At 42.1% G+C, this 119,819-nt stretch overlaps 1 protein-coding gene, 1 long non-coding RNA gene and 2 other non-coding genes across 4 annotated transcripts; 1 reads left to right on the top strand and 3 right to left on the bottom strand.

Annotated features, from left to right (window-relative positions):
- Window positions 1-3,743: 3,743 nt before the first annotated feature.
- LOC117085449 (protein GVQW1-like) lies at window positions 3,744-35,675 on the bottom strand (the record flags this gene model as incomplete). The annotated part of the gene is made up of 5 exons (XM_033214373.1): window positions 3,744-3,805; window positions 27,481-27,527; window positions 30,705-30,765; window positions 35,209-35,296; window positions 35,596-35,675. Coding segments are annotated over 5 exons (338 nt in total), but the record flags the coding sequence as incomplete, so codon positions are not given.
- LOC117085458 lies at window positions 8,397-8,531 on the bottom strand. Its single transcript, XR_004437963.1, has one exon. It is a non-coding gene; the product is annotated as a small nucleolar RNA SNORA48 (small nucleolar RNA).
- Window positions 35,676-36,275: 600 nt separating the features above from the next.
- Window positions 36,276-64,746, bottom strand: LOC117085447. Its single transcript, XR_004437958.1, has 3 exons — window positions 64,638-64,746; window positions 58,765-58,770; window positions 36,276-36,318 (listed from the first exon to the last, which is right to left on the bottom strand). It is a non-coding gene; the product is annotated as an uncharacterized LOC117085447 (long non-coding RNA).
- LOC117085452 lies at window positions 49,118-49,222 on the top strand. Its single transcript, XR_004437960.1, has one exon. It is a non-coding gene; the product is annotated as a U6 spliceosomal RNA (small nuclear RNA).
- Window positions 64,747-119,819: the final 55,073 nt, after the last annotated feature.

Below are 119,819 nucleotides of genomic sequence, written 5' to 3'. Positions count from 1 at the left end.
TACAACAGAAGTGAGCTAAGAACTCAGCTTTTGGATGGTCCAGATTTTATTTTACTGAAAATGGAATCTATGCTATCCAGGACCATGAGTCCTTTGAAAATGCTCCTCCAATAGCGTGTCTCTCAAGTAGTTCTATTTTAGGATCACATCATCCTGCAGAAGCATGGACAACCTGCATTTTTCTGCGGTTGTTTAAGGGCATGTGCATAAACCCTAATGACAGATGATGAGAAGAACATGGTTACAACCCTGCAAAGGAGGGCTCATGGCAGAATGGCTGCTGGGCTTCCCTCAGTGCAGCTAATATATTTCTTAAAAATGAAAGTCCTCTCCACTTCCATCTATCTGTCTATCTATCTATCTATCTATCTATCTATCTATCTATCTATCTATCTCTGTCTCTCTCTATCTCTCTATATTTCTATCTATCTCCATCTGTATTTCTAACTGTATCTGTCTACCTGTATATCTATTTATCTATCTTTCTATCCATCATCCATCATCTATTATCCTTTTATCTTTCTACCATCTGTCTACGTATCACCTATTATCTTTCTATCATCTTTCTGTCTATCATCTACCTATCATCTATTTTTTTCTGTTTTTCTATTCTCTATCTCTACCTTTGTATTTCCATCTCCTACATACACACCCCCGCCCCCCACACACACACATGAGAAATCTCCAATCTTCTGCTCCCTTTGGCAATACGGTTAGATCATTTTATTCTAGGAAATGTGTCCAAGGAAAACAAAGAAGTCACTGGTCCTGACCACAGAAATATTTCCATCACAAAGAACACGGACTGAGCAATGCAGTCTCTTTGTGAAGAATGAGGATCCATTTTAGGCAACATATAACTTAAAATAGCCCGAACCACTGTATGGATTTGCTCTGCATACACTCATTTCATGTTGGTGACCATCTACCAAAAATAATTATGTGTATTCTCAAAAATTTATCATAAGCCATTGTTAGGACAATGGCTTCATTGTAGGAACCACTGTCCATTGAGTCATCACTTAACTATAGTACGGTTGACCTTTGAACAACACGGGTTGAACTTTGTGGTCCACTTAGAAGTGGATTGGATTCTCTTCCACCTCTGAGTCAGCAAGACAAACCCTTCTCTTCCTCCTCAGGCTCCTCAATGTGAAGACAATGGGGATGCATATGATGATCCACTTCCACTCATGAATAGTAAATGTGTTTTCTGTTCCTTATTATTTTCTTAATGACATTTTCTTTTCTTTAGCCTGCTCTATTGTAAGAATAGAGTATTTAATACATATAACATATAAAATATGTGCTAATCGACTGTTTATGTTATCAGGAAGGCTTCCACTCAAAAGTAGGTTATTATTATTTATGTTTTGGGAGAGTCAAAAGTTACAAGTGGATTTTTTTTTGAGACAGAGTTGTGTTCTTGTTGGCCAGGCTGGAGTGCAGTGACTCAATCTCTGCTCACCGCAACCTCGGGCTCCTGGGTCCAAGTGACTTTTCTGCCTCAGCCTCCCGAGTAGTTGGGATTACAGGCACACATCACCACACTCGGCTAATTTTTGTGTTTTTAGTAGAGACAGGGTTTCACTATGTTGGCCAGGCTGGTCTTGAACTCCTGAGCTCAAGTGATCCACCCACCTCAGCCTGCCAAGGTGCTAGGGTTACAGGTGTGAGCCATTGTGCTCAGACTACAGGTGGATTTTTGACTGCACAGAGGGTTGGCACCCCTAACTCCCACATTGTTCATTGTACGTATACTCTATACATACATTATGTATATTAACTATACATTATAGTTAATATACATAGATTTAAAATATGTATAGTTAATATGCATGTATTAACTATACATTAACATACTCTGGGGTGTGTCTGTATTCTTCAACACTCTGAATGTTAGAGAAGTTACAGAATTTTTCACATCCTCTCTCTTACCTGTTATGGAAACAGGGATACTGACTCCTGGCTATTTCACATGGTGACATCAATTAAATTGGGCCTCAACTCCTGAAAGGACAGGAAACGGTTTAGTACATGTCAGATCATATTGGATGACCACATAACCCATTCAATAAGAGCCAGATTTAGCCATGATGAAAAACTGGTGAATCTCACAAAGACAGGCATGAAAAGACTCATTGCAATGGGTTAAGACGAAGGTGACTCTACTGTAAATTCCCATTCACTCAATATTCCTGTGATTGGGAACCTCATGCAGATGAAATTTGTCTTCTGTCCTTCATCTGAAAGAACAATTACACAAATCCCAAAAATCTGCTTAAAAGGTGTGTTGGAGGCATTCTACACAACCATCATAAGGTTGAGTAGAATTAAGTATCCAATGCAATGGACACCTATAATGATCATTCTGAGTTACTGTGAGATGGTGTATAGAACAATAACAAATTTGAATATAATTAAATATCAAAGTAAATATGTGCAATGGTGACTTAAGCCATATGTAATCATCATTTGGGAATAGCACATCTGTAATGAAACAAAGAGAAGATGCTGTCTTTACTCCATCTCTTATAGCTATAGCTTCTTCCTGAAGCAACTTATGGCTCTATCATGTGGTTTTCATATGAAAAATGATAAGAGCAGAATATTTGAAATTTCTTAGCTAATAAGCTCAATGGATAAATGAATGGATAGATGATAGATAGACAAATAGATACGTGATGGATAGATAGATTAGATAGATGATAGATAGATAGATAGATAGATAGATAAAAGATCTATAGTTAGGTAGATGACAGAGAATAGATTTTGATAGGAAGTAGGTAGATAGATGATAGATGGATAAGTAGATAACTAACCGATGGATGAGAAACATAGAAGACATAGATGATGATAGACGATGATAGATGGATGGAGATGAATAGAGAGATGATAGATGAGACAGATGATAGACACATAACATAACAGATAAATGGATAATATGAGATAAATGGATATATAATAGATAGATGGATATAGACAGACATGAGAGTAGAATAGGTAGGGAAGTTGGTACATAGAAAGCTTGATAGATGAGTAGATAGAAAATGGATAAAAATGGAAAAGATAGAGATAGACACGAGATAGACAATGATAGCTAAACTAATAAATCTAATAGCTGTTACATATGATATGAATTTATACTTATACTCACATCCACACAGTTGAGGTTTGCATGTAGAGGAATACTTAGATGTTAGCATTTGTATTGAATTACAATGGTACTGTGTACATTTAAGTGTCATAAGCCAAATTCTAAATAATCTAATCCTTTTAAAACTCCAAATCACTAGAATCCTGAGTTAAAAAGAACTCACTACCCTCCAATTCCAAATAATTTCTCAAGAGTAATGATTCAGTTGAGGGAAACCCACAGCCTCTCTGAGAGAGGAAACTTCTCCACTGTATTCCCTGGAAACAGGCACCCTTTGGGGCTCTCCTTTGCCTCGAGCTAATGATTTTGTTCTCTTTGTTTGCTTATAGGGGGAAACAACTATGTTATAAATCAATGAGTTCTAGCTTCGTGCACTGAATCTGGAGATCCGACAGGTTTGGAAAATTATTTTTGAAGCTGACCTCACTCCTCTGTGCCGGCCTTGGCAGAGGCTGTGGTTAGATGCTGGTTCTGCTCACATAGATATGCCAGATGGAAAAAAATAAAAGTATTTTCAACAAACCAAGAAGCAGTGACCCAGATATAAAGAATGAGCATTTGTTTCCAGTGTCCGCTGGTGACTCACCTCATTCTGTCATTGGTCAGAGCCTTCCCGTTCTGAGGCACAGTCCTGGCAAAGGCCGGCTTCTGGAAGGACAGGGCTTGCCTGAGAGATAATGATTCAGGAATCAGACAGTGGGGCGGGTGTTGGGTAATTGCATCGCTCTACCCTCAGCGTGAGTTAGAAAAGGATTGCACTCCAGCTTCTGCTGCGGTTCTTCATTCTCTGCTCTGTGTGTGTGTGTGTATGTGTGTGTGTGTGTCTGTGAGTGTGTGTGTGTGTGGAGAGAGAGAGAGAGAGAGAGAGTCTTACTCTGTCGCTTAGGCTGGAGTGCAGTGGCATGATCTCAGCTCACTGCAGCTTTGACCTCCAAGGGTCAAGCTATCCTCCCACCTCAGCCTCCGAACTAGCTGAGACTACAGGCGCAAACCATCATGCCGGGCTAATTGTTTTGCATTTTTTGTAGAGACAGGGTTTTGTTACATTGCCCAGGCTGATCTCGAACTCCTAAGCTCAAGCAATTTACATGTATCGGCCTCCCAAAATGCTGCGATTACGGGCATGAGTCACCACACCCGGCCACCATTCTCTGCTTTTCACTTGAGTAAATGCATTTAAAAGCAAGGGTGAGCTCTGACAAAGAAAGCTCTTGCCCAATTCTATAAACAGAAAAAGGATGAGGGATGAGTGTTCAGGATACTGAGTATCTTGAATATAGTGGAACATCTGGGTTTTGGTTTTTTATTTTTGAGACAGAGTCTCACTCTGTTGTCCAGGCTAGAATGCAGTGATATAATCCTAGCTTATTGTAGCCTCGACCTCATGGACTCAAGTGATCCTCCCATCTCAGCCTCCGTGTAGATGGAACTGCAGGTGTGCAGCAGCACAGCCGGCTGTTTTATTTCTTTAATTTTTGTTGTTGTTGTTGTTGTTGTTTTGAGACGGAGTCTCACTCTGTTACCCAGGCTGGAGTGCAGTGGCAGAATCTCGGCTCACTGCAAGCTCCACCTCCTGGGTTCATGCCATTCTCCTGCCTCAGCCTCCCGAGTAGCTGGGACTACAGGCACCCGCCACCACGCCAGCTAATTTTTTGTATTTTTAGTAGAGATGGGGTTTCACCGTGGTCTCGATCTCCTGACCTCGTGATCCGCCCACCTCGGCCTCCCAAAGTGCTGGGATTACAGGCGTGAGCCCCTGCGCCCGGCCCTATTTCTTTAATTTTTGTAGAGACGGAGTCTTACTATGTTGCCCAGGCTGGTCTCAAACTCCTGGGCTCAAGCTATCCTCCTGCCTTGGCTTCACAAAGTGCTGGGTTGACAGGCCTGAGCCACCACTCCCACACCTGGTTTCTTCTAATATCCTTTCCTTTGACACTCATTTGTTAGGGGAATGTATTATTCCTTATGGCTGCTGTAACAAATTGCCAGTAACGTAGGGGCTTCCAACAACACGCGTATTGAACGTGCCATTACTTTTGCACCAACCTAATACATACTCTCACGGTTCTGGAAGTTGGAAGTCCTGAATCAATACCACCGAGCTGAAGTCAAGGTATCTCCATGGTTGTGCTCCCTTGGAAAGCCCGTGGGGAGGATCCTTCCTTACCTCCTCCAGCTTCTGGTGGCTCCATAGTCATCAATCCAATCCTCAAGGCCAGCCTCTCTGAATTCTCTCTGCTCCGTCTGGCACCTTCTTCTCTGTGGGTGTGTCAGATCTCCTTGTGTCTTCCTCACATTAGGATCCGTGTCTGGCAATTTAGGAGTCACCACTTCTGGGTTTGTTGAAAGTACTTTTTTTTTTTTTTCCATCTGGCATATCTAGTTGAGTGGAACCGGCACCTCCCCCATGGCCTCTGCCAAGGCCGGCCCAGATGAAAGAGGTCAGCCCCCCAAAAATAATTTTGCAAATGTGTCAGATCTCCACATTCAGTGCACAAAGCCACAACTCATTTATTAATCATCTAGTTGTCTCCCCTACAGGCGGGATCATGTGCCCATCTCAAGATCTATACCTTACACACATCTGCAAAAATTCGTTTTTCCAAATAAGGTTCCATTCACAGGGTGCAGAGAGGAACAGCTGATCTGTTTGGGGAACATTATTCAGACTATGGCCAGGAATGAGTTGTCACCATTTTGGAAGGATGCGTTTTTCAAAAATAATTTCAACTTTTATTTCCGATTCAGGGGATACTTGGGCAAGATTTTTTCCTGGGTACATTGCGCGATGCTGAGGTCTGGGGTACAAATGATCCTGTCACCCACGTAGTGAGCATAGCACCCAATAAGTACTTTTTCAACCCTTGCTGCCATCCCTCCGTCCCTGCTCTAGTAATCCCTGGTGTCTATTGTTGCCAGGAATGATGAATTTTTAAGTTGATGCATGTCCCAAGTATCCCTGGGAAAGACTGGGAGTGTGGTTACATTGTGGTCAGCAGTGTAATGCTGTTTCTCTGCTGGAAAATAAGAAGTGGTGTTAAAACTGAAGGAGATCTTCGGAATCTTCCCTTAGAGCTTACAAATATCTCAGCCAGGTCCTGGGAGGTCAGAAGGACCGAATGGGGCCAACCCCTCACCAGCATCTCCTCCACCACACTGCCTGACCAAGATAAAATTCAATTATCTTTTACTGCAGCCAAATTCCCCTCGATTATCCTCTCTTCCATTTTCGTTCTGCTCTTCCCCTTCCTGGAAGACAGAATGAGCCTTTACTGCATGTGAATTGTTGGCTTTCTTGCCAGCCCAGGTCCTGAGCCATGGGCTGTGCTTGAGGAGCCTTCAGAGTCTTTTGCAGGAGGACAGCCACACCAGCTTGAAGTAGACCCCACTCAAGAGGCAAAAGACTCCTGAAAAAGCTGATATTTAAGTGGTTCCAAAGTACTCATGTATAAGGGGGGAAAAAGCAAATCTCAGCTCTCCAGGTAGACAAAGAATGTTTTACAGCTATTTAAGCATCAGTAACAAGAAATCTTTGACATAACTAGTTTCTCCCAAATGAGCAAATAAGTACTCTTACTAATGGAAGAAACATGAATAAACATGAGAGAATTCCAACAAAACTCAAAGGGATCAACTTTTTTCTTTAACTTTTCACATCTGGAGCTTTCAAATTCTGTCAATTTAGCATCTAAAAACAATAATTGACACATGTTCAGCGTATCCATATGCAATCAAGGTGCTGCCATTAAACATCATATGATTCTTTTCATAGTTTGATAAAAATAAATTATAGCACAGGAGGCATTTGAGATAGACTGTATGAATTTCCTTTTTTATTAATGTTTTCTATATTTTTCATATTTCCAGATAGTTTCCCCCAATGACACTGGTAATTCTGTTTTGTTTTGTTTTTTACATGATGAAGAGTTTAGTTTATACCCTTAGGTCTCAGCAAACTCCCTTGGTGATGGTGAGAGACACTTTCCATCATTAACAAAAAATGTGGCCGGGCGCGGTGGCTCAAGCCTGTAATCCCAGCACTTTGGGAGGCCGAGACGGGCGGATCACGAGGTCAGGAGATCGAGACCATCCTGGCTAACATGGTGAAACCCCGTCTCTACTAAAAAATACAAAAAAAACTAGCCGGGCGACATGGCGGGCGCCTGTAGTCCCAGCTGCTTGGAGGCTGAGGCAGGAGAATGGCGTAAACCCAGGAGGCGGAGTTTGCAGTGAGCTGAGACCCGGCCACTGCACTCCAGCCTGGGCGGCAGAGCGAGACTCCGTCTCAAAAAAACAAAAAACAAAAAACAAAAAACAAAAATGTATGCTGAGGTTTAGATGACATCAGGAACGGAGGACAAGTGAGGGGAGGGGGCAGGGAGGGGAGGAGGGGGAGGCGAAAAGAAGATGGATGGGGAGTGGAGGGGAGGGGAGGGAGGAAAGGGTGTTAATATCAGAGAATTTGACAGAGAATGAGAAACCAGGAGAGAATAATTTGGAGTGGGAAAAAAAGGGAGAGAGCAGATACAAATGCTGTTTGAAAAGAGCAAATCAGACAGTTTCTCCTCACAGCCAACTTGTAGATAAAATAGCATCCCCTTGCTCTTGTGGATGTAATGAAAATTCCCACTCAACAGGTGTTCCACTATTATGACATTAGATCTGGTAAAAATGCCAGTGCTGTTTGCCTGTTGCCATAATTAAGTAGCCATTGATACTTGACTAAGAATTAATAAAATAGTAAACTGTCAGTAAGTGGGTTGTCAGGTTTGAAAGCCTGGCTGATTTACTTCCAAGAAGGACAAACCCCGTACCGCAGTAGAGAGCCTGGGATTACCAGATGTTTATCTGCTAAAGGAGAAGGCATACTCCAAAAGGGGGTTAACAGGAAGCTGAACACAAGTCCCTCTCACATCAAGATTTTCCAGAGCACAGACTGACCTCTTACAACTCCACAGTAAAAACCAGTGACTTCTGAAGAGGGATTCTGAATCATAAACCCCAAGGATTTGGAAGAGTCACTTTTTCATGTGTCATCCTCACTTGTTGGGGACATGTGTGTGTGGCTTCATGATTGATTGCCTTATGCAAACTCTAATTTTGTACACAAGTCTACGCTGGTTATTCTACAGAGGTGGTCCAATTCCCCATTTATTTGCCCCTTTTCCTGCCATGCTGTTATCCCTTAAAATGAGCTTTCTTTTTCTTTTCTTTTCTTTTCTTTTCTTTTTTTTTTTGTAAATGTGTCCAAGGCATGAACCAGGCATAGACACAGATGAGAAGCCAAGCTGGGATGAACAAGGGGTTGCTTTTTCCCTGGCTGATATGAGACAGTCACCACTAACCAGATGCCACTTTACCCAGGTCAGGGACATAAAATGAGCTTCTTAGGGCAAATCAGAAGGGCACTCAAGGAGAGTCAGAGATAGGTTTGGATCTGTGTTCCCACCAATCTCATGTCAAATTGTATTCCCCAGTTTTGGAGGTGGGGCCTGGAGAGAGGTGATTGGATCGTAGGGGTGGGTCCTTCATGAATGGTTTAACACCCTCTGCTCAGTGGGATTCTCATCATAGTGAATGAGTGAGTGAGTGAGTGAGTGATCACAAAGTCTTTGGATAGTTCCAAACTGTGTAGCACCTCCATCATGTCTTCCTCTCTCTTCTTCCTGCTCTAGTCATATAAGATGCTGTCTCCCACTTCACCTTCCACTATGACTGTCAGCTCCTGAGGCCTCCCCAGAAGCAGAAGCCACCACACTTCCTGTACAGCCTACAGAACTGTGAGCGAATTAAACCTCTTTTCTTTATAAAGTACCCAGTCTCTGGTATTTCTTCTTAGCAGTGCTGAGGCAGGATAGGTAATCAAGGAAATGACCATGTTCTCTGTGTGCAGCAAGCACGGTAACAATGACAGTACTAAGCTTCAGCATTTGCATTGTTATTGAGCTCATTCAAGCAAAACAATTCTTTAGTAGGGACTTTCCCTTATACAGGGCATGTGCATTTTGATGTTACCTGTTCTCAAACTGACCCTTGCCTCGTTTTAATAGTAAAAGCACACCTGTGCATTGAGATGTAAGATACTAATGAGACCTACAATGCATGAACAAGCATATACAGCCAGTGCATGTATACTCCCAGAGGACCACTCAGAACATGCTTATTAACAACACCTCTTCCCACCTTCTTATGACTCATCCAGGGAGTTTCTCCAGCAATAATCAATACTGTCTCACTGTAACTAGTAGCCTGCCCTGAATCTACTCTCTCAGGGTGTATTGTCTACCCTGCCCCGACCTTCCAGATACTTTTTTGTTTTGCAATAATTTATGCTGCATCTTTTTGGTTGTGTGTCTGTGTTTAAATTCTTTTAAACCAGGAAGACAAGAATCAAGGTATCATAACAGCCATCAACAATGTGAGAACGCATTAATATGAACAGAAAATGAGGAAAACGGCTATCATGTAGCAGGATGAGAAAGTCCCTGATCTCATCCTGCAAACAACCTGCACCATACTAGGTTCACAGGCCCTCCTGTATCCTTCAAGCTCACAGGGACCCCCATCATCCTTCCAAGCTGACAATATCCCCCATGTTCTTCCAAGCTCAAAGTGGCTTCCACATCTTTCTAAGCTCTCATTCACTCGCAGTCCATGTCCTCCAAATTATATTTCTCACAAGATTCCACAACTTTCTTTTCCTGCCTCTTCCCTGCAGCCAGAAGTTAGAATCAGCCTCTCCGGTCAGCCTTATCTGAATTCCTTTTTCTGTCTTTTCTTCACATTTGTTCATAATCAGTGCTTTTATTCACATCGCCGCACTTGGACATCCTATGTGAAATGTGCTCACTGTAGGGCTCTGACAGATACCCCATCTTAATTCATTCATTTCTATAAAGCAACTTGAGGCTTGTAACCCTGTTCACTGTTCAATTTGCCTTTTTAAACCCAGCCTCAGCCAGGTGTGGTGGCTCACATGTGATCCCAGCACTTTGGGACACCAAGGTGGGCAGATCATCTGAGGTCAGGAGTTCGAGACTGGCGTAACCATCATGGAGAAATCCTGTCTCTACTAAAAATTCAAAAATTAGCCAGGTGTGATGGTGGGCACCTGTAATCCCAGCTACTCAGGAGGCTGAGGCAGGAGAATTGCTTGAACTCTGGAGGCAGAGGTTGCAAGATCATGCTACTGCACTCCAGCCTGGGCTACAAGAGTGAGGCTCTGTCCGCCCCCCCACCACCAAAAAAAAAAAAAAAAAAAAGCCAACCTCATATTTCACCATCCTGCTGAAACACCTATGGATCCACCATCTCCCAAAAATAAATTTATAGGGAAAATCACCTATGATATACAACTTACAAAATTTATCTGATGATTTCATCTTTCTGATTTGGCCAAAGTTCACAATGCAGGGATATCATCATCACTCTTCCAACAGGGAAGTAATCTTTTTCTTCAATTCCCAGCAAACTGAGGAACTAGCAGATAAGTAACCTGGCACTCAAAATATTTAGAACCTATGAGGGCATTTCTTGCCCAAATGACAGCTTAACTTTATTGCTGGTGTTACTGTAATCTTAGGAGGCTTGTGAATTTTTCTGACTCTCCAGCAAAGGTGAATATCAGTCACCCAATAACTGATGTCACAAAGCAGGTGTCATGACGCAAACAGTAGTAATGGAACAGGAAGCTTCCACTCTTCCTAGCTTGGAAACAATGCTCAACAGGGTACCTGATAAAGATAGAGAGTTAACACTAAGAAGTGTGCTGGGGAAATGCTAATTTTCTCACACTTTCCATCCTCATGCTGTGTCCCTCAGGCAGGATGACCAAGAGCTCTAGGAAGAGAAGGAGAATGTATTTCCATTTACCCCTTACTCCGAACAAGTATGCAAACAGATATGTGCATCAACAGAGTAAGTTCACATTCACCTACCAAAGAGTTCAATAAACTGACAATTATACAATCCTATTTGGGGTTAAAGCATAGAAACATTTGGCTTCTTCCAGTAATAACAAGTTTGCACTGGTAGTTCACTATTTAAAGCAAATAAACTAGAGAAGCATGGTGACTATGAAATAAAAATTACAACTTTTAGACTTTTAGTGTAAGACTTTTAGAAAAGATACAGTAACTATTCACTGACAACCACATATTTCAGCAAGATGCACCAGGTAGTTGTTTTTGAGAAAATTAATAACAGATGAATTTTAGGTTCAGAAAAGGCAAAAGTAAATATGACACAGCTGAAAGCTACAAACAGCTTGGAAAAAGAACGTTTCAAAATATCTGGTTTCAAGATGCTCAGGAACTAGATTAGTTTTATCTCTTCTAGCACCCTAACACATGACTTTTATCTTCAAGTTTGCCTCATGACTAATGTGAATGCTGAAGCTCCAGCCATTGTTTCTACATCACAGAAAGCAGATGAGGGACCAGTGAGGAAGGAAATGGCCTCTGTGCCAAGTGAATTAGCTCCATCTCTGCAGTCATCCTAAATGTCCCATGACATTTCTGCTGCAATCCCATTGAATTTACTTACTTGGCCCCAACTAGTTGAATGAGAGGCTAGTAACTACAGATTGCTTGTTAAATTTGAAACATTACAACCCGGAAAAAATTTGAATTTACTTGAGAACGGACTTCAGGCTGGGATCAGTGGCTCTCGTTTGTAATCCCAACACTTTGGGAGGCTGAGGCAGTAGGATCACTTGAGACCAGGAGTTCAAGACCAGCATGGGCAACATGGTGAAATCTTGTCTTCCCAAAAAATACAAAAATTAGCCAGGCCTGGTGCAGGCACCTGTAGTCCCAACTGCTTGGGAGGTTGAGGCAGGAGAAGTACTTGAACCCAGGAGGTAGAACTTGCAGTGAGCCAAGACTGTGCCACTGCACTTCAGCCTGGGCAATGAAAGGAAAACTCTGTCTCAAAAAAAAAAAAAAAAAAAAGAGAGAGAGTGAGAGAAACAGAGAGAAAATGGACTTCAGTTATGAAATACCAGTTTCTGCTCCAAATGCCATGGAATAACCTACTTGATGAGAGCTTAGAGATGACATCTTAGAGATGCGTTAATGAAGATTTATGAGCCACTAACACCAGCTCCTAGAAAAGCAGTGCATACTCCTCTGCAGGCTCACTCCCAAGCAAGCCAATTTTTCACTGTGGTGTTGGGTCTCCTGTCCTTGCTCCGCTCTCTCCACACATCCCTAGTCACCCTGGAGGTCGGAATCTGAAATGGGTCACCAAGGCTGCTGTCTTCAGGAGGCCCCAGGGAAATTGTTTCTTGCTTTTTTCTAACTTCTAGGGGCTGCCTGCATTCCTTGGCTCATGACTCCTTCCTTTGTCTTCAAACCCAGGAGTGTTGCTTCACCTCCACCTTCTGTCTCTGTCTCTGCCTCTGTCACTCTTTCTGACTCTGCCTCTCTCTTTTTCCTTCTGTCTCTGTCTCTGCCTCTCTCTGTCTCTCATTCTGTCTCCTCTGTCTCTGCCTCTCTCTGTCTTTCTGTCTCTGTCTCTGCCTCTTTCTATCTCACTGTCTCTCTACGTCTCCCTCTCTGCATCTCTGTCTCCCTCTTTCTGCCTCTCTCTTTCTTTGTCTCTCTCTCTCTTTCTCTCTGTCTCTCTCACTTTCCCTGTGTCTCTCTGTCTCTCCCTGTCACTCTATCTCTATCTCTGTTTCTCTTCATTCATCTCTCCTTGTGTCTCTCATTCTCTCTTTGTCTCTGTCTCTGTGCCTCTGTCTCTTGAATATCTCTCTCTTTATGTGTGTGTGTTTCTCTATCCCTCTCTGTCCCTCCTCTCTCTCTCTCTTTCTGTCTCTCTGCTTTCTTCATCACATGTCTTTGACTCCTTGCTGCTGCCCTCTTCCACACGTTCCTCAGATTAGGACATGAACATCTGGGGACAGGGGCACCCATGTTGCAGCCCATGACAACCACTTTAGGATTCTAAATAAAACAACAGGGTCAGCCAGGCATAATGACTCACACCTGTAGTCCCAGCTATTCACAAGGCTAAGGTGGGAGGATCACTTGAGCCAGGAGTTCAAGACTGTAGTGAGCTATGACTGCACCACTTCACTCCAGTCAGGGTGACAGAGCAATACTCTGTCTCAAAAGTAATTAACTATTAAATTAATTACTTAAAAAACAATTTATTTTTCTAAAAGGTGTTTACTGTTTTGATGATTGTTATCTGAATGTTTCAGGTAATGGATTTTATTTACTTATTTATAGAGATGGGCTCTTGCTTGTTGCCCAGGTTGGAATGTAGTAGTCCAATCATAGCTCATTGCAGCAGTGACTTTCTGGGCTCAAGTGATCCTTCCTACTCAAACCCCGAAGGAGCTGTGACAACAGGTGTGCAATACCACACCCTGCTTATTTTTGCAAAAGATTTTAGTAGAGATGAGGTCTCATTATGTTGCTCAGGCTGGTCCAGAACTCCTGGCTTGTGTGGTCCTCCCACCTCAAACTCCCAACATGCTGGGATTACAAGTGTGAGCTACCAAACCTGGCCATGCTGATTTTAAAGCCTATTTAAATTTTATAGCATTACATTACTGCCCATTTGATCACATTATAATATGTGTGACCATGTTCAGATGACAACACTTAAATATGTTGAGTGTTCAAAGAAGGAACCACTGTTGCAGACTGACTGATGTTTAGAATGCCTTGTGCACATAAATTACAAGAGAAAAGAAGTAGTTTTCATTAGCCCTTGGAAGATTACGTGGTGGATAAACCAGTGACATTTCACTTTAAAGAGAAAATTAAGCAGGTAGAGTTTGCTTCAAAGTAAATGTGTGCTGAGCACAGTAGAATAAGAAGTGGAGAAATGTTGTAACTGTGGAAAGGGTAAAGTTAACTCTTGGAATGTGGCTACAATTCAAGGTAAGGAACACAGTAAGTTATCAGAACATGAATTAAGGTAATACAGAGAGAGTTTTACAAAGTCAGTTTGCAAAATAATACCCAAAGAATGGCTGAATAATTAATAAGATCTATAGTTTAGCATTTAACAAAAGGACCCATTTCAGATGCTGATTTGTGAGCCAGTCTTTATCTGTTTCCATTCCTCTTTAGAGCACAGCTAACAAATATTCAGTATCCAACGGCGAATGAGCAATGGCTCATGCCTGTAATTGCAGCACTTTGAAAGGCTGAGGCGGGCAGGTCACCTGAGGTCAGGAGTTCAAGACCAGCCTGGCCAACATGGCAAAAATCCTTCTCTACTAAAAATATAAAAATGATTTGGGTGTGGTGGCACATACCTGTAATCCCAGCTACTCAAAAGGCTGAGGCAAGAGAATCGCTTGAACCCAGGAGGCAGAGGTTGCAGTGAGCCAAGATCACACCACTGCACTCCAGCCTGGGTGATAGAGCAAGACTATGTTGCAAAAAAATAAAAATAAAAACAATTGAAAAAATTACAAACAGAACTTCCATTGCATTTTATTTATCTCAGGTGCATGTAACTTGAGGATAAGAACACTCATATTCAAGAGCTACGTAAAGTTAGACACAACTACAGACATTAACACTAGCAAGTTCTAGGAAGAAAAACACTAGAAACAAGAGGGGTGTAACTCAAAGCAAATCAAACCATCTCTTTGCATCTAAGTACATTTTATTCTTCATTATTTGGTTTTTGCAATCACATGACAATATTCCAGTGCACACACTGAATGTCTCTCTCCTCTCTCATAGGCAATAAGAATGGACAAGACATCTTAAGCTACTCAACTTCAAACTATGCACAAGTGAACTTTGAAGACACACGGAGCTATTTTACCGGCACAGACTTGGAGTTGTTTCCTGGTAATGTCTACGCATCTCAGCCAACACAAACACATCTCAGGTGTGGCGACAACCAGGTGCAGCCAAGTGTCTCTACCCTTTGGAGGATGTGTACATTGGCTCATGAAGAATGTCGACACACCAAGTCTGTGAAAGGCTCATAAAATATCATTAAAAGTCACAAAGCTCAGCACATGCTTTACAAGTTGTAAAGGAAGCAGAGAAAAAATATAAATGAACAAAACTTGATGAAAACATAAAGTCAGTTTGGACTACTCTCAGAAAAGGAGAACACACTGTATTTTTATTTAATAGCTGGAACTTGGGAACCATCTGAAACCCTGGAACCACTGCCTCCATTTTCCACTCCCCTCGGCCAGGCTAGAAACAGCATTGATTATAAAAAGTAGTGAACATTATTGCACCAAGAAAAATACATCCATTGTAGCATCTGCTGGAGTAAAGCAGAATGGAAAAATCAGAGCCATCCCATTATCGTAAGCCAGGTTCCAAGTGCAGAGGAAAGGAGGGGTGGGGGTGAAGGGGATTGAGATTTCCAAGCAGAGTTAACTTCTGGTCCTCATTTAAGCTGGAATGGGGGACATACTGCTTTAAATCTCTGAGACATTGTCCTTTTCCAACCCAAGAGCACTGGATTTCACAATTTTGAGGATGCCTCCATCGCCAAATAAGCAAAGAAAGGAGAAAGCAGCATAATGTCTGGAGTACGGACAAGGTGCCTGCATTATGCTTGGGCCACCGTAACAAAGGTCCACATACTAGGTAGCTTAAATAACAGATATATACGCTGGAGGCTGGAAGTCTGAGATACAGATGTGGGCAGGGCTGGTTCCTCCTGAGGCTTCTCTTCTTGGCTTGTAGACATGGTCTTTTCCCTGTGTCCTCATGCAGTCATCCCTGTATGTGTGTCTGTCTCCTCATCTCCTGTTTTTATAAGGACTCCAGTCCTATTGGATCAAGGGCCATTCTACTGACCTTTTTTTTTAACCTTCGTCACCTCTTTAAAGACCCCATCTCCAAATGTAGTCACATTCTAAGATTCCTACAGGTTAGGATTTCAACATACGGATTTGAAGAGGACACACAGTTCAGCCCATCACAGTGCCTCTTCTTGACAAAGCATGTTTCATGCTGAAATGGTATGCACAAGTCACTAGCAGCTGCTTGGCATATGTTGATGGAGAGAGATGGAATTCAGGCACTAGCACTGAGCATCAGAATGCACAGTAAGAGACAGCATCACTCTTCCACCATGTTTTAGTTTGTTTGTTTGTTTGTGTGGTTGTTTGTTTGTGAGATGGAGTCTTATTCTGTTGCCAGGCTGGAGAGCAGTGGCAGGATCTCAGATCACTGCAACCTCCAACTCCCTGATTCAAGTTATTCTCCTGCCTCAGACTTCCAAGTAGCTGGGATTACAGGCACACAACACCACGCCCAGCTAATTTTGTATTTTTAATAGATACTGGGTTTCACCATGTTGGCCAGGATGGTCTCCATCTCCTGACCTCATGATCCACCCACCTTGGCCTCCCAAAGTGCTGGGATTACAGGCAAGAGTCACCATGCCTGGCCCCTTGCACCATGTTTTAAATTTTGTTTTTTAATCCTCTAAATCAGAGGTTGAAAAACTAGGGTCCACTGGCCAAACTTGACCCATCATCTGTTTTTGTTAAAAAAAAAAAGTTTTATTGGCACACAGCCATGCCCATTCATTTACATATTTTCTGTGGGTGTATTTTCAACCCAGTGGTGGAGTTTAATAGATGCTATGAAGACCAGATGCCCCACTAAGCCAAAGACAGTTGGCCAGATTAAAAAAAAAGAAAAAAAGTGTGCCAATTCCTGTTCTAAATGATGGGATGTGATAGAAAGAATTTTATTTGAGAGCATGGCACACTCACATTTGTAATTTTGTGTGTAATTACCCAAGAAATTCTGTAGGGATTGAACTATGGGGAAGTACCAGTTAGAAGAAAACCTCAAGGGAGATAGGGCATAGGGGTATAAGATAGAAATTCTTGTGTAAGATAATCATGGAAGGCTGAAATTTCCTTTAAGGCTAGAGGGTAATTCTTCAGGGGAAGAAAATTGCAGGGCAGAGAGGAAGTACAAATGACTTGCAAAGGTTTGAAGCTCCTGAATCTGACATGTAGGCAAGAACTTTTCATGGGTGCAGACACAGTTCCCAGGCAGCTTACAGACTGGCAGGGTGAGGCACCAACATTGATAAGGCCATTAATCTATTCTCATACTGCTAATAAAGACATACCCAAGGTTAGATAATTTATAAAGGAAAGAGGTTTAATGTACTCACAGTTTGACATGGCTGGGGAGGCCTCATGATTATAGCAGAAGCTGAATGAGGAGTAAAGGCACATCTTACATGGCAGCAGACAGGAAACCATGTGCAAGAAAACTCCCCTTTATAAAACCATCGGATCTTGTGAGACTTATTCACTATCATGAGAACAGCATGGGAAAGCCCTGCCCCCATGATTCAATTACCTCCCACTAGGTCCCTCCCACAACACATGGGAATTACGGGAGCTACAATTCGAGATTTGGGAGGGGACACAACCAAATCATATCCATCAGTAAGTAATTGATCAGAGCCCAGGGGCAGCCTCAAGACGATGTGTTTTGCAGGCTTGTAGCCTAAGGGCTGGTACTGGCCTGAGGCATTAAAGAAAAGAAGAAGGTCAGGTGGGGCTGGTAGACTAAGATCAAAGAGATGGGGAAGGATTATGAGGATGTTGGGGAAAGAGGGCTAAAGCTAAAGTATTAGAGTCAGATGCTGACTGCTGGGAAATGAAAGATTTCAGAGATAATACAGATGTTGTGGTGATAAGAAGGACCAGGGTGAAGACATGACAGCTGTCTGTTTTTTAAGCTATTTGAGTGAGGTTACAAGAAGATCACTGCAGGGGAGGAATTCAGCATTGGGACATTCATGTCCATCTGGGAAGTGACTTTTGTGTTCATTATATCTGGTCACAGATGTAGCAATGGAGTCTTCCCAGTCTGTGATATGGTAGAATCCTAAATCTTGGGTCTGTGATGAAACTTACAAATTGCATCTCCATGTGGTCAGGCATGAATGAGAACCTGTTTATGATTTTTGGCTTCTATTTTTATGATATTCAGAGCTCCAAGTTTCTTCTCAACCTTATAATTATAAATAGCTCAGGGATTATCTATGGCACTGAGAAGATCTCATCTCCAAGTCCAAGATTATAAGGATTGGCTCACCCCAGGGGGCTGGAATTAGAAGTGATTACCGCATCTCCTCCCCTAGGATTAAAAAAAAAACAAACAAAAAAATAAAACAAAATGAGGCTGGTTGTCTCACTCCTATAATCCCAGCACTTTAGGAGGCTGAGATGAGATGATTCCTCAAGCCTAGGTGTTTAAGACCAGCCTGGGCAACACAGTTAGACCTCATCTCTACAATAAAAATTTAAAAATTAGCCAGGGATGTGGTAGCACATGCCTGTGTTCCCAACTACTCTGGAGGCTGAGGTGGAAGGATCCCTTGAGCCCAGGAGGTCAAGGTGCAGTGAGCCGTGATTGCACCACTGCACTCCACTGGGCAACAGAGTGAGACCCTGTCTCAAAAAACAATGAACTAGAAATTCTATACAGCAATAATTTTTTTGTGTATACCAAGACATAGACAGGCATCTTCATTCGATTTCCCCATCATTCCAGCCATCTCCAAACACTCACCCAAAATATCCAGTACCTAGTGGCCAGCAGGAGGATTCATGTCCAGTGCAAGGATTTAGGATTCTGTGTGGTAGGTCATGTAGACCCCACTGTACCCAATGAAGTGGCCAATGCTGTCTTGGGGTGGCAAGGCTTTAAATCATCCCCTGTGGAATTACACGGTTCTCATCAGTTGGGACTACACTGTTCTCATTGGTCGGGACGTTGTCCACCATGTTGACCTCTGCCTCTTTGGTTGGTCCTGACAGATGCTGTGATGGTCTTACTATTGACTAGGGATGTAAATGAGATACAGGAAGTATGTGGTCAACTGAAGCTTCATCTTTGGTCAATGTCCCAGGAGGATCCCATGGAAACAGACAAGGGAGAGAATGAGCAGAGGTTGGCTGTAGGACTGTCTGCACACCAGGGTGAGGATGGCAGGAGAAGGTCCCACAGGGAGCAGAAGACCCTCCTTTCCCATGTTATTGGGGCCACAGAAGTCCGTGATTCTGCAGATACTTTGTTGGTGACACTTTCTCATGGCAGCCCTAGTGTTGTGGTCTCAATGTCTGTGTCCTCCCAAAATTCATGTGTTAAGCCCTAACCTTCAAGGTGATGATGGTAGAAGGGGGGCCTTTGGGAGGTGATGAGGTTATGAGGGTGCAGACTCATAAATGGGATTCGTGCCCTTATAAAAGAGACATATGGCCAGGTGCAGGGACTCACACTTATAATCCCAGCACTTTGGGAAGCCAAGGCAGGCACATCACTTGAAGTCAAGAATTTGAGATCAGCTTGAGCAACATGGTGAAACCCCATCTCTACCAAAACTGCAAAAAATTAGCCAGCATGAAGACACACACCTGTGGTCCCAGCTACTTTGGAAGCTGAGGTAGGAGGATTGCTTGGGCCCAGGAGGCAGAAATTATAGAGAGCTGAGATTGAGTCACTGCATTCAGGCTGGACAACAGAATGAGATCCTGTCTAAAAAATAAAAAATAAAATGTTTTTTAAAAAAAGGCACAATGGTTCATGCCTATAATCCCAGCATTTTGAGAGGGCGAGGTGAGAGGAATGTTTGAGGCCCAAAGGTTCAAGATCAGTCTGGGCAGCACAGCAAGACCATGTATCTATAAATACTTTAAAAAATTAACTGGGGGCCGGGCATGGTAGCTGACGCCTGTAATCCCAGCACTTTGGAGGCCAAGGTGGGCGCATCACGAGGTCAGGAGATCAAGACCATCCTGGCTAACAAGGTGAAACCCTGTCTCTACTAAAAGTACAAAAAATTAGCCTGGCATAGCGGCGGGCGCCTGTAGTCCCAGCTACACAGGAGGCTGAGGCAGGAGAATGGTATGAATCCGGGAGGTGGAGCTTGCAGTGAGCCAAAATTGCACCATTGCACTCCAGCTTGGGAGACAGAGCAAGACTCCATCTCAAAAGCAAAAAAACAAAAAACAAAAACCAAAAAACTGGCTTGGTGACATACACCTGTAGTCCTAGCTACTCAGGAGCCTGAGGTGGGAGGATTGCTTGAACCTCAGAGTTTGAAGCTGCAGTGAGTTATGATCATGCCACTGCACTCCAGCCTGGGCGACAAAATGAGACTGTCTCAAAAAATTAAAAATTAAAAATTAACCATTTTCATGTTTTTATATCAAACTTAAATATACATATAAATAAATGTATTAAATGTACACTTTGAAATTTTAGTGAAATGAGCTTTGGTGTATCTTATGTGAAAAAAATCCAGGATTTCTTCCTAAATTCTTCCCTTCTAAGAAACAACAGCAGTAAAAACAATAAGTAGCAGGTTTGCTAATTGAAAAAACTAGCACAACAACCAGAAGGAAAATCAGTGACATTGACATTTGAAGAAGAACTACAATTTTAAGCAAAAGCCTGTGGTCAATTTATTTGCACTATGTTTGGCTTTTCAACTCAATGTGTTCCAGAAAGTTCTCAGATTTATATTGAATAGGAGTTTTATAAGTGGGTAGTGATGTTATTATTTGTTTTTAAAGCAGTGATATTGATGGCCCTAGAGGGTAAGTACCTTAGAAATGATATATCTTCATGTGCATAGAAAGATTCCTTCCTTCCTTCCTTCCTTCCTTCCTTCCTTCCTTCCTTCCTTCCTTCCTCCCTCCCTCCCTCCTTCCCTCCTTTCCTCCCTCCCTCCCTCCCTTTATCCCTCCCTCCCTTTCTCCCTCCCTCCCTTTCTCCTTCCCTTTTTCTCTCCCTTTCTCCCTCCCTTTTTCCCTCCCTTTCTTTTTCCCTCCTTCTGCACATCTCAGTGTCTTCTTCCCCTCCATTGCCACCATTTTAAAACTAATCTTCTCATTCTCCTTGATAACCTGAATCCCTTTGGTGTTTTTAGGTTTGACTAAACTCTTAACAACTATACAGACTTTTCTAATTGCCCAGTGGATTGATATATCCTCCTCCTTTAAAGAGCTGTAATTTCTACTATACATTTCTTACATTTACAAAGGTAAATAAGATGCAGGTTTCAATATAAAACTGTTTTCAGTCTAGATGACATTTGCCACATATGTCCACATAGTATTGTAAATATTATTTATGCTTATATATCTTGTTTTCTCAGGTTTATGATGGAAAAGCAATGTTTTAAACTTACTGGTTTCTCCTCTACCATAATGTTTATAAAAATATTTTTGTTGCTTGCGACAGTAATCTGAATTGATTTTTCTACCACGAACATAAGCAAATTTCTCATATGTCATGAAATACTTCTCATTATCCTTATTGTATAGAGGGGGAAGCTGAAGAAGGAATGGTGCAATAAATTGTTACAGACAATTAGTGAATCATTGATGCTTTTCTTCATCCAAATATACTTTATTTTTAATTTTATTTAAAATGTAGATTGAATGGTTTTGGAAATAAAGACAGATATAATTTCTTTTTCTTTTTTTAAATTATATTTTAAGTTCTGGGATACAGGTGCAGAACACACAGGTTTGTTAGACAGGTATACACGTACTATGGCATTTTGCTGCACCCATCAACCTGTCATCTACATTAGGTATTTCTCCTAATGCTCTCCCTCTCCTAGCCCCCCACACGCTGACAGTTCCCAGTGTGTGATGTTCCCCTCCATGTTTCCATGTGTTCTCATTGTTCAACTCTCACTTATGATTGAGAACATACAGTGTTTGGTTTCATGTTCCTGTGTGAGTTTGCTGAGAATGATGATTTCCAGCTTCATACATGAAAGATAGACATAATTTCATGGTGCCATGTTTACATAGCACTTTTAGGTGCTCTGATAAAATTATGTCTTATTATTACTTACATTCAGATTTTATCAAAATTACTAAAAAGTTACATTTGTAAAACACTTCCTCTTATATTATAGATTAAATTGTGTGAAAATAGATGATTTGAAATATTTTAAGAAGAATGGAGTACCAATTTGTGAATGGCAACATTTTCCCTTTTCTAACGCAATTATTACAAAAAACAAAGCTCTGCTTACTTTTTCTATTTATATCATAAAGTAACACATAAGTGAACATTACTTAAATTAAGGTTTATAGAAATAAACTTTCATTTAATCTACAAGTATTACAATCTGTCCAACCTAACACAGAAGAGAATGCAAATGAATGGGCTGTTGACTAAACTGAACCAACAAGTTGGGTTAAAGATTTTTTAATTTAAACTTTTAATAATACAAAATAATAGTTATAACATACATGCAAACAACAGCAAGGCAAAAATATTTATGTATCAGTAACAGAACTTACAAAGAGAATATTACCACAGAGATAAAAACATAAAAATACTTTCTGCTCTCAGTCAATATGTAACTGGCAAAAACAGAGTTGTGTACTATTACACATAATGTGAGACAGGTTAGTCTGTGTGCTATAAAGGACATATAAAATGGATTTCAAGAATTTACTGTTTCACCTCCAGCAGGTAAAAAGCTTGGAAGTTGTCACTCCATCTTTCCAACAAGAAAAAGGCCCCCAAAACCTGAAAATAAATGACTCTTCTCAATTTAGAAAATGAAGGTTGCAGGGCAAACTGTGACCCTAAAATCTGAATCTACAGGCAAATGCAGGAAAATATGACTGAGTTCAGTTTACTTGAAGCAGGAGCTACTGGAACTATAAAACTGTAGAAACAATTAAATAAAAATTTTAATGAATCGTTGGAGGTTATGTCTAGACGAGCTTAAGGGGAGAAATCTCTTGGAACTGCTGTCTTACAGTGAATGGAGTGGGGGAAAGTGGCTTTAATTTCATGCATTTTGGCCACAGAAATCCCATCAACTTTTAAAACTCAATAGCCCAGAAAAATGACCTCCTGGTTTTGTCAAGAAAAATGGAAAAATATCTAGGACATTTTCCACCACAGAGATCTACAGTCACGTGAAAAGACTAACAGAAACTTATTCTACTTAGGCAGAGGGCAATTACCAAAATCCAGTCAACTTTCATTTTCCTGTTTTGGTTTTTGAGTCATGGAATTGCTCTGTCACCCAGGCCGGAGTACAGTGATGTGATCATATAACTCACTGCGGCCTTGACCTCCTGATCTCAAGTGACCCTCCTGCCTCAGCCGCCTGAGTAGCTGGGACTACAGGTGCATGACACCATGCCTGGTGGTGGTCTTATTTGTTTTGTTTTTGGTTTTTTGGGTTTACTTTTTTTTTTTTCCTGAGAGACAGGGTCAGCTAGGAAGGCTAGTCTCAAAACTCCTCAGCTTCCCAAAGTGACAGAGATTACAGGCCTGAGCCACCATGCTCAATCTTCCTTTAGCTATTGTGTTTTATCTAAGGATGGAGAAAGAAAGAAAAGGAAGAAGCAGCACTTGTATACTCTAAGAAGGAGCTACTGGGGAAACACAAATATAAAAGAGCATAGAAAAACAGAATACTAGAGGAAGCTCCTGATATCTAGAGCTACAACAAACATTAAACATAGCTCAATCCTTACCCAGTTTAACATAAACCTTACACATGGCCCATGTTTGGGTCTCAGCACTTTCAGAGGCTGAGGCAGGCAGATTGCTTGAGGCCGAGAATTTGAGACCAGCATGGCCAACATGGCGAAATCCCATCTCTACTAAAAATACAAACTTTAGTCAGGCGTGGTGGCATGTTCCTGTAGTCCTAGCTACAGGACTACAGTTCCTGTAGTCCCTAGCTTGGGAGGCTAAGGCAGGAGAATTATTTGATCTCAACATCTTGATCTTGGATCAGAGTGTTGCAGTGAGCTGAGATTTTGCCATTGCACTCTAGCCTGGGCGACAGAGCAAGACTCTGCCTCAAAAGAAAAAAAATTACTGTTTTTGAGAGCAAAACAATAATTTTTTGGATTACCAAAATAGACTATGGATCTACCAGGATACCTCTCCATTTTAAGATCCTTAATCTAATCACACACGCCAAATTCTTTTAACACTGTAAGTAAGGTTAAACTCTCCCAGCTACTTGGGAGACTGAGGGAGGAAAATTGCTTGAACCTGGGAGGTGGTGGTGGCAGTGAGCTGAGGTTGCATGACTGTACTCCAGCCTGGGCAACAGATCAAGACTCTGTCTCAAAAACAAAACCACACAAAACCTTTGTTAAAGGTCTAATTAATTCAGAACTTATTATCACATATATCATGTTTGGCTTTCAACCAAAAATTATAAAGCATTACAAGAAGCAAGGAAAAGCAGTCTGAGAAGACCCAGTAAGCATTAAAACTAGACTTAGATAAAACTCAAGATTTCTGGAACTATGAGACCTGGAATGTAAAATGAGAATAATTAACATGTTACAAGCAGAATCTTCCCTTCATTAGGGGGCCTGGCCCAAGCACAACTATTACATTTTTTTTTCCATGATCCCTCTACCTGGGGGACCTGGGGGCCACACCATTCATGCAAAATTAGGTAATTAAACGGGGAAGCACCAGTATGTGACTAGGGTGTTGTACAGATAACCATACACCAGTATGTGACTAGCGTGTTGTACAGATAACCATAACTATTCCTATTGACTAACTTCTCCAAATCCATGAGTGAGGTCATGCAGGCATCCATGGGTGGCACCTGTAATGGTCACCAGGACCCAGAGGATGCGGGGAAAGGGGTGAAAGGGGATGCCCTTTTGGCCTTTTTCTCTCCACCCTGGGTCACTCCAAAAAGAAGGAGGAAACTAATGAATGCCTTCTCCTTTTCTTTTCTAAATGTGTAGAAACAAATCCTCTTCAGCCTGCACTCCTCTCACATGCATCCGGAGACACTGGGACTCCTTTGACCCTCAGACCCTGAAGAAAAAGTAATGCATATTCTTTTGTATAAGGGCATGGCCTTCTTATCAGTGCCAGGGTGGAACAGCCTAGCCTCTTTAGGAAAGTATTAATTTCAATACTATCCAACAATTAGACCTGCTGTTTACCCATGCATTTTAAATTATGCCTGAAAGTCCTACTCCTTGGCTAGGCAGGGATATTTTTGCTCGTATGGGAGCCACCATCCTAATGACTCCAGAACAAACTCTTTACCTTCCCTTAGTAGAAACCAATATTAACCCAGATGTAAGGGCAATTCAGGGAAAGGCTGGCCAGGCTACAACAGTTATACCAGTCCAAGTTCACCTTAAGGATCCCACTTCTTTTCCTAGCCAGAAGTAATGTACCCTAAAGCCAGAAGCTAGAAAATTGCTGGAAGCCGTCACTGATCATCTAAAAGCGCAAGGCCTCCTTATGCCCTGCGCTTATAACACCCCAGTGTGAGGGGTATAGAAACCCAGTAGGGAATGGAGGCTTGTTCAGGACCTCTGTCCCATTAACCAATTCATCCAGTGGTTCCTAATCCTTACATATTGCTAACTCAAATTCTTGAGGGAACAAAATTTTTCACAGTTCTAAACTTGAAAGATGCCCTTTTCTGTATACCATTATACCCTGAATCTCATACTTGTTTGCCTTCAAGAACCACCCCCCAACAGACCACCCAGTTAACCTTGATGGTACTGCCTCAGAGATTCTGAGGTAGCCCTCGCTTGTTTGATTGTGCATTGTCATGAGACATCTCTGAGTTCTCTCATCCTTAAGTTAAAATTTGCTGAGTTCTCTCATCCTTAAGTTAAAATTAAAATAAAATATGCGATGACATTCTCCTTTTGCTTCATCTGAGGGGGCCTTCTCAGGAAGGCACTTAACCTCTTCTTAATTTTCTAGTTGACAGAGGGTATAAAGTTTCAAAATTGAAGGCCCAGTTTTTTCAAATCTCAGTGAAGTACTTAGGCTTTCTCCAGTCAGAGGGAATAAGAACGCTGGGTGAAGAGAGGATTAAGCCCATTCCTTCTTTCCCCTTCCCAAAACTCTCCAACAGCTAAGGGAAATTTTGGGTAATACAGGATTTTCCAGATTGTGGATACCTGGGTCTGGTGAAACAGATCACCTTTTATATCACCGTATAAAAAAACTCAAGCAGTTAAACTCATTCTTTGACCTGGGAACCTGAAGCCCAAAAAGACTTTAACCAGCTAAAGCAAGCTTTACTTAAAGCACCTGTCCTATGTCTTCCCACAGGACACTCATTCAAACTTTATGTCTCAGAAGGGAAAAGACTAGCCTTGGAAGTTTTAACTCAGGCCCGAGGTCCAGCCCAGCAGCCAGTTGGTTACCAAGCAAAGAGCTTGAGCTGGTGGCTAAAGGATGGGCAGCCTGCCTCTGAGCAGTTGCTGCAGTGGCTTTGTGCCAGAGGCCCCCAAATTGACCATGGGGAATAACTTGACTGTTTACATGCCACATAATATAGCAGGACTGCTATCTTTTAAAGGGAGTCTCTGGCTAATACGCAAATTGCCTCCTCAAATATCAAGCTTTGCTGCTAGAAGGATCTGCCATCCAGTTAAACACCTGACGTTGTCTAAACCCTGCCACTTTCCTCCCAGAGGAAACTGAAGGACCTGAACAAGGTTGTAAACAGATAGTGGTGCATGCCTAGGCAGTCAGGGAGAACCTTGGAGAAATTCCCCTAGAAAACTCAGACTGGACTCTCTTTACAGACTGAAGTTCCTTTGCAGAACATGGCAGTATATGCAGTAGTCACCTAGGATGACATTGTTGAGAGCATGCCCCTCTCACCGAGCACCAGTTCTCAACTAGCTGAGCTAGTCACTCTCACAGAATACTTGAATTAAGCCCTTGAGGAAAGGCAGTTAACATTTATACTGATTCTAGGTATGCTTTCCTGGGTCTTCATGCCCATGGTGCTATCTAGAAGAAAAAGCACTTCCTCATGGCTAATGGATCTCTCATTCAATACCGTAAGGAAATAGGTAGACTGTTATCTACAGTTTTCTCTCCATGGGGAGTGACAGTAACCCATGAAGAGAACACCAGAAGGGGGTTGATGACATGGCCACCGGACACAGACTATCAGATCAAGCAGCCAAATCAGCAGCAAAAAGATCCAAGAGGTCTGACACACTTGACACCCCTCTAATCTGGGAGAGCTCTATAAGAAAAATAAGACCTCAGTATTCTCCTGCAAAGATAGAATGGGCCACCTCTCAAGGATATACTTTTTAGCCCTTGGGATGGTTACAATTAGAGGATAGCAAACTACATTTGCCAGCCTTCTGTCAGCGTAAAGTTCTTAAACTCAACCACCAAACCTTTCACCTAGGTAGGGACAAAGCTTATCAATGTGTCCCAAGATAGTTTTTTTCGGGAAAGTCTACTAAAGACCGAACAGGTTGCTAATGCTTGTGAAACGTGCCTTAAAAATAATATCCTCGGCTGGGCGCGGTGGCTCACGCCTGTAATGCCAGCTCGTTGGGAGGCCGAGGCGGGTGGATCACGAGGTCAGGAGATCGAGACCATCCTGGCTAACACGGTGAAACCCCGTGTCTACTAAAAACACAAAAAATTATCCAGGTGTGGCGGCAGGCCCCTGTAGTCCCAGCTACTCGGAAGGCTGAGGCCAGAGAATGGCGTTAACCCGGGAGGCGGAGCTTGCAGTGAGTTGAGATCACACCACTGCACTCCAGCCTGGCCAACAGAGCAGGACTCCGTCTCAAAAAAAAAAAAAAAAGTTATTGGAAAAGAAGGAGCAGTTGTGTTTTTCAACACTAATAAAATATTTATTCAGACTAAATTCCAGGCATGCCAGCATATACCATCCATGACAGGTAGTCAAGTACCAATACAGAAACAATGTCCGGGGTATAATTTGTGTGTGTTGGTACTTAGTCCTGAAACTTTCTTGTCATGATCCATAAAGTTTCTTCATCATTCATCTGAAAACATGCTAGATGTTTTAAATTTTATTTTATTTTAACTTCTGGGATACATATGCAGGAAGTGCAAGTTTGTTACATAGGTAAATGTGTGCCATGGTGGTTTCCTGTACCTATCAACCCATCATCTAGGTATTAAGCCTAGCATGCATTAGCTATTTTTCCTGAGGAAAAATATTTTCCCCACCTAACCACAGACCCTAGTGTGTTTGTTTCCCTCCCCCAAGGTCAAGAAACAACAGACATTGTTGAGGCTGTGGAGAAATAGGAACACTTTTACACTGTTGGTGGGAATGTAAATTAGTTCAACCATTGTAGAACACAGTGTGGCAATTCCTCAAGCATCTAAAACCAGAAATTGCATTTAATCCAGCAATCTCAATAATTACTGGGATAATATATAATAACAGTAATATCTATTACTGGGGACATGCCCAAAGTAATATACATTATTCCATTATAAAGATGAATGCATGCATGCATATGTTCATTGCAGCTCTATTCACAATAGCAAAGACATGGAATCAACCCAAATGCCCATCAATGATAGACTGGATAAAGAAAATGTGGTCTATATACACCACGAAATACTATGCAGCTATAAAAATAATGAGATCGTGTCCTTTACAGGAACATAGATGAAACTAGAAGCCATTATCTTCTAGTCGTGTTTTATGAGGAAAGCATATCAACCTCCTGGTTGGGTGCCCGCTGACCTCAGATGACCTGTTGTCACCACATACTTTGATTTAATGAGGATGGCAAAAACAGCATTGCTTTCAATCTGGGGTCTTTTTCATTTTTTTTTTCTTTTTTTCCTTTCCTGGTGTATTCACCCACTCAGGGCAATTAAAAGAAACTGGGAGGTTCCTATCTTATAAAATTCCCAATAGTGGGACATTCTGCCTACTTCCCAAAGCATCTCTGTAGATTTAATTGTTGCCAAGACAGCGCTAAATGTTTAGGTTACACACACCAATCTACTCTGTATGTATTTGTCTTCCATCAGCCACATAATAAATATAGGACTCTTGAAATCTTATGAAACAGAGGGAAACAGATCTAAGAAAACCCTGTGAAACCTGATTTTGTGTTACACAATGCCAGGAAATGGAATGCTGGAACTTAGGCTTGCCAAACAGTCATCATTTTCAGGCAGCATTTGAAGTTAAGGAAACAGAAAAGTACACATATCTCCCCACCTGTGATTATCTGATAGATAAATGGTTTATTAAGACATTTAGAGAGAAGCTAAAAAAATAAAACAACAATGAGGAATTTCTGTAAAGATTTCAAGACAAGTGTCTGGAATTGTAGTTTTTTGTCATTTATAGTGAGATATATTTCAGTTCTAAATTTAATCACTCAATCAATGGTGATAATAACAGGTACATTTACTTTTTCACCTTGTGTAACTTGACGTTAGCATAAGTGTACTCCTGCAGAAACAAGAAAACACATTCCTATTTGTTCAGGACACACCTCAGTCCATCTGCAAGACAAACAGATCGCTTTTTCCTTCTTACATGTAAGAGAATTTCTCTTCACTGTTTGACACTAGCCATCCTAACAAGTGGTTAGGATCTTAACGCCATTCCATGGTGGTTTTTTGTTGATTTTGTTTGTTTGTTTGTTTTTGAAATAGAGTCTTGGTCTGTTTCCCAGGCTGGATGGAGCATGCTGGCATGGTCTCAGCTCACTGCAAGCTCTGCCTCCCAGGTTCAAGCGATTCTCCTGCCTCAGCCTCTGGAGTAACTGGGACTACAGGTACATGCCACCAGGCCCAGCTAATTTTTGTATTTTTAGTAAAGATGATGTTTCACCGCATTGGCCAGGCTGGTCTCGAACTCCTGATCTCAGGTAATCCACTCACTTCAGCCTCCCGAAGTGCTGGGATTATAAGCATGAGCCACCACTCCCAGCAGCAGTGATAAATTTGATTTGCATTTCCATGACAATTAGTGATGTTGGGCATCTTTTTGTACATCTGTTGGCCATTTTCATGTCAATTTTGATAAAATATCTATTTAAGTGTTTTGCCCATTTTTAATTGTTATTTGGGTTTTTCATTTGTTCATTTTTGCCTATTGAGTTGTATGAGTTCCTTATATGTTTTAGATATGAACCCTTTATCTGAAATGTGGTTGGCAAATATTTTCTCCCAATCCTCAGTCTACCTTTTCATTTTGTTGACTCTTTCCTGGACTGTGCAGAAGCTTTTTAGTTTGATGTAGTTCTGCTTATTTATTTATGCTTTTATTGTCCATGCTGTTGGCATGATATTCAAACAATCCTTGCCAATCTATGTCAAGGCACTTACTCTCTACATTTTCTTCTAGGATTTTTATGACTTTAGGTTTTAACTTTTAGCCTTACATTCATTTTGAGTTGATGTTTTTGTGTATGAAGTAAGGCAGGAGTCCAATTTTGTTTTTTTGCACGTAGATATCCAGAGAAACAGGGAACAGAACAATGATTCCCAAGGGTTTGGGGCTAGAAAAACTGGGAAGATGTTGGTCAAAAGGTACAAACTTGCAGTTATAAGATGACTAAGTTCTGGACACCTAATATATAGCATGGTGACTATACTTAACAATACTGAATTGTGTATTTGAAATTTGCAAAAGAGTAGATTGCAAATGTTCTCACCACACAGAAAGAAAAAAAAAATAGGTAGGCCAGGCACAGTGGCTCATGTCTGTTAATCCCAGCACTTTGGGAGGCCAAGGGGTGGAACACCTGAGGTCAGGAGTTCAAGACCAGCCTGTCCAACGTGGCAGAACTCCATCTCTATTAAAAATACAAAAAGGCCGGGTGTGGTGGCTCAAGCCTATAATCCCAGCACTTTGGGAGACCGAGGCGGGCGGATCATGAGGTCAGGAGATCGACACCATCCTGGCTAACACAGTGAAACCCCGTCTCTACTAAAAACAAACAAACAAAAAACTAGCTGGGCGTTGTGGTGGGCGCCTGTAGTCCCAGCTGCTCAGAGGCTGAGGCAGGAGAATGGCGTGAACCCAGGAGGCGGAGCTTGCAGTGAGGTGAGATCCAGCCACTGCACTCCAGCCCCGGGGGGACAGAGCAAGACTCTGTCTCAAAAACAAACAAACAAACAAACAAAAAAATACAAAAAATTAACTGGGCATGGTCGTGGTCACCTGTAATCCCAGCTACCCAGAAGGCTGAGGCAGGAGAATCACTTGAACCTGAGAGGCAGAGGTTGCAGTGAGTGAAATCACACAACAGCACTCCAGCCTGGGTGACAGAGTGAAATACCATTTCAAAAGAAAAAAAAAAGTAACTGTGGAGTAATGGGTATGTTGATTGAGGTCATCTTCCCATAATGCACACCTATGTCAAAATAACATCATGTTGTACAACTTTATAGAGTTTTACTTTTGCAATCATATCTCAATAAGGCTGGAAAATTTTTTCAAAGAGGATTTCTAAGTCAAAATAGGCTTTCTTAGATAAATGGGTCACAAGTGTTTCATAAACGATGCCATTTTGCCCTAAGCAACTTAATTATTGAATGTTGTAGATGGATGTGTGTACTTGTGTGTGTGTGCATCACACTGATTTTGTGGGGTTTTTTTTTTTCCAGGTAGGGGAGTGTGGGCAGCAAGTCACCCAAATGCAGAGGCAAGAGATTGAGGGCATGAGCTGTTCCAGTATAATAAAATATATAAAATAAGAATAGTTATACTGGATATACATAATGGACATGATTTTACTCCAATATTATAATAATCCTTGGTCTACAATTATAACTTAGGAAAAACCAGGCCATACAGACATAGGAGCTGAGGGGACACAGTGAGAAGTGACCAGAAAACAAGAGTGTGAGCCTTCTGTTGTGCCCGGACAGGGCCATCAGAGGGCTCCTTGGTCTAGCGGTAACACCAGTTGTCTGGTAAGACACTCATTTGCCAAGCGGACCGTGGTCTAGAGGTGGCGTCAGTGTCAAGGAAAAACACCAACTACTTAGCAGACCAGGAAAGGGAGTTTCCCTCTTCCTGGAGGAGTTCATAGAAGACTGTATTCCTCCACCTCTTGTGGAGGGCCTGACATCAGTCAGGCACACTCGCAGTTATCCGGAGGCCTAACCATCTCCCTGTGATGCTGTGCTTCAGTGGTCACGCTCCTAGTCTGCTTTCATGTTCCATCCTGTACAGCTGGCTCTGCCTTTTGGATAACGGTAGCAAATTAGTGAAAGTACTAAAAGTCTCTGATATGCAGAAATAATGGCATAGGCTGTCTCTCTCCTCTCTCTCACTCTGCCTCTGCACCTCAGGTGCCAAACAGGGAAGGGACCCTGTCCAGTAGACACATGACTCATGTGACCTTGTCAATCACTGGAGATGACTCACACTCCTTACCCTGATCCTTTGTCTTGTATCCAATAAATATCAGCCCAATCTGGCATTCGGGACCACTACCAGTCTCTGCGTCTTGGAGGTGTGGTCCCCCGGGTCCAGCTGTTTTTCCTTTTATCTCTTTGTCTTGTGTCTTTATTCCTGCAGTCACTCATCTGCACACACAAGGAGAAACCCACGGACCCTGTGGGGCTGGACCCTAGAGGGTAGTGGTTGTTGTTGTTTTTGTATCTCGAGATGGAGTCTGGCTGGAGTACAGTGGCATAATCTAAGCTCAGTGCAACCTCTACCTCCTGGGCTCAAGTGATTCTCCTGCCTCAGACTCCTGAGAACCTGGAACAACAGGCACTTACCACCACATTTGTCTAATTTTTGTATTTTTAGTAGACATGGGATTTTGCCATGTTGGTCAGGGTGATCTCAAACTCCTGAAATCAAGTGATTCTCCTGACTCAGTTTCCCAAAGTGCTGGGATTACAGGTGTGAGCCACTGCACCTGGCCTAGTATAGGGTTTCTTAATTTGAGCATTTTGAGTAATTCAGGGCTGAATGACTCTATATGGTGGTGTGTCCTGTGCACTGCAGGGTGTTGAGCGGTGTCCCTGGGCTCCACCCATTCCAATAGCACCCATTCCCAGCTGTGACAACCAAAATATCTCCAGACATGTTACGTAGGGGACAAATGACCCATGTTAAAAGCTCCTGATATAAAAAAAGAATGAAATAATGTATTTCGCCACAACTTGAATGATACTGGAAGTGATTATTCTAAGTAAAGTAACTAAGGAATACAAAACCACAACCATACTTTCTCACTTATAAAAGTGGGAGCTGGTCGTGCATGGTGGCTCACACCTATAATGCCAGCACTTTAGGGGGCCAAGGAAGGAGGATTACTTGAAACCAGGAGTTCAAGACCAGCCTGGGCAGTGTAGTAAGATCTCATCTCTACAGAAAATAGAAAATATTAGCTGGGAGTAGTGGTGCACACCCTGTGGTCCCAGCTACTCAGAAGGCTAAAGCAGGTGGATTGCTTGCACCCAGGAGGTTGAAGGTGCAGTGAGCCATGATCATGCCATTGCAATCCATCCTGAGTGACAGAGTGAGACCTTGCTTCAAAAAAAGAAGTGAGAGCTAAGTTGTGGGCATGCAAAGGCATACAGAGTACTGTAATGGGCATTGGAGAGTCCAAAGTGGGAGAGTGTGACTAGGGTGAGGGATGAAGGAGTACCTATTAGGTACCAAGTACAACACCCAGGTGATGGGCACACTAATGTCCTAGACTTCACTCATCCACATAACCAAAAACCACATGTACCCCTAAAGCTATTCAAATTAAAAAACAATCAAAGTACTCCTGATGTAAAATTTCACATGTTCTCATTCAAACATTGGAGACAAAAATGTTAAAAACTTGTACTCATGGAGATAAAATAGAATGGTGGTTACTAGAGGCTGTGAAGAGTATCGAGGAAGAGGCAATAGAGTGGGGATAGTTAACGAATGCAAAAATACAGTTGGATAGAAGCAAGAAGGTATAGTATTTGGTACTACAACAGGGAGACAATAGTTAAGAATAATTCATTGTATATTTTAAAATCACTGAGAGAGTGGAATTGCAATGTTCCTAACACAAAGAAATGGTAAAGGCTTGAAGGGATACATACCCCAATTACCGTAATTTGATTATAACACATTGTAAGGTTGTATCAAAATATCATATTCACCCTGTAAATACGTACAACTATTATGTACTCATAATGATTAAAAATAAAAAAAAATTTAGGCCAGGCATGGTGGCTTATGCCTATAAGCCCAGCACTTTGGGAGGCAGAGGAGGGAGGATTGCTTGAAGCCAGGAGTTGGGGACCATCCCAGGCAACATAGCAAGACCCCATCTTCACAAAAATTTTTTTTATATCAGCCAGGCATGGTGGCACACGTCTGAAGTCCCAGCTACTTAGGAGGCTGAGGCAGGAGGATCACTTGAGTCTGGGATTTGAAGGCCACAGTGAGCTCTGATCACACCACTGCTCTCTAGTGAGGGCAACAGAACAAGACCTCATCTCTAAAAATAACAAATAATAAAATAATGTTTAAAAGGAACCACCGTTCTAGTCTAAAACTGCAACGCATGTCTATTCTTTCCCAAATATCTGCTCACTAAGTGAAGTTTTGTTTTTGGTAGTAGGATCCCATGATTTTTCTTTACATTATGAAGATAACATCCATTTTCCCAGTTCAATCCTGTGTTCTAAGATACTCACTTCTCTCTACACTTGATATAATTTCAGACTACAATGTGGAAATAAGGGAGGGATTAAGGCAACCTGACATAAGGTCAATCTTTCCAGGCCAGGAGTAACCCTAGGAAAATTGTTTTTTCCTTTTGGGTTCTGATAAACCACAGCTAATAACCACAGCTTTATTTAGAATACTTAGCTCTTCTTGTTGAATTGATCCCTTAACCATTATGTTATGGCCTACTTCATCTCTTTGATCTTTGTTGGTTTAAAGTCTGTTTATCAGAGACTAGGATTGCAATCCCTGTTTCATTTTCTTTTTTGTTTTCATTTGCTTAGTAGATCTTCCTCCATCCCTTCCTTTTGAGCCTGTGTGTGTCTCTGCATGTGAGATGGGTCTCCTGAATACAGCACACTGATGGGTCTTGACTCTTTATCCAATTTACCAGTCTCTGTCTTTAAATTGGGGCATTTAACCCATTCACGCTTAGGGTTAAGGTTATCATGTGTGAATTTGATCTTGTCATTATGATGTTAGCTGGTTATTTTGCTCGTTAGTTGATGCAGTTTCTTCTTAGCTTCAATGGTCTTTACAGTTTGGCATGTTTTTGTGGAGGCTGGTACCAGTTGTTCCTTTCCATGTATAGTGCTTCCTTCAGGAGCTCTTGTAAGGCAGGCCTGGTGGTTACAAAATCTCTCAGCATTTGCTTGTCTGTAAAGGATTTTATTTCTACTTCACTAATGAAGCTTACCTTGGCTAGATATGAAATTCTGGGTTGAAAATTCTTTTCTTTAAGAATGTTGAGGCCGGGCGGGGTGGCTCAAGCCTGTAATCCCAGCACTTTGGGAGGCCGAGACGGGCGGATCACGAGGTCAGGAGATCGAGACCATCCTGACTAACACGGTGAAACCCCGTCTCTACTAAAAAATACAAAAAACTAGCCGGGCGAGGTGGTGGGCGCCTGTAGTCCCAGCTACTCGGGAGGCTGAGGCAGGAGAATGGCGTAAAACCCGGGAGGCGGAGCTTGCAGTGAGCTGAGATCCTGCCACTGCACTCCAGCCTGGGCGACAGAGCGAGACTCCGTCTCAAAAAAAAAAAAAAAAAAAAAAAAGAATGTTGAATATTGGTCCCCACTGTCTTCTGGTTTGTAGAGTTTCTGCCAAGAGATCCACTGTTGGTCTGATAGGCATGCCTTTGTGAGGTAACCCGACCTTTCTCTCAAGCTGCCCTTAATATTTTTTCTTTTTTTTTTTTTTTTGAGACGGAGTCTCACTCTGTCACCCAGGCTGGAGTGCAGTGGCCGGATCTCGGCTCACTGCAAGCTCCGCCTCCTGGGTTTATGCCATTCTCCTGCCTCAGCCTCCCGAGTAGCTAGGACTACAGGCGCCCGCCACCTTACCTGGCTAGTTTTTTGTATTTTTTAGTAGAGACGGGGTTTCACCATGTTAGCCAGGATGGTCTCGATCTCCTGACCTCATGATCCGCCTGTCTTGGCCTCCCAAAGTGCTGGGATTACAGGCTTGAGCCACCGAGCCCGGCCTGCCCTTAATATTTTTATCTTCATTTCAACTTTGCAGAATCTGACAATTATGTCTTGGAGTTGCTCTTCTCGAGGAGTATCTTTGTGGTGTTCTCTGTATTTTCTGAATTTCAATGTTGGCCTGCCTTGCTAGGTTGGGGAAGTTCCCCTGGATAACATCCTGAAGAGTGTTTTCCAACTTGGTTGCGTTCACCTCATCATTTTCAGGTACACCAATCAGATGTAGATTTGGTCTTTTCACATAGTCCCATATTTCTTGGAGGCTTTGTTCATTTCTTTCCACTCTTTTTTCTCTAAAGTTCTCTTCTTGCTTCATTTCATTCATTAGTCTTCAATCACTGATACTATTTCTTCCACTTGATCAAATCAGCTACTGAAGCTTGTACATGTGTCACGTAGTTCTCTTGCTATGGTTTTCAGCTCCATGAGTTCACTTAAGTTTTTCTCTATGCTGTTTATTCTAGTTAGCCATTTGTCTAATGTTTTTTCAAGGTTTTAGTTTGTTTGCAATGGGTTCAAACATCCTCCTTTAATTCGGAGAAGTTTGTTATTACTGATCTTCTGAGACCTACTTATGTCAGCTCATCAAAGTCATTCTCCATCCAGCTTTGCTCCATTGCTGGCTAGGATCTGTGTTCCTTTGGAGAAGATGAAGGTGCTCTGATTTTTGGAATTTGCAGCTTTTCCACTCTGTTTTCTCCCCATCTTTGTGGTTCTTGTTTACCTTTGGTCTTTGATGATGGTGACCTAGAGATTGGGTTTTTGTGTGGATGGCCTTTATGCTTGTTAGTTTTCCTTCTAGCAGGTCTCTCAGCTGCAGGTCTGTTGGTGTTTGCTAGAGGTCCACTCCAGACCCTGTTGCCTGTGTGAATAGTAGAGCCTGCAGAACAGCAAATATTGCAGACCAGTAAATGTTGCTGCCTGATCCTCCCTCTGGAAGTTTCATCTCAGAGGGGCACCCAGCTGTATGAGGTGTCAGTCAGCCCCTACCAGGAAGTGTCTCCCAGTTAGGCTACTTGGGGTTCAGGAATCCACTTGAGAAGGCAGTCTGTTCTCAGATCTCAAACTCCATGCTGGGAGAACAACTACTCTCCTCAAAGCTGTCAGACAGGGATGTTTAAGCCTACAGAAGTTTCTGCTGCCTTTTGTTCAGCTATGCCCTGCCCCCACAGGTGGAGTCTATAGAAGTAGGCAGGCCTCCTTGAGCTGCAGTGGGCTCCACCCTGTTTGAGCTTTCCAGTCACTTTGTTTATCTACTTAAGCCTCAACAATGGTACACGCCCCTCTCCCAGCCTTGCTACCACCTTTCAATGTGATCTGGGACTGCTGTGCTAGCACTGAGCAGGCTCTGTAGGCATGGGATTCTCTGAGCCAGGCACAGGATATAATTCCTGGTGTGCCATTTGCTAAGACCATTGGAAAAGCACAGTATTAGTGTGGGAGTGTCCTGATTTTTCAGGTACCATCTGTCACAGTTTCCCTTGGCTAGGAAAGGGAATTCCCCAACCCCTTGCACTTCCTGGGTGAGGCGATGCCCACCCTGCTTTGGCTCACCCTCTGTGGGCTGCATCCACTGTCCAACAAGTCCCAGTAAGATGAACCTGGTACCTCAGTTGGAAATGCAGAAATCACCTGTCTTCTGCATTGCTCACACTGGAAGCTATAGGCTGGAGCTCTTCCTATTCAGCCATCTTGGAACCCTCTTCTTTTTTGTTTTGTTTTGTTTTTTAAGACATGTCTCACTCAGGCTGGAGTGCAGTGGTGCAATCATGGCTCACTATAGCCCAACCTCCCAGCCTTAAACAATCGTCTTACCTCAGCCTCCTGAGTAGCTGATAGTACAGGGATGCACCACCATTCCTGGCTAATTATTTTCATTTTTTGTAGAGATATGGTCTCATTGAGTTGCCCTGGCTTGTCTCAAATTCCTGGGCTCAAGCAATCCTCCTGCCTCAGCCTCCCAAGTAGCTGAGATTCCAGGCACATGCCACCACACCTAGCTAACTTTTATATTTTCTGTAGAGAGCAGGTTTTGCAAAGTTGCCCAGGCTGGTCTAGAACTCCTGAACTCAAGTAATCCACCCACCTCAGCCTCCCAACAAGCTGGAATTGCAAAATGGGCTATTGAGCTGAGATACGTCTTTCTCTCAACAAGGGCTCCTAAGTGGGTACGTGATGCCTAGATGATGATTTATTTTTTCTGACTTTCTTTCTAAGTCATCTTGAAACATATGTTAAGTTGTGGGTACTGTACTCTCTTTGACTTTCAAACCATCATGAGTCATTTGCAATGTCTGGAGACATTTTATGTTACGATTGGAGAGTGGATGTTGCTGGCTTCTGGTGGGTGGAGCCCAGGGATGCTGCTCAACACCGTACAAGTGTACAGTATGGCCACACCATAGAGACTCCTCCAGCCCCAAGTGTCAACAGTGCTCACATTGAGAATCTTGAACTAAATAATACAAAGATTCCATTTATGAGATCATGCAGTATATGTCATTGTGGAGGAAAAGTTGAATATGTAAATTTGAACTCAATTAAACATGGACACAAACAATGGTCAAGTCCTGGAACAGGTTGTGTGAGTCCCTTGAGGCATTCATCCAGTGCTGTTATGGAGAAATAGTTATTGAAAAACAGTAGAGAATTGCAAAAACAAGTTGACTTTTTGTGTTCCTTGAGTCCAGTCATGAGCAGCCCTCATGACTGGGCCTCATGCCAAACAACTCATTACAAAAAGAGCTAGGGTCCCAGACCATGGCAAAGTTTCATGAGACCACTGCTGTCTGTGCACAGACAGGTGGCTGACTCTGGAGCCCAGGCTGTTGCTTCCCTGTCTGGTGATGAATTTTCCATAGTCTGGTGAGTGTAAATATATATATTATATGATATGGAATGGAAGGGGAGAGAGAAAAGATATATGTATCATATATATGATATGTGTATATATGTATGATATATATATATCTTTCCCTCTCCCCTTCCCATTGAAATTTGCTTATTATATCAATTTGCTTTTTATATCATTTGCTTATTATCTCTCCACTGCCATTTACATGGGATAAAAGTTGTTTACCCTTAAAGGTATTGTGTGTGTATCTTTTCTTCTCCCCTTGTGCATCTCCCACACAGAGCAGTCATTCTATGCCTGGCTTATTTCATTTAACATAATGTCCTTCAGGTTCATCCATGTTGTTGCAAATGGTAACACTTCCTTCTTTACGACTTAATACCATCCATTGTGTATACAAACCACGTTTTCTTTACCCATTCATCCACTGATGGACACTTTAGTTGGCTCCATATTTTGGCTATTGGGAAAGCAGATAAATTAGACATTCCTCAGAAAGCTACTAGAAAAACAAAACTTGAAAGTCAATGAGTACCTGCTTGAAATCTTCAAAAGCTGTTTAAACCATCCAGAAAACATAAATTATCATATAAACCTTATGAAAAGTAAAAATGGTAAGCTGGATATTTGCTGAAATTTTTTAAAACTGGTAAAATTATATAGCTATCTACTCATCTGTCCATCATCTTTCTGTAACTATCCATCCATCTATTCATCCATTTATCCATTCATTCATTCATCTATTGAATGTACCTATCTATCTATCTATCTAGCTATTTATCATCTATCCATCCATCTACTGAATCTGTCATCTATCATTATCTATCAGATACCCATCTATCCATCCATTCATCTATTGAATCTATCATCTATCAATATCTATCTGTCTACCCAACCATTCATCTTCTGAATCTATTATTGGTCATTATCTGTATCTCTATCTATTTATCAGTGTATCTATCCATCTATCTATGTAGGGATCTATGTATCATCTATCTGCTTGATCAATTTAAGCTGTCTGTCATCTATTATATTTTATCTATCCTATTTATTCTCATCTCTTTATTATTATATGTATGTTGATATACACAGAGAAAGACTGATAGAGAGTTAGAGATTTTTAAAATGTACAAGTATTTTAAATGAAACACTTTTTTTTGGAAAATGAGTGACATGGTAAGCAAAGACATTCACTGACTGGCCTCATCCACTTCCTACCCACCCTTCAAATCTAATCACTCCTAGTGGGTGTTTCTGGGAACAGCTTTCCTTGCCATCTCTGTCTCTTCACTCCAACACCACTTTATGCCTGTCCGCTGGTCAGCCCAACTTCTCTGAGGCCCCTCACTGTCACCTCCACCCATCACACACCATGTCCATGATGACTGTTGTTAATGTGTCCATTCCCCACAACAAACATCGGAAGCACCTGAAGGCTCAGAGGTCCTCCTCTCTTACCTGACGCAATGCCAGTAAATGGTAGCACTGAATAAGTGTTAGAGTAAATGAATAGACTCTTGGTTCCCTTTACAACTACCAATGTAGGAATGATAAATGAAAGTGGTGATTTTTAACTCCTAAGGTACAGTAAGTCAGGAGTAGGGGTTTTCTTTATTTCCAGCTCCAGAAAATTGCTGAAAGGAGATGGGAAAAAGTAGCTCATTTCTGAAAGTCCCTTCAGCAAAATTGCAATACAATAGAAATTCCTCAGCCAGCCTACCTCAACCTCCTTCCCAAGGCATCCTGTTCCAGTTCAGGATAAGGCAAGTTAAGTGTTTCATTATAATGCTTCTTGCACACACACATATGCATTTACTTGGGTTGGGGACCTTTGAGGGGATTTTACTAATATTTGCTAACTTTTTATTGACATGTAGAAAGAAGTGTAAACTTAATTTTACATTTACTTATGTAGAAAGGACTGTAAACGTAATTTTTATTTCCCTATGTTTCCCTCAATTTGCTCAATTCCTTCCTTCTCATTGTGATGAAATTGTTCTAGAAAATCATCACCCAATTTAAATCATATTTTTAGGTATGGCCTGGGCCAGGGGATAGACAGTTAAAATGATCCTTTTGATTATTTGCATAGTTTTGAAATGTTCCAAAGAGGTTAAGTATAATTGGAAGGAAAAGCTATGCATCTTATAAAATTAAACCTTAGGTGAGTTGAAGAAAAAATAAGAGTTTGTGCAAGGCCAGCGAGTCAAAATCTGATTTTAGAAACCAAGTTTAGAAACCATTCAAGCTAGATTAAGAAAATGTGGCACATATACACCATGGAATACTATGCAGCCATAAAAAAGGATGAGTTTGCGTCCTTTGTAGGGACATGGATGCAGCTGGAAACCATCATTCTTAGCAAACTATCACAAGAAGAGAAAACCAAACACCGCGTGTTCTCACTCATAGGTGGGAACTGAACAATGAGATCACTTGTACTCGGGAAGGGGAACATCACACACTGGGGCCTATCATGGGGAGGGGGGAGGAGGGAGGGATTGCATTGGGGAGTTATACATGATATAAACATTATGCACATGTACCCTAGAACTTAAAGTATAATAAATAAATAAAAAAAAGAAAAAAAAAAGAAACCATTCAAGCTTAGAAACTATTCAAAATTCATAGGTTTGCTGTTTTGATCATCATTTAAATCTCCCATATTTCTACCCTTAGGAAAAAAAATATGACTTCATGCTTTAAAAGAAGAAACATCAAAATAGTATATTAAGTAGTCTCAGAAGACTTGTACATATGAAAAATATTCAGTGACTTCCTATAAAATAAATAAAATATAAACAGACTGAATCATCTTTCGATTATACAAACTTTTAACTTCCAGGAGAATGAGGGATGCAAGACAGATGATTAATGAAAGAAAATCAATTACTCCTGAAGAAAAATTTTTAAAATCTCTATTACAGTTCATATTGGTATTTTATAACAAAGTCAAAATGTGATATGCAAACACTTCATGTAATGCCTTCATTCGTCACACAGTGTTAAGCCTTGACATGATTAGTGCTTTGCCTGAAAATCCAATGAGACTGTACTATCTGAGAAACCACCACAGATTATGCAGCAAAGGTATTTTACTGTATCAATTTCAAGTGGTCAGAGGCATTTGAACAAGAGCAATTCTATCTTGAATAGGGATTGAGTAAATGAGGCTGAGACCTACTGGGTTGCATTCCCAGAGGTGAGGTATAGACACTGTTGTTTATGTGTCCACTCCCCCACCACACACGTCGAAAGCACCTGGAGGCTCAGAAGTCCTCCTCTGTTACCTGGCGTGATGCTGGCAAATGGTAGCACCGAATAAATGTTTGAGTGAATGAATAGACTACTTAGTTCCCTTTACAACTGCCAATGAAGGAATGATAAATGAAGGTGGTGATTTTTAACTCCTATAGATATAGATAATGACCAATAATAGATTCAGTAGATGAATGGTTGGATAGACAGACAGATATTGATATCTAAGTCACAGAATGAGATAGGAGGTGGATACAAAAAACACAGATCATGAAGACCTTGTTGATAAAACAGGTTGCAGTAAAGAAGCTGGCCAAAACCCATCAAAACCAAGATGATGACGAGTGACCTCTGCTTATCCTCACTGCTCATTACATGCTAATTATAATACACTAACATGCTAAAAGACACTCCCACCAGTGCCATGACAGCTTACAGATGCCATGACAATGTCATGATCTAAAATGGGAGATCTAAAATGGGAGAAACCCTGAGTTCCCAGAATTGCCCACCTCTTTCCCAGAAAACTTGTGAATAAGCCACCTCTTGTTCAGCATATAATCAAATAATTACCATAAAAATGGGCAACAAGCAGCTTGTCGGGATGCTCTGCCTATTGAATAACCATTGTTTTATTTCCTTTACTTTTGTAATAAACTTGCTTTCACTTTATGAACTCGCCTCCAATTCTTTCTTGCACGAGATCCAAGAACCCTCTTTTGCAGTCTGAATTGGGACCCCCTTCCTGGTAACAAAGTTACAAACAAAGGAAATCCTATCTAAAACAGATACAGTCATGCAGTGCCACAGAATGTATGGCCAATGATGGGCGGCATATAAAATGATGGTCCCACAAGACTACAATGGAGCTGGAAAATTCCTGTTGCCTAGCAATTTGTGTTACAATTGCCTACTGTATTCAGTGCAGGAACAGGCTGTACAGGTTTCTAGCGTAGAAGCAACAGGCTACACCATATAGCCTAGATGTGTAATAGACTAGACCATCTAGGTTTGTGTAAGTGCACAATTTTTAAAATCTCCATAACAACACTGCCCAGTGATGCATTTCTCAGAATGAATCTCATCAATAAGCAATGAGTGACTGTAAGTCTACTTCACCATGTATAAATTCCCCTACTGGCCTCAGAAACCCAAGCTCACCTTGGTCCAGACCCATAATGCAGCAATTTAGCAAGCGTATGGTTCCCTGAGGAGGCACTTTAGCTCAAACCAGCCACCACTTGTTCATTGGCTTTCTACTACCATCACATCAGCTTTAGCCTCACAGAATCAATAGTGATTTTCTTTCTCATGTTGGAACTAATTATACATATAGGAGTGAGGAAGATGGCCAAATAGGAACAGCTACAGCCTCCAGCTCCCAGTGTGAGCGACACAGAAGACAGGGGATTTCTGCATTTCCAACTGAGAAACTCTACAAGCTAGAAGAGAGTGAGGGCCAATATTCAACATTCTTAAAGAAAAGAATTTTCAACCCGGAATTTCATATCCAGCCAAACTAGGTTTCATAAGTGAAGGAGAAATAAAATCCTTTACAGACAAGCAAATGCTGAGAGATTTTGGCACCACCAGAGCTGCCCTACAAGAGCTCCTGAAGGAAGCACTAAATATGAAAGGAACAATCAGTACCAGCCACTGCAAAAACATGCCAAACTATAAAGACCACAGATGATAGAAAGAAACTGCATCTAACGAAAAAAATAACCAGCTAACATAATGACAGGATCAAGTTCACACATAACAATATTAACCTTAAATGTAAATGGGCTAAATGCTCCAATTAAAAGACACAGACGGGCAAACTGGATAAAGAGTCAAGTTTGCTGTATTCAGGAGACTCATCTCACGTGCAGAGACACACATAGGCTCAAAAGAAAGGGATGGAGGAAGATCTACCAAGCAAATGGAAAACAAAGAAAGGCAGGGGTTGTGATCCTAGTCTCTGATAAAACAGACTTTAAGCTAAAAAGATCAAAAGAGACAAAGAAGGTCATTACATGATGGTAAAGGGATCAATTCAACAAGAAGAGCTAACTATCCTAAATATACGCACCCAACACAGAAGCACCCAGATTCATAAAGCAAGTCTTTAGAGACTTACAAAGAGACTTAGACTCCCATACAATAATAATAAGAGACTTTAACACCCCACTGTCAGTGAGATCAACCAGACAGAAAGTTAACAAGGATATCCAGGAATTGAACCCAATTCTGCACCAAGCAGACCTAATAGACATCTATAGAACTCTCCACCCAAAATCAACAGAATATACATTCTTCTCAGCACCACATCGCACTTATTCCAAAATTGACCACATAGTTGGAAGTAAAGCACTCCTCAGCAAATGTAAAAGATTAGAAATTATAACAAACTCTCTCTCAGACACAGTGCAAACAAATTAGAACTCAGGATTAAGAAATTCAATCAAAACCACTCAACTACATGGAAACTGAACAACCTGCTCCTGAATGACTACTGGGTACACAACAAAATGAAGGCAGAAATAAAGATGTTCTTTGAAATCAATAAGAACAAAGATACAACATGCCAGAATCTCTGGGACACATTTAAAGCAGTATGCAGAGGGAAATTTACAGCATTAAATGCCCACAAGAGAAAGCAGGAAAGATCTAAAATTGACACTCTAACATCACAATTAAAAGAACTAGAGAGGCAAGAGCAAACACTTTCAAAAGCTAGCAGAAGGCAAGAAATAACTAAGATCAGAGCAGAACCAAAGGAGATAGAGACACAAAAAACCCTTCAAAAAAATCGATAAGTCCAGCAGCTAGTTTTTTGAAAAGATCAACAAAATTGATAAACCATTAGCAAACTAATAAAGAAGAAAAGAGAGAATAAAATAGATGCAATAAAAAATGATAAACGCGATATCACCACCGACACCACAGAAATACAAACTACCATCAGAGAATACTATAAACACCTGTATGCAAATAAGCTAGAATATCTAGAAGAAATGGATAAACTCCTGGACACTTACACTCTCCCAAGACTAAATCAGGAAGAAGTTGAATCCTGAATAGATCAATAACAGGCTCTGAAACTGAGGCATTAATTAATAGCCTACCAACCAAAACAAGTCCAGGACCAGAGGGATTCACAGCCAAATTCTACCAGAGATACAAGGAGGAGCTGGTACCTTTCCTTCTGAATTATTCTCATAAATAGAAAAAGAGGGAATCCTCCATAATTTATTTTATGAGGCCAACATCATCCTGATACCAAAGCCTGGCAGAGACACACACAAAAAAAGAGAATTTTAGACCAATATCCCTGATGAACATCGATGCAAAAATCATCAATAAAATACTGGCAAACCAAATCCAGCTGCACATCAAAAAGCGTATCCACCATGATCAAGTGGGCTTCATCCCTGGGATGCAAGGCTGGTTCAACATATGCAAATCAACAAACGTAATGCAGCATATAAACAGAATCAAAGACAAAAACCACATGATTATCTAAATAGATGCAGAAAAGGCCTTCAACAAAATTCAACAGCCCTTCATGCTAAAAACTGTCAATAAATTCGGTATCGATGGAGGGTATTTCAAATAATAAGAGCTATTTATGACAAACCCACAGCCAATATCATACCGAATGGGCAAAAACTGGAAGCATTCTCCTTGAAAACTGGCACAAGACAAGGATGCCTTCTCTCACCACTCCTATTCAACATAGTGTTGGAAGTTCTGGCCAGGGCGATCAGGCAAGAGAAAGAAATAAAGGTATTCAATTATGAAAAAAGGAAGTCAAGTTGTCCCTGTTTGCAGATGACATGATGATATATTTAGAAAACCCCATTTTCTCAGGTCAAAATCTCCTTAAGCTGATAAGCAACTTCAGCAAAATCTCAGGATACAAAAGCAATATGCAAAAATCACAAACGTTCTTATACACCAATTGCAGACAAAGAGAGAGCCAACTCATGAGTGAACTCCCATTCACAATTGTTTCAAAGAGAATAAAATGCCTAAGAATCCAACTTACAAGGGATGTGAAGGACCTCTTCAAGGAGAACTACAAACCACTGCTCAGTGAAATAAAAGAGGACCCAAACAAATGGGAGAACATTTCATGCTAATGGATAGGAAGAATCCATGTCATGAAAATGGCCATACTGCCCAAAGTAATTTATAGATTCAATGCCATCCCCAACAAGCTACCAATGAGTTTCTTCACAGAATTGGAAAAAACTGCTTTAAAGTCCATGTGGAATCAAAAAAGACCCTGCATTGCTAAGACAATCCTAAACCAAAAGAACAAAGCTGGAACCATCATGCTACCTGACTTCAAACTATACTACAAGGCTACAGTAACCAAAACAACATGGTACTGGTACCAAAATGGAATAGAACAGAGTCCTCAGAAATAATACCACACATCTACAACTATCTGATCTTTGACAAACCTGAGAAAAACAAGAAATGGGGAAAAGATTCCCTATTTAATAAATGTTGCTGGGAAAACTGGCTTGCCATAAGTAGAAAGCTGAAACTGGATCGCTTCCTTATACCTTATACAAAAATTAATTCAAGATGGATTAGAGACTTAAATGTTAGATCTAAAACTAAAAACCCTAGAAGAAAACCTAGGTTATAATACCATTCAGGACATAGGCATAGGGAAAGATTTCATGTCTAAAACACCAAAAGCAGGGGCAACAAAAGCTGAAATTGACAAACTGGATCTAATTAAACTAAAGAGCTTCTGGACAGCAAAAGAAACTACCATCAGACAGAACAGGCAACCTACAGAATGGGAGAAAATTGTTGCAACCTACTCATCTGACAAAGGGCTAATATCCAGAACCTTCAAAGAACTCAAATTTACAAGAAAAAAAAAACCCATCAAAAAGTGGGAAAAGGATATGAACAGACAGTCCTCAAAAGAAGATATTCATACAGACACATGAAAAAATGCTCATCATCACTCACCATCAGAGAAATGCAAATCAAAACCACAATGAGATACCATCTCACACCAGTTAGAATGGTGATCATTAAAAAGTCAGGAAACAACAGGTGCTGGAGAGGATGTGGAGAACTAGGAACACTTTTATACTGTTGGTGGGACTGTAAATTAGTTCAACCATTGTGGAAGACAGTGTGGCCATTCCTCAAGGATCTAGAACTAGAAGTACCATATGACCCAGCCACCCCATTACTGGACATATACCCAAAGGATTATAAATCATGCTGCTATGAAGACACGTGCACATGTATGTTTATTGCGGCACTATACACAATAGCAAAGACTTGGAATCAACCCAAATGTCCATCAGTGACAGACTGGATTAAGAAAATGTGGCACATATACACCATTGAATACTATGCAGCCATAAAAAAGGATGAGTTCATGTCCTTTGTAGGGACATGGATGCAACTGGAAACCATTATTCTCAGCAAATTATCACAGAAAACCAAACACCACATGTTCTCACTCATAGGTAGGAATTGAACAATGAGATCACTTGGACACAGGAAGGGGAACATCACACACTGGGGCTTGTTGTGGGTTAGGGGGATGGGGAGAGATAGCATTAGGAGATACACCTAATGTAAATGATGAGTTAATGGGTGCAGCACACCAACATGGCACATGTATACATATGTAACAAACCTGTACGTTGTGCACATGTACCCTAGAACTTAAACTATAATTAAAAAACACAAAAAAAGAGACAGAAAAAAAAGGAGTGGGAGTTTTCCATATTTCGATGAGGTAATCTGTTAGTTAAGGACTCATATCCATTATCTATTGCTGTGTAACAAATACCCCAACACTTAGTAGCTAAAGACAATCACCATTTTATTTGCGCATCATTCTTTTTTTTTTTTTTTTTTTTGAGACGGAGTCTCGCTCTGTCACCCCGGCTGGAGTGCAGTGGCTGGATCTCAGCTCACTGCAAGCTCCGCCTCCCAGGTTCACGCCATTCTCCTGCCTCAGCCTCCCGGGTAGCTGGGACTACAGGCGCCGCCACCTCGCCTGGCTAGTTTTTTGTAGTTTTTAGTAGAGACGGGGTTTCACCGTGTTAGCCAGGATGGTCTCGATCTCCTGACCTCGTGATCCACCCGTCTCCACCTCCCAAAGTGCTGGGATTACAGGCTTGAGCCACTGCGCCCGGCTATTTGCGCATCATTCTTTGGGTCAAAAATGTCAGGCTGAGCTCAGGTGAATGATTCTTCTGTGGGTCTTCCTGAAGGTTCCTTATGTGGTCCCAGTCCTCTGACAGTTTGACTGAAAATGGATGGTGTACGCTGGGAGCCTTTTCACATGACTGGCCATTGGTGCTGGCTGTCAGCTGAATCTTTCTCATGGTGACTCATCTCAAAATGGTTACCCTGGCTTCTTCATATGGGGTGGCCTCAGTACTCTAGGCTGACAGACAAGACCACCCAACAGATGTGTTCATGAATGCACTTTAGACCATTCAGTCTCATCAAGTGGCCAGATAATGGAAGCTGCATGAAAGACCCCAGGCAAGACCAACAGAAGAACTGCTCAATGGAACCCAGTCCAAGTTATTGATTCACAGACATATGAACAAATACACAGTTTGTGATATTGAGGCACTAAACTTGTAGTTGATTTTGTATCAAAAAAATAGGTAACAGATCCTGAAATTCATACCTGAAGAGGGTTGGAGTTGCTATCATACAAAACCTTAAAACATGTTCATTGGCTTTGAAACTGAGTGGTGAATGAAGATTGGGAAAATAGCAAGGTAATTGCTATCAAAGGCTAGGAAAAAAAATGGTAACCAGCGGTGTATGTTGTGTTAGAAGAGTAAAACTGTAGCCTACACTGACTTGGAAGATTAAAAATGTACCTAATGTGCTGACTTTGGCAACACATGTATTAAAATTGGGATGATACAGATAAGATTAGCAAAGCCCATGCAAGCATGACAGGTAAATTTGTGAGGCATTTCATTATTTTTTGAAAAAAAAAAGAAAAGTAAAATAAAGTCAAAAAAGAAAAGAAAAGAAATGTACCTAATAAATTTGGACTTATAAGAGGTAGGTTTTTGTTGTTGTTGAACACTCGCACCATTGACATTTGGGGCCAGAAGATTATTTGTCATGGAAGCTGCCATGCGCATTGTAGGATTGTCAGCATCATTCTGGGCCTCCAGTTAGTAGATCTCAGAACCACTCACTGACTACAGCCTAAATTTTTGTCCTAAAGGATGGTGAGTATATAACATAGATTTTTTTTAACCCACTGCATTTTGGGATTCTTTGTTATGTGCCATAGCTGACTGACACAGCCTCTTATAACAGAAACAAGAGAATTTGCTCATACCAGTTCCTTTTCCTGCTTCAGTGGTTCATTCTGTAAATATCTGCAGTGCATTCCTTGAGCCAAATAATATCTGAATTGGGGATAAATACATATGAAGTGATAGCCCCTGACTTACAGAGGCTCCTTTGGAAGCACTGAGGTTAAAGTGGCATTTTAGCCAGTAAGAAGTTTTCTTGTGGGGAAGGGAGAGGGGGCAGGGACTTCTAGGTGGAAAATGCAATACTCCTTCATTTGCCATTTGTGGAACAACTAATTGTAGAGCTGCTAGTATGTGCCAAGTTCTGGAGATAGGGAAGAGTCTAAGACAGACAAGAGTCATGCTTTCATGGTGGTTACAAGAAGTCGACAAGAAGATGAATGACATAATTTTATATCCCTGTAAGAGGAAATACACAGTCGTGTGCAGGCACATGACTGTAGTCCTAGCTACTCAGGGAGACTGAGACTGGAGGATTACTTGATCCCTGGAAGTCAAGGTTTCAACGAGCTATGATTGTGCCAGTGCACTCCAGCCTGGGCAATTATGGACACTGAAAACTGATTTCCTATCTGCACCTGGAGACCAGGAGAGCCTGTGGTGTAGATTCCAGGGGGGATTTCAGTCAGATCCTGAAGGTCTGAGAACCAGGAGAGCTAAGGAAGAGATCACCGTCTTAAGACAAGCACGCAGATAGTTAACTCAACTTCCCATCAACATTTTGGTCTAGTGAGGCCCACAACAGATTGAATATGTACCCATATGAGGAGGGATAATCTGCCTTCATTATTCCATCAATTCAAATGCTAATATCCCTTCTAAAAACACCTTCACAGACACACCCAGAAACAGTGTCTAACCAAATATCTTGGCATCCTGTGGCTGAAATTGACCTATAAAATGAACTATTATGGTGTCCTTATAGGAGGTACAACAGAGCTCTCTCTCTCTCCTTTCTCTCTCTCTCTCTCTCTCTCTCTTTCATACACACTGAGAAAAAGCCATGTGAGGACATAGGAAAAAAGCAGGCATCTACAAGTCCTCACCAACACCAAATATGCCATGCTATCATCCTGAACTTCCAGCTTCCAGAGCTGTGAGCAATAAATGCCTGCTGTTTACAAGTCACTCACTCTATGATACATTGTTACAGCAGCTGATACTGTTTGGCTGTGTAACTACCCAAATCTCACCTGGAATTGTAATAATCCCCACATGTCAAGAGCAGGGACAGGAGGAGATAATTGAATCATGGGGGGCAGTGTTCCCCACACTGTTCTCATGGTAGTGAATACGTCTCATGAGATCTGACGCTTTTACAAATGGGAGTCGCTCTGTACAAGCTCTCTTGTCTGCCATCATGTAAGACATCCCTTCATCTTCTGCCATGATTGTGAGGCCTCCCAAGCCAGGTGGAACTGTGAGTCCATAAACCTCTTTCCTTTACAAATTACCAGTCTCAAGAAAGTCTTTATTAGTAGCATGAGAACAGGCTAATAGAGCACTCCAAGCTGACAAATACACCATCCCCAACCCCGCTTCCCATCCTCTCCAAAAAAATGTACTCCTTCATTTGTTTGAATCTACTGTTCCACACGTTGCTTTAATGTAGACACACTTTTGCTAGTATATTTGTATCTACACAGGTATACAACATGTATAGGCACAGGTGTATGCTTATAATATGTATAATCTACTGTTTCACGGTTGCTTTGATGTAGATGTACTTTTATTATGTAGATTTGTATGCTTATAATATGTATAGACATACTATGAATTTGTGTGTTTATATGTGTATGTTACAAAAGTTGTCATCTTAGCTGTGTCATTTCTTTTTTAGGGACAGGACCATATACTTAAAATACCTTGATGTACCCTTAGAAATTCCATGATGTATCTTTAGAAATCTGGAATGTTTGAAGTTTGGATAAACTGATCAGAGGTGCCAAAGATCTTATGGAGAAATCCTATGAAGAAAAGTCAAATTTGAGTAAAACTTCAACACTTTTCATTTAATTATTTTTTATTTTTAAAATATATTTAAGGGTTACAAGTGCAGGTTTCTAACAAGCATAGACGGCATAGCGGTGAAGTCTGGGCTTTTGGTATAGCCATCACTCATGGAAAGGAGAAGTGAAAACCATAATCATTGACTTTAGTCTTGTACCTCTTTCATTCAAGTTTGAACAGCTCTAATAAACCAACTCTATGAATACACCATTGTCATGAGCACTAAGGTAATATGATTCCTTGTGAAGAATTAAATTTGTCTTAATACTTAGACATTGTAGTTTTTTTTTAAGAGGTAGGGTCAAGCTCCATTGTCCAGGCTGGAGTACAGTAGTGCAATCATGGCTCCTGTAGCCTTGACCTCCTGGACTCAAGTGATCCTCCTGCCTCAGCCTCCCATGTAGCTGGAACTACAGATGCATCCCATCATGGCAGGCTAATATTTAAAATTTATTTTGGGCCTGGCACAGTGGCTTATACCTGTAATCCAAGCACTTTGTGAGGCCAAGGCGGGCAGATCACAAGGTCAGGAGCTCAAGACAAGCCTGGCCAACATGGTGAAACCCTGTCTCAACTAAAAATACAAAAATTCGATGAGCATTGTGGCACATGCCCATAGTCCCAGCTACTCAGGAGGCTAAGGCAGCAGAATCACTTGAACCTGGGCAGTGGAGGTTCCAGTGAGCCGAGATCGCACCACTGCACTCCAGCCTGGGCAACAGAGTGAATGAAACTCTATATCAAAAAAAAAAAAAGATAATTTAAAAAAATAATAAAATTTATTTTGTAGAGCTGGGGACATTGCCCAAGGGGGTCTTGAACTTCTGGCCTCAAGCAACACTCCTGCCTTGGCCTCCCAAAACTCTGGGATTGCAGGTATGAGCTGTTACACCTGGCTATAATTTCTTCTATCTAATATATATATATGATATATATGATAATCTACATTTTAATAAATCTTGTAATTTAATGTAAATCTCAATCTTAATTCTGATCATTGTGCCACAAAAGGAAGAAAAATCTCTTAAATAAAGTTAACACAAAATACAGAGGGCTCTTGACAGAGAAAGAAAAAAGAGTATTTTGTATTTTGTTAATATAAGGGAGATATTATTTTTAATACAAGACTACTGAGACCATGTCAAAGGAAGAGAGTCCACGTGGCAGAGGGGAAGTCATCAGGGAGCAATTTAACAGCTGCCTGCACACTGTTTTCCTCTCTGTGCTCATGCGTTTGGAGAATACGTCTATGGTTAAGGAATTACATTATCTCTAATCTTAACCTATGGTATTGACTATAAACAGGCTCCCTGTAAGTTTCAGTTATTTGAACGTTAATTTCTGCAGTGGAAGCAAATTTTTAAAATGGAAACTCAAACTGCGGCTCCCACCTGGGCACCACGTGTCTGAAACGACCATTCTGAAAATGGGTTACCTCATGTGTGGCTTAGGCTGGTGTTTCATCAGCTTTGAGGCTTGGTCCATTAGCCAGGTGCATGCAGGGCCACAGTGTGTGGGAGAAATAAGGCAGGAAGGAGATTACAAGGTGGTGTGCCTTGTACCTGGCTAGGAGGTATATGAATCACACACAGAGGGAGCTGCGGGGAGAGTTTTCTCTACGAAATCCTTCTTTCAACAAGGCAACGTTTGGGGTAGACGGTCTGCAAGTCCGTGTTAATTGGTCTTTCACTCATCTCCTCTACAGAATATGTCTCTGGGACTGTGAATTGATCAATCAATGCAATCAACATCAGCAGTATGTAAGATTTCCTTCACGAAATCTCATGTAGGAAGACTCATGCGTGCCCAGCATTAGATAATGGATTTTATTTGCACACAAACGCATAGACAGCAAATAGCGTGAGGACATCCATGTGGTAAAGGAAGCAAGGTGTGGGGCCGTCTGGTGGAAAGACAAGCCACCTAGTGTGGGCGTTGTTAAGGGCGGGGTACAGAAATCGTTAAGTCATGAACCTAGGCAGGGGTGCATGTTTGAGGACTTTACCGCAAAAGCAGGAAGCATGCACTTGATTTGTTGAAAACGAGAAGCCATTAAAAAGTGTTGATCGAAACCTTAATAGGACCACGTGAACTCCGTTTGTATTACTAATAATGTAACATGAAATTGAAGGTGCATAACTGCTCAAGAAACAAAATCATCCATCATACTTCAACTCTGAGAGGAAGGAGAGGTGGCACAGACACAAGTGGGCTCAGCCCGTGTGAGTGAGGACAACTGAGGAATTATGGGGGTGCACGTCCTGCATCTCAGCTGCACATTTGCAGTAGAGCACGTTTTTCTTTCTGGCCTCCCTTGGGTTTTCTTCAGTTGCGTTCAGTATATCTTCTGGAACCAATCGTGCCCTGTGTTTCCAAGCCTCTAAAATGTTAAGATCTAAGTCAAGCAGCTTACACGAAGCTTTTTTACATCTGTGCTTGAGAACATTTCCGAGTGGACCAGGGCCTGGAGGAGCCTGTTTTTCAGCAAATTCAGCAGATGTGTGCAGTGGTTCCCTTGGTTTTGTATTTGACACCTTCATTTAAAATGCAAAGATGCAGTATCATTCACTTCAAAGTAGGTAAAATGCAGAATTGTGTTTCCTTTTTATCCGTGTGATTCCTTAAGAAACATGTTTTGAAAAATTTTAAGATAAAATTCTAAATGGTTTTTTATTTTGTATTACTGCTTTGGCCATGTGGCTCTCATGACTTTCATTGTACAAGATTCTCAGCTCCCTGAAAGGTGGGAATAAGAAGCTCTGGAATTATAGCAAGGTTTTTGTTCCATGAGCACAATACTGTATCATCAACATTTTAATGGTATGGATTTTATACTATCTGTGTATGTTTGCAAATATTATTATATTTTAAAATGAGTTTTTATTCTAAATTTTTTATGTTTGTGAATTTTTCAAATAAGATATCAAAACCAAGTTTTAGCACCTAAAAAAAAAGATGGGACACTGTTTTCCCTTCTGTATTTAAATATATATACACACATACATATATTTATGTATAAATGTATTTATATTTATAGACAATTATATATAAATATTTATAATTATATATTTATATGTATTTATAATTACACATATATGTATGTATATATACTTATATTTAATTTATAAATTTTACATAATTACCAATAATATGTATTTTTATTTGTATAAATAAAGTTTTAATTCTACACTGAATCTCATGATATTGTAGATATGTTTTTGCTTTCTTTAAGCTTGTTTTGTGTTTTGACCTGTATTGGATCAGCCACAATACTAGAGACATCTTTTGAAGGTGGTTAGAAGTCCAAGCTCCTAATAAGAAATTGTCACACTGCAAGTCTCAAAAGCATTTTAGGATTTATGCATTTATTTCTAGACAGAATTAGGAAAAACATGGCTTGGCCTGAGGTTTTTTCCTAGTCCTGTTGTTCTATAAATCTGTGCAAACATATTCAGTTCCATAACTCGGGAGGTCAACCAAATTTCAAAAGAGGTACCCGTAATTCATGCCATGCTGATTTTAGCGAACACTGCTCATAGGTCTTGTGGGAGGCTTGACCATGTGTTTGTTACATTGACTTCCAATTCTGTGAGTTTATAAGCAGGTGCAACCACAGCTAAGAATGCAGGCTGCTTGTGTTGTTTCAATGTCACATGTTTTGAATGGTGAAGTATATGTTCTTTGAACACCTGCCAATGTGCCGTACGGTTCTTATTTCCATTTGCTTTAAGGAAAAGATTCTCATATGTTAATATGTTGAACATGAAAGTTAAGGTATCTAGCACATCCTATATCAAAACCATTATAAAACTGAGAGAAAATGCTAAAGGGAAATAATTGTATTCCAAGCAACTTGCCTTCTTCTATCTCTATAAACCTTTTTATTTATTTATTTTTAAATTTTTCTGGAGATAGGGTCTCACTCTTGTCACCCAGGCTGGAGTGCAGTGGCATGATCATAGCTCATTGAAGCCTTGACCTCCCAGACTCAAGCAATTATCCTGCCTCAGTCTCCCAAGTAGCTGGGACCATTGGTACATCCCACCATGTCCACCTAATTTTTTTAATTTTTATTTTTTGTAGAGATAGGACCTCAGTATGTTGCCCAGGCTGGTCTAGAACCCCTGGGCTCAAGCCATCTTCCCACCTTGGCTTCCCAAAATATTGGGATTACAGGTATGAGCCATGCTGCTGAGCCATATCTCTATAAACTTATTCTACATAATTGTACTTTTGAAACCCATATGTTAAATATTTTCTTATGTTCATTGCCTTTATTAATCATTTCACATTAATCATTTCAAGCCCAATTAACTTGGGCTTCAAGACAGTCTCTCCTAAATATTCCCTTCTTGAAAAAAGATGAATGTTCTCTGCTTGAGAATGCACAAACGTTTTCCACCCCTAAAACCAGCATTATTAGTCATCGATGACTCCAGTACAAGTAGCCTTTTGAAATGTTTTTGTGCATTTCACTTTTTGTATTGATAATATCTAGCAATGCATGCTTCATCTGCAAATGAGAATCTGCGCTTTCAGATTTTCCAGGGTAGAGAATTCATTCATGTAATCTGTGCAATTGGGAGCCTCCTGCAACATGGATGAAAGATGTGTGCATGCTTCATGTCCTGGCATTGCAACTGATACGGAAACAGATGGTACTGCGGAAGCCACATTCTTAGGAGAATAAAATTACTGGAACAATATAAAAACCAAGGTGGGGAAATATTTGAAAGCAGCCTCTTGGATACTGGGGCTTTCTGTTTCAATATGGCCTTTGCTCCTCCTAAGATTAGTTTATAATAAAGTCAGATGGATGTCCTTGTCTGAACAAACCACACCTAGGATTTGCAAGCTGCTGACCATCACCCAGGGGTTGGAGAGGGACAGACGTAGGAGACAGCCTTTTGTGGTTAAAGGCATTAACCACATTTATATGTTGTGTAATCACTTTGTCAGGGATCCAGGCGTGGAGCTGTTTTTCCCAAGGTCTTCATCTCAGTGTCCTGGCCCACAGAGGTCACTGCATTGGACACGCCAAATTATATCTACCTTACATCAATTTGGAGAAAAGTACACTCTTGCAAAAAAAAATTTTTTTTTAAATTTTTCTCTTTAGAAAATTGCATTTGTTGAAGTAATTTCCCCTTTTGTTTTCATTATCATTAGCAAATTTTTAGCTAGAGGGATCTCACCAAAACCTGTCATATTTTTTCTTGGGCATGAGGGTGTAGTGGGATATTTTCCATTCATCTTGTCTGTTATTTACTGTTCAAGAAAATTTTTTCTCTGGGAACAAAAGAGGAGTAGCACAGAATGAGCCAGAGGGTTGGACAAGGACAGAATTTTACAGGGCTTTGTGAGGCTTGGATAAGTGTTGGCACTTTATTGTTATTATTATTATTCTCTTATCCTAAGTGCAAAAAGAAGAAATTATAGAGAGTAATTAATAATTTCAAAGGCTTTGATGGATTATAAGTGGAGAATAGTTTGAAGGAAGTTTATAATGAGAGGAACAGGGAGTTATTCCAGTAGAGCCAGGAAGCTGAGGATGGAGGCTTAAACTAAAATGGTCACAGGGGAAATAAACAAAAATAATTCATGAGATATATATATTTGAAGGCAGAAAAGCTAGAACAAGATGTTTCATCAGTGTGTTGTTTATTTGCACCACATAATTTTAAAAATTGTTATTTATTTCTTTTAGGGTTGAACATTTTATAAAAACTATTAAAGATTTAATAAAAAATATTGGAAAAGGCCAGGTGCAGTGGTTCATGCCTGTAATCCCAGCACTTTGGGAGGCTGAGTTGGGCACGTCGGTTGAGGCAGGAATTCGAGACCAGCCTGGCCAACATAGTGAAACCCCATCTCTACTAAAGACATAAAAATTAGCTGGGTGCAGTGACACGTGCCTATAATCCTAGCTATGTGGGAGGCTGAGGCAGGAGAATCACTTGAACCCAGCAGGCAGAGATTGTGGTGAGCCAAGATCTCACCACTGCCCTCTAGCATGGGCCACAGAGCAAGACTCTGTCTGAAAAAAAAAAAGAAAGAAAGAAGAAAGAAATATTGGAAAAGCAGATAGCACTAAGAAGGGTGGTGCTACTTCTAGAGCAAATAGAATTTGTCTCATTCTGGAAATAAAACGTCTTTTATAAGCTAAATTAAGAGACAAATGTTTGGGGCTTTCCACTGTTGAAAACAGTATTTATGACACTGAATAAAAATAAGAATAAAATTTCCATATGTAATACAAATTAACGTTCATATAAATATATGAACAAATTTCTAGGTAGGATGGTAGCAGGAAACTGGGCACATAAAACCCACAGGTCTCCAAGGAAAACCCATATCATTAGGCAGAATGCCACTATATCACCCAAATTTCACAGAATTTATCCCATTCAGAATTTGGCAGAAGGAAAATGAAAGGCTATGGAGAAGTAATCTGCAAACCACTTTCCCCTAATCCTAAAGAGCAATAAACCAGTGCTATGGTCTGAAAGTTTGTGTTACCCCTAAATTCAGATGTTGAAATCCTAATTCCCAAAGAGATGGTATTAGGAGATGGGGGTTTTGGGAGGTGATGAGATCCTGAGAGTGGAGCCTCATGAATGGGACTAGTGCCCTCATAAAAGGGACACAGCAAGAAGCCACCATCTCTGAGCAGAGAACCTTGATCACATACCAATCTTCTGTCACCTTACTCTTGAACTCTCAGCCTCCAGAAGTGTGAGCAACAAATTTCTATTGTTTATACATTTTCCAGTCTATGGAAATTATAATTGCAGCCTCAATGGACCAAGAAAGCTGGCAGGGTAGGGGGAAAATGTAGAAAAGAGAAATAAAATGGATTCTCACTAATGCTCAAGAAGTTGCAATGAAGGACTGACCATGGGGTGAACACTTAAACAACCAGAAGACTAGGAACAGAACAATGGCTCAGGTACTGTCACTAACACCTTGTTATCCTAGCACTTTGGGAGGCTAAGGAAGGCAGATAACTTGCGGTCAGTAGTAAGACCAGCCTGGCCAACATGGTGAAATCCTGTCTCTACTAAAAATACAAAAATTAGCCAGGTGTGGTGGCAGGCACCTGTAATCCCAGCTACTCAGGACGCTGAAGCAGGAGAATTGCTTGAATCTGGGAGATGGAGGCTGCAGTGAGCTGAGACTGCCACTGCACTCCAGCCTGGAAGACAGAATGAGACTCTGTCTAAAAAAAAGGAAAGGAAAGAAAAAGAACAATCATTTTCTGAGTGACTTCCACACCACTAATCTTCCTTTTTAAACAATCCTGTCAACAGAGGAAAAACTACTGCTCATCCAAAAGAGGGATGAGGACTCCTGGGAGAAAGACAAAATGCTATTTCTGAAATAGGTTTATTGTGAAAGCATGCAGAATATATTAAATTACGGTGAATTGCATAGACATGAAAACCTACACTGATGTGGATAAAGTTTTTTAGGAAGTGGCAAATGTCAGATTACATTCTGCAGAATATCAAACCTGAGAAACAGAAGAAAACTCAGGAAGTTCAAAACTCAAGAGAACAGTTTAATGTAATGAAAATGATAATAGGTTTGTTGTTCAGCAAGACAATATAAAAAAAGTTATCCAAGAAGACAAGTATATTCAACCAAAAGAAATTACAAAAGAAATAAAAGTTTCTTGAATTGATGGAAGATCTAAGTCAACAGATGAAAGCAGACCAATGAATCTGAAGATAGGACAAGATACATAAATTTTGAACAATAAGCATAGGATAAAAGTAATTATGATAGAAAGACAATATTTAAAATTCTAAAATAATGAACTTACATGCAAGTTCACATTGATAAACTCTGGATAGTGAATGGAAGTGGCTGAGGATTTGCACACTCGAATGTCTAGCCAGTGAGTTAATGGCTGAAGCAGCATGGGCTAAGGAGATGCAGGTGTAAATGCTAATACCTAGAACTGCATGCTGAATCACACTGAATCAACTTTAACTGAGAGTTCTTACTCCAGGATGTTAGCCAGAGACGGGATTTTTAAACAGGGAAATCACTCAATACAACAGTTTTATGATTCACAAATTCTTATTACATTTTGGAGAATTCAGCATCTCAAAGATCACATATATCGGGGGAAACCCCACACCCATATTCAAAGTGGGTTCTTTCCTGTTTCCCTAAGCATCAGCTGGTCTGAGAAATAAAGGGAAAGAGTACAAAAGAGAGAGATTTTAAAGCTGGGTGTCTAGGGGAGACATCACATATCAGCAGCTTCCATGATGCTCCCTGAGCTGTAAAACCAGCAAGTTTTTATTAGGGATTTTCAAAAGGGGAGGGAGTGCACAAATAGCATGTAGGTCACAGAGATCACATGCTTTACAGGGTCATAAAATATCACAAGGCAAATGGAGGCAGGGCGAGCACAGGACCACAGGACGGGGTGAAATTAAAATTGCTAATCAAGTTTTGGGCACGCATTGTCATTGATGACATCTTATCAGGAGATAGGGTTTGAGAGCAGACATCCTGTCTGACCAAAATTTATTAGGCGGGAATTTCCTGGCCCTAACAAGTGTGGGAGTGCTACAGGAGACCGGGCTTATTTCATCCCTTCAGCTTTGACTATAAAAGACAGCCACACCTAAAGTGGCCATTTCAAAGGCCTATCTTCAGGGGCCAGTCTCTTTCTCAGGGATGTTCTTTGCTGAGAAAAAGAATTCAGTGATATTTCTCCTATTTGCTTTTGAAAGAAGAGAAATATGGCTCTGTTCTGCCTGGCTCACTGGCAGTCAGAGTTTAAGGTTATCTCTCTTGTTCCCTGAACATTGCTGTATCCTGTTCTTTTTCCAAGATGCCCAGATTTCATATTGCTCAAACACATATGCTCTACAAATAATTTGGGCAGTTAACACAATCATCAAAGGGTTCTGAGGCAACATACATCCCCTCAGCTTACAAAGATGATGGGATTAAGAGATTAAAGTAAAGACAGACACAGGAAAAGTAAAGACAGGCATAGGAAATCACAAGGGTACTGATTGGGAAGTGATAAGTATCCATGAAATCTCCACAATTTATGTTCAGAGATTGCAGTAAAGACAGGCATAAGAAATTATAAAAGTATTAATTTGGGGAACTAATAAATGCCCATGACTTCTTTGCAATTTATGTTCTTCTGCCGTGGCTTCGGTCATCCCTCCATTTGGAGTCCCTGACTTCCTGCAACACACATACATAGGCTGGCAAGCCCTGTTTTGCCCACAACTACTGGGTTGCCCTCAGCTCTGTGCATCTGCCTCCCCCAAGCCACACACATTTAAAAATGCTCAGCTTCCTTCCACTTAATACCCACTCCCTGTGCATTTCCTCTTTTCTCCTTATATTGAAGGCTCTACCATATCTTTATGTATGTCCCATGATTTCGCTCTTCTGTTGACTTTCTCCATTCTCTATCTGCCACCTAAATTTGTAACATTAGGACCAGCAGAAACAAAAGAGGGAAGGTGACATGCTTAGGCTTTGTGTCCCCACCTAAATCTTATCTTGAATTCTAATCCCCGTAATTCCCACATGTCAAGGGGGGCAAGGTGGAGGTAATTGGATTGTGGGGATGGTTTCTGCCAAGCTGTTCGTATGATAATGAGTGAGTTCTCATGAGAGCTGATGGTTTTATAAGGGGCTCTTCCCCTTTTGCTCAGCACTTCTCCTTCCTGCCACCTTGTGAAGAAGGTGCCTGCTTCCCCTTCCTCCATGATTGTAAATTTCCTGAGTCCTTCTCAGCCATGTGGAACTGTGAGTCAATTAAACCTCTTTCCTTTATAAATTACCCAGTGTCAGGCAGTTCTTTATAGCAGTGTGAAAACAGACTAATACAATAGAGAAGAAACATAAACCTAAGATGTGTATCCCAGTGTCTATGTCAGGAAATGCATCAGAAGGGAGCAGAATTGCTGTTCCTAACAGAGCAAGGAATTTGGCAGTTGTTGCCTGGCAGCAGTCCTTGAAAGCAGAGAAGGTAAATGGGAAAGAACCTCAAGTAGAGAGATCAGGATGGTAACAGCACCCAGGTCTTAAAGAAAAAGAACCATGGAGTGATTCCCCTTGATAGGAACAGTGAAGGGAGTTTTACAATCAGCAAGGTCTGGTGTTCAGTGTTGCAATGTCTACAGTGTTCTCACTGTGTCACTAACAAGAATGTAATGTCTACAGGTTTAACAAAGAAGGGGCAAAGAGAAACAAGGGGAATGATGAAGGGAGGTTTCTGAATACAGATAATATGAAGGATGAAGGAAGGACACAGTGGTTGCACCAAGAAGCAGAATTTGGAGAATTTGGAGAGGATTTCTCTTGGAGAATATAAGTGCCACTGCTGCCAATATCCACTTCCAGATAGCCTTAGACATATTGGGAAGGTGATGAAAAAGTTCCTGCTGCAATAGAATGACTTCAGCTCTTTTATCTGGGTAGAAAAGGGAAACGTGACCTCAAGTGATTGAAGAGCTCTAAGCACTCAGGCAACACTTTCCAATGCCAATCTGATGAAATCCCCTCTTGGGATTCTGCAGATGGTTCAAAATAAAATCCCAAGTTTTTTGTAAGACACCCAAGACTCTACACGTCAGTCTTCTCTCTTTATGTCATCTTGATTTCCCTGGATTGGTCATCTCCAACAGGAGAGATTTCCTCTCCATCACCCACAGAGGACAGGAAACAATGTCTGGAGAGAGTGTTGATTTTACACTGGGGGTGCTAGTAGCATCTGGTATATACAGCCCAGGGATGCTGCTCAATACCCTAGGATGCACAGGCTAGTCCCCCAGGACAAAGGATTATCCAGGTATAAGTGGTGGTAGTATCAAAGTGACTAAACCTTGAAGTATATCCAGCATAATGTTTCTAACCTTAAACCAATGACAGACTCTTCTTCCCTATCCCTTTGTGTTCACCTGGCTAAATCCTAATTATTCATACTTTTTTGGTGGTTGTTCCAATTTGGATCTCAGTAGCTAGAGTTGAGTTGACTGTGTTTCTTATTCACAATCGCCATCACCTATGTTGAGACCCTTCCTTGTTAATCTGTTTTTTCCCTGTTCACCCCCAGATCCCCACTCCTGGAAACTCACAGTCCCCCCATGAAATCTGTTTTACATATGCCCTTAACTATGCCTGTGGTTTGTAAAATGGATGGTGTTGCCTTGTGAGTATATGTCTTTCATTTAGAGCAATGGTATTGTGCTATAAGTAGCATTCTGGTTCTTAATGTCGCTAACTCAAAAAAAGTTTGCAAGACTCAATGATGTCTCGAACTCCTAACCTCAAGTAATCTGCCTGCCTCAGCCTCTCAAAGTGTTGGGATTACAAGAGTGAGCCATCATACCTGGCTGACAATTCTTTTAATAAAGATCTCGAGTGTAGCCCTTCTAATAGTGTGAATGCCAAGTACACTAAATAGTAGAAATATGAACTAGGGTCTTCCCAAAAACTTTCTGTTTATAACTTCTTGGGAAGGCAAAGAAAGGCTTCACTATAAAGAAGCAATAAGATATATTCACTACACAACTTTTAGCAGTTATTTTGCAGTCATGAAAATTCTGGTACATTTTCTCTTTGTTCTCATTGGTTTCAAAGAACATCTTTATTTCTGCCTTCATTTTGTTATTTACCCAGTAGTCAATCAGAAAGAGATTGTTCATTTTCCATGTAGTTGTGAAGTTTTGAGTGAGTTTCTTAATCCTGAGTTCCAGTTTGATTGCACTGTGGTCTGAGAGACTGTTATGATTTCCATTCCTTTGCATTTGCTGAGGAGTGTTTTACTCCCAAGTATGTGGTCAATTTTAGAATAAGTATGATGTGGCGCTGACAAGAATATATATTCTGTTGATTTGAGGTGGAGAGTTCTTTAGAAGTCTATTAGTTCTGCTTGGTTCAGGGTTGAATTCTAGTCCTGGATACCCTTGTTAATCTTCCGTCTCATTGATCTGTCTAATATTGACACTGGGGTGTTAAAGTCTCCCACTATTATTGTGTGGAGTCTAAATCTCTCTGTAGGTCTCTAAGAATTTGCTTTATGAATTTGGGTGCTCCTATATTGGTCCCTTTATATTTAGGCTGGTTAGCTCTTCTTGTTGTATTGATCCCTTTACCAATATGTAATGGCCTTCTTTGTCTCTTTTGATCTTGTTGGTTTAAAGTGTGTTTAATCAGAGACTAGGATGGCAACTCCTGTTTTTTGTTTTGTTTTGTTTTGTTGCTATCCATTTTTTTCATAAATATTCCCCAAACCCTTTATTTTGAGCTGATATGTGTCTTTGTACATGATGTGGGTCTCCTGAACACAACACACTGATGGGTCTTGATTCCTTATCCAATGTTCCAGTCTGTGTCTCTTAATTGGGGCATTTATCCCATTTACATTTAAGGTTAATATTGTTATGTATGAATTTGATCCTGCCATTATGAGGTTAGCTGGTTTTTTTGTCCATTGGTTGATGCAGTTTCTTCATAGTGTCAATGGTTTTTACAATTTGGTTTGTTTTTGCATTGACTTGTACTGGTTTTTCCTTTCCATGTTTAGTGCTTCCTTCAGGGGCTCTTGTAAGGCAGGTCTGATGGTGACAAAATCTCTCAGCATTTTCTTGTCTGTAAAGGATTTTGTTATCCCTTCACTTATGATGCTTAGTTTGGTTGGATATGAAATTTTGCATTGAAAATTCTTTTCTTTAAGAATGTTGAATATTGTTCCCCACTATCTTCTGGTTTGTAGGGTTTCTGCAGATATCTGCTGGTAGACTGATGGACTCCCCCTTGTGGGTAACCTGACATTTCTCTTTGGCTGCCCTTAACATTCTTTCCCTCATTTCAACTTGGTGAATCTCATAATATGTGTCTTTGAGCTGCTCTTCTTGGGGACTATCTTTTTTGTGTTCTCTGTATTTTCTGAATTTGAAGGTTTGGCCTGTCTTGCTAGATTGGGGAAGTTCTTCTGGATAATATCCTGAAGTGTTTTCCAAGTTGGTTCTGTTTTCTCCAGAACACACACCAGAAAGTGTTCCTTTCTGGTACACTTTCAGGTATACCTATTAAATGTAGGTTTAGTCTTTTCACACAGTCCCATATTTCTTGGAAGCTTTGTTCATTCTTTTCACTCTTTTTTCTCTAATCTTGCCTTTTCACTTTATTTCACTGAGTTGATCTTCAATCTTTGATATCCTTTCTTCTGCTTGATTGATTCAGCTATTGATACTTGTTTATGCTTCACAAAGTTCTCATGCTATGTTTTGCAGCTCCATCAGGTCATTTATATTCTTCTCTACACTGCTTATTCTAGTTAGCAATTTGTCTAACCTTTTTTCAAGGTTTTAACTTCCTTCCATTGGGTTAGAACATTCTTCTTTAGCTCAGAGTAGTTTGTTATTACCCACCTTCTAAGCCTACTTCTGTCAATTCATCAAAGTCATTCTCTGTCCAGTTTTTTTCCCTTGCTGGTGAAAAGCTGTGATCCCTTTGAAGGAGAAGGGGCATTCTGGTTTTTGGAGTTTTCAGCCTTTTTGCACTGGTTTCTCCCATCTTTGTGGATTTATCTACCTTTGGTCTCTGATGACAGTGACCTTCGGATATGGTCTCTGAGTGGAAGTCCTTTTTGTTGACGTTGCTAGTATTCCTTTCTGTTTGTCAGTTTTCCTTCTAACAGTCATGCTTCTCTGCTGCCTGTTTGTGAAGTTTGCTTGAGGTTCACCCAGGCCTTGTTTTGCCTGGGTGTCACCAGGGGAGGCTACAGAACAGCAGGGATTGCTGCCTTTTCCTTCCTCTGGAAGCTTTGTCCCAGAGGGGCACCCACCAGATGCCAGCAAGAGCTCTCCTGTATGAGATGTTTGTCGGTCCCTACTGGAGGTGTCTCCCAGTCATGATACATAGGGGTCTGGGACCCACTTGAATGCTGTGCTGGGAGATCAGCTGCTCTCTTCAGAGCTGACAGACAGTGACACTGAAGTCTGTGAAGCTGAGTACATAATCACTGCTTCCCCCGGTGCTCTGTCCCAGAGAGATGGGGTTTTATCTATAAGTCCCTGACTGGGTTTGCTGCCTTTTTTTTTTTTGAGATGCCCTACTCCAAGAGGAGGGAATCTAGAAAAGCAGTCTGGTCACAGTGGCTTTGCTGAGCTGTGGTGGGTTCTGCCCAGTTGAAACTTCCCCACAGCTTTATTTACACTTACGAGTTAGAGACCAGCCTGACCATCATGATGAAACCCCACCTCTACTAAAAACACACAAAAAATTAGCCAGGCATGGTGGCACATGACTGTAATCCCAGCTACTCAGGAGGCTGAGGCATGAGAATCACTTGAACCCGGGAGGCAGAAGTTGGAATGAGCTGAGATCATACCACTGCATGCCAGCCTGCAGGACAGAGAAAGACTCTGTCTCAAAAATAAATAAATAAATATAAATAAATAAATAATTGTCAAGTTTCACTTTTAGCTGCTGTCAGTTTCCATAGGGGAAGTCTTTTTATTCTGTCTGTATTCAATCACTGTCCCAGTTTTCTGAAAACTAGGAATGTGCTTTTGTGTTTTAAAGAGTTAATTCACAGAAGAGCTTGCACATCTAGTGAAACAAGATGCCTTCAGTCTGCTTATCATACCCCATACAGTGTTTCAATATTGCTGATATCACTAAAATGAGATCATACGGGAAGATTTCATGAGAAGATAAACTCATTTATTCAACACATATTTATTAAGTGCCTATAATGCTTCAAAACATGTGTTAGGCACTGGGGATACAAGGACGAACATAGCTATGGAGAGTATATTTTCTTTTTTTTTTTTTTTTTTTTTTTTTTGAGACAGAGTCTCACTTAGTCGCCCAGGCTGGAGTGCAGTGGCAGGATCTCAGCTCACTGCAAGCTCCGCCTCCCGGGTTTACGCCATTCTCCTGCCTCAGCCTCCCGAGTAGCTGGGACCACAGGCGCCCGCCACCTCGCCCGGCTAGTTTTTTGTATTTTTTAATAGAGACGGGGTTTCACCGTGTTAGCCAGGATGGTCTCGATCTCCTGACCTCGTGATCCACCCGTCTCGGCCTCCCAAAGTGCTGGGATTACAGGCTTGAGCCACCGCGCCCGGCCAGAGAGTATATTTTCACAGAGCACACGGTCAGCTGTGGGAAACAAACAATATCACTATGAAATTTCAATTACAACCTGAGATGAAGGCTTGAAAGTAAGGGAAAATTAATCTTGAAAGCAATTGACAAAAGAACCAAATCTACCTGAGTATGATGAAGAAGACTTTCATTAGCAAGTAATATTTGAGCTGACATTTAAAAGATGGAAAAGAGTGTTAAGTGAAAAAAGAAAGATGAAAAGGAAGACTTCTGAACCAGTATCTTTTAAACCTTCTTGTGACTACAAATATATATGAATATTTTAAATTATAATACCCACGCAAACATATACATATATTACATTTAAACAATAAAAGACACAATATTGCTGAATATGCAACAATGTGTTGCTTATTGGTGCATGATAAGCATCTACCACATTTTATGAGCTTGTAGAGTGATGACTGCCTGAGTTGACCTTCATATTCTATGCCACATGGAATATCTGGAAGGTGCCCCTTCATGCACCTCTAAGTGCATGAAATTATAAGGTGCACCTTATCATTGCTGGGTCATGAGATGTCCACTTATTTCACAGAAATCTAAGGCCTGGCAAGAATGCTCTTCAGATAGCCATCCCAACATTAATCCTCCTGAGGTGAGCAGAAAAATTCCCATCTTCTCATACCCTTGAGAACACTAGGTATATTTCAGTTTTATAGAGTTAGCAATATTTATAGGTATTAAATGTCTCTCATTTGTTTCTTTAATTTGCAATATATGCTTTTACTCATTGATAGGGTTTACTCTTCTTTGCATTGACTATTCATACCTATTGCCTTTTTTTGTTTGTTTCTATAAGGTTTCCCATTCTCTTTCCCATTACTTTGGAGGAGCCCCATCTATAGTCTAGAAAACAATTTCAGGTTTTCAAAAAAAAATTGGGTTTCACAAAGAACTGCTGTCATCTTCTCAACTGTTAAATTTTGTCTGTGATACCCTTCCCAGTACAGAACATTTTAATTCTGACATCTTCAAATTACTCCACGTTATACGTATGAATTGGTGCTGTGAGAATCTTGCTTTAAAAATCTTTGCCCACTTCTAAGACTAGAGAGGAATTCTTCTTCATTTTCTTTTACAGATTTTATGATTTGATCTTTAATAGTTTAGCCTTGAATCCATCTAGAGATCATCTTTCTAAGCAATGGTGAGACAAGGACTCAGCTTTCTTTTCCTTCATATAATGCATGAGTTTCCACAATGCTATTCCCTATTAATGTGTAATGCCCTTTTTCTCATATAGAGAAGGCAGTAACTTGGGACACTCCATTCTGTTGTATTTTTATGTTTGGCATATACTAGTCTATTTTCACACTGCTAATAAAGACATACCCAGGACTGGGTAATTTATAAAGGAAAGAGGTTTAATTGACTCACAGTTCCACAGGGTAGAGGCTTCGGGAAACTTACAATCATGGAGGAAGGGGAAGCAAACATGTTGTTCTTAACATGGTGTTAGGAGAGAGAAGTCCTGAGCAAAAGGGGAGAAAGCCTGTTATAAAACTATCAGATCTCATGATAACTCACTCACTATCATGAGAACAGCATGGGGGAAACTGCCCCCATGATTCAATTATCTCCCACTGGGTCCCTCCCATGACATGTGGGGATTACAGGAAGTACAGCTCAAGATGAGATCTGGGTGGGGACACAGCCAAGCCATATCAGTGACCTTTACCACCAGGAGTGTAGATTCTCTGGCTGTTCTGATGTTTCACTATCCTGTAACATTCATTATACAAATCCATTTTCTTGAATTTTATTTTTCCTCTACAACTAACTACTTATGTTTAGGAGTGTTTTTTAAGATATCTTTTAGAATTAGTTTAGCACATTGTTAAGCTTAGTTAAAAAATAAATTTTCAATGTCTGTGTTATTGTATATTGCAAGGGAATTCTCTTTTTCGCTTTTGCTTGGGTTCTCACATACACACAAAAAAGCACGAGACAACAACCTCTGTGTAGGTAAGTATTGGGGGAAGTGCCCCCCAGGAGCAAAGTGGGAGAATGAGATAGAACACAGGGAAAGAGGAAGGTCAAGCATAAGAATACAAAGGATGTGGCTGGGCACGGTGGCTCAAGCCTGTAATCCCAGCACTTTGGGAGGCCAAGACGGGCGGATCACGAGGTCAGGAGATCAAGACCATCCTGGCTAATATGGTGAAACCCCACCTCTACTAAAAAAAATACAAAAAAACACTAGCCAGGTGTGGTGGCGGGCGCCTGTAGTCCCAGGTACTCGGGAGGCTGAGGCAGGAGAATGGCGGGAACCTGGGAGGTGGAGCTTGCAGTGAGCTGAGATCCAGCCACTGCACTCCAGCCTAGGTGACAGAGCGAGACTCCATCTCAAAAAAAAAAAAAAAAGAAACAAAGGATGTTGGGTGCAATGGCTCACACCTATAATCTCAGCACTTTCAGAGGATAAGGCAGGTAGATCACTTGAGGTCAGGAGTTTGAGGCCAGCCTAAGCAACACAGTCAAACCCTGTCTCTACTAAAACACAGTAGGATGCACCTGTAGTCCCACCTACTCTGGAGGTTGAAGCAGGAAAATTGCTTTAGTCAGGAAGAAGGAGGTTGCAGTGAGACCAATATCGCACAACTACATTCCAGCCTGGGCAACACAGCAAGACTTTTTCTCAAAAAATAAAAATAAAAAGCAAAGCCTGAGTCATGTGCAAGCAGGACCTCCGGAAGCTTATTGATTACTGACTGCTGCTATCAGTTTTGTTTTTTCTTCCAAGCTTGGCTCCTGTCTTGTTTTTTTTTTAAGCCTTCTTTGCATCTCAGCCCTATCCCATCTGCTCTGTTAGGTGATGCTTGTTAGTTGTAGCACCTGCCCTTCCAACACAGGAAGAGGGAGTTGAGTGACTTTAGCTTCTCCATTATTTCTTCCTACAAGTTTCCCTCAATCCTCAAATAATGTCCATAAAAACCTTGTGTTCCCATGAATGTCCAGAGATCCCCTCTTTTCTCCAATGTGACATCTGCTGTGTCCTGCAATCAAACACTCAACAATTTCTACTGAAGTCATTTCACTCCTCCACCCTCCAACTGCACACAGGGTTTTATTTCTTTTCATTCCCAGATGGCACTGTTAGTGTTGAGTTTCTTGAACTCAAATTTTGCTAGACAACAGTGGATGTACTTTCACACAGACAACAGTCTTTCATACTATTTTGTATTGTAGAACTGTGCAAAAGAAAGAAAATGAGAAAGGGAGAATGGGGGACAGAGTAGGAGACATTGCAAGGAGTCGGGAAAGGAAGAGAGGGAAGGAGGAAGGGAGAGAGGGAGAAAGAAAGAAAAAAGAAACAAAAAAGAAAGACGAAGGAAAGAATGAAGAGAGGAAAAAAGAAACTGTTTGGACGAACGGAGGAAAGACGGCACAGTTCCAGTTCTTCACCGTCAACTCTCCCGTGCCCAGGAAAGACAGGGTCGACTGCACAGGCGCAATCCGACCTCCGACGGGGAAGAACCGGAACCCGCCTAGCCACGCCTACCACCCCGCCCCGACCCACTTACCTCCTGCCCACTGCCCTCCCAGTCCCGGGCCCAGGACATAAAAGCTGCTCCCAGTGGGCGCGTGTGCAAACTTCCTTGCCCCTCCTCATACGCGGGACCCAGGAACCTCGTCCGAGAACGCCAGAGCGAACTTCCTCGGCCCCTCCTCCTACATGGGACCCGGGAACCTCGTCCGAGAACGCCGGAGCGAACTTCCTCGGCTCTTCCTCCTATGCGGGACCCGGGAACCTCGCCCGAGAACGCCGGAGCGAAATTCCTCGGCCCCTCCTCGTACACGGGACCTGGGAACCTCGTCCGAGAACACCGGAGTGAACCTCCTCGGCCCTTCCTCGTACGCAGGACCCGGGAACCTCGTCAGAGAACGCTGGAGGGACTTCGTCGGCCTCCACCGCCGGAGGCCGGTGAACCTCACCCCTCCCTCACATTGGCTTGTAAATAAAGTTTTTTTTTGCCTTGCCTACTTGCCTTTTCTCTGGCATTTGCTCTGGGGGTCGCATTAAAGCAAATCAGCTGGTGCCGAAACCCGGGAGGAGACCCTCCTCAGGGCCCCCAAGGTCCGAGGAGCCTCCTCCTTCCACGCCCAGATGGACCAGGACCTGGACATCGCTTTCCCCACCTCCAAGTCTCCTAGGGGTGAGTACCTTTTGCCTCTCTCTCATATCCTTGGCCAGAAGTCCTGCGCAGGCCCAAGGCTTTTTTTTCCGGTCACCAGGTGACCCAGGGAAGTTCCCAAAGGCAGAGACATCTGCCAAAGGAACTCCATTCCGTTCCGTGGGAGACCCATCCAGGACGGAGACGTCTCTGGAGGTAATCTCCATTCGTTCCGTGGGAGACCCGTCCAGGACAGAGACGTCCGCCTGGAGGTAATCTCCATTCCGGCTCCAGGAGCCTCTCACCGGTCTCTGGTGGCTCCAAAGGACGCTTTGTAGCCAGGTAGAGTTCGGTTTCCGTTTCCGCCTATTGGCGAGAGGAAGGCAATGGGAAACCCCAATCCAAAATACCTAGAGACTCCCCTTTAGGGTGTCTTCTAAAAAACCTCAAAACTTTGCAATTAGAACAAGATCTCAGGCGAAAGCGACTGGTGTTCCTCTCCACTGTGGCGTGGCCACAATATAAATTAGACAATCAGTCTCAATGGCCGCCTGAGGGCACTCTGGACCATAACATTTTAACCGACCTCAGTAGTTTTTGTCAACGCTTAGGCAAGTGGTCCGAAATTAATTATATACAAGGATTTTGGGCCTTGCGTTCTCGTCCGGACCTGTGTGGCCAGTGTTCCTTGGCTCAAGTCATGTTGGCTAGGGACGCAGGCCTAACAAAGTCCGAAAAGAGGAGTCATCTTTCCTGTCTGAGTTGCCCAAGACCTTACTTCCCTCCCTCCCTTCCACTCCCGCCGTATACCCACCTCCCCCTCCCGCTTCGCCCCACCTCCTCTTTCGGCTCCACCTCCCCCTCCCGCTCTGGCGGTTGTTCCGCCTCCCTCCTCAGCCCCTCCCACCATTGTTGAGGCTACACTTCCCTCCGACCCTCGGCACTTCCGCCTGGTCATCTTAGTTGCCTATCTCTGCCCATACCCGCTCTAAAGATTGCCTAACTGCCCCCGCTCCTACTCCCACCCTATCCAACCCCCTGCGGTCTTAGCACCCTTGCGTGAGAGCAGAGGGCGTAGTTAGAGTTCATGTCCCTTCTCACTAGCAGATCTTTCAAAGATTGAAAGAAGCCTAGGAGATTTTTCTGCCAACCCCACAATTTATACCAAAGAATTTAGATACCTTTGCCAGGCCTACGATTTAACCTGGCATGATCTCCAGGTTATTCTTACCTCTACTCTAAACCCTGAGGAGCAAGAGCGCATCCTAGTGGCCGCCAGGCAGCATGCCAACCAATTACACTTAACAGACCCTGCGTTCCCACTAGGGGAACAAGCAGTCCCCTCTATAGACCCAGACTGGAACTATCAAGTAGGCCAGCCAGGCCGCCGAAGACGAGATATGATGACTCAATGTCTTCTGGCTGGTATGCAGGCGGCCTCAAATAAGGTAGTAAATTTCAATAAACTAAAAGAAATTATTCAAGGTCCAGATGAGAACCCGGCCACATTTTAAACAGGCTAACTGAGGCTTTAATTCAATACACTCGGTTAGACCCAGCTTCCCCAGGGGGCCACTATTCTAGCATCATATTTTATTTCACAATCGGCCTCGGATATTCGGAAAAAACTCCAAAAGGCAGAGGATGGACCTCAAACTCCTATTCAAGACCTAGTCAAGTCGGCCTTCAAGGTCTATAATTCAAGGGAGGAAACGGCTGAGGCCAACGACAGGCCCGCCTAAAGCAGAAGGTACAGCTCCAGACTCAAGCCTTAGTTGCTGCTTTGCAGCCTAGCCGTAACCCAAAACTGGAGAGCAAAACCCCGGAGGCTCAAAGACAATAAAAGGGGCTTGCTATAAATGCGGTAACCCAGGGCATTGGGCTAATAGATGTCCCCAGAGTCCCCAACGTCTGAGCCAGTGCGGCGTGCTACAAGTGCGGAGTAGCTGGACACTGGGCTAAAAAGTGTCCTAACCCTCGTCTGCCAACAACTCCTTGTCCAGCATGCCATGAAGAAGGGCACTGGAAGTCTGACTGCCCCACCCTGAAAACGGGCATGGCGCCTCAACGTGATGTCCCTTCTCAGGACCCTGGGAGCTCCTTCCAGCTCTTACATCTGGATGACGACTGAAGGTGCCGGGACTCGGGGACCCCCATCACCCTCGCCGAGCCGCGGGTAACTCTCCTGGTAGCGGGTAAGACAATTAATTTTTTAATCGACAGCGGGGCTACCTACTCTGTTTTGCCGTCTTTCGAAGGGCCTAGCCTTCCTCCAATATTTCTGTTGTAGGAGTCAATGGCTCCCCGTCCAGCCCTCGAAAAACCCACCCTTAATTGCTGCCTGGCCAACAACTATTTTGCACACTCGTTCCTCATTATCCCCTCATGCCCCACTCCCCTACTGGGCCGAGATGTTTTAAGTCAACTGAAAGCCTGTATCTCCATCCCTACTAGCGCCCCCCACCCTACCGCCATCTGCTTCTAGTATTGACTAACTCAAATGACTCCAACAATCCTACTAACCCTTTCCCCGATTCCCCATTCCTATCGACCCCCAAGTGTGGGACACCTCCACTCCTGTCGTGGCGGACCATCATCCACCAATACTTATAAAACTTAAGAAACCATCTCAGTTTCCAACCCGCCCACAGTTCTCTCTCTCTCCACAGCACTTACGAGGACTAAAACCAATCATTACTAGGTTACTCAGCCAACACATCCTCATCCCCATTCATTCTCCCTGTAACACCCCAATCCTACCTGTAAAGAAGGCAGATGGAACTTTTCGGTTAGTGCAGGATCTTCGTCTTATCAACGAAGCTGTTTGTCCCACCCATCCGGTAGTTCCCAACCCCTATACCCTTCTTTCTCTCATTCCACCTAATACAACACACTTTACTGTACTGGATCTAAAAGATGCATTTTTCACTATTCCCCTGCACCCAGATTGTCAGTTCTTTTTGCTTTTACATGGGAAGACCCAGACACCCATACCTCCACCCAACTGACATGGACAGTGCTTCCCCAAGGGTTCCGAGACAGCCCCCATTTCTTTGGGCAGGCCCTAGCAAAAGACTTAGCCTCCTGTCCTCTTACCAATAGTAAAATTCTCCAATATGTAGATGACCTTTTACTCTGTAGTCCCACGGGACAGGACTCTCTTTTAGACACTGCGATCCTCCTTAATCATCTAGGATCCAAAGGTTACGAATATCCAAACACAAAGCTCAACTCGCACAACAATGTGTCATATATTTAGGTATTGAGATCACTCCTACGACGCGCTCACTTACTACAGACCGCTTAACTCTAATACAAAATCTTTCTCCTCCTCAAGACGCTAAGGAAATTCAATCCTTCCTAGGCCTAGTAGGATTTTTCAGACACTGGATTCCTAATTTCGGAATCTTGGCTAAGCCTCTATATGCAGCTGTCAAGGAGACTCCCCAAGGACCTTTGTCTAACCCAAAGTTAATCTATAAACATTTCACTCACCTGAAAAACTGCCTTCTCTCACATCCTACTCTCTCACTCCCAGACTTCCAACGCCCCTTCCAGCTTTTCACAGATGAAAGACAAAAAGTTGCAGTGGGTCTTTTAGCCCAATCTATAGGCGCCACCTACCGCCCCGTGGCATATCTATCTAAACAATTAGACCCCACCGTACAAGGGTGGCAGCCCTGTCTTCGGGCCCTAGCAGCAGCAGCCTGTCTAACCCAAGAAGCAAAGAAACTCATTAGGGGTGGTAACCTAACAGTCTTCTCTACTCACCGCCTTCAAGATCTTATTGCCCACAGAAGTATTAGCCATCTAACCCCGTCCAGACTCCAACTCTTTCACCTTATTCATAGAGACTCCACCATTGCCCTAGGAGTCTGTTCCTCTCTGAATCCAGCAACCCTACTTCCTGACCCTCTCAAGCAACCTAGTACTGAACACTCCTGTCCAGAACTTTTAGAGGCCCAACCACCTAGTCACTTACATTTACATGACCAGCCATTGGAAGGCTCACAGTTAACCCTATTGTAGATGGCAGTTCTTTTATAAATTCTCTAGGAAACAGACAGGCAGGATACGCGGTAGTTACATCTTCTGCTGTCCTAGAAGCTAAGCCTTTACCACAAGGAACAACATCACAGCAGGCAGAACTTATCGCACTAACTAGGGCTCTCCCTATCCAGAGGAAAAACGGTAAACATATACACAGACTCCAAGTATGCCTTCTTGATTGCACACACCCACTCTGTCATCTGGAAAGAGAGAGGGTTTCTAACCACCAGTGGTACCCTATAGTCAACAAAAAACAGATACTCAAACTGCTAGATGCTTTATCAGCACCTTCCAGAGCAGCCATCATACACTGTAAAGGTCATCAGACTCCATCTAACTCGGTGGCGGCTGGCAATAACTTTGCCAACACCCCTGCCAAGTCGGCAGCCAGATTCTCCACTCCCATGCTTCCCTCTATTTGTTTTCTCTCTCCTCAATATACCCCTACTTATACCCAAGAGGAAAAGACCAAACTTTTAAAAGATTCAACAGCCAAACTAGCCGCAGACAATTGGATTTACCTCAATAATAAATTAGTTATTCCTGAAACTCAACTCCACACCATTCTAAAAGACATACATAATTCCCTACACATAGGACCCAAAGCTTTATATAACCTCCTAAGCCCCCTCATTCACTGCCCCACACTCATGAAACACCTAATTATAATCAACCGACAGTGTTCCACGTCTCAAGTCAAACCCTCAAGGGCATTGCGCAACCCCCATCCGAGCCATCAACTCAGAGGGCACCAACCAGGCGAAGATTGGCAAATTGACTTTACCCACATGCCAAGGCATAAAAAATCAAATATCTCTTAACCCTCGTTGATACTTTTTCAGGATGGATAGAAGCCTATCCTACTACAGGAGAAACCGCCAATATAGTTGCCTCCATACTCACTGAACACATTATTCCTAGGTTTGGCCTCCCGCTCACTCTTCAGTCTGACAACGGCCCAGCATTCATCTCCAAGGTAGTCCAACAGGTGGCAGCCCTCCTACACATCACCTGGAAACTCCACATCCCTTATAGACCTCAGTCTTCTGGTAAAGTAGAGAAGGCCAACGGGCTCATTAAGCAGCAACTCACCAAACTCTCCCTCGAGACTCGACAATCGTGGGTAACTCTCCTTCCCCTGGCCCTAACCCGGCTGCGAGCAGCCCCACGGAGTCCAACAGGCCTCAGTCCGTTTGAATTAGTTTACGGCCGGCCCTCACCCTCCAGCAGTTACCCACCCTTTCTTCCCGCTGGCAACTTATCTCCCATACCTCACCCTCTTGAGACAACTCCTGAGACAACATGCAGAACTAGCACACCCTCTCCAACAGACACCTATAGCCCACATCTCTCTCTCAGCCCAGGAGACCAAGTATACTTAAAAGATATCCAAGCCAAAGATCTTCAGCCTAGGTGGAAAGGCCCCTATACTGTCCTCCTATCCACATACACAGCAGCCAAACTTCTAGGACACACGCACTGGGTCCATATATCACAATTAAAAAAGGCCCCCACAGAAGACAATCAGTGGACATCTACTAGACTTACCCCTACCCGTCTCAAATTCACCAAACTCTCCAACCACCACATGTTCCTGACCCCTTGCGCTTATCCCGATTTCTCGCCATACTCTATATAAACATAACAGAATTCCAATATCTTACCCCAGATCCCTACTTGCCTCCAGATAATAGCCCATCACAGTGGTTCTCCCGCTTACCTTTATAGAACATCTTCAGTGACAGGTGTACCCTGTGATTACACTGAAGATGAAGTACTATTTCATACTTATATTACTATCTTTTTCTTGCATTTCAATCTCTATTACTAACCCAACTTTCATATGGAGATTCTCTATAGTTGAAACTTGGTCACACAAAAATAAACAGCACTCACAGCTACAAGGCACTGCTGACTGCCCCCCTTCAGGCTGCCAACCCCATCTTACTATAAATTTCACCCTATCGTGTTGCAGTGCGGCGGAGCTAAGGCTCTCTGCTTCCTGCACGATCAGACACATTACAATTGTAAGACTTACTGGAAACAAAAGAACCTAGGATGCCCTTATATTTATTGTAAGATCCATTATGCAACCTTGAGACAGACGAAACCCACTGCTCTCTTCACCATTGCGAATCAACGAACCCCCTTCAATACCAATTAAATATCAAAGACCCATGGACCCCCGATGGGCAGACGGAGTCAAAGGTGGACTCTACACAGGCTACACAATCCTTAGTTCATATCCCATGGCTACTCTCCTGATAAAAAGAACACTGTCCAGCAAAAATCCCTTCCTCAAAACATACAAGCCCTACAGAATTTAACCTTAGCCATACAAGCACAAGAACAGGCCTTACAAGATCAATTACACTCCTCCAATAAGGACCCCTTCTCATGGTTAAAACTAGTCCATCAAGGGTTAAACCTAACACGGGCAGCCAACCTAACAAATCTCTCCACTGTTTCCTCTGTGCGGCCCTTGAAAGAGCCCCTTTAGTGGCAGTCCCTTACCTACTGCTTTCAAGGGTACAACTAACTCCATAGGCACCTCCCAAAAACCGTTCTTACTCCAAGTCCCACTATACCAAAGCCCAGAAAGTCCAATCCTTCCTTTCTGCTACTCTACCCCAAACACCTCCTGGTGTAACTATACCCAGCCACCCGCTAAGACCCAGACGGCTCCCATGGAGGTTATTTCTGGTGCAACAAAAACCTCTTCAAGGTCCTTAATCACACATCCATTGGTCAATCCCTTTGTGTCCCAGTTCCTAGTACCTAGTTTAACCTTATATAGCAAAGCAGAAGTAGCTGAACTCGTCATACAATTTAACCCTCCTCCATGATCTCCAAAAATGGGCTGTCTTCCTTCCCCTAGTCATCGGAGTCTCCCTGGCCCCTCCTTAGTGGAGTCAGGGCTTGGAACTGGGGCACTTGCCCACTCGGTACAGTCTACCGATCTCTAGCAGCTCAAATCCGAGAGGCCATAGAGGCTTCAGCTGAAAGCCTGGCCTCTCTGCAGCGTCAAATTACCTCAGTGGCCCAGGTAGCAGCACAAAATAGGTGAGCATTAGATTTACTTACTGCCGAAAAAGGAGGAACATGTCTCTTCTTAGGAGAAGAATGCTGCTATTACGTAAACGAGTCAGGCCTAGTGGACACTAACATCCAAACCCTAAACAGGATTAAAGCAGAACTAAAAACCTACAATACCCCCTTCACCCCGGACCACTGGTATGGCTGCTGCCGTAATACAGCAGATGCTCCCGTTCCTAATTCCCATACTAATCCTCTGTTTTGTCTTATGTCTCGCTCCTGTTTTAATCAAATTTCTCCGAGCCAAGTTCAAGAGATCACGCCCGTCACCTTCAACCAGATGCTTCTTCATCTGTACGTCCAAATACCAACCATAGACTCCAACCTCAACAACGTCCCTTAACAGCAGGAAGTAGTCAGACAGACCACGGTGCCCCTTATCACTATTATCAATAAAAGGTTGGACTGTTTGGATGAACGGAGGCAAGATGGCGCAGTTCTGGGTTCTTCACCGTCAACTTTCCAGCGCCCGGGAAAGACATGGGTCGACTGCGCAGGCGCAACCCAACCTCCGATGAGGAAGAACTGGAACCCACCTAGCCACGCCTACCGCCCCGCCCCTGACCCGCCTATGTCCCGCCCACTGCCCTCCCACTCCCGGGCCCAGGACATAAAAGCCGCTCCTGGCGGGTGCACGGTGCAAACTTCCTTGGCCCCTCCTCGTATGTGGGACCCAGGAACCTCGTCGGAGAACGCTGGAGCGACTTCATCGGCCTCCACCACCGGAGGCTGGTGAACCTCACCCCTCCCTCACATTGGTTGTAAATAAAGTTTTTTTTCCCTTGCCTACTTGCCTTTTCTCTCGCATTAGCTCTGGGTGTCGCATTAAAGCAAATCAGAAACAGGACGGGAGAGTAAGATACAGAAAAAAACAGGAAGAAAGAAAAAGAATGAAAAAGAAAGACAAAGGAACAGAGAGAAACAAAGGAAAGAAAAGACAGAAAGGAACAAATGAAAGGAAAGAATGATGAAAGGCGTAAGGAAATGAGAGAGGAAGGAAGAAGGAAAAATGGAGAAAGGAAAAAATCTTAAAAAAATAAATAATATAAGCATTATATATCCACCTATGACCTGGAAGCCCCCACTTTGGGTTGTTCCACCTTCCCCAACCAAACCAATAGATGCATTACATGCAGTGATGGATTTATCTCCTAAAACAGAAGTGAAATATGACTGCTTAGTTTTTCAAAATTATTCAATTCATTATGGCATGCTTCTCCCTCTTACACTAAATATTTTTAACTTAGAGATACAATTATTATCTTCTTCAAGCAATAGAGGCTTTGGCAAATATAGTTTAGGCACAAGCTCAGCCCTAATGACATTATCTAAGATCAGAAAGAGAACAGAAAGAAAAAGAGCCACCACAGAAGACAGAGTGCACTAAGTTAAGGAAAGTTCAACCCTGCCACACCTTCAACCCACAGCCTCTCCTCTGTGGGACTCACTGCTTCCTCCCCTCTGTGGGACTCACTGCTTCCTCTCCTCTGTCTCTCTAGTGCATGAACTGTCTCCACCAACATGTGACTGTCTCTACTGCCCCACATCAGGGCAGCCCTAGCCTACTGCCCAAGCCCTAGGCCACACATGAGTACCAGTCCCTAACCTGTTAGAAACTGGGCTACATAATAGGAGGTGACTGCAGGTGAGCAAACAAAGCTTCATCTGTTTTTACAGTAACTCCCCATTGCTTGCATTACTGTCTGAGTTCTGCCTCCTGTCAGATCAGTGGCAGTGACCCCATGTGCAAGGGATCTAGGTTGCACTCTCCTTACAAGAATCTAATGTCTGGTAATCTGTCACTGTCTCCTTTCACCACCAGACAGGACTGTCTAGTTGGAGGAAAACAAGCTCAGGGCTCCCACTGATTCTCCATGATGCTGTGTTATGTAATTATTTCATTAGATAGTACAATATAATCATAGAAATATGGCTGGATGCGGTGGCTCACACCCGTAATTCCAGCACTTTGGGAGGCTGAGGCAGGTGGATCACATGAGATTGGGAGTTTCAGACCAGTCTGACCAACATGGAGAAACCCTGTCTCTACTAAAAATATAAAAAATTAGTCAGTGTGGTGGTGCATGCCTGTAATCCCAGCTACTTGGGTGACTGAGGCAGGAGAATCACTTGAACTTGGAGGTGGGGGTTGCAATGAGCTGAGATCACACCATTGCACCCCAGCCTGGGTGACAGAGTGGAACTCTGTCTCAAAAGCAAAAGAAAAAAAAAGAAATAAAGTGTACAATAAATGTAATACACTTCAATCATCCTGAAACCCTCTCCCACAACCTGGTCCATAAAAAAACTGTCTTCCACAAAACCAGTTTCTGATGCCAAAAAGTTTGGGGGCATTCAAACCACAGCAACTCCATTTTGAGTGGGGATTATGAAAACAAGGCTGAGTCTCACTGCATTCCCAGAAAATTAGGCACTCCTAGACTCTAGATGTTTATGATTAAGGAAACAAATTTATAATGTTTACTGAAACAGACACAGACTTGGAAGCATCTAGGTATCCTGTTAGCTGGAGAAAAAGGGCATTCCTAATTTTGCTTAAAGATAATAATATTGATTCTTGCAAAATACAATAATTATGAAAATTAATGTTTCATCACAAACCCCACAAGCTATTTTTATCCTATGTATACACAAGTGTTAGAAACAAGTGCTCAGTGCTGCAAAGAAAAACCAGCATTTAGACAGAAAATTTCTCAGCAAGGCACCTTTATTTCTGCAGAACAGTGCTGCCTGGGCCTGATGCAATCACAAGAGCACACCAAACAAAGGAAGGGGTTTTTAACCCTAATGCCCTGCTTCTCTGTCCTTCCCCTATTGGCTGGGGTTAGACCCCACAATCAAAGCTGATCCTGGCTGGCTTAGACCTAACTTTTCCCAAATAGGGTAAACATGCAATTTGTGAGAAAAAGAGAAGAAGGTAGAACAAGAGGGGAAGATTGATTTACAGCTTGTAAAACTTATGGCCAGGAATTGAGTCTTTGAAGAGGAATTTAGTTGTCCCAACAACTTTCTGCTTTTGTTTTGTAGTTCTTCCTCTTCAAAATTCTTTAACATGATCTGGTTTTGTTGTTTTCTTGGTCATGTAGGAACAGAGCTTATCTGAGTACCAAGGGAAGTGTAGTGAGGGTTTTTGTGAGAGCTGCTTCTATGAGTTTTTGTGTTAATTCATAAATACAAGGTTATGGTACAGCAGCCCATAGGATAAATACACCTCTAACATTGTGAGGGAGGTAAATATTAGGTCATGAATCCCTTCCATTTTCCAAACCATCTTTCCATCAGGCCCTTAAACAGGTTATCTATTCCAGAGTTTTTGGCTAATTCATTTGCTGGGGTAGTAAGGCCTTGTAAGGCTTTTGTGATTGCTCCATTGGAGGCTGTATTATTTGGATAAAACTACAGCATTGAGCTGCAATCATGACAAAAAACCCTGCCTTTTTCTGCCAACATCATGTCAAGGGCTATCTGATTTTCCTAGGCCATTTTATGGGTGGGGTCTAACTGTTCAGCAATTCTCTTGATGGCATTTCTGGTATAACTTATGAATCATTGTTGATTATAGTATATAGTTTTTCCAGTCTACATTTTAATTCATAGTGGGCCACCAGAACAAAACAGATTTGAACCCAGCAGCTATTTTATTTGAGCTTTAAATTCATTTAGTATCCCTCATGGGACCCAGAGGGCATCTATATAAATACGGGGGTCAAATGACCCTTAAGAAATCTCTTTTTCCAGGTTAGTTCTCTATTCTCTTGTGGATGAAATGCCAGGGTGAAAGGGATAGCCAATTGGATTAGAGTGCAAGTGCTGCTTGAATTGCTTGCCTGTGTACCGGTAAAGGTCCTCCACAATACCACCACACATCTGCTGCAGGGTGGACAAGGGCCAACTGATTGGTGAGCTCTTGAAAAGGCTTGGAATCACTACACCCCATTAGATTTCCAAGGGATGTCAAATTTTCCCATTTTCATGACAGACATGAGGTAAAATTGGCATCAGGAGCTAGAATTCGAATGGCCCTTGGGGGCTGACCCACAGGGCTCTTGGCTTGTGGAAACAGTAGTGAAAATGTAGGGCATGCCTTGTTTCCCCAGGCTGTGGGGTGCTTAAAGAGAGCCACCATACTGACCGTACCTGGCCAGTTAGACTATCTGAGTGGAAAGGGAACAATTTGGTTTTCTGGCCTGCCCAGTGCACAAGGGAAACAATTGCTTTTATTTAGGGTTCAGACAGAATATTTAATCCATTTCAGCCAGACCTTTACATCTTGGTACCCACCCTTAATGGCTAGAGTTTAAGTTTTTGACTTCTACTACAACTACTTTGGTTTTATCATTGGGTATGGAAAGAGAAATGGTTTGATTTGGTGGGCTTAGGGAGTGGGAGGCAGTAAGAATTAGGGGAGGGTGAATGAAGCGCATTTCAAAGTAGCCTACAGGGTCTCACCCAGCAACATTGGCTCCCATGACATAGAAGCATCTTAACGTAGGATTAGAACTAATAGAGGTGGGGACATTAATAGAGATTTGCACTGGGTTACATTGTTGGGTTGGCAATTAAAAGGTGTAGTTCTTGTGGTAAAGAGGATGTGGGGCTTTAGAGTGGTACAGGAACCTTGTGTGGAGGTCTAGCCCTGATACTCGGTAGTCCAGCGAACATTTTCCCAAGAAGCACAGAACAGGAATCGACCCCAGATAACTGTTTACTACAAGGGTTCAGGCAAAGATATTTTTTCCAAAGAGGCTATCTGTCTTTGGCTTTGGAGATCTCCATAGGGTATGACAAGATAGGCATCAAACAAAACTGCTTGGGTAAAGGATATTTAGGTTATACTGATAATGAAATGTCCTTGGGAAACTAGAGGGAGGAGGAAGAGACAGATTAAACTCTTTTGAATATAAGTTGGAAGGTGTTGGTCCTGGAGTGATGGTCCACGATCCCACAAGGATGGGACCCTTTTTACCCATGTGTGATGAGTCCATCCTTTTTCACCCATTCACAATGATGTTTCAGTTGTTAGGAGCACCAGGTAAGGTCCTTCCATGGTTGGCTTGAGTTTTCCCTCTTTCCAACTTTTAATAAGGACGTGATCCCCAGGCTGGTGTTGGTGAACCGGGAATTCAAAGGTTGGAGTTTGCACAAGAGGCCTTGAATCCTGAGGGTGGAAATGGTGGAATACAGACCAAATGTATAGGTTTTAAGAAACTGATGTTCTGTCTTGAATATAGGGATGTCAATAGTGGAATTTAGGTAGGCAGCCCATAGCATTTAATAAGGAGACAGGCCAAGATCTTTTTGAGGAGCAGCTCAGATTCTTGATAAGGCAATGGGAAGGCATTTTGTCCATGGTAACTGGGTTTCTAAGATTAATTTGGTTAGGTGGTTTTTTACAGTTTGATTAATCCTTTTTACCCTCCCTGATGAGGGTGGGTGCCAGAGTGTGTGATATTCGTATTTTATTCCTAATGCTTGGGTTAGCCCCTTAACAATGTGTGCACTGAAGTGGGTTCTGTTGTCTAAATCAATGTTCTTTATTAGTCTAAACCTGGCTATGATATATTCCAACAGGGCTTTTACTACCTTACTGGCTGTTGTGCTTGGGAAGTGGATGGCTTCTACCCAGTGGGTGAGATGGTCTATTATTACTAGTAAATACCTGAGATGGCCTACTGGGGGGCATTTCAGTGTAGTAAAGTTGGATGCTTTGGAATGGCCCTAACTCTGGTTTCTTCCCCCAAAAGGTTGCCTTTTTAGGACTTGCTTTTTAGTTTTTCTGCACGCTATACAACCATCCACCACTTGCCTAGCGGGGGTATATCCCTATACACCAATAGGCTCTGAGGGCCCCAGTGAGTTCTTTGGTGAAGCTGTAACAGTATTGCCTTCATGAGGAGTTTAGACATTTCACTTCCACCTGGTAATATCCACTTTCCCTCTGGGCTTTCTTCAGCTCCTCATTTTTTTGTTTTTCTTGGTCTGCATGGGAGAAGATGGAGATTGCATCTGGAGTGGGAAGATGGGACATGGACAACTGCAATTTCTTCTGGCAGCTGAAGATTTTCTAGTACCTGTGTAATTAATTCCTTGTGGATGAAATCTTGGTCTCTGCTATTGATGAGGGCTCATTCAGTCCAGATTTTTCCAAAGGTTGACTACTCAAAGGCATCCTTGGAGTCAGTGTAAATGGTTACCTCTTGATTTTGCAGAGATTTTAAGGCTTGGTTTAATGCAAAGAGTTCACGTTTTGGCAGACCAGTTATTTGGCAGTCTTCCTGACTCTACTTCTGTGAGGGCTTCCCATTCACTACAGAATACCCATTGTACCTTTTTCCTTCAACGGTCTGGGAGTAGACATCTATAAAGAAGTGACGCCCTGTTTGGAAGGGGGTCTCGTTTAGATCTCTTCTGACTCTGGCTTAGTAACTGATTAGATCTAGCATTTATGTTCAGGTTCTTCTGCGTTTGGATTTCCTGTTAGGAAAGCAGCAGGATTGAGTGAATGATCAGTGGTTAGTGTTAGGTCATCCTTCTTGATAGCTTCATATTTTAAAATTCTTGAGTCAGTGAGCCACCTCCCTGCCTTCTGATTAGAATGGTTCTCATTTGGTGAGGGATACTTACGATCAGATTTCCCCCAAAGGTTATTGTCCTGCTTTCTTCTGTTAGCAAGGCAATTGCTGCTGTGGGTTGGGCACATCTGGGGATTCTTTAAACCCCTGAGGCAAGACTCTTCACTGATACTGCTGTTTTTGATGGTAGTGAAGGTCCTCCCACTCAAAGGCAAACATGTCTGGGCAGTCCTCTGCTAAACAGCAAGTCCAAAATGAATCTTTTAAATCTATCACTGTGAATCATTGACAGCTGTGTGGGATTCTCCTGACAATGATGTAAGGATTGCAAACAACAGGGTGGGTGGTTTAAACTATTTGATTAATAGCCCAGAGGTCTTGCACTAGCCGGTATCACGCATCTGGCTTCCTTATGGCAATATTGATGAGTTATAAGGGTACATACAGGGTTCAAGGAGTTCGTCATGGACAAGGCTTTCAATTATAGGTTTTAAAACTATCCTGGTTTCCAAGGGAACAGGGTATTGTTTTCTTTTTTACCACTTCCTGAGAGTTTTTAATTTGACATGGATTGGAGGAACCCATAACTTTCCTTGATTTCCTTCCTTTGACCATACATCATGACGGATTAGGCTTTCTTCAGAAGTGGTGAGTAGGTTTAAGGAAGTAAAGAGTTTTCCCTGATTAACATATGGGCCAATGCCTAACCCTAACATCAAGTCCCTTCCCAATAAGTTAGTTCCTGCTTCAGGAATCAACAAGAATTTAGTAGTGGGTGACTTATTATTATATTTGACTTCGGTTTACTCTAGAAATTTTGTCCTGGGAATCCTTCCCCTTAACTCCTGAGACAGAAAGGTCCACTGATGCGTATGCTAAACCTTAAGGGAGGAAACCTAGGGAGGAGTGAGCTGCTCCTGAATTGACTACAAAACTGACTATCTTGATTTGGTCCCAGGTTAAATTTATCAAGGGCTCTTGGTAGGAGTCGAGATGAAAGATACAGAGTTTTTGACCCCCCCACTATTCTTCAAATGTCATGAATAGAAGGATTTTCTTTTCTCTCTCCCATTTGGGACATTCCCTTTTTAAACTACCTGGGATTCCACACCTGATATATTTGTTTCCCCCTCCCTGTTTCCTGAGTTTCATGTTTTATCCTTTTGCCTCCTGGATAGGATGTGGTAGCTGGGTACTTAGGAGGTTTACAAGTTATGTTTCCCTGGTCTCCCTGTTGAAGAGTTCCCTGTTGTAGGTGGACAGCATAATTTTTGCCTTTTGCTTCTGCCTCTCCTCATCCTTCTGTATGTATACCTGTTGAACCTCTCTTAAAAATTCCTCTATTGGGTGGTCTTTCCAATTTTCTATCTTTTGTAATTTATCTATTACATCCGGGCAACTATTGATGACAAAGTGGAGCTTTAACACCCTTGTCCCAGTGGGTCCTCTGTGTCTAAACTTGCATATTTTCTCATCTGTTTCTTAAGTCTGTTTAAGAATTTCATAGGCCCTTCATCTTTCCTTGTTGTACATTAATGCTTGGGATATATTTTGGGTTTGAGGACAGATGCCCTAATCCTTTTAATTATCATATCTCTGATATCTTCATGTTCTTTCAGTGAACTGCATTGTGTTATCCCACTGAGGATCTTGGGCTGGGAATTTATGCTCTCCTGCAAGGACATTTTGACTAGGAGGGTGTTCATGCTCCCAGATAGGTACAGTGGCCTTGTGGATCATAATTCTTTCCTTTCCTGAGAATACCTAGGATAGACGTTAATTCAGCTGAAGTGTACAGTTGTGGCCCTAGAAATTGGTTAATTTGATCCTCAACTCCAAAAAGATCATCTACCAGTGATCTGAGTTCCTTTTAAATTCCTAACCTCTAAGCTAGTTAAGTGGGTATTTACAAAGCAATATCACCCCCTCCCAGTGGTAATTCCCTTAAGAGAAAAAGGGTTGGACCAGACTTTTTAGAGGAAGGGGGGAAAGAATAGTGTTCAATATCCCTTTGGGATTGTTCTATATCCTATTGGAGCTTTTCTAAAGAGGGGGAATGTTTGAGTGGCTGCCCAGAAGGGGTGTGGAGTGTTAAGGTCCATGGGGCAGGATTATATGGGGAAGGGACTGAGTGTTCACCTTGAGGCACAGCGGTAGGTGGGGGAAGGGCTGAGTGTTCAGCTTGGAGCAGAGAAATAGGTTGGGGGAGGCGGTCTAGAGGATCCCATGCATCTTTAGATATAGAATATGACTTAGCTAGGTTTTCTCTTGTGGACTTTGAGTTCAGCTTTGCTTTTTCAATCTTTGGGGGTGGAGGACAAATCCCTATCTCCAACATAAAAGCATAATCTATCTCCTCTTGAGAACTGCACTTTTATCATTTACATATTGGATTAGGAGTTGTCATATCCAGTCCCCACTCAATCGTAACTGTGACCAAAAAACCGAAGGTTTCAGGATGGGTTCGTTAGTCAAAATAAAACAGCAATATTTTATTATCATTTGCTGTCTTTTCTTGTGTTTGGTCCTTTCATTATCTCTCCAGTATTTTTACATAAGGCCTAGGGGACTGTCAGGGGGAATTTTATTGTCTGCTTGGTCTTTCATAGTCTCTGTCTTACTTTAGGTAATTTTCAACCTGGAGGTTGGTGAGGCTCAATCTCCCGTATTTGGGATTTCTTGCACTCCCATATCCTGGAAGCTAAACCTCCCCTTTTGGTAAGTTCAATCTCTCATATTAGAGATTTTTTTTTTTTTTTTTTTTTTGAGACGGAGTCTCGCTCTGTCGCCCAGGCTGGAGTGCAGTGGCGGGATCTCAGCTCACTGCAAGCTCCGCCTCCCAGGTTCCCAAGATTTCTTGCACTTTCATATCTTGGAGGCTAAATGCCCCCTTTTCCCAATGGAGGTTTCTTACATTCTTCTGAGCACTTGCTTCATCCTATTGGCTGCTTTCCTTGTGGGAACTTTAGGTCCCTCTTAGCACCGGAAGGTCAGTATAGTCACCTGGCAGGAAAGCCACCCTGGGGCCACCACAACGAGGCAGTGGGATGCATCTCCCCATGAAAGATAATTACTATTCCTTCCTGAAAGAGAATGAGATCCCAGATGAGCCTGTAAGTTGTTAGAAACAAGTGCTCGGAGCCACAAAGGAAAACCAGAACTTAGACAGAAAATTTCTCAGTGAGGCAACTTTACTTCTGCAGAAGGACCTGTGCCTGATGCAATTGCAAGAGCACACCAAACAAAGGAAGGAAGGGGTTTTTAACACTAACACAGTTCCTGCTTCTGTGTCCTTCTCCTGTTGGCCAGGGTTGATCAATCTAAGCTGATCTCACAATGGCTTAGACCTAAACTTTGTCCAAATAGGGTAAAAATGTGATTTGTGAGAAAAGGAGAAGGAGGAAGAAAAAGGGGGTAGGGTTGATTTACAACTTTTACAACTTATAATCAGGGAGTCTTTGAAGAGAAACTTAGTTGTCCCAACACAAACATTGCACCTAAGGTGGGCACTATCATCCTCTTACTGTCAGGAATATCCTACTCTGTCTATGCAGTGGCTCTGTTCTTTCACCACTTTCCTTTCTTAATAAACTTGCTTTTATTTTGCACTGTAGACCCTGAAATCTTTTTTATGTAAGATCCAAGAACCCTCTCCTGGGGTTTGGACCCTTTTCCTGTAACGCTTCCTTCTTGGCCCATGTTGATGGATCCCATGCTCACTCACTTCTGGTTCTGCGGTTCTTTGCCCTGCCTGCAAGGATAGCATCATCACATAAACACCCTCAAACACAGGGTCTTCTGGTGCATAAGTAATATAAGCTGAAAATAACCAATGGAAGATTGTATAAATATGTATACTGTTGCTAATGAAAAATGTCAAACTCTGTAAAATGTTTGAAGAGATTTGTTCTGAGCCAGATATAAGTCACCAATAGCCTGTGACACAGCCCCAAGGGACCCTGAGAATGTGTACCCACGGTGATTGGGCACCGTTTGGTTTTATACGTTGTAGGGGGACATGTGATATCAATCAAAACATGCAACATGTACATTGGTCTGGTTTGGAAAGTCAAAACAACTGGAAGTGTGGGCAGCTTCCACATCATACATAGACTGAAAGATTTCCTTATTGGCAGTTGATTGAGTTATTATCTAAAGACCTGGAATCAGTAGGAGGGAGTGTGTGCCTTATTGTTGATGAAAAGTGTCAAACTCTGTAAAATATTTGAAGAGATGTATTCTAAACCAAATATGAGTGACCATGGCCTGCAACACAGCCTTCAGCAGGACCTGAGAACATGTCCCCAAGGTGGCTGGGGGTGCAGCTTGGCTTTATATATTTTAGGAAGGCATGAGACATCAACCAAATACATTTGAAAATGCATTGGTTTGGACCAGGAAATACATTTGAAAATGCATTGGTTTGGACTCCCTTCAAAGAGGGGAATAGGTGGTAGGGGCTTCCAGGTTATTGGTAAATGTAAACATTTTTTCATTGACAATTTATTGAGTTTGTCTAAAGACCTGGGATTGATGGAAAGAAAATGTTCACATTAAGATAAAAGATTGTGAAGACCAAGTTCTTTTTTATTTTATTTTATTTTATTATACTTTAAGTTCTAGGGTACATGTGCATGACGTTTATAAGAGGGATTGCTTTGGGGAGTTATACATGATATAAAGACCAAGTTCTTTTGAAGTCTTATAGTGGCTGTCCTTAGAGATAATAGATAACAAATGTTTCCTATTCAGATCTTCAAAATGTGCTAGACTCTAAGTTACTCTCTCTAGAATTGGGAGAGCCTGGAACAAAAAGATCTAGCTATGTAAATAGAGATTCTCTATAGATGCAAAATTTCCCCCACAAAGGATGGCTTTGTAGGGCCATTTTAAAAAATGGCAAAGAAACATGTTTTGGGGCATAATAATTTGATTTTCTTTGTCATGTAATGTTATGTCAGAGTCAGATTAGAAAGCAAGTGACGATATACAAGGTTAAATACAACTCATCTGATGACAATTTTTGATTTGCAGGCATGGCTCCCCAGACTGCTTAGATAGGAATTTGGGCAAGAGAAGAAAAAATCAGAACTTTGGTGGCTCGAGCCTGTAATCCCAGCACTTTGGGAGGTCCAGACGGGTGGATCACGAGGTCAGGAGATCGAGATCATCCTGGCTAATGGGGTGAAACCCCGTCTCTACTAAAAAAATACAAACAACTAGATGGGCGAGGTGGCAGGCGCCTGTAGTCCCAGCTACTCAGGAGGCTGAGGCAGGAGAATGGCGTAAACCCGGGAGGTGGAGCTTGCAGTGAGCTGAGATCCTGCCACTGCACCCCAACCTGGGCGACAGAGGGAGACTCTGTCTCAAAAAAAGAAAAAGAAAAAAGAAAAAATCAGAACTTAGTCTTCATTATGAGGAGTTCTGGAGCCCTAGGTTCCACAGATACAGATGAAACCTTCAGGCAGCAGACTTAGGGAAGAATAGATTGTAAATGTTTCTTTTTTCTTTCTTTCCTTTTTTATTTATTTATTTTTTGAGATGGAGTTTCATTCTTGTTGCCCAGGCTGGACTGCAATGGAGTAATCTCGGCTCACTGCAACCTCTGCCTCCTGGGTTCAACCAATTCTCCTGCCTCAGCCTCCCAAACAGCTGAGATTACAGGCATGCACCATCATGCCTGGCTAATTTTTTGTATTTTTAGTAGAAACGCGTTTCACCATGTTGGTCAGGCTGGTCATGAACTCTTAACCTCAAGTGATCCGTGTGCCTCAGCCTCCAAATATACTGGGATTACAGGCGTGAGCCACCACTCCCGGCCTAGATTGTAAATATTCTTGCCAGAGTTTATTCTCTCCTGAATTGGGAGAAGCCTAGATAAGGAATGGGATTCTCTTCAGACTATAGATTTTTACCATATGAGACAGCCTTGCAGGACTTTTCAAAATATGTCAAACAAGTAGGATTTGGAGTGAAATGCTTTTATTTCTTTAGGGCATGCTCTCTGTCATGGGGTGATGTGCTAGAGACAGGCTGGAATTTGGTGTCTTACTGCTAACAAAAGTCTACTTTGTCAGTCCTAATGAGAGGTGAAGCAGCTGGACTTCCTGGGTCAAGTGGGGACTTGGAGAACTTTTCTGTCTAGCTAGAGGATTGTAAACACACCAAGCAGCACTCTGTAAAAACGCACCAATCAGCACTCTGTCCAGCTAAAGGACTGTAAATGTACCAATCAGCCTTCTGTAAAAACACACCAATCAGCATTATGTGTCTAGCTAAAAGTTTGTAAATGCACCAATCAGCGCTGTGTAAAAATGTACCAATCAGCACTGTGTCTAGCTAAAGGTTTGTAAACGTACCAATTAGCCCTCTGTAAAAACGCACCAATCAGTGCTGTGTCTAGCTAAGGACTGTAAACGCACCAATCAGTACTCTGTAAAATGGATCAATCAGCTTTCTGTAAAATGGACCAATCAGCAGGTTGTAGGTGGGACCAAATGGAATAAAAGTTGGCCACAAGCGCCAGCAGTGGCAACCTGCTTGGGTCCCCTTCTATGCCTTGAAAGGTTTGTTCTTTTGCTCTTCATAATAAATCTTGCTGCTGCTCACTCTTTGGGTCTGCACTACCTTTAAGAGCTGTAACACCGTGAAGGTCTAAGGCTTTACTCCTTAGGTCAGCAAGACAAAAAACTCACAAGGAGGAAGAAACAACTCCAGACGCACCACCTTTAAGAGGTGGAGCACTCACTGTGAAGGTCTGTGGTGTCACTCCTGAAGTCAAGTGAGACCACAAACCAAGTGGAAGGAAGAAACTCTGGACACAGCTGAACATTGGAAGGAACAACTCTGGATATACCATCTTTAAGAGCTATAACACTCACCATAAGGTCTACACCTTCATACTTGAAGTCAGCAAGACCAAGAAACCACCGGAAGGAACCAATTCCAGACACACTAAGGTCTCTGTTTTAATGTGGATGCTGGTCAGTGGGGTCTGAACACCAAAGGGAGGAGGGTATCATGAGGCATATCTGACCCACACTTGGAATCAGGTTCTAAACAGTTTCAGATGAACTCTAGTATGCCCTTGGCTGAGTGAATTGACTGAGGAGCTTAGAGTTCTGCAGGCAGTTAGACCTTATGGTTATTTCCCTTGTTTCCTGAAAATCGCTGTTATCCTGTTCTTTTTTAGGATGCCCAGATTTCATATTGTTCAAAACACACTTTTACAATTTGTGCAGTTAATGCAATCATCACAGGATCCTGAGGCAACATACATCCTCAGCTTATGAAGATGACGGTATTAAGAGATTAAAGTAAAGACAGGCACAGGAAATTATAAGAGTATTGATTGGGGAAGTGATAAGTGTCCATGAAATCTTCACAGTTTATGTTCAGAGACTGCAGTAAACACAGGCATAAGAAATTATAAAAGCATTAATTTGGGGAACTAATAAATGTCCATGAAATCTTCACAATTTATGTTCTTCTGCCGCGGCTTCAGCCCGTCCCTCTGTTCGGGGGTCCTAACTTCCCACAACATGTGCTTGTTATGCTGAACTTTGATTTAGTGTCTCTTCTCCAAGATCTGTTACTTCTGCTGCTCCAAACAATGAGCTGCTGTGTGTGTGTGTGTCGGAGGTGTGTGTTCATGTGTGTTCATTGGCTATGCTGAACCTTGATTCAGTGTCTCTTCTTCAAGATCTGTTACTCCTGCTGCTCAGAAGAATTGAGCTCCTATGTAGGTGTGTCTGTGCGTGTGCATGTGTGTGTGTGTATGTGTTTGGCTATGCTGAACCTTGATTTAGAAGGTTAACAGACCTTCTCCAAGATCTGTTATTCCTGCTGCTCAAACAATTGAGCTGAGCCTAATCCCCACTAAGAAGAGTATGGTCAAAACAAGTCTAGGCTGGGAGCGGTGGCTCAAGCCTGTAATCCCAGCACTTTGAGAGGCCGAGACAGGCGGATCACGAGGTCAGGAGATCGAGACCATCGTGGCTAACATGGTGAAACCCCATCTCTACTAAAAATGCAAACAAATTAGCTGGGCGAGGTGGCGGGCACTTGTAGTCCCAGCTACTCGGGAGGCTGAGGCAGGAGAATGGCGTGAACCCGGGAGGTGGAGCTTGCAGTGAGCCGAGATCACGCCACTGTACTCCAGCCTGGGCGACTGAGCGAGACTCCGTCTCAAAAAAAAAAAAAAAACAAGTTGAAAGAATTGTGGTTCTGTAGAGATGAACTGGCTATCAAACCACTGTAAGAAAGGGAAAATAATGACCCACTAACAAAACCATCCAGCAACTTTCATGGAAAACACTTTGAGTAAAATACAGCTGTCTATAAATTATCTGGTATGGAATCAATCTGTCTGCACTTTGGGAAAAAAACCCCTGCCATTTATTAAGTTTCCAATAATGCAATCCTATCATTCAATCTCTTGTCAACAGCACATAGCAGTAATAATTTATGTCTTGGTGATTTATTATTTTGCAGATTACAGATAAATAATCCATTGAGATGTGAAAATGCCAGGCTTTCTACATTTGCCTACCATGATGAAATGATTAACTGTCACAGAATACATATTGGAAAATAGTCTGACATAAGGTTGTTGGAAGATCCAGCACTTTTAGTTTGTCTGGTGAAAACAAGGAAATCGGTGAGGCGTGGTGGCTCAAGCCTGTAATCCCAGCACTTTGGAAGTCTGAGGCAGGCGGATCACAAGGTCAGGAGTTCGAGACCAGCCTGGCCAATATGGTGAAACCCCATCTCTACTAAAAATACAAAAATTAGCCAGGAGTGGTGGCAGATGCCTGTAGTCCCAGCTACTCGGGAGGCTGAGGAAGGAGAATCACTTGAACGCGGGAGGTGGAAGTTGTAGTGAGCCGAGATTGGGTCATGGCATTCCAGCCTGGGAGACAGAGCGAGACTCTATCTCAAAAGAAAGAAAAAAAGAAAACAAGGAAATCTACAGATAACAGAAAGAAAATATAATGTTGGCTTCAAGTAAAGACTTGGCTTCCTATACATGCTTTTCATTATCAGAGAGACCTTGCAGCCCGTCTCCTTCTGACACTTAGAGGATTCAATTAGCACCCATTATGTTGGTGTCTCCACCGTGATCTGAAGCCACAAGGAAGCCATAGCCACCAGCTGCCTGAGGCACGATGGCAGTATCATCCCATGATCTGACAGATGTTCTCTCAGCTCTACTTTGAAAATGTATTCTCAATCAGACCCTTGCCACCACCTCCATCCTTCACTTGGATACTGAAGTGACTTCACAACTGGTCCCTGAGTCTGTCCTACACCTGTTTATTCCTCACACAGTACCTTAGTACGTGCATGCTACTAATACCTTTGACTGGGTTAATTTATAAATAGCAGAAATTTATTGCTCATTGTATTGATATCCTAGAAACACAAGATCGAGGCACAAGCAGCCTCAGTGGCTTCCGAGAACTATGTTTCTGCTTCCAAGATGTCATATTCTGTGTCCTCATATAGTGAAAACTGCAAATACACTCCCTAATCGCTTTTATAAAGGTATTAATACCATTCATAAAGGTGGAACCCTCGAAACGTAATCCCTTCCCAAAGTTCCCACCTCCTGATGTCATCACATGGGGAGTTTGGTTTCAACATACACATTTCGGCAAGATACTAACATTCAGATCATAGCATACACTAGAGCATTCAGGGAGATAAGTGAAAGTCAAAGCAAGTCACTCCTCTATTCAAAGCCTGCCAGGGGCATCCTGCCTTTCTCAGAACAAGAGGCAAGTCTTTGCAACAGCAGACAAGAAGCCAAGTGACTGATGTATCCCCCTGCCCCACCCCCAACCTTCTCTCTTAGAATGTGCATCCTTGATACCCTGCCTTCAGTTGTGCTCTCACCTCACTGTTTCTTAATTATGCAAATTTCACTCCTGCCTCAGACTTTCCTCTTCATCTTTCTGCCTAGAGCACTCACCCTTCTAGATAACCACTTGATTCAGTCCCTCAACTTCTCCCAAGTCTATGCTCAAGTGTCATTTGATAGAAGGGAATCCCTGGCTGCACCCTGTTAAGGAGACTTTCCTCTTCTCTACAAAAGTTGCTGTCCTCTGACCTGTTGCAATTTTTCTCCTTGGTTTTCTTCGCTTCCTCTGTGTATTGTATTTGTATGTGTGCATGCGTGTGTGCATGTCCCCTTCCTATTGCATCTTTCTTCATGATACTTTTACAGAACACTTGAACTACTATCTCCAAGTGGTGGGCTATACAACTGTAATAACTACAAGCTGAATCTCTTCAAAACACACAGCACAGATTCACTGAATTTACTGGCAATATAAGGACACTGTCCTTTACCTTCCCCGATTTTTTTACTAGTTTCACAAAATTGCATCTGTGAAATGCTCAGGAAGCATTTGTCACATAAGTCATCGTTAAAATTTTATTATTCAGCATTAGCAATGGCATTCAGTGTGCTTCTCTTAACATCTAGTAATAAATAGGTCAGGACAGTGGTTCATGCCTGTAATCCCAACACTTTGGAGAGGCTGAGGTAGGAGGATCACCTGCACCTGGGAGGCAGAGGCTGCAGTGAGCTGATATCACACCACGGGATTCCAGCTTGTGCAACAGAGTGAGACCCTGTCTCAAAAATAAAAACAAACAAACAAACAAAAAAACTGCAAATTAAAATGCTAAAACACACAGATTAGTGGATTGAAGCACCATGCCAAAGCTCTGTATGAAATGTCAAAAAGGAGAGGACTTCTCACGGCTTGGATTCCTCAGCATCATGTGACCAAGCACAGTGAAGTGCTGGATCTCAGTGGATTTGTCATCAGACATTTACTCAATTTTCTTCAATTTTTAACTCTACTGCACAACATATGAACATGAGCGAAGCAATTCTAACCATGCAGACAATGTGTAGGTCTTTCATCAGTGGATAGGCACCACAAAGTAAGCTTTACCAAGTCACAAAAGTAGGACTAGAATCAGCTGAACCATGCAATGCCTCTTCCTCTCTCTCTTTTCTCTTGAGAGCCAACAGTTCACCCTGACCTTTACTCTACTGTGTGTTGAATCTCTGTCTGTTAGGACCACAGCTCCAAGGCCTCGAGCACCTGTTAAACATGAATTCCAAGCTCACTATCCCCTGGGTGACAAGCAACATTGTGACTCACCTCTCATGTCAGCTGGTGCCATTATCTCAATGACTCCCTACACACCAGGACTACCATGTCATTCTGCCCCTCAGGACCCCCCAAGGGCTACCAAAATGGCCATCCCAGAATGCTGGTCTATCCAGATCCCAGGGCACGGCCCCAAGCACCCAGCTTCAGTATCTCTGCAGACTGCTCAGCTCAGTGCCTATGCTTTTCCAAAAACAGGTTTATAGGGGCGCTGACAATACAGACTACCTGCAAAATTCAAACACTTGTTTGAAAAAGGCCTGTCTGTAGTGGAAATACTGTACTTCATACACACTGTTTAAAAAAAAAATAGGGCTGGGCGTCGTGGCTCACAACTCTAATCCCAGCATTTTGAGAGGCCAAGGCAGATGGATCACCTAAGGTCAGGAATTTAAGACCAGCCTGACCAATATGGTGAAATCTTGTCTCTACTAAAACCAAAAATTAGCCAGGTGTGGTGATGGGCACCTGTAGTCCCAACTACTCAGGAAGCTGAGACAGGAGAATCGCTTGAATTTGGGAGGTGGACATTGCAGTGAGCCAAGATCGTGCTACTGCACTTCAGCCTGGGCGACACAGCAAGAAATAGAAGAGCTTTTGCAGAAACAGGTTAAAAAAAAAAAATCTATTCTTCTCACCATTTAGAGAATCAGGAAGCAAAACAACAGTTGTCCTCTCTTAACAGAAAGGTTTGTCAAATGAATACCTGGAGCAAAATAAGCCTAATTAGTAACAGCTAACTCACCCATATGTAAACCCACAATGAAAGCATATGGGAAACTCCTTTCCCCTCAAAGTCACCAACCACGTCCTTATCGGACTTAAAACCAAGGTTGAAATGATGTTTCCATATGCTCCTGCCATAACCCTCTAAAGCAGGTGGACAGACGTCCTGGGTAACTGTGGACGGGTAGGCGCTGCACCCCCAGGATTCCTGTAATTACAGGTTTGCAAGAATAACAGGACCAGAACCCACATCCCGTCTAGAATCTCCTTATCTCTGATGCCTGCCAAAAGGTCCACTTTTCAGTTAATCATCATAATGGAGGCGGAATTTTTGCTAATTAGGTCAAAATTGTGCATTAGGCAATAAAAGGACCAAGAGATGTATGACTTCCTACTTGGTACAACCAAATGAGTAAGAAGAGCCCTGTTTTGCTTGAAGGCTTACACTAGCAAAATTAAAACAAAAAATCCCTGAAAACTGGGAAAGCTGGTTTGTAGTACCACATGGGTCAGATCTGAAAGTCCTATGGTTGGAGAAACCCATCCTGTCCGGAGTGCACTCAGCGTCTGGGAAGAGTCAAGTGTAAAAGGCGGCTCTTTTTCGAAGCATTTCCAGAGTGTAGATGAACTCTGAATTTATTTAGAATGGGTTATTATGTGTCAGGATTTCTACCTAGAAAATACTTTCTAACCATATCATTTTATAACAAATTAACAATAGCTAATGTTTCCTTTAAAATATTTCAAGCACACAAAAAAAGTATGAAGAATAATACAAACATATATCCACTATCTGTTCATTTTGCCATATTTGCTTTAGATTTTTAATGCTTAAAAATTACATAATGGTTGAAGTCCCTTATATAGAGCAGGAACTCCCCTCCTGCTCTAGTTCCTCCATCAGTGTAAATCTGATTTTGAAGCTAATCATTCCTATCATTGCTTTTGCACTCACACTACAGGTAAGCCTACACCAAGGAGAGCTGATGTCTTTGGAGGTAACGTAGTGTACAGTTTCTGCCATAACTTTTCCCTCCAAGCTGTACTTTGAGATTTATCTCTGCGGATACGGGCAGTTCTACTGTATTTATGACAATTGCAATATGCTCCTCATTGTCTGAAAAATTCATCCTGTTGAATGACATTTATTTTTTTCAACTTTTTGTGAATAGAACACTAACATGTATTTGCCTGTTTCTTTACATATCCGTATCTAAAGTTTACAACTAGATATGGAATTGCAAGAAACTGTAAATGCTTTGTAAAAGATCTGATGAAGTGTCATACCGTATGGTTATTCACAAACATGTCCTCTTTCACTTCTTATTAGGCCAGATGTCTTATGTTACAAATTTTTTATCAAGAGATCTTGGTTGGAAAAGGGGAAACAGCACTTTGCATATTCTCTTTTTCTGTAGCAAGATTACATTCTACAAAAAGAGAAATCATAGTTAACAATTTTCATTTAAATAAAAACTATAAACTCAGATGATAACAGGGGGCTCTCCATTGGCAAAACAACAGCTCAGAAGAGGCACAAGGACCCAGAGAATTTTGAAACCCCAGGAATCACACAGAAAATGTACAAGTATATGTGTTTTCTTTGGGAGAGGATCATAGCTTTTACCCAATTATCTGAGAGTCCAGACCCAAAAAACCATTTAGTAAGGCACTTTTTCAATTTCTAGACATGGGCAGTGGTGTGGGTGTGAACATCAGCCAACAGCTGACAGAGCCCTGGGTGGACACTCTACCTTTCAAAGCAGATGAAAGACTCACCTAAATACCTGGAAATAACATTTTTAAAATATAAATGATTTCAGAATCCTTTAACATACACTCAGAAAAAAATAATGAGTCATAGCTCAAGTAATGTGGACTGCTGTTTATATGCAATATTAGAAAATAACCAAGGTTTCCACTGAGAAAAGCCTCAAGTCCACAGCTTTTTTCTCATGTCAATGAGTTAGTTAAGACTGGCTGTGAACACTGAACTGCTGTTTCAGTCATGGAAAGGAGACATAGTTTGGAAATAATGCTGTAGGACTATTTCTCTCTATATTAAATAGTCCACACAATTTTTCTTTTTTAATTATTAGGTAATCAGGCAATCAAAACAAAAGGAAGCAGACAATTTGAGTTGGAATAGGAGATTTACATAGATTGGAGGGATGGGGCTCCAATGTGAACAGACCCCACCATGCAGCTTCCCAGCCTTCCAGAAGCCCTTTGTGGGCTGCTGGGCTCATCACCTTAGCAACAACCCTAAACATATGTACAGTGACACCAGCTGATTTCTGAAAGGTGTAAAAATGGAATAATGTCATAAATAAATTACAGATTCAAGTAAGGACCACCCACCACCCCCTCTCCCACCCTATCCAACCCCTAAATCCCACTAACACTGGAGGCAATGCCACGTACGCAAACATAGATTTAATCCCCTCACACACCAATTCACCTGCATAATCACATGCTACAAAAACAAAATAAGGTCCTTGAATTAACTCTCTCTGCACAAACATATGCACAGACAACAAATGGCCAAGAGACGGCAAAATCTGGCAAGGGCAGACCAGCCCACAGCAGCCACAGCCCACCTACGGGAGTGCTGCATATTCCCCAGCCACAGCTCTGCTTCCCACTCTGCCTCATACCACTATGGGCTCTTGGTCTTCTCTTTTAAGACCTTTCCAGATTTTGGCATCTGGATCTCTGGGCCTCAAAGTGTAATGCAGGTACTGACAGGTAGATCTCCACCAGAAGAGAGAAAAAGGTGAGGTTAACTGCCTGGGTAAAGGTTCCAGGCAGAATATCAAGCATGTCTGGTAAAGTAGAGTGACAGTCCAGCCTTAGACCTCAGAAAGAGTTTCTGTCTTTGAAGAACGCAGTTCTTTTCATCTGAGAGTTGAAAAACATGGAATTTTCCAGAGATGTTGAGGCCTTGGGAAGATAGCATTTAGTTCAGGATAAACCAGCAATACACCGGACCAGGTTTGCAAAAACTGATGGCCCAACAGTATCAAGGGGAAGGTTGAGGAAAGATGAAGCAGGGAGAAGGCAGCATGAACTGCTTGCAACCTGCACTCAGATCTTCCAGTACTCCTGCTGTTAAGCAGCACATGCCTTTTCCTTACTTCTTCACTATCATCTTTTTGAAGGATTATATGGAAAACTAGGCCAATAAATACCCAAGTATGAGCTGACATTCTCAAGAGAAAACACAAACTTGATGTTTCATAGTGTAAAAATCTATTCATGGGCCCTACAGATATAATTCTCATTAGAGTCCTCATTATAATTAAATACTAAATACTCCAAGGAAACACACAATTGCATGTTAAAACATGAAAAAATTATTGCAGAATAACCAAACTTTTGTTCCCTCAGAGAACCTTTCTGCAATGATTTACATCCAGATGACAAAGGAGTGGCCAGAGGGAGAATGGAAAGGAGAATGGAAAGAGGTGAAAGGAAAGAAGGTTCATATCACAGATCTGAAAATAGGCATCATTAACATGCTTCACAATTCTGAACTCAGGATACAAAACCCATAAAAATTATTTACGCATGTCTGTTTACAAATCTAGGTGCATTTTTTTTTTTTTTTTTTTGAGATGAAGTCTTGCTCTGTCACCTCAGCTGGAGCGCAGTTGCAAAATGTTAATTCACTGCAGCCTCCGCCTCCCAGTTTCAAGTGATTTTCTTGCCTCAGTCTCCCAAGTAGCTGGGATTCCAGGTGTGTGCCACCACACTTTGTTGTTTTGTATTTTTAGTAGAGACAGCGTTTCACCATATTGGCCAGGCTGGTGGCCTCAACTCTTGACTTCAGCTGACCCGCCAGCCTCCCAGTGCTGGGATTACAGGTGTGAGCTAGCCTGTCTGGCCTGATTCCTTTTGTTTTGTTTGTTTGTTTGTTGTTTGTTTGTTTGAGACAGAGTCTTGCTGTGTTGCCCAGGTTGGAGTGCAGTGGCATGATCTCAGCTCACTGCAACTTCCACCTTCTGGATTCAACTGATTCTCCTGCCTCGGTCTCCCAATTAGCTGAAACTTAAGGTATCTGCCACCACATCTGACTAATTTTTGTACTTTTAGTAGAGAGACAGGATTTCACCATGTTGGCCAGGCTGGTCTCGAACTGCTGACCTTATGTGATCCACCGGCCTCGGCCTCCCAAAGTTCTGGGATTACAGGCATGACCCACCATGCCTGGCCCAAAGTCATTTTTTTTAAAAAAGCAATACCTATGTTCCCAAAAAGGCAGGAAAATCCATATTTAAGTATAAGCTCCAACACTTAATTGCTTAAACTGAATATGTTGCAAACTATTTCTAAGTAAAAATCAGCTCAGATTTGTGGTTTTCTTTGTAATCAGATTTGTGTTTTTCTATGTAATTTGCTAAAAGCCATGATACAGAGGCATTCCTAACACACAGTGTATGTGTGCATATGTGAGCAAATGAGACAGAGCCTCAGGCTGACTGGAGGGATGGTGACGGTAGCATACAGAACACAGTGCCTAGTCTTGGATTTGCCAGAGAATTATCCTAGTTTAGAACCTCACCCCAGTCAGAAAACACAAAGCAGCAATGGGCCTGAACTTGGTCAGTCACTTCCCAAAGACAGGCATCCATAAACCACCACTTACCTTCAGACAAAGTTTAACAGGTTTATTACAAATGATTCACAGCTCACAGTTTCCAAGGAAGGGCTTCCAACTAAGATGTCACAGGGCAGCCCAAGTCATGGCACGCCTCCCTCCAACTGTCCCTGTAACCTCAGTGTCATACACAGTTTATGCTTCACAGATCATGAGGCTCTGCTCTTTGCTGCTATGTACCAACAGAGTAGGGGAAACTAAGGAACACAACCTGTTTGGGGTGCCGGGCATCCACCTATCCATTCAGGGCCAGCTATGACCCTCTGAACCCAGGTTCATATTATGGACACAAAAAACTTGGCGCAGGCAGCCAGCTGCTCCCAAGCCCAGTCCCCACACCTGCTCCCAACTGAAGTTATAAGTCCAGGACTTCCTGGGCCTCAATTTCCTCATCTGCACACTGGGAACAATCACTGGGGTCAGTGCTGTTCATGCAGCACTGTGTGTGCTGAGCACACAGGAGCAATCCTGACTTAGGACAGTTACCCAGCACTAAGTCATGACTAAGGCTTAATCATACATTTCAAATTACATCAGCACAATGCTTTACTTTCATATGTTATTTGATTTGGAGCCTCTAACGAACCTCAGCTAACAGATGGTATTATTTCCACATTGCAAACAAACAGATGGTAGCTGCACAATCCAAAGGCAAGCCCTTGCTGTGAATGCTGGGTCAGCCCTCCAGGCAAGATCAACAACTCCAGACCCCATCAGAGCCAACACAGGCCACTGCTGTCTGCACACTCCTAGAAAATATCTGTCTGTCTGAACTGACTGACACAGATTTCACCCTCTTGAGGATACAATAATCCCATCTGTCAAAATGAACCATGCATAAAGCCTCCTCCTGAATGCTGCCTCAGCATCTGAAGAATAAGCCCACAATGAGAAATGCAAGCATGCAAGAAGACCCACTCCATGCCAAGGACCCCAGGAATAAAAAGAGTCAGAAATGAAGGTGCCCCCACACACGCTGGGAGCTGCCAAAACCTTCAGACTGGGAAGAATAAAGAGTTCCCAAGCACGAGGGCATGGCAACACAGTAGAGGGACAGGCCCCGAGGCCGGAGGTGGCTGGAGCAGCAGCAATCACCAAAAGACTCAATGCCATGCTCCCCCTTAGTACCCTGCTTAGGGGGCTCTACCCCATGGGTAGATGAGCACTGCTATGAAGGGCTGGACCTGGGAAGCAGTCACCTTCCACTCCTCTGTCCCTGCAGCCATGGGAGAACATAGCACCAAGCACCACAAGCAGGCAGAGACCAGGCCCTCCAGTGGCACCAGGTTCTCCAACTTCCACCTTCCAGAACTGTAAGAAATACATTTCTGTTGTGTATAAATGACCCAGTCTCAGACATTTTGTTATAGAAGCATAAACGGGCTAAGGAAAAACAGTAAATGCAGTAAGAATCCACTTAAAAGACAATGTTTGTCAGAATGGAATAGAAAAACTAATCCAGCTAGCTCAGCATGAGTTAAGCGATACCTAAACTATGCAAATCAGCAAACATTTCAGAAAAGACACACTGGCCACATACTGTACACATCAGGCTGGGCATGCTCTATCAATGCTGGGTAAAGACTTGAGGCCAGAATGCATTTCAGGACATAAAGTGAGCCATTATAATACGGCAGAAAGTTTCTTTCCTAAGATAACTAAGACAGTCCAAACAGTTATGCAAATAAGAGAGCCTGTGAGCAAAGGGCAAGAATCAATAGAACAGGCCAGACCCTAGCCTATAATCCCGGCACTTTGGGAGGCCAAGGTGGGCAGATCACTTGGGGTCAGGAGTTGGAGACCAGCCTGGACAACATAATGAAACCCCATCTCTGCTAACACCACACACACACACACACACACAAAATTAGCCAGGAATGGTGATGGGTGCTTGTAATCCCAGCTACTTATGAGGCTGGGAAATACTGTACTTCATACACACTGTTTAAAAAAAAAATAGGGCTGGGCGTCGTGGCTCACAACTCTAATCCCAGCATTTTGAGAGGCCAAGGCAGATGGATCACCTAAGGTCAGGAATTTAAGACCAGCCTGACCAATATGGTGAAATCTTGTCTCTACTAAAACCAAAAATTAGCCAGGTGTGGTGATGGGCACCTGTAGTCCCAACTACTCAGGAAGCTGAGACAGGAGAATCGCTTGAATTTGGGAGGTGGACATTGCAGTGAGCCAAGATCGTGCTACTGCACTTCAGCCTGGGCGACACAGCAAGAAATAGAAGAGCTTTTGCAGAAACAGGTTAAAAAAAAAAATCTATTCTTCTCACCATTTAGAGAATCAGGAAGCAAAACAACAGTTGTCCTCTCTTAACAGAAAGGTTTGTCAAATGAATACCTGGAGCAAAATAAGCCTAATTAGTAACAGCTAACTCACCCATATGTAAACCCACAATGAAAGCATATGGGAAACTCCTTTCCCCTCAAAGTCACCAACCACGTCCTTATCGGACTTAAAACCAAGGTTGAAATGATGTTTCCATATGCTCCTGCCATAACCCTCTAAAGCAGGTGGACAGACGTCCTGGGTAACTGTGGACGGGTAGGCGCTGCACCCCCAGGATTCCTGTAATTACAGGTTTGCAAGAATAACAGGACCAGAACCCACATCCCGTCTAGAATCTCCTTATCTCTGATGCCTGCCAAAAGGTCCACTTTTCAGTTAATCATCATAATGGAGGCGGAATTTTTGCTAATTAGGTCAAAATTGTGCATTAGGCAATAAAAGGACCAAGAGATGTATGACTTCCTACTTGGTACAACCAAATGAGTAAGAAGAGCCCTGTTTTGCTTGAAGGCTTACACTAGCAAAATTAAAACAAATTAGCCAGGAATGGTGATGGGTGCTTGTAATCCCAGCTACTTATGAGGCTGAGGCAGGAGAATCCCTTGAATACAGCAGGCGGATGTTGCAATGAGTTGAAATTGCACTCTAATCGAGGTGACAGAAAAAATCTGTCTCAAAAATAAAAATTAAAAAATCAACAGAACGAAGAAAATGAGCCTCACCCACAGAGCATATATTAAAGTGCCTTTCAGTAAAGAACAGACCGAAGAAGTAACCCCATCAAATCAAGAAGACAGAAGATCTGGAAGCAATAACAAGCTTGAGCTACCAAGCACATATAAAATAATGCAATAATCATGCCATCACCATTTTTCAGTGTTACAGGGAACAGTCATCAAAACTTGACCACACAAAGAACTATAGAGTAAGCCTAAAAACTGTTAGAGGCACCTTCTGAAATGACAATGGAATTCATATGGGAGGAAGGGTACCCAGAAATCACGACCACAAATCCAGGAATTAAAAATGCACTTCTAAGTACAAGGAAGAAGAGGAGACCAGGGTGGGAATTAAAAATATTAAAATTGGAAATGACAGAGATGCTACACAGCAAATTGGGAGATCCAGGTAAAGCAGTTCTTAGAGGGAAATGTATTTATACTTATTTCTAGAAAGCATACCAATAAAGAACTTCTAAATATTAAAACATAACAATAGAAAGAAAACATGAGATATACAAGAACATAAAAAGCAAGTGTAACAGAGATCTAAAAAGTCAAAGATGAGTTTTATTTTAAATTATCAATAAAATAAAGAGAACAACCTAAATAACACAATAGGAAAGTAACAAGGCAAAACAGGAAGAAGAAAACTTTCTTTAAAGCAATGGCCCAATCTCCACAACTGTTCAGTAGGAGGAAGAGAAGGCTCTGCTAGGTGAAAGGCCACCCATAGGGGCTGACTGAGCATACAAGAGTGGGCTCAGGCTGGAGTGAAGCACTGGGCCCATGGGGTGTCTCTCCTTGGTCTCGACTCTAGAGGAAATAGAAAGAAGCTTGCTGAAATGGAAACGTGAATGAAAAAATAGATTTAAAAAATAAATATATACATTATAATATATTTGTATCAGTCAGGTTTCATGGATTAAGTAGGTGGTACATGTTGACAGATTTACTGTGAGGAACTGGCGCACATGACTGTGGGGATGCTGGGCAGGCTCTCAGGTAGGAGCCTTATTTCTAAACCCATCACACTACCTGGGACATCTGGCCTGACTCAGTACAACACATTGCAGATTAGAGCAGCATCCACCAAACAATGCCACAGGAGCACCTGTGTGCACGCTTCTTTGAGTCATCCAGCAGTGTAGCCTCAAAAAACTGACACATAAACCTGACCATATATTTGTGCACATAAATATGTACACATAAAAAAAGGTCTGTTCTTCAGATAGTGAAAATGTGATTATTTTACATTCTATTTTTCCTTACTGTTTTTTCCTAATTTTCTAAAATGTTGAGTACTGCTTCAGTAATAAAGGTTACTTTTTTTTTGAGACAGAGTCTCACTCTGCTGCCAGGCTGGAGTGCAGTGGTGCGATCTTGGCTCTCTCCAACCTCTGCCTCCCAGGTTCAAGTGATTCTCCTGCCTCAGCCTCCTGAGTAACTGGGACTACAGCTGTGCGCCACCACACCTGGCTAAGTTTTTGTATTTTAGTAGAGATGGGTTTTTGCCATGTTCACCAGGATGGTCTCCTTCTCCTGACCACGTGATCTGCCCGCCTTGCCTCTCCAAGAGCTGGGATTACAGGTGTGAGTCACTGTGCCTGGCCAATAATGTTTACTTTAAAAAAAAAAGGAGAAGAAGAAGTGACTGCAAACATCTTCAACAATAGAAAAACATTGTTTTTCAGCAGTAAGGACAGTATCAGTCACCTGTAGGTGTTTCTCAGAATATTCTCCATCAGACTGAGGAAATTTCCTTCTCTACTTACTTTGCAGAGAACTTTCCTTGTAAATGGGTACAGAACTAAAAAAAAAAAAATTTTTTTTTTTTTGAGACAGTATCTATCTCACTCTATTGCCCAGGCTGGAGTGCAGATGTGACCTTGGCTCACTGCAGCCTCCACCTCCTGGGCTCAAATGATCCTCCTGACTCAGCCTCCAGAGTACATGGGACAACAGGCACACCACCATGCCCAGCTAATTTTTGTACTTTTTTTAGACATGGGGTTTCACCATGTTGCTCAGGCTGGTCTGTAACTCTTGGACTAAAACAATCCTCCCATCAAAGTCCCCCAAAGCACTGGGATTACAGGCATGAGCCACCATGTCGGGCCCCAAATACCATTTTTTTAAAAAACCTTCTCACATGATCTATGGCACTTCTTTTTATCATGTGAATATGGTATATTACATTGATTTTTAAAGGCTAAACCAAATTTAAACTTCTGAGATAAACCCCACTTGCTCATGAGCTATTGTTATCCTTTATATCTGCTACAATTTAATTTACATCTACATTAATGTGGTATTTCTCTAATTTTGGCATCAACGTGTCCCTGATTCATAGTAACAGAGGAATGCATACCCTCCTCTGTTATTAAAGGGCTTCTTTATATACTGATTTTATTTACTCTTTAAACATACAGTACAAAAGACCAGGTACATCACTTGGGACTGATGGTTTCTTTCTTATTTATTTTATTATACTTTAAGTTCTAGGGTATGTGTGGACAATGTGCAGGTTTGTTACCTACGTATACATGTGCCATGTTGGTGTGCTGCACCTGTTGACATTTACATTGGGTGTATCTCCTAATGCTATCCTTCCTCCCTCCCCCAACTCCATGACAAGCCCCAGTGTGTGATGTTCCCCGCCCTGAATCCAAGTGTTCTCATTGTTCAATTCCCACCTATGACTGAGAACCTGCAGTGTTTGGTTTCCTATCTTTGCAATAGTTTGCTGAGATGATAGTTTCCAGCTTCATCCATGTCCCTACAAAGGATATGAACTCATTATTTGTTATGGCTGTATAGTATTCCATAGTGTGTATGTGCCACATTTTCTTAATCCAGTCTGTCACAGATGGACATTTGGGTTGGTACAGGTCTTTGCTATTGTGAATAGTGCCACAATAAACATAGGTGTGCATGTGTCTTTATAGCAGCATGATTTATAATCCTTTGGATGTATACCCAGTAACGGGATGGCTGGGTCAAATGGTATTTCTAATGCTAGATCCTTGAGGAATCGCCACACTGTCTTCCACAATAGCTGAACTATTTTACAGTCCCACCAACAGTGTAAAAGTGTTCCTATTTCTCCACATCCTTCCAGTACCTGTTGTTTCCTGACTTTTTAATAACTGTCATTATAACTGGTGTGAGATGGTATCTCATTGTGGTTTTGATTTGCATTTCTCTGATGGCCAGTATTAATGAGGATTTTTTCATATGTCTCCTGGCTGCATAAACGTCTTCTTTTGAGAAGTGTCTCTTCATATCCTATGACCACTTTTTGATGGGGTTGTTTGACTTTTTCTTATAAATTTGTTTAAGTTCTTTGTAGATTCTGGATATTAGCCCTTTGTCAGATGGGTAGATTATAAAAATTTTCTTCCATTTTGTAGGTTGCCTGTTCTCTCTGATGCTAGTTTCTTTTGTCATGCAGAAGCTCTTTAGTTTAATTAGATCCCATTTGTCAATTTTGCCATTGCTTTTGATGTTTTAGTCATGAAGTCCTTGCCCATGCCTATGGCCTGAATGGTATTGCCCAGGTTTTCTTCTAGAGTTTTCATGGTTTTAGGTCTAACATTTAAGTCTTTAATCTATCTTGTATTAATTTTCATATAAGATGTAAGGAAGAGATCCAGTTTCAGCTTCCTATATATGGCTAGCCAGTTTTCCCAGCACAATTTGTTAAACAGGGAATCCTTTCCCTATTTCTTGTTTTTAACAGGTATGACAAAGATCAGATGGTTGTAGATGTGTAGTATTATTTCTGAGGGCTCTGTTCTGTTCCATTGGCCTATATCTCTGTTTTGGTACCAGTACCATGCTGTTTTGGTTACCATGGTCTTGTAGTATAGTTTGAAGTCAGGTAGTGTGATGCCTCCAGCTTTGTTCTATTGGCTTAGGATTGTCTTGGCAACGCAGGCTCTTGTTTTGGTTCCCTATGAACTTTAAAGTAGTTCATTCAAATTCTGTGAAGAAAGCCATTGGTAGCTTGATGGGAACAGCACTGAATCTATAAATTATCTTGCACAATATGGCCATTTTCATATTGATTTTTCCTATCCATGAGCATGGAAATGTTCTTCCATTTGTTTCTGTCCTCTTTTATTTCATTGAGCAGGGCTTTGTAGTTCTCCTTGAAGATGTCCTTCACATCCCTTGTAATTTGGATTCCTGGGTATTTGATTCTCCTTGAAGCAATTGTGAATGTGAGTTCACAGTTTACAAATGTGATGAGATTTTGGGCTGAGATGATGGAGTTTTCTTTTTTTTTTTTTTGAGGCGGGTTCTCGCTCTGTCGCCCGGACTGGAGTGCAGTGGCCAGATCTCAGCTCACTGCAAGCTCCGCCTCCCAGGTTTACGCCATTCTCCTGCCTCAGCCTCCTGAGTAGCTGGGACTACAGGCGCCCGTCACCTCACCTGGCTCGTTTTTGTATTTTTAGTAGAGATGGGGTTTCACCGTGTTAGCCAGGATGGTCTCGATCTCCTGACCTCGTGATCCGCCCATCGATGGAGTTTTCTAAATATACCATCATGTCGGCCGGGCACGGTGGCTCAAGCCTGTAATCCCAGCACTTTGGGAGGCCGAGACGGGCGGATCACGAGGTCAGGAGATCGAGACCATCCTGGCTAACATGGTGAAACCCCGTCTCTACTAAAAATACAAAAAACTAGCCGGGTGACGTGGCGGGTGCCTGTAGTCCCAGCTACTCGGGAGGCTGAGGCAGGAGAATGGCATGAACCCGGGAGGCGGAGCTTGCAGTGAGCCAAGATCCGGCCACTGCACTCCAGCCTGGGCGGCAGAGCGAGACTCCGTCTCAAAAAAAAAAAAAAAAAAAAAAAATACCATCATGTCATCTGCAACAGGGACAATTTGACTTCCTCTTTTTCTAACTGATATCCTTTATTTCTTTCTCTTGCCTGATTGCCTTGGACAGAATTTCCAATACTATGTTGAATAGGAGTGGTGAGAGAGGCCTTTTCTGTCTTCAGCCCAGTTTTCGAAGGGAATGCTTCTGGTTTCTGCCCATTCAGTATGATATTGGCTGTGGGTCTGTCATAAATAGCTCTGATTATTTTGAGATATGTTCCATCAATACATAGTTTATTGAGAGTTTTTAGCAAGAAGGGCTGTTGAATTTTGTTAGTCTTTTCTGCATCTAGTAAGACAATCATGTGGTTTTTGTCATTGGTTCTGTTTATGTGATGGATCATGTTTATTGATTTGTGTATGTTGAATCAGTCTTGCATCCCAGGGATGAAGCCAACTTGATCGTGGTGGATAAGGTTTTTCATGTGCTGCTGGGTTCAGTTTGCCAGTATTTTATTGAGAATTTTCACATCGATGTTCAGCAGGGATACAGGTCTCAAATTCCCTTTTTTGTGTGGTCTCTGCCAGGCATTGGTATCAGGATGATGCTGGCATCATAAAATGAGTTAGAGAAGATTCTCTCTTTTTCTATTCATTGGAATAGATTCAGAAGGAATGGTATAATTTCCTCCTTGTACCTCTGGTAGAATTCACCTGTGAAGTGGGTGGAGCAAGATGGCCGAATAGGAACAGCTCCAGTCTCCAACTCCCGGCGCAAGTGACACAGAAGACCAGTGATTTCTGCATTTTCAACTGGAGTACAGGGGACATCTCACTGGGGAGTGCCGGACAATCAGTGTTGGTCAGCTGCTGCAGCCCGACCAGTGAGAGCTGAAGCAGGCTGAGGCATTGCCTCACCTGGGAAGCACAAGGGGGAAGGGAATCCCTTTTCCTAGCCATGTGAACTGAGACAAACAACACCTGGAAAATCGGGTAATTCCCACCCCAATACTGCACTTTAAGCAAACGGGCACACCAGGAGAATATATCCCACACCTGGCCGGAGGGTCCCACAGCCAAGGAGCCTCCTTCATTGCTAGCACAGCAGTCTGAGATCTAACCGCAAGGCAGCAGCAAGGCTGGGGGAGGGGCGCCCACCATTGCTGAGGCTTAAGTAGGTAAACAAAGCCGCTGGGAAGCTCAAACAGGGTGGAGCTCACAGAAGCTCAAGGAAACCTGCCTTTCTCTGTAGACTCCACCTCTGGGGACAGGGCACAGCTAAAAAACAACAGGGGAAGCAGCAGAGGTCTGTGCAGACCCAAACGATTCTGTCTGACAGCTTTGAAGAGAGCAGTGGATCTCCCCACACGGAGGTTGAGATCTGAGAACGGACAGACTGCCTGCTCAAGTGGGTCCCTGATCCCTGAGTAGCCTAACTGGGAGACTTCCCCCACTAGGGGCAGTCTGACACCCCACACCTCACAGGTGGAGTACACCCCTGAGAGGAAGCTTCCAAAGGAAGAATCAGACAGGTACACTCGCTGTTCAGCAACATTCTATCTTCTGCAACCTCTGCTGCTGATACCCAGGCAAACAGGGTCGGGAGTGGACCTCAGGCAATCTCCAACAGACCTACAGCTGAGGGTCCTGACTATTAGAAGGAAGATTATGAAACAGGAAGAAAACCTATACCAAAACCCCATCAGTATGTCACCATCATCAAAGACCAGAGGCAGATAAAACCACAAAGATGGGGAAGAGGCAGGGCAGAAAAGCTGGAAATTCAAAAACTAAGAGCGCATCTCCCCCTGCAAAGGAGTGTGGCTCATCGCCAGCAATGGATCAAAGCTGGTCAGAGAATGACTTTGACGAGATGAGAGAAGAAGGCTTCAGTCCATCAAACTTCTCAGAGCTAAAGGAGGAATTACGTACCCAGTGCAAAGAAACTAAAAATCTTGAAAAAAGAGTGGAAGAATTGATAGCTAGAATAATTAATGCAGAGAAGTTCATAAATGAAATGAGAGAGATGAAAACCATGACACGAGAAATATATGACAAATGCACAAGCTTCAGTAACCGACTCCATCAACTGGAAGAAAGAGTATCAGCGATTGAGGATCAAATGAATGAAATGAAGCGAGAAGAGAAACCAAAAGAAAAAGAAGAAAAAGAAATGAACAAAGCCTGCAAGAAGTATGGGATTATGTGAAAAGACCAAATCTACATCTGATTGGGGTGCCTGAAAGTGAGGGGGAAAATGGAACCAAGTTGGAAAACACTCTTCAGGATATCATCCAGGAGAACTTCCCCAACCTAGTAGAGCAGGCCAACATTCAAATTCAGGAAATACAGACCACCACAAAGATACTCCTCGAGAAGAGCAACTCCAAGACACGTAATTGCCAGATTCACCAAAGTTGAAATGAAGGAAAAAATCTTAAGGGCAGCCAGAGAGAAAGGTCGGGTTACCCACAAAGGGAAGCCCATCAGACTAACAGCAGATCTCTCGGCAGAAACTCTACAAGCCAGAAGAGAGTGGGGGCCAATATTCAACATTCTTAAAGAAAAGTATTTTAAACCCAGAATTTCTAAGTTTCATCAGTGAAGGAAAATTAATATCCTTTACAGATAAGCAAATGCTTAGAGATTTTGTCACCACCAGGTCTGCCTTACAAGAGACCCTGAAGGAAGCCCTAAACATGGAAAGGAACAACCGGTACGAGCCATTGCAAAAACATGCCACAATGTAAAGACCATCAAGGCTAGGAAGAAACTGCATCAACTAACAAGCAAAATAACGAGTTAATAACATAATGACAGGATCGAGTTCACACATAACAATATTAACCTTAAATGTCAATGGACTAAATGCTCCAATTAAAAGACACAGACTGGCAAACTGGATAAAGAGGCAAGTCTTTATGTGCTTTATCAGTCTCCTGTATTCAGGAGACCCATCTCACATGCAGAGACGTACATAGGCTCAAAATAAAGGGATGGAGGAAGATCTACCAAGCAAATGGAGAACAAAAAAACCAGGGGTTGCAATCGTAGTCTCCGATAAAATAGACTTTAAACCATCAAAGATCAAAAGAGACAAAGAAGGCCATTACATAATGGTAAAGGGATCAATTCAACAGGAAGAGCTAACTCTCCTAAATACATATGCACCCAATACAGGAGCACCCAGATTCATCAAGCAAGTCCTTAGAGACTTAAAAAGAGACTTAGACTCCCTTACAATAATAATGGGAGACTTCGGCCGGGCGCGGTGGCTCAAGCCTGTAATCCCAGCACTTTGGGAGGCCGAGACGGGCGGATTACGAGGTCAGGAGATCGAGACCATCCTGGCGAACACGGTGAAACCCCGTCTCTACTAAAATACAAAAAACTAGCCGGGCGAGGTGGCGGGCGCCTGTAGTCCCAGCTACTCGGGAGGCTGAGGCAGGAGAATGGCGTAAACCCGGGAGGCGGAGCTTGCAGTGAGCTGAGATCCGGCCACTGCACTCCAGCCTGGGCGACAGAGCAAGACTCCGTCTCAAAAAAAAAAAAAAAAAAAAAAATGGGAGACTTCAACACTCCACTGTCAACATGAGACAGATCAACGAGACAGAAAGTTAACAAGGATATCCAGGAATTGAACTCATCTCTGCACCAAGCGGACCTAATAGACATCTATAGAACTCTCCACCCCAAATCAACAGAATATACATTCTTCTCAGCACCACGTCGCACTTATTCCAAAATTGGCCACATAATTGGAAGTAAAGCACTCCTCAGCAAATGTGAAAGGACAGAAATTATAACAAATTGCCTCTCAGACCACAGTGCAATCAAACTAGAACTCAGGACTAAGAAACTCAATCAAAACCGCTCAACTACATGGAAACTGAACAACTTGCTCCTGAATGACTACTGGGTACATAACGAAATAAAGGCAGAAATAAAAATGTTCTTTTAAACCAATGAGAACAGATACAACATACCAGAATGTCTGGGACACATTTAAAGCAGTGTGTAAAGGGAAATTTCTAGCACTAAATGCCCACAAGAGAAAGCAGGAAAGATCTAAAATTGACACTCTAACATCACATTTTTTTTTTTTTTTTTTTTGAGACGGAGTCTCGCTCTGTCGCCCAGGCTGGAGGGCAGTGGCCGGATCTCAGCTCACTGCAAGCTCCGCCTCCGGGTTCACGCCATTCTCCTGCCTCAGCCTCCCGAGTAGCTGGGACTACAGGCGCCCGCCACCTCGCCTGGCTAGTTTTTTTGTATTTTTTAGTAGAGACGGGGTTTCACAGTGTTAGTCAGGATGGTCTCGATCTCCTGACCTCGTGATCCGCCCGTCTCGGCCTCCCAAAGTGCTGGGATTACAGGCTTGAGCCACCGCGCCCGGCCTAACATCACAATTAAAAGAACTGGAGAAGCAAGAGCAAACACACTCAAAAGCTAGCAGAAGGCAAGAAATAACTAAGATCAGAGCAGAACTGAAGGAGATAGGGACACAAAAAAACCCTCCAAAAAATCAATGAATCCAGGAGTTGGTTTCTTGAAAAGATCAACAAAATTGACAGACTGCTAGCAAGACTAATAAAGAAGAAAAGAGAAGGAATCAAATAGATGCAATAAAAAATGATAAAGGGGATATCACCACCGACCCCACAGAAATACAAACTACCATCAGAGAATACTATAAACACCTCTATGCAAATCAACTAGAAAATGTAGAAGAAATGCATAATTTCCTGGACACTTACACTCTCCCAAGACAAAACCAGGAAGAAGTTGAATCCCTGAATAGACCAATAGCAGGCTCTGAAATTGAGGCAGCAATTAATAGCCTACCCACCAAAAAAAGTCCAGGACCAGATGGATTCACAGCTGAGTTCTACCAGAAGTACAAAGAGGAGCTGGTACCATTCCTTCTGAAACTATTGCAATCAATAGAAAAAGAGGGAATCCTCCCTAATTCATTTTATGAGGCCAACATCATCCTGATACCAAAGCCTGGCAGAGACACAACAAAAAAAGAGAATTTTAGACCAACATCCCTGAGGAACATCGATGCAAAAATCCTCAGTATAATACTGGCAAACGGGATTCAGCAGCACATCAAAAAGCTGATCCACCATGATCAAGTGGGCTTCATCCCTGGGATGCAAGGCTGGTTCAACATTCGCAAATCAATAAACGTAATCCAGCATGTCAACAGAACCAAAGACAAGAACCACATGATTATCTCAATAGATGCAGAAAAGGCTTTTGACAAAATTCAACAGCCCTTCATGCTAAAAACGCTCAATAAATTCGGTATTGAAGGAACGTACCTCAAAATAATAAGAGCTATTTATGACAAACCCACAGCTAATATCATACTGAATGGACAAAAACTGGAAGCATTCTCTTTGAAAACTGGCACAAGACAGGGATGCCCTCTCTCACCACTCCTATTCAACATAGTGTTGAAGTTCTGGCTAGGGCAATCAGGCAAGACAACGAAATCAAGGGTATTCAGTTAGGAAAAGAAGAAGTCAAATAGTCCCTGTTTGCAGATGACATGATTGTATATTTAGAAAACCCCATTGTCTCAGCCCCAAATCTCCTTAAGCTGATAAGCAACTTCAGCAAAGTCTCAGGATACAAAATTAATGTGCAAAAATCACAAGAATTCTTATACACCAGTAACAGACAAACAGAGAGCCAAATCAGGAATGAACTTCCATTCACAATTGCTTCAAAGAGAATAAAATACCTAGGAATCCAGCTTACAAGGGATGTAAAGGACCTCTTCAAGGAGAACTACAAACCACTGCTCAGTGAAATAAAAGAGGACACTAACAAATGGAAGAACATACCATGCTCATGGATAGGAAGAATCAATATCGTGAAAATGGCCATACTGCCCAAGGTTATTTAAAGATTCAATGCCATCCCCATCAAGCTAAAAATGAGTTTCTTCACAGAATTGGAAAAAAAACGCCTTTAAAGTTCACGTGGAACCAAAAAAGAGCCCGCATTGCCAAGACAATCCTAAGTCATAAGAACAAAGCTGGAGGCATCACGCTACCTGACTTCAAACTATACTACAAGGCTACAGTAACCAAAACAGCATGGTACTGTTACCACAACAGATATATAGACCAATGGAACAGAACAGAGTCCTCAGAAATAATACCACACATCTACAGCCATCTGATCTTTGACAAACCTGAGAGAAACAAGAAATGGGAAAACATTCCCTATTTAATAAATGGTGCTGGGAAAATTGGCTAGCCATAAGTAGAAAGCTGAAACTGGATCCTTTCCTTACTCCTTATACGAAAATTAATTCAAGATGGATTAGAGACTTAAATATTAGACCTAATACCATAAAAATCCTAGAGGAAAACCTAGGTAATACCATTCAGGACATAGGCATGGGCAAGGACTTCATGTCTAAAACACCAAAAGCAACGGCAGCAAAAGCGAAGATTGACAAATGGGATCTCATTAAACTAAAGAGCTTCTGCACAGCAAAAGAACTACCGTCAGAGTGAACAGGCAACCTACAGAATGGGAGAAAATTTGTGCAATCTACTCATCTGACAAAGGGCTAATATCCAGAATCTAGAAAGAACTCAAACAGATTTACAAGAAAAAAACAAACAACCCCATCAAAAAGTGGGCAAAGGATATGAACAGACATTTCTCAAAAGAAGACATTCATACAGTCAACAGACACATGAAAAAATGCACATCATCACGGCCATCAGAGAAATGCAAATCAAAACCACAATGAGATACCATCTCACACCAGTTAGAATGGCAATCATTAAAAAGTCAGGAAACAACAGGTGCTAGAGAGGATGTGGAGAAATAGGAACACTTTTATACTGTTGATGGGATTGTAAACTAGTTCAAGCATTATGGAAAACAGTATGGTGATTCCTCAAGGATCTAGATCTAGATGTACCATATGACCCAGCCATGCCACTACTGGGTATATACCCAAAGGATTATAAATCATGCTGCTATAAAAACACATGCACATGTATGTTTATTGTGGCACTATTCACAATAGCAAAGACTTGGAATCAACCCAAATGTCCATCTGTGACAGACTGGATTAAGAAAATGTGGCACATATACACCATGGAATATTATGCAGCCATAAAAAAGGATGAGATTGAGTCCTTTGTAGGGACATGGATGCAGCTGGAAAACATCATTCTTAGCAAACTATCACAAGAACAGAAAAGCAAACACCACATGTTCTCACTCATAGGTGGGAACTGAGCAATGACATCACTTGGACTCGGGAAGGGGAACATCACACATCGGGGCCTATCATGGGGAGGGGGGAGGGGGAGAGATTGCATTGGGATTTATACCTGATATAAATGACAAATGGATTGGTGCTGACGAGTTGATGGGTGCAGCACACCAACATGGCACAAGTTTACATATGTAACAAACCTGCACATTATGCACATGTACCCTAGATCTTAAAGTATAATAATAAAAAATAAATTAAAATAATAATAATAAATACATACATAAATTAAAAAAAAGAATTCACCTGTGAATCCATCTGGTCTGGGACTGTTTTTTGATTGGTAGGATATTAATTAGTGCCTCAATTTCAGAGCCTGTTATTGGATTATTCAGAGATTCAACTTCTTCCTGCTTTAGTCTTAGGAGGGTATATGTGTCCAGGAATTTATCCATTTCCTTCAGATTTTCTAATTTATTTACATAGAGGTGTTTATAGTATTCTCTGATGGTAGTTTCTATTTCTATGGGATCAGTGGTGATATTCTCTTTATCAATTTTTATTGCATCTATTTTGATTCTTCTCTCTTTTCTTCTTTATTAGCCATGCTATCAGTCTATCAATGTTGTTGATCTTTTCAAAAAATCAGCTCCTGGATTCATGGACTTTTTTTTTTGGAAGGGGTTTTTGTGTCTCTATCTCTTTCAGTTCTGCTGTAATCTTAGTTATTTCTTGCCTTCTGCTAGCTTTTGAGTGTGTTTGCTCTTGCTTCTCTAGTTCTTTTAATTGTGATGTTAGAGTGTCAAGTTTAGATCTTTCCTGCTTTCTCTTGTGGGCATTTAGTTCAATACATTTCCCTTTACACAGTGTTTTAAATGTGTCCCAGAGACTCTGGTATGTTGTGTATTTTTTCTCTTTGGTTTCTGCCTTCATTTCATTATTTAACCAGTAGTCATTCAGGAACAGGTTGTTCCATTTCCATGTAGTTGTGCAGTTTTGAGTGAGTTTCTTAATCCTGAGTTCTAATTTAATTGCCCTGTGGTCTGAGAACCAGTTTGTTGTGATTTCTGTTCTTTTACATTTGCTGAGGTGTGCTTTACTTAAAACTACGTGGTTAGTTTTAAAATAAGAGATGTGGTGTTGAGAAGAGTGTACATTCTGTTTGCTTGGGGTTACAAGTTCTGTACATGTTTATGAAGTCTCCTTGGTGCAGAGCTAAGTTGAATTTCTGGATATCCTTGTTAACCTTCTGTTTTGTTGATCTCTCTAATATTGACAGTGGGATATTAAAGTATCCCATTATCATTGTGTAGCAGTCTAAATCTCTTTGTGGGTCTCTAAGGACTTGCTTTATGAATCTGGGTGCTCCTGTATTGGGTGCATATATATTTAGGATAGTTAGCTCTTCTTGTTAAATCGATCCCTTTACCACTGCGTAACGACTTTCTTTGTTTCTTTTGATCTTTGTTGGTTTAAAGTCTGTTTTATCAGAGACTACGATTGCAACCCCTGCTTCTTTTTGCTTTCCATTTTATTGTTAGATCTTCCTCCATCCCACCATTTTGAGCCTATGTGTGTCTCTGTGCGTGAGATGGGTCTCCTGAATATAGCAAACTGATGGATCTTGGCTCTTCATTCAATTTGCCAGTCTATGTCTTTTAATTGGGGCATTTAACCCATTTACATTTAAGGTTAATATTATGTGTGAATTTCATCCTGTCATTATGCTGTTAGCTGGTTATTTTGCCCGTTAGTTGATGCGGTTTCTTCCTAGCATCATTGGTCTTTACAATTTGACAGGCTAGTGGTTCCTTTCTATGTTTAGCACTGCCTTCAGGAGCTCTTGCAAGGCAGGCCTAATGGTGACAGAATCTCTCAGCATTTGCTTGTCTGTACACTTTCAGGTACACCAATCAAACATAGAGTTGGTCTTTTCACATAGTCTCATATTTCTTGGAGGCTTTGTTCATTTTTTTCACTTTTTTTTTTTTTTTTTGAAACGGAGTCTCGCTCTGTCACCCAGGCTGGAGGGCAGTGGCCGGATCTCAGCTCACTGCAAGCTCCGCCTCTGGGTTTACAACATTCTCCTGCCTCAGCCTCCCAAGTAGCTGGGACTACAGGCGCCCGCCACCTCGCCCAGCTAGCTTTTTTGTATTTTTTAGTAGAGACGGGGTTTCATCGTGTTAGCCAGGATGGTCTCAATCTCCTGACCTCGTGATCTGCCCATCTCAGCCTCCCAACGTGCTGGGATTACAGGCTTGAGCCACCGCGCCCGGCCTTTTTTTCACTCTTTTTTCTCCAAATTTTTTTTCTCACTTCATTTCATTAATTTTGTCTTCACTCGCCTTTTCTTCCACTTGATCAAATCGGATATTGAAGTTTGTGCATGTGTCACGAAGTTCTCATGCCATGGTTTCAGCTCTATGCGGATTGTGGTTTTAATTTCCATTGCCCCAATGAAAATGAAAAATGATGTGTCTTGTCTTTTCATGTGGCTTTTTCGGAGAGGTGAAGGGACTATTCATGTATCTGCTTTGCTGAGGCATCTGTCTTTACCTGCATATCTGCCATTTGTTCATTTCTGAAAACTGGTTTGTCTGTTGATTTTTGAGAATTCTTTGTAGATTCTAGACAGAAATTCTTTACCTGGTATATGTTGTTTGAATTGCTTTTTTAAACCAGTACTTGGTATGTATTTTTCTTTTCTCTTTTAAATTATTATTCTTTGTTTTAGGTGGAGCCTTACTCTGTTGCCCAGGCTGGAGTATAATGGCATGATCTCAGCTGACTGCAACCTCTACCTCCTGAGTTCAAGTGAGTCTCCTGCCTCAGCCTTTTGAGTAGCTGGTATTACAGGTGCAAGCCACTGTGCCTGGCATTTTATTTTCTTAATAGTGTCTTTTGAACAGGTAAAGTTTTTGGTTTGAAGTCCAACTTAATAGTTTTCTCTTAGGTACTTTGTGCTTTTTGTGTCTTCTAGCACCATCTGTAGAAAAGATTATTTCCTTATTCTGTTGCTTTACCTTGGCTAAGAAATCAGTTGACTGTATTTGTGTGGGTCTGTTTCTGGTCTTTTTTGTTCCATCATTCGATTTATATATTCCTTTTGTAATATCACATTGACTTGATTACTATAGTCTTTTCTTTTCTTTTTTTGACACAGAGTCTCACTCTGTCCCCCAGGCTGCAGTGCAGTGGTGTGATCTTGGCTGACTGCAACCTCTTCCTCCGGGGTTCAAGCAGTTCTCCTGCTTCAGCCTCCTGAGCAGCTGGGAATACAGGCATGCACCACCACACTCAGCTAATTTTTACATTTTTAGTACAGACAGGGTTTCATCCTGTTGGTCAGGCTGGTCTCAAACTCCTGACCCAGCTGATCCACCCACCTTGGCCTCCAAAGTGCTAGAATTACAGGTGTTAGCCACTACGCTTGGCAATGATTACTGTAGTTTTATATTAAGCCTTAAAATCATTAATGTTCATCTTTCCACTTGGTTCTTTTCCTGCAGTGCTTGGGCTCTACTAGGTCCTTTGTATTTCCATATGCATTTCA

This window comes from Trachypithecus francoisi, unplaced genomic scaffold (assembly GCF_009764315.1).
Source record: "Trachypithecus francoisi isolate TF-2019V2 unplaced genomic scaffold, Tfra_2.0 Contig00555, whole genome shotgun sequence".
NCBI lineage: Eukaryota > Metazoa > Chordata > Mammalia > Primates > Cercopithecidae > Trachypithecus > Trachypithecus francoisi.
This window is presented reverse-complemented; position numbering and strand designations above follow the sequence as displayed.